Below are 144,179 nucleotides of genomic sequence, written 5' to 3' on the forward strand. Positions count from 1 at the left end.
GTCTCCCAAAGAGGAATCAAAAGAGCTATGCTTACAGTATCACATTTCGCTCAGGTGAGAGGAGGAATCCAGAATTCTGACCTCCATCGATGATCGAGAATCAGGGATGCTGCCTCATTTGCCAAGGCGTCGACACATAATGCGATTTAGAGATGACTGCTGGACTAGAGTCATTACTGACTGGATTCCATGGGACATCAAAAGACGCCTGGCCGCCCACCTACGAGATGGTCAGACTTCTTCATCTGACTTCTTCAGGTCAGACCCTGAGTGAACAGTTTGAAGCTGTTTGTGTTCCTGGAGCAAACAGATACAATTGGGCTACATTAGCATGCGACAGGGATGAATAGAGACATAACTGGTGCCCGCTCAAGCAAGTCGATGACCAACGGGATGACAACTGATATAAGTGATACAAGTGATACTGCATGTTTATTTTTTACATTTATGTAAATTTTAAGTGGCAAACCCACATCTTTAGAGCATCTGCTTCATGATACATAATCCAAAGAATGCCTCATACCTTCTTCAGATTTGTACATGTGACCTTTGTTACTAAATGCATTTTCATTTCCAAAATTTGATTCAGAAACCCAGAAGTAGATGGGTTTTTCTTTTAAATGAGCTCTTCAAACATCTTACAAGAGGTACTGGAGCAATAGCACAACGGGTAGGGCATTTACTTTGCACGCGGCTGAGCCGGGTTCGATTCCCAGCATCCCATATGCCCCCCACCCAAGCACCGACAGGATTAATTCCTGAGTGCAGAACCAGGAGTAATCCCTGAGCATCACCAGGTGTGACTCAACAAGCTAAATAAACAAATAAATATCTCACAAGCATTTGGAACCCTAGACCAAGACCTTTCTTCATATTGAAACTTTCCCCAGAATATTAGATAGATTTGGCAATGGGGACCAACACCTGTTTGAAGCCCTACCCAAACATTAACTTGACTTCTCAGAAAGAAATGCTGGGTCTGCCCTTGCTCCTGAAAACGTGGACGAATACCACTGAAATCAGACATCGCTGACACTATCACAGATCAACTTTAGAAAAGCTTTAAGGGAGGAGACAAGGAAAATGAGAATAGAAAGAGCAGACAGTTTCAAGGCAAATAAAGCAGAGATATGGAAGTTTTTAAAGTGGCAGTCACTGCTGGCGCTCAGAACGAGGGATGCTGGTAGAGACTTTCTTGGCTAAAGCCCTGTAGAAAACCTCTCTTTCTTCACATGGGCCAGGTTAACTTCCTTCATGTTCTGCACATGGCAAACTAGACTCCTAGCACTGCGAGGCAGAGCTAGGCCCAAAACTCCACACTCTATCCCAGGAACTTGGCCTGTGGGTAGTAATCCATCACACCAATGGTCTGAAATACAGCTAGTCCTCACTTTTAGAGTTTTGTCAAGCAATCACAGATCAAATGATGTTTTTTGAGACTCTTGATAGCCCAGGGAGGACAGTTAAAATTGTGTCTTGCTGTAATGTATTTGCTATCAATACCCTTCATATCATTTCACCTCTCCTTACAAATCAAACGATGATTTGCCATAAACTGAACAGTAACGTGGGAATCCAGCTCTCTGCTGCAAGCCCATATATCATCCGCTATCTTGAATAGCAGCCTGTCTGAACTCAGGGGGCAATCGCAGTGATATATGAGACAGAATAGAACACAGCAATTCTTTCCCTGCTATATTGACTTTGCTAGATGTCAGTATCAAGAACGCAACATTATTTATTTATTTATTTATTTAAACCACCAGGTCTTAGAAAGTGCACAAAGAAAACAAAATATAGCCACATCCCTGACTGAATTGTCACTTGATTACATCACTAGAAGTAGATTAAATATATGGAAGTAGTTTTTATTATTTATTTGCTAAGGATGCATGTGTAATAATTTTGTATTATGTCATTAGAAGAATATTTCCGTTAGAATTAGAGATTATAAAAAAGCAGGCACTCAATGAAAATAAGTCAGAGATTGAGAATAAGCACACTGAGTATTTTCTGTTTTAAGGATTGGTATGCGCTGCTACATGCAATTTTCCCAATAGCCCTAGAAATAAGGGCTGTTTGGGTCCCACACATACTTACTATTTTTTAAAACTCTCTTCAGTGTAGATTATTTAATTTCCAATCTTTAGAATCTACATTTCTTCCCATTTCCCAAACAGCATCCCCTGGCTTTTGGAGAAGGTGGAAACTTCCTCTGGTTATTAACTTGTATTCTCAGATGTTAACACCTTGGGGCAATCTTCTTCAAAAATTTGACCAGAGTGTCACCTGTTTGTCTCACCCAATCTCTGCTCCCAACTCCATGGTCTTTACTACACAGATCCCTAAAATTCCCCTACAGGGATTCAGTTCTGAGACTCCTTTGTTAACACATTTTTTGACTAACTTCTATTCCATCTCATTTTCACTTCTCTTTGTTGCTTTCATTTTTGTTTTTCAAATACAATGCTAGCCCTCAAATATTTGTTTGAAAGTCAGATTCTTGGATAGCTCAAGGTCATACAACTGATGGGACAAAAAAGTGAAGTTTAAAAAAAAAAGAAGTTACATCTAAGTTGTGTTGCAGTGGACTGCATGATTTCCTTTTCTCTTATGGCCACATAGTATACTATTGTGGTATATATACCACAATATTGTAAACATTGCCCTAAACCATAATAATAAAATAAAATAAGTAAGAGGCTATAGCTGGAAAAAAATAAGTAAAGTTACTCCGAGTTCCTGTTAGTTCCTCTCAGAATACAGGTCCAGGTCAGAAAGTCCCAATTCCTGGGACTAGAGCGACAGTACAGTGGGTAGGGTGCTGGCCTTGCATGGAACTGACCCAGGGTTTGATCCTCTGTGCCACATGCAGCCCCTGAAGTTATCCATCCAAGAGTGTTTCCTGAGTGCAGAGTCAGGAAAAAACCCTCAGCACAGCTGAGTGTGGCTCCAAGAGAAAAGCAAATCCAATACTTACTCATTGATGCGCATGCTCACATCTGGTAAAAATTTCTTTACTCCACACTGTACTCAAGTGTCCTTATGAATAAAATTCTATTCACTCAAATACTCCTTAAAAAAATTGAGGAATAGTATGAGGAAAACAAAATATTCAAATTGCCCCAGTTTTAACTAATTATAAAGTCAAATATTTAATATAATGAGCAAATATGTCCTTGAATTTTACTTATTTGTGATTTTTGTTTAGAACAGCTTAAAAATGCATATTTTAATTTAATCACTGGGAAAATAGAATCTGCTCAATAAAATTCCAGCTCACAATAGAGGCAACAAATTTCATCTGCTTGTTCCTATTCCTGCGTTTCTGGCACTTCCATATAAGGAAGAAGTTTTCCCCTTTTCCTGATAGAGGTCAGAGTCCTGAGCACTTTTATTTATTTGTTTGTTTGGTTTTGCTTTTATTTGGGGTGGGTCACACCAGGCAATGCACAGGGGTTACTCCTGGCTCATGCACTCAGGAATTCCCCTTGCAGTGCTTGGGGGACCATATGGGATGCTTGGAATCGAACCTGAGTCGGCTGCATGCAAGGCAAATGCCTCAGCCACTGTGCTATTGCTCCAGCCCCTCCTGAGAGCTTTTAAGCAGATGCCTAGACTCCTTTCCATAAACCCTGGATTCAGAGGCCAGGAACGTAGCTCAGTGGTAAAGCACTTGCCTTGGATTTGTGAGGGTTCCATCTCTGGTACCACAAAGAAGCAAAAACATCTGCACTAACTCCCCATACCACCCTTCCAGCTATCTTTGGTAATCAATACACCCCCCCCACTGGATAACATTGGATAACATTGGGTTGTCCTTGCTCCTCCCGCAGGAAGCTTAGGTTTATTGAGTTACTCCCACAACAGTGCCCCTGAGGCACACCCAATTCCATCCAGCACTAATAATCCTATGTTGCTTTTCTCTTTCCTTTATGTCATTTGCATGGTATATTTAGCAATGTCCTTTTTGTATAGACACAGGAAGACAGTTCATAATATGTTTTGTAACATGGGAGTTAATTGCCTCCAAAACAATATTTATTCCTGGGACTGGAGCGATAGCACAGCGGGTAGGGCATTTGTCTTGCACACAGCCAACACGGGTTTGATTCCCAGCATCCCATACGGTCCCCTGAGCACCACCGGGAGTAATTCCTGAGTGCAGAGCCAGGAGTAACCCCTGTGCATCGCCAGGTGTGACCCAAAAAGCATAATAATAATAATAATAATAATAATAATGATAATAAGTATTATTATCATTATTATTATTATTATTATTCCTGGGCATCCATATTTACTTGACTTAAGCTTCAGTTGCCCTTGGTTCCTAGCAATCCAAAAGCAGGGTCCTGATGAAGGGACTGAGTGGATCCAGGGCAAGCTGAAAACTACCCTGACATTGAAAGGAGCCAAGTTAAGCATCATAAGTACAATAAGTTAAGAGCACGGTCATGGAACAAACTTTGTCATGACCCAAAAAGAAATAACTGAAAAGGACCCTGATGAGGTTAGGGAAGACTAACCTGGCCTGAGGACTGTAGCCTGGGATCTATAGCCAGATGTCCCCAGGAAGAGCCAACTTTTAAGCTTAATATATCTCTTACTGTGTTATACAAAAATACTAGAAATATTATAAGAATTAAATTCACTTAGCATGATACTCTCCATGTCTATCCATTTATAAGCAAATGTCATGACAATCTTTCTGGAGGAACCAGTTGGGATGGGAGGTGCATGCCAAAATAGAAAATGGAACAAACATAATGACCTCTCAGTGTCTGTGTTGCAAGCCATAATTCCCAAAAGTAGAGAGAGAGTACGGGGAATATTGTCTGCCATAGAGGCAGGGGGAGGGTGGGAAAGGGGGGGTATACCTGGGATATTGGTGGTGGGGAATGTGCACTGGTGGAAGGATGGGTGTTTGATCATTATGAGATTGTAACCCAAACATGAAAGCTTGTAACTATGTCACGGTGATACAATAAAATTAAAAACAAAAAAAAGAATTAAATTTACTGTGATTGGTTAAATGGATTATTAGCTGAGGAAAGGAGAAAGCAATACACCCTGGATGGAATTCCGCCCTTGAGAACATCTCCTAGTAATCTGAAAGGCTAAATCTTCAGATGAGATTTTGTCCTTGAGTGAATGCCCCAGAACTCCCGCTGAAGCCCCTGAAGGAGTAGCTTTACCTCTGTTTGTTGTTCAGCCCCACTTATGCACACCTCACCCATCGTAATTTCTATTTAACTATACTGTAAGGGGAAAGGGGACTAGAAGGAAAACTCGATGATGATGACGACTGGAAGTAGAGGACTATGAGACTACGAGGAGATGAGGAAGGAGTTAACAATGGAGAGGACTTTGAGGTCTACGAGGAGACGAGGATGATGGAACTATGATGACTGGGACTACGACCAAAGCCACGACTATGACGGTGCTGTAGGGGCGAGATCAGACTACGCTGGGGAGGAGAGAGAAACAAACTGACTACCGGCCAGCCTGGAGTCAGGCCCTGCTTCTCCGTTCCCTTGTCCGTCCATCTCTGTCCACCGTTGCCGTGGGCCAGTCTGGGGAGGCGGCTCTTGGCCATGGAACACTGGAGTCCCTTGCATGCCACCAAGCTTATTCTTGGAAACTCACACCCCACCCCACAATAACGAAACAAAGCTCCGACTCAATACATTTAGAAATAACTCTTTTCCAAAGATCAAGATGAGGTTCTGTAATGGGGAGACAGACTGGTTCCCTGTTTTTTGCTTATTTATATATTTTTACAAGAACTACAATTTGTTTCTAGTATCATGTCTGCAATGTTTTCACTGGCCCTTATGTTTTAGCCTGGGCTGAAAACTTGCAGCTCTTGTCTGTACTGGTCTCAAACAACAGTTTGGGACTATTTGAAGCTTATTTATCTCAGATTTTTTTTAAGAAATAAACTCTTGAAAGTTTTCAGAAATTTTTTTATACTACCAGAACTTTCTAAGCCTCCTGGAATTTACCTGTATAATTTAACTATCTCAGCTGTAATGTGGGTATACTATCTTCTCTATAGTAGGCAGATTAAAAACTGCCTTTATTAGTAAGATTTGATTCAATGTGCTGATTTAGCAGGCGTGGGGAAAATCGATTTTGTGCTAAGATTTGTTAGTTTTTCAAAAGCTGCTCTGGCATTCAGGTAATTGTGTTTTTTGAAGTTCCATAACAGTAAGTATTTTGATGAAATGCTGTAGCATTTAGAGAAAACAAGGGAGTATTGCAGAATTAGATTAAATTTAAGCATTTACAAATGATGATTTCTAAGGCAAAAAAGAGAAAATCTGAATATTGCAACTAAGTCAAGAATGATTTATTAAAAGTTCAAGTGCAGCCTAGCTAAAGTTCAAGGTGGAATTGACTTTGGTTACAACTCTAGGACTTGGACTAAATTTTAATCTTATAGATTTATGATCTGGTCCTTAAAGTATTTGTTCTTTTTAGTCAGGTGTTACTCAGGAAATAACCCTTTTCCATTTCAACTGCAGATTTAGAAAGGCTTAGAGTCCCAGAATCGGATTTTTTTTAATTTTGTGAAATTTAACTTGTCAACTCATAAATTTATGGTGCCAGAGATACATGTTAAAAATCATCATATGAAGGACTAAAGCGAGTGGGGTAGGCATTTGCCTTACATATGATTAAACTAGTTTCAATCCCAGTATCCCATGTAGTTTCCCAAGCACTGTCAGAAGTGATTCCTGAGTACAGAGCCAGGAGTAACCTCTGAGCATTGCCCAATGTGACCCAAGAAGACCCCCCCCAAGAAATTCTAAAAAATAAAAACCATCATATGAATTCTAAGCTATTAAAAGTTCAGTGTACAGGTAGGACAGAAGCAAATTGAAATGACTTATAAAGAAAATTCTGAAAAATTTCTGAAAGAGAGTACTGCTTCCAAGTTCAGAGATTACACTTTCCTAAATTCACTAATGACAATGCATTAGCTTTTTATTGCTGCTGGAACAAATGATCACATTCTCGGTGGCTTGAACAACAAGAGATGCTCATTTCTAAAGGCTTCAGAGAGGAAACCATTTCCATGCCCATTCCAGCATCCAGAGGGCCTGGATTCCTTCACCCGTTGTCACTTCTTCAAAGCTGGACAGCATGGTTCCCCTATAGCTCCAACTAGCTCTTCTCCAACCATTCTCCATCATTAAAGATCTCTGGGATCTCGTTCCTCTCCAGATATTCCAAGGTTAACTGAACTCATTTCTCACCTTTATTCTCTGCTGTAGAACCTTATGTGCCCCTGGATTCTGAAGATTAGGATCCAGAGTTCCTTTAAGTACCAATATTCTGCCATTTCAGACAGTAAAACAAATTATCAGGGAGAGTGGGTCACAGCTAGAAGTTCTCAGGGAGCCCTGGAGAGTTGCTCAGGGGTCATTTCTCATAATCAAGCCTGGTCTCACACATGCAAAAAAATCTACCTTTGCCCATAGAACTGCATCCAAGCCCTTTGGACACTAAAAATGTTTTTTGAAGGCCAGGGATTCTTGTGAAGCCCCAAAGAGAAAGAGTGAGGCTGTCAAGACACAAGATTATAAAGAGAATCAGTAGTAACTGACTTGGCAGAACAAATACTCAATGTGTAAGAAAACGCAGATTCCTGTGCCATAGTCTTAAATGGTAGTAGAGAAAATGGGGTTAAAAGTATTATAATGTGAAACAAATACCTCCAGGTCCTTTCAACTTAAACAGGACCTACGGTACCATGCTAGGACAAGTGCGTGGCATACAGTGTAAGCATAATGTACTGGGGGTACCAGTCTCCTTTCTCTACTAGCCCCCAAAGTTCTTTGGAATTTCAAACACATTTCTGGGTAAGTGAGCAGAGTCCAAAATAAAAGCCCGTATGTCACATTCATGGAGAACTGCATAATAGCTACCTATCTCTATGGCCCTCTGCAGAGAATCCAAATAACAATCACATAGAAACTTTTTTTCTATGGAAAAATGTTCCACAGAACTTCCAAAGAACTTTTCAAAAATTGGATCACTGTGATATAGACCCTGACAAAGCTGTTCAGGATTAGGCTTCAGTCATACAGTGTTTCAACACCCATCCCTCCACCAGTGTACATTTCCCAACACCACTTTCCCTCCCTTCACCCCTAGCCCCACCCTAGTCTTCTTTCTCTTTCTCTCTGTCTGTCTGTCTCTGTCTCTGTCTCTCTCACTAACTTTTAGGAATACAGCATGATTCATCCTTCCCTGGTGTACAATTCGGTAGTTGACATGTAAGCAATGATCACCATCACTAGGTAGATTCAAATATTTTGTCAGCCCAGGAAGAAATCTAGTATTCATGAGCATTTGTCTCTTCTGATCATTTCCTACCAATGATTTGATCTTGGGTGGCCTTTTGTATTGCAGTTCTCTCACTCATCACATTTTCAAGGTTCAATCACATAGCATGTATCTGTATGTGACTCTTATTCTGTGGTTAACTAAAATTCTGTTTTGAAAAATAAATCCCACTTTTTGTTCATGCGTCATTCACTTTATGGACATTAGGATAATTTAGCTTTGGGAATATTATGGAGAATGCTGCTGTTAATAATCATATACTTACTTTTTCATGTGAAGTTATGCTAAAGGCTGCACCCCCTAACTTGCTCCCAGTCACATTTAGCATTTCCAATTTCTCCACAGCATAATTTATTATTATCTTTCTTTTGGTTTACACTTGCTCTTTCAAAATTTTGTTTTTGTGAGGGGGGGTATTTTGTTTTTGTTTCGGGGTCATACCTGGTGGTGCTCTAGGCTTAGTCCTGACTCTGTGCTTAAGGGACACTGCAGGCAGTGCTAAGGTCTTATGTGTTGCCTGGCCTCAAACCCAGGTGGACCACATATAAGAGCCTCACCTATTATATGATCTCCCCAGCCCCTCACTACTCTTCTAGTGGATGTTAAGTTTCATCTCTTTCCCCTTGCACCCCACCCACTGCAATTTCTCTTATGGCTAAGGATGCTGAGCATCTTTTCATGTGCTATTAGTGATTTGTATATCACTGTATCACTGTCATCCTATTGTTTATCAATTTACTTGAGCAGGCACCATCTTCATTTATCCCCGCCCTGAGATTTTAACAGCCTCTCCTTACTCATCTTTCCCAATGATTGAAGGCTCTTTCAGGGTCAGGGGAATGAGACCTTTTATTGTTACTGCATTTGGCATATTGAATACACCACGAGGAGCTTACCTGGCTCTTCCTTGTGGGTGGGATTCTCTCAGTAGCTTGCCGAGATCTCCGAGAGGCATATATATATATTCCCTTTATGTTCAATCATGCGTGAGGATCGGCCGGAACATATGGAAAGCGGCCTGGAGTGTGGCGGCGGTGGGGTAGTGGAGGTTGGCTGCTGGGGCTGGGTCTCTTGGGGTGGGGAGGGCTCTCACCCACCCCCCTCTGGGGCACCCCTTGTGTGGAGTCTGGTGGCATGGCTATGGGAGCCTCATTTTATGCTCCTGGAGAAGCAGCTGTGAGTTCTGGAGGGTGGTCGATAAAGATGAGGAGATTATCCGGCGCCAGCAGGATGTGGTTTGTGGGTGTGACCCCTGAGTAGCTGGAGATTGGGGAAATCAGGCAGAGGATCTCTGCTCCTGGGTCCTGTTGAGCCCAGAGTCCAAGATCACCAAGTTCCGCATTATCTGGGTTCCGTGGGACTTTGCTGGTGTGTAAGGCTTGGCCTGATGCATGTCAGGTAGAATAATCAAAAAAATATACACACCTATATTCATGCCACATGGACCTGGAGACAACCCAAATGTCCACAATGGATGAATCTATAAAGAACCTGTGGCATCTATACACAATGGATTATCACGCAGACTTAAGTAAAGGTAGAATCTTGCATTTTGCTACAACTAGGAGGAAGTAGTACGGTATCATCGTGAGTGGAATAAGAGAGAGGGGGGAACAAGTACAGAACAAGGGAATAGACAGTATCAAATGATGGCAAACGCTTGGCTTTTGTCGACAAAACTGAGATTACCAAGCAAGAAAGGGCAAATGGGTGGGGACAGAAGAAGGATCTAGAAGTGATACCAGGACAGCAGTGGTGGATCTTGGGCTCTTGGGTGGTGGTGAAGTTCGGTGACTCTGTACATGAAAACTGCCAGCATTAATATTGCAACTATTAGGACTGGAGCAATAGCACAGCAGGTAGGGTGCTTGCCTTTCTCGTGGTTGACCCGAGTTGAATTTCTCTGTCCCTCTCGGAGAAGCTACCGAGATTATCCCGCCTGCACGGCAGAGCCTGGCAAGCTACCCATGGCATATTCAATATGCTAAAAACAGTAACAAGTTTCACAATGGAGATGTTACTGGTGCCCGCTCGAGCAAATCGATATTAAATTTATATTATTTGAAACTATTTAAATTCTTTTACCAGTTTTTTTAATTGGGATATTTGTCTTCTTCTTATTATTCATGTGTAATGGTTATTTATATGGCCTGGATATAGACCCTTATCAGATGTAAGATTTGGAAATATTTTCTCTCAGTCTATATATTGTGTCTACTCTTTTGATGGTTTTCTGTAAAGCACTCAGGTTTTGATTTTGATGAAGCTAAGTTCATCTACACTTTTACCAGCTGCTTTTACCAGTAAACATTTTGTAACACTCTTAAACATGAGTTTCTAGTCACAGATGGACATAACTTGGAGATATTCTCAAACAAAGATGATAGCAAGAACAAAGAAACAATAAATTCATAGAAACAGAGGCATTAAATAGAATAGAAGGAAATAACAAAACAGACAGTTTAATAGCACAAACATGAGTAAATCTGTAAAAGCATTAGTGTGGAGCATTTTGAAAATAAAAAGTCAGTTACAGGGCTAGAGAGATACTACAACTGGCATGGTGCTTGTTTTGCCTGAGGCCAACTGGAATTAGGTCCCTGACACCACATATGTCCCTAAGCTTCACCAGCATTGATACCTGAGTGAGGGGCTAAGAATAAGCTCTGAACATCTCTGGGTGTGACTCCAAATTTTTAAAAAGTCATTTGAAAATTTAAAACACAGTTGTAGAAGTTAAGCACTATAGAATCACATATTATATAGATCAACAACATAAATTAAAGAGAACAAATAAGAGAACTAGTTTAGAGTGCTACATAAGATTAGTTAACCTTCAAGAAATAGAAAATAGAGTGAAGAAAATTTAACTGAAAATTTCAGAAATGTGTTTATCACTGAAGAATAGAAGCTTTGCTTCTAGATACTAAAATTCCGAAGGAAATTATTTTTTTGCCAATGTCAACAGTGCTGTATTTTCATCCATATTTTCTAAAACTTGTAATAAAACTGACCATGTTAGAGTAGTTATTGTGTGCCTACCATTATTTTACTATCTTGCTCTAGATAGGAAAAGATTATAATTTTTTTTCTAGACATGGTCTAACTGAACAAAATTTGGTTACTAATTGGGACAATTTCAGTGGAGTGGAGGCAGACAGGAGCTATATGAAATTGGACAAAAGTCATGGGAGACTGTATGAAGAGGAAGAGCAAAGAGACAATAGATATATTACCAAGAACCCATGCAACATGAGTTAAGATGATTTACCCATCAGGCAATCTTTAGTTGGATTCATTTATTTAAATTTAATTAAGCTCATTCTTATTGTGGAAATATAGGTCATCACTATTGTAAGTGCTTATATATTTTATGGGTAACATGCAACACTATTATAACCACCATTCAAGTAACAATCTCCCTCCACCAAGGTCCACTAAACTGTTTCAACCCTTACCCACTTACTTTTTCTGATCCTTATCATGCCACATAGACCCAAGTTCACAAAAGAAATAAATCTGAGGACTTAGTGTTGAAAATTTAGATTTCTTATTACCAGTTTCATGAGTAAAATTATTAAAGTCTTTCCTGAGATGTTGTATATTATAGAAGACATAGATTTAGGAGTTGAGATAAAGTGAGAGTTTGTAATAAAATGAGCATCAGACAGATATCCTTGGGCATTTAATGTACCAGAGAGGACCCAAAATTCAGAGTCATTCAATTCTTAGACAGACCTCTTAAATTTTCTAGACTTCCACACTTAATTTAACTGTGCTCTGGGGAGGATCAGAGAGTAAAACTTGGGGGATTTTGTTATTTTGCTGGCTTGAAATAATTAAACATTTTCTCTTAAAAAATGAAAAGAGAAGGAACCCTCCCCCCCAGAACAAATTTTGCTTTCATCAATGTCAAGGCAATGAAAGTCATCTTTAAAAACCTGATGCTAGAGGTGAGTACTTGAGAACAAGATAAGGCCATTGGGTTAATCTCACTTTGCTTCCAATACAAGTGTGATTTTTTTCAGTGTTGTAATTCAGTGCAGCTGATGCACAAAACAGGTTGACAAATGGTTTTGGAAATTAGAAAGGAAAATATGTCTGCTTAGGGAGTCTGGGACTTACCTCTATTCTGAACTCTAGAATGTGACCTTCCTCCAAAATGTGCACCGAGATAATTGCTGTTTCCAGTTTTATTTTGTTGTGTTTTTAACTGTTTGAGCTAAATATCAGGATCTCTTCTATTTTATACATTTGTAATTTTAAACTGTGACTACACTAAGAAAGATAGGTCTTTTAATCAGGAATCACAAACATTCATTAACTCTCCCAACCTTACTTTTTAAATGTAACTTCATCTCTTGGGATTTGATTGGAGATGCTCCACTTTATGTTTTGTACTGTGCTTCTTTTTAAAGAAATCTTTTCACACTGTTTCTAACTGACAACGCTTTAAGATTTGACTTGGAGTCACTTTTTCCTGAGTTAAAATTGACCAGCCCAAATTTGAACTGGCAAAGCAATCAAGCAATTACTGGATCAGAAAATGTTAGACCACTTGTTTTCTCTAAAAAAGAAACCAGAACCGATCAATGCTTCATTACTTACTCCATCCCTCAGCTCTTAAGAGCACCAGATTCAAGAAAGCATGAAAGGAGAGAATTCCCAAAAAGAAAATCAACTTCTCATACTTAAGCTCATTAACAGCCGTGATTCAGAGACTCACAAATGAATCTCAGTTTCTCATACTACTCATAACAAGCAATACAAAATAAATTATTTAGCATCTGCTTGTGGGGAAGGCTTGACCGGTAGTGGAAAATTTCAAAATAATGGTGATGGGAAGGTGTAATGGTCGTGGTATTGGTGTTGAAATATTGAAAGTAATCAATTATTGTGAACAACATTATGAAAGTAAAATTTAAAATTTTAAAAAAAGGAAACAAGAAAAGAAAATCAACTTCTTAAAAAAAATCCCAGGAAAAAGTATATGGGAGGAATCACCCTCCCATATTCTCTAGTCTCTACTACAAAGTGGTAATAATTAAAACAGCATGGTACTGGAACAAAGGCAGAGCTGCAGACCAATGGAACAGGATTGAATATCCTGCCACACACCCTCAAATATATGATCATCTAATCTTCGATAAGGGAACAAGAAATGTGAAGTGGAGCAAGGAAATTCTCTTCAACAAATGGTGCTGACACAACTGGACAGCTCCATGCAAAAAAAAAAAAAAAGGCCCAGATCTCTACCAAACACCATGTACAAAAGTCAGGTCAAAGTGGATTAAAGATCTCAACATCAGACCAGAATCCATAAGGTACATGGAAGACAAGGTTGGCAAAACTCTCCACGACATTGATGATAAAGGTATTTTCAAAGATGACACACCACTGGCCAAGCAAGTGGAAACAGATATTAAACAAATGGGACTGTCTTAAACTAAGAAGCTTCTGACCTCAAAAGAAACAGTGACCAAAATACAAAGACAGTCTACAGAATAGGAAAGGATGTTCACCCAATACCCATCTGATAAGGGGTTGATATCAAGGATATACAAGGCACTGGTTGAACTCTACTAGAAGAATATATCCAACCCCCATCAGAAAATAGGGGGTGGAAATTAACAGAAATTTTCTCAAAGAAGAAATTCAAATGGCTAAAAGACACATGAGAAAATGCTCTACATCATTAATCATCAGGGAAATGCAGATTAAAACAACAATGAGATATCATTTCACACCACAGAGACTGGCCCACATCCAAAAGAACAAAAGCAACCGGTGTTGGCAGAGATGTGGGGAGAAAGGGACTCTCCTTCACTGCTGGTGGGAATTCCGACTGGTTCAGCCCTTTTGGAAAACAGTAAGAACGATTCTCAAAAAATTAGAAATTGAACTCCCATTTGACCCAGCAAAACCACTCCTGAGAATATATCCCAGAGAGGCAAAAAGGTATAGTAGAAATGCCATCTGCATTTGTATGTTCATTGCAGCATTGTTTACAATAGCCAAAATCTGAGGTAAAAACGGAGTGCCCAAAAACAGATGAATGGTTAAAGAAACTTTGGTACATCTACACAATGGAATACTATGCAGCTGTTAGAAATGATGAAATCATGAAATTTGCATGTAAGTGGATCAACATGGAAAGCATCATGCTAAGTGAAATGAGTCGGGAAGAGAAAGACAGACATAGAAAGATCGCACTCATCTGTGAAATATAAAGTAACAGAATGGGAGACTAACACCAAAGATTAGTAGAGATAATGACCAGGAGGTCTGCCCCACAGCTTGGAAACTGGCCTCACATGCTGAGGGGAAAGGCAGCTGAGGTAGAGAGGGAACACCAAGTAGAGGATGTTGGGAGGACCTATTCCGGTTGGAAGATGCATGCCAAAAGTAGACCATAGACCGAACATGAAGGCCACTCAATACCTCTATTGCAAACTACAACACCCAACAGGAAAGAGAACAAAAGGGAATACCCTGCTGCAGAAGCAAGGTGGGGTGGTGGGAGATGGGGTGGGTGTGGTGGGAGGGATACTGGGAACATTGGTGGAGGAGAATGGGCACTGGTGGAGGGATGGGTAAACGATCACTGTATGACTGAAATGCAAACACGAAAGTTCATAAGTTTTTAACTGCACCTCACGGTGATTCACTAATAAAAATTTTTTTTGAAAATCCCAATTCATAATGTCACTTCAGTCAACAACTCCTCCATCCAATTAATTTTAATTCTAATCATTTAACTATTCTGCTTTTAGAGAGTTTATGAATTTAGAAAGGAGATAAGGCAGGTATAAAAACTGATAATTTTTAAAAGCATTTTATAGTAAGAAGGGGGTTAGAGAAATTGTGTTTTGGGAACAGGATTCCTAATAGATATGGTGCTTGATTAAACCCTACAAGTTGTACACAACTTGAACATGCAAAGGATGTGTGAGGAAAATTCCTTAGCATTTAGACAACTAAAGAGAAGAGAGAAATTGTGGACAAAGGCACAGAGGGAGGTTCAGCAAGTAATGAAGTTTGACTGGAGCACAGATGATAGAGAAAAGCAACAGAGAGAGTGTTTGTTGGCAAATACAGAAGTGGTAAGAGGTTGGAGCCAAGAAATGGAGTGAAGAGCCTGGTTTCTGAAAGAAGGTTACCCCTTGTAACCCCTTGTAAGATTGCAACCGCTTGTAAGATTGTAAGATTGTAAGATTGCTGTGTGGTTATACTCCGGGAACCTCCTTTACCCTCCTTCACCATTGAATCAAGCCCATTAAGAACATTATTCCATGACCATAAGTGTTTACACCATTGCAAACACATTACCTTAACTATAATAAATTTTTAAAAGAAGAATATTGATGCAGAGTTGAAATGTGCAGCAATCACAAATCAAATCTATCATCAGGGATCTAAAATTTTCAGCAGGAGTTCAAAAAATAAACTTTAGTTAACTCAATTTTCATAAGAAGTGCATAATGCTAAAATCTTTTTTTTAAAATTTATTTTATTGAATCACCAAGTGGAAAGTTACAAAGTTCTCAGGCTTATATCTCAGTTACACAATGATCAAACACCCATCCCTTCACCAGTGCCCCTATTCCACCACCAATAAAAACAAAAACAAAACAGAAACAAAAGCAAAAACAAACAAACAAAAAAACAGTATACATCCCACCCCTCAACCCCCAGCCCCGCCCCCCCCGTGCGTGAGTGATAATCTCACTTCCTTTTCTCTTTACCTTGATTACATTCCAGATTTCAACACACAACTCACTATTGTTGTTAGAGTTTCAAAACAGACTCACTATTTTTGTTGGAATTTATCCCCCAAGAATACAGCTCTATTAACAAGGAAATATTTGATAATAAGTTTTCCACTGATGAGAATGAAGTGATAAAATGTCGCGCGGCCGCGGTAGCAGCCGCGCGGTTTACAATTTCTGTATTATAGTAATTAAGTCCGCGAAGATTTAAGTTGGAAAATGAATCATTTCCCTTCCTGGAACAGCATGTAGCAAAAGCTTAGTTCACAGTCTCCATACATGGGTGCAAGCACTTGCTGGAACCCCAAATCCTAAAGTTGTCTCTGGTTCCCGCTTGTTCCACATCCACCGGCTGTGCAGAGGCATGGGCACCTGGGCCGAAACCCGGCCAGAGCCGAGCACCGGCCCCGGCTGGGACTGCCCCTGTATCCCGCGGCTGTTTCAAGTTCAAAGCACACAATTTTTCTTTTCCGTGCCAAAAGTTCATACCTTCTCAAAGGACCCACAAAATGTCGGACACCACGCCTTCTCCTGGAGGGGAGAGAGACGAAGAAGGAAGGATATTTCCTCCGTTAGCCAGCATGGGGCAAAAGCTTAGTTCACAGTCTCCATACATGGGTGCAAGCACTTGCTGGAACCCCAAATCCTAAAGCTGTCTCTGGTTCCCACTCGTTCCACATCCACCGGCTGTGCAGAGGCATGGGCACCCGGGCCGAAACTTGGCCGGAGCCGAGCACCCATAATGCTAAAATCTTTAGTGACTTTTTGCCACTTTATCCACAAATTGGGATACTGCTTTCATGTTGCTGTTTTGAGTATTTGCATTTACTTTCAAGGCAAAATAGAAGGCAATGTGATTTATTGTTACCTATGCCTTGAGTGATAGAGTTCTGTCAGTGGAATGATCTATGGCACATTATATTTTAATGGCATGTTACAGGATGTTGATGGAATAAATTATGGAGCTTGATTAAAGATTTGAAGGAGTACATCTTTCTCATAAATAATAAAGTGCAAAAAATATTCTTCAAATCGAGAAATTGTGATTATATAAATTAAGCCTGTGTGCATATTTCCTATTCTGTTTAATTCAAAATCAAAGGTTTCTATTAATCACTACACTTTTTCCACTGGGGGAAAAAATGAAAATTTTTGATGAAATCATTTGAGATTTTACATGTTTACTATTCTTCACCTACCTTGACTTTTATGTCTTCATTTTTGTGTCTGGTCATAATTTTATTAATTTTTCCTTTACGTGTCTACTGTGCCCATCGATATAAACAGTGATGATCCTAACATATTATTGAATTATTCATGAAGCTTCATTTATTATGGGTTATAACATATAACTAAATTTTTATGGGGCGAAGACTCATACTCTTAGAACACAGTGTATTAACTGGCATCTCACAGGCAGGAATTGTTTCTCTTTGCCGTGCCAAGGTAAATCTAGAATAACACGTTGGTATTGACCATAAAATGATAAACCCCACTCATCTTCAACTTTAGTTGCCCTCACCCACACAAGGTCCCTGTGCTACTCTATAAAAGGAACGAGAAGATTATTTTTAGCTCTACTTTTTAAAAAAATTTTTTTTTGCTTACAATGTTATAAACAATGGTTTTTCATGGACTTTATAATGATATCAAAGCCTTTAGAAAGAATAAGATTGTGTAATTTGCATCAGCACGGATAGAACTAGAGGACATCGTGCTGAGTAAAGTCAGAATGAAAGGGATAGATACAGAATGATCTCTCTCATTTGTCTGAAGATACACAGAACGGCAGCAACAGAAATCCAAAGGCAACGTAAGGGAAGACCACACAATTCAGCTCCAACCTTAAGGAATCTTGGGGTTGGTTCTCCCCAGCAAAGAGCTCTTTAGCACTGTGATACCGGAAAGTTCAATGTTATACTTCAGACTTAATTATCAATCTGTGCCTACCAACATGATGATGCTGAGCTTGTACTTCGACTCCCTGCCCTTCTCCCGAGAACTCTATGGCAGTATTTCTAGGAAGAGAAGAGCCACAAGAAAATACAAAGCAGCGCCCATTTCTCCGCGCCCGCACCCCCAGAATGACTGACGAAGAGGACGGAGCTGCTTGGGACACCGGCAGCCCACCAGCAACCTGCAGTATGTGACTTGAGAGTTTCCGCCAGGTCCCCCGAGCGGGGGCCTGGCGTTTCTCTTTTTTTTTTTTTTCTTTAATCTATCTCTCTTCCCGTCAACCTCTGGGCACAGCACAGCATCTATCCCACTTCTGAGCACAAAATGGAGAGACGCACCCAAGTGCGCGGCGCGGCTGGCGGGGGATCGAGGGCGGGGAAGTACCGGTCTCCGCCCACATCGGACACTTAAAGAGAGTGCAGCCACGTGGGCTTTCCCATTTCTCCGCGCCCGCACCCCCAGAATGACTGACGAAGAGGACGGAGCTGCTTGGGACACCGGCAGCCCACCAGCAACCTGCAGTATGTGACTTGAGAGTTTCCGCCAGGTCCCCCGTGCGGAAATCTCTCTCTCTCTCTCCTTCAACTTTCTCCCTGGACTTTAGACAGAAACCCAAAACCGCGCGGCTGCGCGACTTAATGTCATCTTAGTATCAGCAGTATGTAATGGTTCCTTCTTAATGGGTCGGACTTTTGCGGGTGATCCTAACAAGAATAGTAAGTATTTTGTTGAAATATTGAAGGCAATCAAAATGGTAGCCATCTCTCTAGACTGAACTAAGCTATATCCCCACGCTGGCTGAGAAGAAATATCCTTCTTTCTCGGGAAGAAACGTGGCGTGGTGTCAAACATAGTGTGATGTCCATTAAGCAAACAGACCTGGTGGTGTGGGAATGGGAAATAAGGGGAAAAATTAGGTACATGGACCAGCGGGACGCTGGTGGTATCTCGAGTCGGAGCCGATATCAGCGCAAGAGCTTTGGTTCCAGAAACTGCTTCCAGACACTCTACTAGACTATCAACTAAGCCAGAGCCCCACGCCGGCTGATGACGGGAAATAACCATCCTCTTCGGTTTTTTTTCCCTTTGTCAGACAGCGTGGCGATTACTAAACAGGCGTGAACTCGGTGGCGCGGGGCAAGGGGGAAAAAGAAAAGTTATGTAACAAACAGCAGGACTTAATATCTCTATATGCTTAGTAATGGAGAATTATCAAATGCCTCATTGGCAATAGGACTGTCTTTTTCTTTTTGGGGGGAAACCCCAGCAACGGTAGTGAGTTGTGTGTTGAAACATGGAATGTAATCGAGATAAGCGCAAATGAAGTGAAACCTATCACGTATAAGGGTGGGGACTAGGGAGGTGGGAGGGGGCGGCAGATAGACTGGGGGGGTTGGGAATGTAAGATGGGCACTGGTGAAGGAAGGGGTATTTGAATATTGTATAACTGACATAATCCTGAGAACTTTGTAACCCTCCACTTGGTGATTCAATAAAAAAAAAAAAAAAAAAAAAAGAAAATACAAAGCAGCGAGTTCACTGACATTTTTTAGGCTCAACTCAACTTCCTCTGTGTATTAGACGACCTCTCGAGTGACTGAGATGGAAACCACTTACTTCCTTGCTGATGTGAGATCCCCAGGGGGTGATGTCTGAAGTCTGTCCTCTTCAAGAGTTACTTCTTCTGGCTAAACCTAAGTTCACTCAACTCTAAACTGAGACATAGGCAAAGAATACCTTCTAACAATGCATTGCTAAATTGGATTCAATTTTGATATCATGAGAGAATTTTTATTTATGTATTTTTTTATTAGGGTGGGGTGTCTTTGAACCACAGCTAACAATGCTCAGGGGTCACTCCTAGCAGCGCTCAGGAGACCTTGCGATGCCAGGAGTCAAACCTAGGCCACCCACGTACCAAGCATGCCAGGATTCTTTGAAGTTAACTCTCTACTCCCCCAAATATCATTCTTTTGTTTGTTATTAGGGATTTAAAACTGACGCCTCACACATGCAAGGAAGTGCTATATCACTGAGCTATTTCTTAACCCTTCATCTCTATATATTTAATAATTTTTTTTTCTGTAGAAACTTGAAACTCTTGACCCTGCAGACAGGGTCAGTGGAAAGATGTTACAGGAACAGTTAAGCCCCATCAACAGTGATATTCCTATCGCCTTCCTTAGTGCTGATTGAATGACACTGGTTGCTATATCCAAGCATTCCGAGTCCCTCGTAAGCCCATCAATCATACCTGTTGAGAGAAAGCAAAGCAGTGGACCTTTAGGAGAGGATAGAAGTGGGAGGAAGAAGATGCAGAGAGATAAAATTCCAATCAGCCTTTCAACACAAACCAGAAACATCGCTAAACCTGTTTGCTCTAAATATTCAGAGAGGTGTATTGCTATCAGGAATTTCTGTAGCGTTAAAATAAATTACAAGCAGCATTGCATAGGGAAATTTCCATGACCAACAGATTAGGCTACAAACCAGATAATTGCTTACAAATAAATGCAAAGTATTTTGAATGCATTCATATTTGTAGGTAGCCATTATTGTCAGGCAAAGGAGACCCTTGTAAGATACATGTCAGCTTCCTGATGCCAAGGTTTGGTATGTTGGGGACCTAAACAAGTAAAAACAAGAGGCACCTGATGAGTCATATAGAAGGAGAGTAAATAAGAGAATAGAAAATATCATTGAATCAGGTAAAGCTGCCCAGGGAAAGCTGATACTTAAACCAAATGAAGGAAGATGAATGTGTGTGTGTCTGTGATAGAGAGAGAGAGAGAGAGAAAGAGAGAGAGAGAGACCTCTAATAGTAAATTTCAATATCTTCATTTTATAGCCAAAGAACAAATTAAGAAAGAAAGACAACAAAAGGTTAAACTTGGCATTGGGAATAATATCTTAGAATCAAAGGCAGGTGTATGTGTGCAAATAAGCACAAGTTGTAAAGACAGGAGTGGGAGATATTTTTGCTTTTCAAGATGAGATAGACTTAAATCAATTTGAAAGTAAATAGGGGAGAATCCGTCTCTTGTTTGGCAGTAAGACAGGGGTTCCAGAGCCCTCCAGAGGAACTGGTCTGGGCTTTGCATCGTCAGAGCAATCATTCCATTTAGATGGTTGAATGCATGTGTGTGCAAGTGAATTTTAATCTCTATTTTAGGATTGGTTGGTTAGTTTTCAAAGTGTCTTAATCAGAAATCCACACTACAGATGTTGCTCCTTTCAAAATATTGTTCACAAAATCTACACCAGAGAGTGTTTAAATTAGCCTAAAATATGGGATGCCAGTTAACCTAAAATCATTTTCATTGGTGTAATGAGTAGTGTTTAAGGATGTTGTTGGCTAGAGAGATTGTTCAGGTCCCACCCTGCTTTTCTGACTTAGATTTAAGCCCGAAAAGTCCAGCTGCTTTATTCCTTTGTAACATCACTTCTATTTTCCTGAACCTCAGTGAAAATTCTGTCAGTTGTTCTGCTATAGTGTTACTGGGTCAGTTATAACTATATTTTAAATGAATGATGAATAAAAATTTTACTTGTTGGGTGGGCTCTGTAATTTGGAAGGTCAGTGTAAATTAAGACTTCAGGGCCACTTCAGTTGTTGATAGACTCTTGGTTTTCTTCCATGTTTTAGCATTTGTGAAAAAACTCTGCACGAACAGTTCTATGCAAATATCTCTTCGGAACTCTGCTTGTGCTTCTATTGATGATATACTCTATTGATGATATAGAGTATGTATATCAATTTTATTGATAGTATGGCAATTTTATTTTTATTATTTTTAAGAACTATCAATTAATGTCAGTTAAATGCTTCAATTCGTCTCAATCACTAGCGTATGTCTTGGGTTTAAAATGACAATAAAAGTCCAGGTGATATAATAAACTTTCCCCCCTGATATTAAGTTTACTTGGCTGGAAGAAAGGATACGAAATTGAACCCCACTACCCTTCCCCCTCCCACACACATAAACACACATGTTCACATATGCACACACACAAACATACTCACCTGAATGGTAATAGCATAAGAAATCCTATTGGAATAGCGTTACTAAATATCCTCCAGATGCTTCTTTAAAAGGGAGCTGTGTTCACAAAATAGGTCAAGTTAGGTCCACTCGATATAGACCATTTCACCTTTAAGAAGTCACCGTCTCTGGTATCTCTTGAATATTTGTATTTAACTCCAATGCAACTGTAGCTCATCAATAACGACAATTACTTGATGCACACACAGACCCAACAATGAGACGCAGCAATATCACCCAAGTCTCCTTTACTTTGGCTAGAGTAAAAATGCTTTCAATATAGTAAAGATAGTGTAAATATCATATCGATGGTATTTATATCTATGAAACCAAGGATAACATTTATGTTTGTTTCTAGCTTCTGAGAGATAACCATAAAGCCTTTGAATACACAGTCTAATAGGAGCATCTTTGTTTAACTGGGGATCTGAGGGTCACTGTGGGTGATCTATGATAACCATATACTTTACATTCAGGGTCCTGGGTCATGTGTTATCAGCTTGACCTCTGAGGGACTGGAGGCTAAGTTTAGTCAATGATTGCTATCTATGCCTAAGTGGCCGATATCAATTAAAATTTCTGAACCCCTTAGCAGTTACACAATACAGTTTTATCAACAATAGTCACCATGTCACATATTAGATCTTGAGATCTTATTCATATTATTGCTGAAAGTCTGACCCTCTTACTAACTTCTCCCTATAAAACTGTGCTATATCACTGAAATAAAAAAAAAACTTAAATAACCTCACTCTTTTTTTTAAAATTTTTTTAAAATTTATTTATTTTTAATTAGTGAATCACCATGAGGGTACAGTTACAGATTTATACACTTTTGTGCTTATGCTTCCTTCATACAAAGTTCGGGAACCCATCCCTTCACCAGTGCCCATTCTCCACCACCAGTAAACCCAGCATCCCTCCCACCCTCCCCAATCCCATCTCCCCCCACCCCACCCTGCCACTGTGGCAGGGCATTCCCTGTTCTCTCTCTCTAATTAGCTGTTGTGGTTTGCAATAAAGGTGTTGAGTGGCCACTGTGCTCAGTCTCTAGCCCTCATTCAGCCCGCAACTCCCTTCCCCCGCATGGCCTTCGACTACATTATAGTTGGTGATCCCTTCTCTGAGTTGCCCTTTCCCCAGAATGTGAGGTCAGCCTCCAAGCCATGGAGTCAACCTCCTGGTACTTATTTCTACAATTCTTGGGTGTTAGTCTCCCACTCTGTTATTCTATATATCGTAGATGAGTGCAATCTTTCTATGTCTGTCTCTCTCTTTCTGACTCATTTCACTTAGCATGAAACTTTTCATGCCGATCCACTTAAATACAAAATTCATGACCTCCTTTTTTCTAACAGCTGCATAGTATTCCATTGTATAGATGTACCAAAATTTCCTCAACCAGTCATCCGTTCTAGGGCATTCGGGTTTTTTCCAGATTCTGGCTATTGTAAGCAGTGCTGCGATGAACATACATGTGCAGATGTCGTTTCGATTATACTTTTTTGCCTCTCTGGGATATATTACCAGCAGAGGTATTGTTGGGTCAAATGGGAGCTCAATATCTAATTTTTTGAGAATCATCCATATTGTTTTCCAGAAGGGCTGAACCAGTCAGCATTCCCACCAGCAGTGTAGGAGGGTCCCTTTCTCCCCACATCCTCTCCAACAGCAGTTGCTTTTGTTCTTTTGGATGCGTGCTAGTCTTATAACCTCACTCTTAAAAAGATATATATATATATATATATATATATATGACTATAGAAAGATAAATAGGTGGAGTGATGGATGTTTTAATTAGAGAGGAAGAATCTCTTTGTCATATCATGTATCATGTATGTACACGATAATCCTGATATTGAGATCTCAGTACAGTCAAGATCATTCTGAATCCTGGGGTATGGGTGACTCGTCTGCTTGGCTCCATGTATTCCTACCACCATCCACATGTCCCATCTGGAACAGGACAACTGGGTGCTTTCCTGAATCTGTCCTAAGGGCCATCCCCTGCGTTGCTCTTGCTATAACGAACTGTAGCTGTGAGTAGAGCAGCCTTCCCGAATGTCCTCACAAACCCTTGCCTGGAATGGCGATCCTTGGAAGCCTCTGAAACGTGCAGTAAACTGCACTGAGTTTCCTAAGTTACTGTTTCAAGGCTTCCCAGACCAAAGGTAAGATCACAGACTGCCATTAACTATTTTCTTCCATGAAAGTATTTGCGGAAAAGTCTTGGAGCTCTACCCAGCACATGCCCATATTCCTATCTGTGAAAGATGGATGGGCCAAACCTACTCATCTTTCCCTCAAGGCATAACAAATGTTACAAAAGATACACAAATTGTTGAGTGGTCAGGGTATTGATATCCTTTTGGTTGCTCCTTATCTCAGTTTTCTTTTCACAAAATGAAGGAGGAAAGCACATTTGTATGAAAATTGAAAACAATGTTTTGCAGAACTTCTTTCGAGAACTGAGGAATAAGAATATAAACCAAAAATGCTTTCTTTTTTTTCATATATATATTTTTTAATTGAATTGCCGTGAGAACAGTTACAAAGCTTTCTGGATTAAGTCTCAGTCATACAGTGATCAAACATCCATCCCTTCACCAGTGCACATGTTCTACCACCAAGAACCCCAGTATACCCCCTCCCACCCCCCACCCTGCCTGTGTGGCAGATGATTTTCACTTTACTCTCTTTACTTTGATTACATTCAATTGTCGACAGAAAACCCGCTATTATTATTTGGAATATTTCCCCTAACAATCAGACCTACCGAAAAGGCACCATTAGATCATTTGTTTTCTGGTGCTTATAATGAAGAGCATATGATGTTGCACGGCCGAGAAAGTGGCCACGTGGTTTTGGAATCTGATATTTTAGTAATTAAGTCCAGAGGCATTTCTGCCAGCAGCCACTGCATTCTGAGATTGGTTTGTGTGCCTCTGGGATCATGGCTGTTAGGAGCGGAGGAGCTATTCATGGGGGGCCACTCGGAGACTCATTTGGACGGGGAACAGGGCTAGTTATGTCCCCCCCATCATGAGATTTCCCATGTGCCCCAACACTGCAAGCTCCTACCTCTGTGTCCAATTGGCTCTGAAAGGTGGTGGTCGCCATGCTGCTGCAAAGGGGAAAAGGCAGAGGGACAAAAACCCTTCCCCTCCCAGGGCTGCACAGGGCCATAACTTAGTTCACAGTCCAGGAGTTTATCTGCCAGCAGCCACTGCGTTCCGAGATTGGTTTGTGTGCCTCTGGGATCATGGCTGCTCAGGGGTGGAGGAGCCGTTCCTGAGTGGGTTTTTGTATATCAGGAAAGGTTGTGCTTATGCAGCGGCATGATTTGGAGAAATAATCCCGGTCCCCACATACCGGAGCCATGTTAGTAGAAGCTCAGTGTCGCCGGGATTCCATCTGGAGAAGGCGGGGAGTCTGCACCTTCTCTGTCTGGGGCGCCCTGGTGTTATTGGCTTGGTTTGGGGTACGAAAAATGCTTTCATCTCCCAGTCAGGAAGGTAGTTTCTGAAAAAGAGTTGCTTTCTCAGAAGTGAAAATGGGCCATTTCATTCAGTCCCCCTTTGAACTAAGATGGAAAGCCGTCTTAGTTTGTATTAATCTCCGCTCCTGGAAGAGTGTGTTGTACACAAATTAAAATATTTTTTTCTATAATTGACATGTGTTTTATTTGCATGTCCTTAGAATTGCCAAACTAGTCTCTCCTTTATGTTTGCTAATGTTCAGATGTCTGTGGCATTTAGTAGCCTGTAAATTATAACTCTATTTAGAATTCTTGCCTTCAATTAGCCTTAGGGACAATTAAAGACCAATTTTTCACTGCTTCCTTTTCTATACAATACTTTCCAATTTTACTGCCTGCTCTTTTGTCCTAGACAATTTTTTTTAAGTTACCAAGTCTAATTTATTTAGTTATTATGTTTGTTGCCCTTTTTTACAAAAATTTTTATTGAACCACAGTGAGATACACAGTTACACAGTTGTTCATTATTCGGTTTCAGTCATATACTGTTCCAACACCCATTCCTATTTCAGTGTACATTTTCCATGGCCAGTGTGCCCAGTTTCACTTTTCACCCCCCCAAACACCCTATCTGCCTCTAAGCTCTATGGCAGGCACCTCGGCACTTCTCTGACTCTTTGTCTCTCTATCTCTGTCTCTGTCTCTGTCTCTCTGTCTCTCTCTCCCCCCCCCCTCCTCTTGGGCATTATGATCTGAAATACAGGTACTAAAAGGTAATCGTGTATATCCCTTTACCTACTTTCCACACTCAGTTCTTGTCCAGAGTGATCATTTCTAACTATTGTTGTCATATTGGTCCCTTCTCTATCCTAACTGCCCTTCTTTCCACACACACTTGTGGCGAGCTTCCAACCATGGACCAGTCCTTAGATATTAATCTGGCCTTAGATATGAATTTCATGCTTTTTTTTAACATACCACAAATGAGTGCAGTCATTCTATACCTGTCCTCCCGACTCATTTCACTCAGCGTAATACTCTCATGCCCATTTATAAGCAAATTTCATGACTTTATTTTTCCTAAAATCTGCATAACATTTTATCATGTAGCTGTACCATAGTTTCTTTAGCCGATCATCTCTTAACAAATTTAATACCTAAAAAAGTTTACCTGAGAGAGTTTTGTCTCCTTTGGAACATTCTTTACATCAAAAACATACATTTAGAGTCTGTAAATTCACATTCATTGTTATCACTGTATCACCGTCATCCTGTTGTTCATCGATTTGCATGAATTAGTGCCAGTAACATCTCCATTCGTCCTAGCCCTGAGATTTTAGCAGCCTCTCTTTACTCGCTCTTCCCAAAGGTGCCACATTGGAGGCTCTCTCAGGGTCAGGGGAATGAGACTCATCATTGTTACTGTTTTTGGCATATCGAACAGGCTACGGGGAACTTTCCAGGCATGGCCACGCGGGCAGGACACTCTCGGTAGCTCACTGGGTTCTCTGAGAAGGAGAACTAAACAAAAAGAGGTCACTTCCGGGAGCTTTGTTTTATAGTCTCTGGATCTTGGCTGTGATGGGATTACATGGTTCGAGGGACAGTTTGTAGGTGTGACTGCCTAACTACTGGAAAATCGGGATCTGGGTGAAGGAGGCCCAGTCCCAATCCAAGCAGGCTTGGAGATCTCAGCCCTGGGTCCCGCACACCTTGGTTCCTCTGCCAGTTCCTTCATGCATGAGGCTCATCTGAGTGTGTGGAGAGTGGCCTTGAGTAAATATGTGAACTATGGGGGAAAAAAATGCCTCTATGTTATAGGGCAGTGGTCAGCAAAATTCACATAAATTTAGTAACTCAGAAACAGAAATATGATTTTCAGTTTTCTTTGAGTGACAAAGGTTAGAATGCTCTTTGTCACCATTACCTTTTATGTCCCAGACCTCCATTCTATAACAGCTAACAGTTTTTTTTAAAAAATCACTTGTTTGGAGGCTGGAGCGATAGAACAGCAAGTAGAGCATTTGCCTTGTATGCGGCTGACCCGGGTTCAATTCCCAGCATCCCATATGGTCCCCCTAGCACCGCCAGAAGTAATTCTTGAGTGTATGAGCCAGGAGTAACCCCTGTGCATTGCCGGGTGTGATCCAAAAAGAAAAAAAAAAAGAAATAAAGTGTGTGAAGATTGTTTTAAAAATAATAATAATAATAATAATAATAAAATCACTTGTTTTACCTGTGAGTTCAGTTAGTTCAGCTGCTTCAATGTACTACTGCTGAGGTCAAGTTCACAAAAGTGGTATTAATAATTAGGTCTAGAGTGCTACTGACAAGAAAGAGGTTTTGTGGGCATTGACCTCTTTGGGTCCTCGTGACCATCAGGCCTCTCAGGAAAAGCATGGCTGTTGCAACTTTATTTTAAAAATAATAATAATAATCAGATTCACAGTGTTAATGACTTGCTTCAGGTCACAACATTAATCCTTGTGGGAGTGGTGGTGGAAGGGATTTGACTCTGAGCTTTGTGACACTGATGCTTTTTCCACTCAGTCACACTCCTTCAACTTGGATTTGTTCATAGTTTCCAAGTAAATAACCATTTACTTGGAAATGGCTGGGACATTCATTAGCCCATGAATTACACCTGCTCTTTGAAGACCCCGGCTTCTGTGTTGACATCATGACAGGCTCTCTCTCAACTGGCAGATTAATTACTAGCAGAATCATCTTCAGGAAAAGCAATCATTCAGCACAGCCTGAAAAGCAGGGCAGGCATAAGCCAGACGTGGGCAGAGAGTCCATCAACTCTAATCTGGCAGCAAGTTGATGGAGAAGCATCGGCAGTGGACCACAAGCAGCCTGTCTGGGCACTGCAGTAACAATGTAACAATTGGAAGATGGAGAGAGAGACGCTCAACTTAGTCCTATTGATTTTATATTTTGTTTTTATTTATTTGTTTGTTTGGTTTGTTTTTTTTTTTTTTGCTTTTTGGGTCACACCCGGCGATGCACAGGGGTTACTCCTGGTTCTACACTCAGGAATTACTCCTGGCAGTGCTCAGGGAACCATATGGGATGCTGGGATTCGAACCTGGGTTGGCCGCGTGCAAGGCAAACGCCCTCCCCGCTGTGCTATCGGTCCAGCCCCTATTTTGTTTTTATTTAAATTGCTTTGCACTGTAACATGATATAGGTTTCAGGTGTGCATCACTCAAAATCAAATGAGATTGTGGGGAAGAGGAGTTGGGAGCGGCCGTGGGCAGGAGAAGGGGTCCAGTGGATTCTGGAAGTGAAGGGATATTGGTCTTTTGGTGGTGGTTGTGATATAGTGACATTTATTGGGAAGAAGTGTGAGATTGTGCCCCTAACACATATTCAGTCTTATAAATCGATGTGAAGGCTATTAAAATAAAAAGAAGCAAACTATCATGTGGATATACTGCATGAAAGCCACTGAGGTCACATTCATCAGAGATCAGAAGAATCATGCTCACTTCTCTCCTAAGACAATCAAGAGCTGTTTCCTCGGGGCCTATGGATCAGTGGGAGAGAGCAATGGAAAGTGGCCTTCTCACTCTAGGGAGACAACTTCCTGGGGAAAGCTGCATTAATAGGGGAGACAGGAAGGGCTTGCTGGGAAGTACTCTTTTTCATGGACCACACCTGATTAAATAGAAGACTGCTTTAGGAAATATTCTCCCCTCTACTACTGAAACTGAGAAGTGAGAACAGAATGCTTTATTTCAGTGCTGAATGCATGGTCCTAAAGCATTAGGCATTAGGCAAAAGCTGTTAAAATTAGGCATTTTTTGAAATAAGAGAACAAGTAATAGTAATCTAAGTGGGTGATATGTGTGTGACCACTAGGCTGCTGATTTTTCCCCACTGTTGTTGTTTTGCCATTGGTTTATAAAACTGAAATATTTCAGGGTCAGAGAATCCTGCCTCCCCATATGTAGGTCTCACAGTACCTACCAGTAAACCTTCCGTCACGATATGCCCCCTCCTGCCGCCCCTGCCCCATTCTCTCCTCCTTTCCTTCTGGTAAACATCATGCTTTCCAAGGTTTACATTTTTGGCCTTTTTCTGGGGGGAGAAGGGGCGATGTAAGGGTTATCAGTTCATTTACTTGGGTTCATTTTAGTTCATAGATGGGTGAATCATTGGGCCATTGTATGTCACTTCCTGACCTTTTGTCACTTAGTGTCGTCACCTCCAGTTCCACCCATGTTGTCTCAAGAGGGGTTCTGCTGTGGGAACATTCTAGTTCCTCCAAACAAAGGGTAATTTGAGTTTGATAAAAAGAAGCAGACATATCCAAGAGACTAAAGCTGAGATTAATTAAAGGTCATTTTGGGGGGGTTGTCACTAGAGATGGGGCCAAGTCTAAGGCTTGAGAAAAGATCCACATCCATCCTCCTCCATCCATCTCTTGTAGAGGATTTTTCACACCTCCTGACAGTTCTGTCAGTTGACTAATAACAGGTTTGTATTCGAAAATTGACTAAAGTTCCCAGAGGCATATTGTGTGTTTCTTTGTTTAATTAAGATCAAGTATTATGTTTATGGTTCAATGACTATGTGAGAATTTCATTAATAAGTACAACACATGCTAACCTTATTCATGGCATATTGTTATCATTGATCACAAGATATGATGGTATTGCTTACAAGGAAATCAAGTGACCCCTGGCTTTAAGAATCTCACTTAATCTTTTACCAAAGATCTGTGTGTCTCATTAGCTATAAAGAGCATCTTGCAGGCACAGCTTAGATGGATAGATGGATCCTGCCCTTTATTCAACAGCCACTTTGTTTTTTGATTGGATGAGTTCATACCATTGATATGATTTGATTATGGATGCATGGGTCCTAATTACTGCTATTCTTAGTGCTCACTTTACACCAGTATGAAAACTTTGCAAAATATTTTTTATATTACAAAATATGCAAAATCAATGAAGAGAGCCAAGCAAAACACACACAACACTTGGAAGAAATCCTAAAATGTGTTAACAAGATTAAAGTCTCCATTGGAGTCATGAATGGAACAAAATTGACTCCAAAAAATCAAGTAAAAATCCTCAGGTTTTGTTCTAGAAAAGGGGGAGAAATTGTTCAAATGATGTGTGATAATGCATGATGGATAGAGAGAATTCCAATATATTGATTTAATAATAGTAATAATAATAATTAATTTTAAAAGGGGCTGGGGTGGTAGCATAGTGGGTAGGGCACTTGCCTTGCACACAGCTGACCCAGGTTCGATTCCTCTGCCCCTCTCGGAGAACCCAGCAAGCTACCGAGAGTATCTAGACCGCATGGCAGAGCCTGGAAAGCTACCCGTGGCATATTTGATATGCCAAAGCCAGTATCAACAAGTCTCACAATGGAGACGTTACTAGTGCCCACTCGAGCAAATCAGTGAGCTACAGGATGACAGTAACAGTGACAGTGAATTGAAAAAGCTATTCTTAAAAGAGTCCAGACCACCCTGGAAAATATCTTCAAAGCCATTCCCTCAAATGCTAATACTGTCGGAATTCAGGACAGCCACTTCAGAGAATAGGGTGTTTGGGGGCCTGGGACATCACCCTAATGAGTTACAGCAGCAGTAATGGCAACAGGGTTAATAAAAGAACAGGGATTTGAAATAAGTAAGAGCCAAAAGGAAGTGATCAGTTTCCCTTCTCTATTTCCAACTTTGGAGATAAGGTAGTTAGAGATTTTACCAACCACTAGGAAGGTCAGGTGTGGCTGTTATCACATGCTGAGTTGCACTTAAGAAGTAGAGAGTGATATATTCAGATACTTCAGTTTCAATAGAGAAATCAAACTTAAACCATCAAATGCAAAATTCAGGAATCCAGAGGGTATCTTTCAAGTCCTTTCTCTTTCCATCTGCCTTTGTGTGTTGCTGTGGTAGGCTCATTTCTTTTCAGTGTTTTCACACAGCAGAAACACAACACAGTTTCTTCTGGTTGTGGTAGAAATTATGGAGGAAATTAGGGAGTAACAAAGCTTTTGGATGAAGGCGCTAAAATGGGTGTGGGGGGGTGGTGGTGTCCTGTCATCATCCAACAGGTTTCCATCATAAGACTCCACCAGTGGAGAGGCTGATAAATAACAGATTTTTTTTTTAAATTCACAATTCAGGAAACTGCAAGTTCAAAGTCAGGCTTGGCTGAGGATCTTCCTCTGGATCACAGAATTTCCTCTATGTCCTCCATGGTGGAAGAGACACGGGGTCCCCCATGACCCTTGATTAGGGCCATAATCCCCTAATGAGTATATAATATGACAAAATAATTAGGTCTTAAGTAAAAGGAGCTCCCTTCAATCTTTATGAACTCATGATTCTCCAAAGGCTTCACCTCCAATACCCTCCCACTGGGGACTAAGTTTTCACATGTAGACTTGGGAGTGAGACAAATGTAAAGTTTAACCAAGATTTTCTAGCACAAATGAAAACAGATGTTCCAGCTGAAAGCACGATAAGGACTGACAAAAATAGAAGGAAACGTGCACAACAGTTGCATGATGAAAAGAAGAGTTAAAAGTGGCCAAAGAAAGACAAATTATCTGACCTGGAATGACAGTTAGATTGATAGCTATCTTGTCTTCAAGAACAACAGGAACAGAAGAAATAAAACTACACCTTCAAGAAAATAAAATAATATCTGTCCTCCTAGAATTCTACATTCAGTTCACCCATCCATCAGGAGTAAGGAAAAGGAAGGTACTTTCAGGTATAAACAAAAGAATTCCTGCTTATCCCATTAGTTCTACACTTCAGAAAGCAAAGCCTTTGCAAAGCAATGAGGAACTGGTGCCTTTACCAAAGGCTAATTTCAGCAACTGAGGTGGCGGCTGGTAGGGTGAGCAGTTCAATGGGCCAGAGATGAGAAGGTGGAATGAGAAGACGTCAGGAAAATGAGGCATGTGTCTTTCTATTTCTTTTCCGGTTTTGGTACTCTATCACTAAACTGTGTTATGAATGTATTACATTTTTATTGAAGTGACATCACACAAGTTTCAGGTACATGGCGATATAATTCAACATCTGCAGATTCTATATCACGATCTCCATCAGAAGTCTAGTTTCTGCAACACAGGTGTTGAATAATAGATGAATAAATAAATAAGAGGTGGCATATATATTCAGTGGAATAGTATGAAGCTATAAGAAAAGAGGAGATCTTGCAGTTTGCTGCACTTGGATGGAGTGGAAGTGAATCATGTTTAGTGAATTAATGCCAATGTTAAGTGAATTCAGAGTTAAGTAATTTAGATGAAGAAGGACAAACTCTGACTAACTTCTTCAGCAGTGGTACACAGAGAAGAAAAACACAAGGGAATAGACAGTGTCTAACAGTGACAAGTATTGGGTTACAAAATTATTGAAATTATTTTTCTTTCTTTTAATTGAATCACTATGCATTACAAAGTTATTCATGACTGAGTTTCAGGCACATGCTGTTCTAACACCAGACCCTTCACTAGTGTTGTGTTGACCTCCACCACCAATGCTTTCCTGCACCCCAACCTGCTTTATGGCAGGTAATGTCGACCTCCTTTCAAGACTCTGTCCTCCACCAGAGTGACCACTTCCCTCCAATATTGGTGCATTATGTCCTTCCCTGACCTATGCCCTCAGTGGCATGCTTCCTGCTGGAAACTAGTTCTCATGCTCTTTGCAAAACTGAAACTATTAAGCAGTGTGGAGGGAGTGGAAGAATTGAAGAAGTGGACTAGAGGTGAATAAGGAACTTCTTTTTTATTATTTAAAAAAACTATGTTATTGAACCATCGTGAGATACAGTTACATGTTTTTATGTTTGAGTATGGTTATACAAAGATCAAACATTCATCCCTCCACCAGTGCACATTCCCCATCACCGATCTCTCCAGTATAAGCCCCCTTTCCAATCTTCCCCCTGCCTCCATGGCATACAATTTCCCCAGTACTCTCCCTCTACTTTTGGGCATTATGGTTTGAAATACAGATACTGAGAGGTCATCATGTTTGGTCTTTTATCTGCTTTCAGCACACATCTCCCATCCTGACCGATCCCTCCAACCATCATTTTCTTAGTGATCCCTTCTCTATCCCAGCTGCCTTCTCCCCCCGCTCATGAGGCAGGTTTCCAACTATGGAGGAAATTCCTGGCCCTTGTGTTCTACTGTCCTTGGGTGTCAGTCTCATGTTATGTTATTTTATACTCCACAAATGAGTGCAGTGAAGTGAATAAGGAAGTTCTGGTGGAAGTTCTGGGGCACTTTGGTGGTGAAGGGGTACAATAAGTTCGTACATCAGCCCATAAATGTTAGCATGATCATAAACTTGTTAGCAAAACTACAATAAAAATAAGTCTAGTTTTCATCCAGAACCTTACAATTAGGCTTCCTTTACCTGAGTTGAACTTCTCACCCTCCTTCTCCCTCATTTCTTGTTATACTCCATTGGATAAAAATGTTATTCAAGGAGAATGGCAAGGCATGAAACCCAGAAAAGAAATGCCAGCATAGTCATGAGCTAATGAAAGACAGAGAAAATATGACTGAAGAAACCTTGATTGTCCAGCTGAGAGCTAACATAAATTATTAACAAATTTTTAATAATTTTTTATTGAACCACCATGAGATAGCCCATTACAAAGTTGTTCACGATTGGGTTTCAGTCACACGGCGTTCCAACACCTATCCTTCCTTGGGAAAAAGAAGATGGGAGGCATCACCTTCCTCAACGTCAAACTGTAATACGAAGCGGTAGTAATTAAAACAGCATGGTATTGGAATAAAGATAGACCCTCAGATAAACGGAATAAAATTGAATATCCTGATACACACCCAAATTTAATCTTTGATAAGGGAGCAGAAATATAAAGTGGAGCAAGGAAAATCTCTTTAACTGGCAGCTAAAAATGAACTTAGACCTCTATTTAACTCCATGCACAAAAATGTGGTCAAAATGGATAAAAGACCTCAACATAAGACCTGAATCCAAAAGGTACATGGAAGAAAATGTAGGCAAAACCCTCCATGACACTGAAATTAAAGGCATCTTCAAAGATAAAACACCACTGACCAAGAAAGTGGAAGTAAAGATAAACAAATGGGACTACACTAAACTAAGAAGCTTCTGCACCTCAAAAGAGACAGTGACCAAGATACAAAGACAGCCCATGGAATGGGAAAAATTGTTCACCCATTATAGATCTGACAAGGGTTAATATCAAATATAGACAAGGCACTGGTAGAACCTTACAAGAAAAAGCATTCAACAAATCAAAAACTGGTAAGAAGAAATGAACAGAAACTTCCCCAAATAACAAGCTATTTGGGCAGAAATATATTATTTCTTTAATTCAATGGAGAATGAAATTTTAAGGAGATGATAACAGTTCTTTAGTATAAGTATTTTTCATCTGCAGGTGTTGAGAGAGATTTCAAAATAATTAGCCATCTTATCAAGCAAGATTGAGGTTTCTAAATGCGTATGTGCTTCAGAATCAAGAGGCAGGAAAAGGCCAAAAGTAGTTGCCAGAATCACTGATTTGTCATCATACAAGGCATGCTCCCTGCCAAATTCTTCTTCAATATATTCTCAGAAGACTGATTTTTTAATAGTATATAAACTTTTACTGTGTAGAGGGAGGCTTTTTCTTTTTTTTGCTTTTTGGGTCACACCCGGCAATGCACAGGGGTCACTCCTGGCTCTGCACTCAGGAATTACCCCTGGCGGTGCTCAGGGAACCATGTGGGATGCTGGAAATCGAACCGGGGTCGGCAGAGTGCAAGGCAAACGCCCCACCCACTGTGCTATCACTCCAGTCTCAGGCCATTTTTTTTTTCATGCAACAATGCATGAGAATTAAAGTATCAATATTTCAGCAAACTGTCACAACATGAGAAAGCAGGTACCCAGGGATTTAGTATAAATGTGTGGAACATTTTTCCAAGTTTCCAACTTTAGGGCTCCTAATCTCTGTGGGCAGGATCATGTCTGTTCTTATGGCAAAGAGACTGACATTTCTGAACTCCAAGACATACAAACCAGTTAGAGAGTGTCACTAACTTCTCCAGGGCTCCCTCTGCTTGGTGAGGTGGGAATCTTTGGTTCTAACTTCACCTGCAGAGCTTTTAATTGTGCTCTTTTAGAGAGTCTGCAATGTCCACATCCTGCAGATCACATTTTGTAGGATGAACTCATTCTACCAAATGTAGAAATGTACTCCCGTGCTCTTCATTAACCTTCCTCTGGCAGAAATCACACAGCAAAATTCACTCATAATTTCATTTTTATTTTTAAGTTGTCACACCAAAGTAGAAATTTCTCCTTAAATTCGTTTTGGAGAGAAAATGTGGGTTTCCTAAACAAAAGGGCTGTCAGCTAAAAAATTAGCTGATGTTCATTTTGACTCAGTAGAAAATCTTTTCGAAGATCTTGCTTCTTTCTCTTTTTGTTCCCTGTAAAAATTTAGAAAACATTTCAACTAAACAAGTAATCAAATTTTATATCACCTAATAGCTGCAAAGGCTGAGCAGAATTTTTATTTATAGATCATTACTTGTGAAAAATAAACAATATTTATATGTTTACATAATGTGTTTGAAATTTTTTTAATTATAATTTAGTTAACGTGGTTTCTAGGGTTAAAATTTATGGAACTGATGTACAAAGTGGCTATACCCCACTACCTCCAAATGTCCACAACACTCCACAGCCCCACTGTCCCTATGGCACTTCCGGAAATCCTTTTTTACTAAAAGACATGTGGTCATGGGGAGGAGCCCAGAGTTTCTCCACTTGTGCCTCATCTGCTTCCACTTTAAGATCTTTTAGCGAGCTGAGAATATTTCCCAATGGTAGAATACGTGACTTACATGTGTGAGGTATGGGGTTTCATCCCATTTCCTGGTACTGCAAACAAGCAAACAAACAAAAATCCAACTAGATCTTCTAGAAAAATATTCACTGCATTTAATCCATTTTTAAAGAATACTAATCATTGGTTTTCCAAAATCCTATAAAAAGGAAATAGTGTACCTATGCAAGCAATGTCCCATTACAGGATGATTTCCCCAAGGCTCCCCAAAAAGACAAAAAGAAGTAAATTAAATAAATAAATAAATAAATAAATAAATAAATAAATAAATAAAATTAAAAACCAAAAGGACATAAAGGAACTAAAGTGAATTTGAAAGGGGTTATATAATTCAGCATTTGCTTATATAAATTGCTGCTTAAATACGAAGAGGTCTGATTTCTTTTCAGAAGTTTGAAGGAGGGAAGTGATTGCAATAGTAGGACTTATACCAAGCAAATGTGGTTTTACTTAAGAATCCATGGATCTGGTATGAGGGAAACACAAGCACGAAAATGAGCAAATCTGTAACTGTACCTTCATGGTGATTCACTAATAATAATAATAAAAAAGAACCCACGGATCTGAACATTTGGATTGTATTGGCTATGGGGAAATGAATTGATTTTTGAGTACTCAAACTTTATTTGAGATACCTGTCATTAATTTAAAGTCTCGTTCCATCTTTCACAACATGCTTATGTGCATTCGCTTGGGCATCAGAGAAATGGAACTAAATAGATGATAAAGGAATGGGGGAAACAATATCAAAGGGAGAGGGGAAATGATGTCAAGAATCAAAAATGGGACATCTATCCCACATCCCAGATCTGATCACTTGAGAGCCTGGTGTAAATATGATTGAAAGCTAAAACTGGAATGCAAATGCAAGTAAACGCTAGGCTGAAAAGATAAGACAGGACAACATAACAGTTACATTTATTAAGGAGAAGAAACAAGTCCAGACAGCCTAAGTAATGTATATCCGGTAACTAGCCAGAGATAAAATCCAAACCGCAAATCTCCCACACACACCACCTGTGCTTCCTGCATTCCCTTCCCGCTGCCCCTGCTGGCCCGGGCAGCCAGATGGGCACAGTGGGCTGAGTCCCTGGAGAAGGGGGCCTCTGAGAACCGAATGTTGGGGAAACTATTCTGTCCCCCTGTGTGCACTATGAGACTCTCCGGAAATTCTTGAATCAAATTTTTTAAAAATCTTTAAGACAGTAGTACATTTAAACTTCTTTGTTAGTGGAAATGGAACTTCTCAATCAACCCACGTCATGCACAGTGGGAAGTCTGTTCATTCTTACAGAAAGTCAAATATTGCAAATCCACCATCCACCATTAAATGTCCTCAGCATTCACCCCTGGACCTCTTATATCACTCATAGTAGTCAATTAAATTCTGTTGATCTGCTAACAGGATTGTTCCTGTGTCTCTAAAAGGACAAAATACATTCGGACTTTATCGTTGTTTTCAATCTACAGCAGCTGTAAATTTCCAGCAAGCACATTTTATTGTCAGAAAAGGCCCAATGCCCCTAATTTAAGACTCTGTTTACTTCACTTTTTAGTACCTTTAATTCAACATGCTAGACCATCTATTTTCAGAGAAAATGCCATGTGGTTCCATAAACACTTGAGTTGTTGGTGATTGGCATGGATGAGATTTGTCTGAATTAGAAAAGAGTTTAGGAATGATCCATCTCTGTCCACAGTTTACAGGCAAAGAAATGGATCATTAGACTAGTCAAACAGCCAAGGTTACATCACAATAGCCAGATTACAGAAGGACGATGTCTAAAACTAGTAGTCCAACCAGCCTTGCCTCTTATGCTGCCAAAGATCAAACCAACAGCGTTGGAGATGCTGCCAATCCCTTGTCAACATCCCTACAAATATACTTCAGTCATCCTCAGACTGCATATTTTTTATTAAGCTGTAATTGATTGTAACATACAAGTTTCAGGTATACAATGGGATTGGATCTTTATATTTATTGTGAAACGATCCCCGACGGTCTAGTTAACATCTGTGCAAAATACAGTTAGCTGTTAGCCCTTTTTTGCTATACAGCTCAGAGCAATATTATGTGTCCCTGTCCCGTCTGGGATCTTTTATCCAATATGAGAGAATGTGCAAAAGCAGAGGGGGAAAAAAGAAACAGGAAAATTAAATAACACTGTCAATATTTTATGCCAGGAGCTGTAATAGTCTGAAAAATGATCAAATGTTTTCACTCTATTAGTAGCTTAGCACATCTTTAACAAGAAGTCTAAATGTCTAACTGTGAGATAGATTTCCTCATCTATAAATGGTTTACATATCCCAGACTCCCAGTGATGGCGTCTAATCAAGACCTCAGTAGATACTCACTGATTTTATGTAACAGAGTCCTGCTGCAATATTTTTTTCTCTTGTAAGTATGTTGGCCATATCTTATACGGGGCACCACAGTTATTTCTGACCATTTTTTGCTTTAATTTATTCTATTTCAAGGAGCTTCTTTTAAAGAATTCCCTACAAGTTTATAAGGTAAAATAACACGTTCCTGAATCAATTATTCAGCCTTATGATTCTGGACCAAAGTTTTGGGGCCATGCAGTTCACACAGATGAATTTATTGGTTTTTATCAGTAACATCTTTCCTAAGAAATGGAAGAAGATTGAGTGTTGTGACGATTAGGCCCCTCATGGGTACAGTTATAGTTTCCAAAGTGGTTCTGCATCCTATGGCCCAGTGTCCCAGGATAGATCACATGTTCTGAGTTTATGGCAGTGAGGTGGTGAAGTGATTGGTTTGTTGCAGGAGGGGGTACTTTAACCTTGTGTTTTTGTTTTAAGTTCCATTTGAAATACAGACAATTGCAAAAGTAACTATTGTTACAGACCATTAATGAAAATTCCCATTTTGCTCTAATCTGTTATCGATTTCTTGGAGAACTACATAATTTAAATAACAACAATGAAGTGCTCTACCACTTTCCATATGCTTTCATGTTACCCTTGCAACTGACACGATAGGGCAAGTGCATATCCCATTTGATACACTTCACCTCGGAATCCCTAGTACCTTAGGGGAGACTGGGTGCCCTTTAATACCATTTTTACGACTGAGTTAGTGATAAAACCAAAGCATGAGAAGTTTAATTTTTCTAGAGATTGTGCACCTCATTAGTTCAGAAGTAGAAATCAAAGCCTGAGGCAAAACTTTTTAAAAATCATATGAACAAATAACAAGATGTCACCGCATGCCTTTGTTAGCCCCAGACCAGATGCGTAAATAACCAGCTCACGGGGAGTACTTTTTCCCCACCCAAAATTGTCTTTTGTTGTTGTATTTTTGTTTGGGGACCACACCTAGCATTTCTCAGGGCTTACTCCTGGCTCTGTTCTTAAGATCACCCCCTGGGGGTGCTCGGGAGGTCATATGTGGTGCCTGGGAGGGAACACAGGTTGATAGGATGCAAGACACATGCCTACCCATGGCCACAGTGCCAAATTTCAGTGCCAAGTTTTTCGTGTTACAGTCAAAGCACCATGTGTTTGGTTCTGTTCACACTAGAAATGCAAAATTCATCTATTCTGGGCACACCTGAGTGCCAGAACAGTCGTACTCACACTTAAGTTGCATAAATGGACTCAAGCGTTTTCAAGTAATCTTACAGTGATAAAATCCCTGCACCAAAGAATCACGTGGCTAGTGTTTTCTCATCTCTGATTTCAAGACATATGCCAAACCAATCAGATGGAACCAGAAGACGGGACAAAGGTGTCAGTATGTCTTTCTGGTTTGATGGTGACTAGAGACAAGACACATTGGAGAATCCCTGTGTCTGGAGAAACAATACACTGGTATTGTCTTTTCTCAGAGGAACTTATTTGTCCTGCTGCCACTTCTTTCTCCATATTACTTCTAGTTTCCCTAATCCTTTCCCCCGAGTTGCTACAGACCATTAATGAAAATTTATTCATTATTTCTTACCTTATAGATTTTTGGGGGTAGATCTTTTTTTTTTTTTTTGCTTTTTTTTGGGTCACAGTCAGCGATGCACAGGGGTTATTCCTGGTTCATGCACTAAGGAATTACTCCTGTCAGTGCTCAGGGGACCATATGGGATGCTGGGAATCGAACCCGGGTAGGCCACGTGCAAGGCAAATGCCCTACTCGCTGTGCTATTGCTCCAGCCCCGGTTTGGGGGTAGACCTTTGCCCAATCTTTTATAGTTGTACAAATGAACTAAGAGCCAAACTAGATAAATCAGATATACTGTACATAGTATGAAAGACTTTCTGAACGTGATAGTTATCAGCAGTATATATAATTATTGAACTTAACAATATATTAAAATATTGCTATATTATTATACACAAGTGTTGGATGTTGACCTTAAGTGTTTTAGGCTTCATCAGTGAATTGACCCTTTTCCTCTTCCCAGAGAAACTTACAGTGTTCTTGGGAGCACATCTGGTCTTCTGAGTTTATCTTTAATCTTTCCTTTGTGTTTTAGCTTTCATTGTCACAATTCCCCAAGACGGTCTGGTTACTTATAAGCCAAAACTTCTGGTGATTTTGGACTCTGTATTTGAGTGAATTACTTGCTTTTCTATTTCCCCTATAGCCTTTTCATATTTTACTATAAAGCAATGTTCTTTGCTTAAATGCAAAAAGACCATTAATGCTGTGCTCTTAATATCTGGGAGTTGATTGACTCTAAAATATATCTACTCCTAGGCATCTGTCATAGTTACTTGACTCAGGGTTCAGTCAAATTCCTAACACCCCAAAAAGGAGGTACCGCCATGGGACTGGGATGGACAAAGGACAAGTGACAAAGCTACCCCAGCGTCGAAACGGAACAGTCCAGAAAGAATAAAAGCAAGGTCTTAATGCAAGCTGTTATGACTTAAGAGACAGGTCCACCAGGGGGAAGGATAAGCTGAACCAGCCTGAGAACCTAGTCTGGGATTTATGGTAAAAGCCTAGCACCCTTGACCTCAGAGCCCAGAGAACTAAGTTTTGGAACCTATATCTCTTACTGTGTTTATCCAAATACTTGCAAGTATTATCAGTGTGTATCAGTATCAGTGTCATCCCATTGCTCATCGATTTGCTCGAGCGGGCACCAGTAACGTCTCCACTGTGAGACTTGTTGTTACTGGTTTTGGCATATCGAATACACCACGGGTAGCTTGCCAGGCTCTGCCATGCGGGGGCAAGTATTAATAAGAAGGAAACTTAATTGTTTGATATGTATAACTAAAGGGAAAGAGAAAAGCAATATAGCTGCCCCTGGGAGACCGAATGTCTCCTTGAGAACTGCCTCTGCCCAAATGCTTTACCTCTAGAGGTGAATGGTCCATCACATCTCCATGCAGTCTGTGTCTCAAACCCATTCAGATGTTCTATAAGTATAGTATAGTATAAGTATAGTATAGCTAGCAGCTCTGCATTAAAACAGACCAATTTGTCCATCAGTCCCATCTATCCATGAGTCCCCCATCTCTTTGTTCCTTTGCTGAAGAAGTCTGGGAGGTGGCTCTCGGTCACTGAACTTGTGCACCCACATTTTGAACTCACACATAATTATATTAGATTATATATTAAGATATATATTTATGTAAAGGACTGGAGCGATAGCACAGCAGGTAGGGTGTTTGCCTTGCAGCAGCTGACCCAGGTTCGATTCCTCTGTCCCTCTCAGAGAGCCCAGCAAGCTACCGAGAGTATCCCGCCCACATGGCAGAGTCTGGCAAGCTACCCGTGGCATATTCGATATGCCTAAAACAGTAACAAGTCTCACAATGGAGATGTTACTGATGCCTGCTTGAGCAAATCGATAAACAACGGCACGATTATGCGACAGTGCATTTATGTAGAGACATGTTAATAGTATTTACTAATACTAAACATATATGGTCTTTACAGTCTCTGAATCTTGGCCATTGGTGGGATTACATGGTGCTGGGGAAGTTTGTGGGTGTGGCTGCCAAGCTACTGGAAAAATGGGGCTCTGGGTGGAGAGGGCCCAGTCCCAATCCAAGCAGGCTTGGAGATCTCAGCCCCGGGTCCCGCACAACTGGGTTCCTCTGCCGGTTCCTTCTTACGTGAGGCTCGTCTGAACATGTGGAGAGAGGCCTTGAGCATGGCTGTGGCTGGGTTCCAGAAGTCTTCGGCTGCCAGGGCTCTGCTCTGGGTGAGGAGGGAAATTTATACATACATACATATATATACAATATATATACACACATATATCTATACATACGTACATATATGGTACATATCTGAAATGACTATGTATTAAATCCAAATATCCAACTCACAAAGTATTAAATGATCCAGCTATCATTCTACACTTCTACTCTGAGTTCACAAAAATGCCACTTACACCAAAGTATCAAAGTTTGCTAACCATTGTGATTTTCTAAAATATATATTCAGTCATACATAAAATAAGCAATAGTTTCTACTTATAAAGAACTTTTTCTATATTTCAGCCTAATTTACAAGTTATATGCCACACTAGGGCACATTCAAAATGGTTCACTTATTTTACTTTTGTCTGACCTTGCAAATTTTAGACTTTTTCCTTTACACAATGTTACCACTTAAGATGCCCCAAAGTCATTAGAAAAAAATCACTAGAAGTGCACTATCAGTTTGCAGCACAATACAGAATGACAGCTCAAGAGAATATGATTACTAACACTTCATTGGTACATAAACAGTTTCAACTTTCCCTAAACCCAAATTTAACATGCTTCAAAGGAGACTTTATGTTTTCATTATTTAGTCACAACAGGCTAGGTTATTACACACACACACACACACACACACACACACACATACGCACGCACGCACGTACGCATTCACTCACACACAGAGAACACAAAGAGAGAGCAAGAGAGAGAGAACACACAGTGGGGGGAGGGGGAGAGAGAGAGAGAGAGAGAGAGAGAGAGAGAGAGAGAGAGAGAGAGAGAGAGAGATTGTGGGATAAAACATCAGACATACTGCCTGCAAACCAACTGACTTTAGAGGGCACCCTAAGAAGCCAATGCAGTGGGTTGGGTGAGAGAAGGTAGTGTAACATGGGTGGGAACCCCAGATTTGAACCATTTCCTTCTGTCTCTTATACCATCAGGTCTACTTAAGCACTATATAGTCTATGCACCACATCCATTTGATGGACTATTTCCGTTCAATAGCTAAAAGAAAATATCCAAATGTTCAACAAAATGAAAATCTACTCAATTTCATTTTATTGAAAAAAAATTTGAATCGCCATTATAAGGGTATTCTGATACCCTTATAATGGTATAAGGGTATACCCTTAAAATGGAATAAGAGCCCACTCGCTTAGAAAAATCTAAAAGTATGGAAATTACATCTATTGATATTGCAAGTTGTCAAATCAATTTTAATCCTAGATTTTTTAACAATGGTTGGTGCTTTTTGTCTTTAGTAAATTTCCCTCCCCACCCAGAGCAGAGCCCCGGCAGCCAAAGACCTCCAGAACCCAGCCACAGCCATGCTCAAGGCCTCTCTCCACACATTCGGACGAGCCTCATGCAAGGAGGAACCGGCAGAGAAACCCAGTTGTGCGGGACCCGGGGCTGAGATCTCCAAGCCTGCTTGGATTGGGACTGGGCCCTCTCCACCCAGACCCCCATTTTTCCAGTAGCTTGGCAGCCACACCCACAAACTGCCCCCAGCACCATGTAATCCCATCAACAGACAAGATTCAGAGACTGTAAAACAAAGTTCCAAGAAGCATTAGACCGAGATGCCTAGTTATAGCCTAGTTCTCCCTCTCAGAGAACCTGGCAAGGTACTGAGCGTCCTGCCAGCACAGCAGAGCCTGGCAAGCTCTCCGTGGCATATTCAATATGCCAAATACAGTAACAATGATGGGTCTCATTCCCCTGACCCTGAAAGAGACTCCAATGGGGCACTGCTGGGAAGAACGAGTGAAGAGAGGCTGCTAAAATCTCAGGGCTAGGGCGAATGGAGATGTTACTGGTACCTGCTCAAACAAATTGATGATAAATGGGATGAGAGTGATACAGTGATACAGTGATGGAAATAACAAGAAAGGGAGAGAAGTGTAATTGTAGAATGATTAAGAATCTCACTTCTTGAGCTAAACTCCTTGTTACTTCAAATGTGTGGTTTGAGGCCTGTTACATTGCCCCTGTGTGCCTCAATGTCTTTATCCAAAAATTGGAAGAAGCACTTATGACCTCACCTCAATTGTATTATTAAGTTTAAATCAATATGCTTATAAAATTATCTGGTACATAATAAATATTGAATTTAATTTCCAATAAAATAGATAAAAACCTTAACACTATTGGTAGGAGTGAAGCCTAAAACAACCACTTTAAAAAGTAGTTGGGATTGTTTATGATCATTGAAGATGCAGCGACACTGAAATACATCAATTTTCTTTGTAGATAAGTAAATTGAAGTACATTATAGCCAAAGACCCCTAAAATAATGTTCACAGAAACATTGCCTCATATTACAGAAATGAAAATAATAATTTCCAAAAGAATAGACAGATAAATTGTAGGAGACACATCCACTAAAATACTACAGAGAATAAAGGGGAAATAATGATAGTTGTAATCAGGTATATCCAAGAATATAAATAAATCTTACAGACATTAAGTTTAATTTAGAAAGCAGATGCAAAAACTCAAATTATACTTATATTTTCATAAAATTCAAAAACTTGAAAAAACTCAAATATATTGGAAAAATTTAGAGGTAGTAAGATTTTTTTATTAAGTAAATAAGGATAGGCAAAACTTGTATAAAAAGCAAGTGGGGGGGGCTGGAGCAATAGCACATTGGGTAGGGTGTTTGCCTTGCACATGGCCAACCCGGGTTCGATTCCCAGCATCCCATATGGTCCCCTAAGCACTGCCAGGGGTAATTCCTGAGTGCAGAGCCATGAGTAACCTCTGAGCATTGCCAGGTGTAACCTAAAAAGCAAAAAAAAAATTAAAATTAAAATTAAAAAGCAAGTAGGGCGTACTTCAAGGGAGTATAATGAACATACCCAGTCTGTGGCCAGTTATTTCATTTGTGCAGGTGTGATTTTGTAGCTACAAAACACTCTTGTACATGCATCCTAATTCGTGTACACCATGAAGTGGTGTAAGATGTACACCACCTTAATCTAGTGTACATCTCAAGGACTACAACTACTTGTAGTTGAAACAGAGGCTAAGGATGTGGCTCGTGGTGGGGTTGGGCTAGGGTTAGGGTTAAGGTTCTTTAGAGTTAGGGTATAGGTTTGGTTTTGGTAGGGTTGAAAACTAAGTTATATTTAGGGTATTTTGTTCAATGGAGGCTAATAGGTAACTTTAGGCTGAGGTTTGGATAGGGATACTCTAAGGACATGAATTGGATTAGTCTTGGGCTAGAGTTAGGATTACGATTCTCCCAGATTTAGAAAAAAAAATACTGTCTCTAAATCTGGAAGATATTACATTAAAACGCTCATTTGTTAATGTAGTTATATTCATAGTAAAAAATAAATGAATGAAGGTGTAAATGAGGAACCATTACTTAAAAAAAACTTAAAAAATTGAGTTGTAAAAAGGGGCCTATAACTAAGGGATATGGAAAAGATGGCTAAAGTGTGGATTAGCCTTCCTTCCTTCCTTCCTTCCTTCCTTCCTTCCTTCCTTCCTTCCTTCCTTCCTTCCATCCATCCTTCCTTCCTGCTACCAGAGGCTGGAGTGAAAGAGTGGAAAATTTGTATTTTTATTTTTGTTTTGCTTTTTCAGGGTTAGGAATTGAACCCAAAGCCTGACACGTGTGTGATATACTCTATCTTTGAGTTACATCTCCAGTTCTTTTTTGGCCTTTAAAAAAACAGTTATTGACATAAAATTGATACAATATGGTAATTTTAAGATGTTTTTATTTAAGTATGATAATGTGCAGTTGTTACATCATGGGCTGGAGAGATAGGGCAGGGGTTAAAGCATTTGTCTTGCACACAACTGACCCCAGTTCCATCCCTGATGTTGCATAGCAGTCCCCAAGCACTGCCAGGACTGATCTCTGAGCAAAGTGCCAGAAGCTAACCCTGAGCACCACAAATTATGGCCTCCCACTCAAATAATAAGTAAACAAATGCCCAAGAAAAGAAATTATTACAATTGTAAGAACACAACACTTCATAATAATAAAAAATTGGTTGATTTTTGCTTTGGTTTTGTTTTCTGTATTTTTTTTGTGATAACATTTAAGATTTACTTGCTTCTCAGCTTTCAAAAGTACTGCTGATTATAATTTTCAGGATATGCCTTAGATCTCTAGAAATGATTCATCTTGGGTCTGGAGGGATAGCACAGCAGGAAAGGCGTTTGCCTTGCTCACGGCCAACCCCCAATTCCCAGCATCCCATATGCTCCCCCTAGAACCACCAGGAGTAATTTCTGAGTGGATAAGGCAGGAGTAACCCCTGTGCATTGCCGGTGTGACCCAAATAGAAAAAAGAAAGAAATGATTCGTCTTGTAAATGAAAGTTTTACCCTTTGACCAATATTTTCCTACTTTCCATGGTCTTTAACCAAACAACACACTGTTTCTATGAGTTTTACTTTCTTAGTTTCCAAATAAGTAATAAGATAAAAATATCTTTCTCTGTCTGACTTATTTTGGATATTAACTCCTTTTCAGATGTATGGTTTCCAAATAATGTATTCCTTTCAGTAATTCATCTTTTGATTTGTTGAATACATCTTTTCTTCCAGATTTTCAGTTTTATATATTTCCCACTCATATTTTAATGTCTCTTATTTTGATTTTAGTGTCATATACCCCCAAAATTTTAGAAAAATTCATAAAAATATTTTCCCTATGTATTCTTCTATTGTGTTTTTAAAATATATTTTCCCTACATATTCTTCTATGTGTTTTTAATTTCAAGTCTTATATTTAAGTATTTAACCAATATTTAACCAATTGTTCCTTAAGTTTTTGAGTAATGTAAGAGATATAAACAAAAGAAAACATTGTAATTGATACCAGGGGAATAAAACGTGTCATAAGAGAATTCTATGAGCTAGTATATGCCAAAAATAGAATGATATAATTCAATATATAATTAATACATCAGAATGAATAAATTACCTGGAAACAGGCATCCTGCATGATGAATTAATAAAAAAGTTCTGAGCAGATCAATGAATTAGAAGATTGAATCAATAGTCAAAATCCTCCACAAACACAAAACACGTCCACAGCCAGATGGCTTAATTGATGAATTCTACCAACAAGGCGGGGAATTGGAGAGATGTGTTATAGTGGAGAGGTGTGTCTTGGCCACACTCGGTGATGCTCAGGAGTTGCTCCTGTCCCCGTGTTCAGGGATCATTCCTCCAGGGGTTCAATCGACCTTATGAGGTATGGAGTCTCCGACTCGAGTTAGGCACACACAAGACAAACACAGCACTCACTGTACTCTCCTTCCAGTCCCAAATCCTACCAACTATTAAAGAAGAGGCAATCTGATCCTTCTCACATTCTTCTGAAAAAACTATGAGGAAGGAATATCTAAGCACATTTTATGAGACTACCACACCGCTGACAAGTCAAATAAAGAAAATATAAGAAAATGAACAGGCTACTATCATTCATGAATATCATATGTTATATAATATACTATTTAATATATTATATATCTACATATATAATGTCACTGTATATCACTGTATAACTGTCATCCCATTGTTCACCCATTTGCTCAAGTATGCACGAGTAACGTCTCCATTCGTCCCAGCCCTGAGATTTTAGCAGTCTCTCCTTACTCATTTTCCCCAACGATTGGAGGCTCTTTTTAAGGGTCAGGGGAATGAGACCTGTTATTGTTACTGTGTTTGGCATATTGAATATGCCACAGAGAGCTTGCCAGGCTCTTCCCTATCCTAAAAACAAAACAAAACAAAAAACAACAAAAAAAAACCACTGTCCTGAAATTGGGCCATGCCAGCCAAGCCAGGCTCTGTTACAGATAAATGTTTCCCAAAGTGAGGAAACGCTGGCATAAAATACAGTATATATTATCTATGTATTATATAATATATTCATGTCTACATATAATTTATACATGATATATCTACATACATACAAAAATCCTCAGCAAACTTTTAGAAAGCTAAGTCCAACAGTGTACTAAAAGTTTATGTGCCTTGATTAAGTGGGATTTATCTGTGAGCTGTAAGAATGTTCCAATACTTGCAAATCAGTAAATAACCTACCTACAATACTTTAATAGAATAAATAAAATAAGGTAATCCTGCCAATAGCTGCAGGAAAAACATTGAACCAAATTCAATTTCCTTTCACAATGTGAATCCTCAGTAGGTCAGAGGAGACAGCTCAGAAAGATGGAGTGCATTCTTACTTGGAGACCAAGGTTCAAGTGCTGCCCCATATGACCCTCTGACGCATCAGAGTTCCACCAGAGCACTAATCTAAGAGTAGTATCCTAAACACTCTTGGGTATAGTCCAAAAATGAAAAGATAAATTCTCAATAAAAATCAGTACAGAGGAATGTACTTCTACATAATAAATGCCAGATATGATCATTAAATTAGAGAATAAAATTAGAATTCCTAATTTTACAGGTGAACAACATGGAAACGGCTAGATCAATATTTGCGATGACTAAGTACCTGAGACAAGATTCAGACAAGACCTCTTAACTGATCCCAGAGCTGAAGCTCTTGGGTTTTATTTTTTTCCAGAGTGTGGTTTTGAGATGGGTACCACAGATGGAGTATTGACAAGGCAAAACCAAACAAGTGTTTGTGACAGGAATTGAGAGTAAACTTTAACTGAGCTAAATACATTCTATTTAAATGGCCACCGCTACTTTGAGAACTAGCTCTTCTCTTCATGTATCTAACAGAATGTTTACAGAACCTATTTAGAAATAAAAATGATTCTCTAGGGGCTGGAGCAATAGTACAGCAGGTAAGGTGCTTGCTTTGCACACAGCTCAAACTCTGATACCCCATCTGGTTCCCCAAGCTCCACCAGGAATGATCCCTGACTGTAGTTCAGGAATAAATACTGAGCACTACTGGTATTCCTGGCCGTAGTTCAGGAATAAGGACTGAGCCACAATTTTTAAGGAAATAAAAATCATAATAAATTGCGGTTTCGTTTTCAGTCTGAGATGTATTTAATATCCTTTCTTGACAGGATAAAAGGTGAAAATTCTACATGGGCTCTTGCTTTGGATTTTTCCCTCATTAGTGAAATCTTAACTTCTTATGACTACCACCTTGAGTTTTCTGTGTAAGTACATGTCATTGTGGAGTTCCTATTGATCCTGAATGGAATGATAGCCTCGTCCTCATCTCCTCATCTCGTGTCATTAAACACATCCGTGCATTGAATGGGAGAGCTTACGTGTGGTTGAGCCACAAAAACATATTTGTATCAAACCCTGAAAAGATGAACACGGGACTTTGATCTTGATATCTCACGGTAACTTTCACAATGATTGAACTCTCCACAACCAACCTAAAGTCTGACACAGTAGGTGCTGAGTCAATGTTTGTCAAGTGACTAAGTAAGTGGATACATGTGTGAATGACTGTACTCATGAACCTTGAGCTTCATGAATGGTTGGGAAATTCATCAGAACATTGGCCCTACTCGTTTCTTTGCTACAAGCTGGGCTCATTCTGACCACCATGCCACTCTTCAAACAGGAAGAACTGTTTGTTTTTAACGTGTCATAATATCAGGATATCAAAATTACATTAATATATGAAAGATTTTCAAACATTGGCAGAATTGTGAAGAAATTAGTGCTGAATTAAGCTTGACCCACTAAGGAAAAACAGGACTATATTAGACTCTAAGAAAAGATTTGGGAGCAGTGATTAACAACTCTTGTTTTGTTTTGTTTTTTTCTTACATGGCTGATAACATTTGTAAAATACTTCTCCTTCGTAGCCATTTAAAAATAACAGTGAGGGGCTGGAGCAATAGCACAGCGGGTAGGGCGTTTGCCTTGCACGAGGCCAACCCAGGTTCGAATCCCAGCATCCCATATGGTCCCCTGAGCACCGCCAGGGGTAATTCCTGAGTGCAGAGCCAGGAGTAACCCCTGTGCATCGCCAGGTGTGACCCAAAAAGAAAAAAATTAAATAAAAATAAAAATAACACTGAGACTAAAGAGAGGTACGAGCTTGCAGCAACGGGATGCTCGAGAGATCTCAGAATGGGAGATATGACCTGAGCAGCCTCTCCGTTGCTGAATGACCATGATCCCGGAGGCCACTTATCTACTTTTGGCACCAGCAGTTTCTTGCAGAAATTTCTCTAGACTGTGAACTAAGCCATGGCCCCATGGTATCCCAGGAGGGGAAAGGTTTTTCTCTCTCAGCTTTTCCTTTCTGGTGGCAGGGTGGGGGGTGGCAGCGTGGCGACTGCCATCTTATAAGGACCAGTAAAGAGAGGTACGAGCTTGCACTGATGCAATTTCCGGCAGAAATTTTCCTGGACTTAGTTACTAAAATACTAAAAAACAGAAATCCAAAACTGCGTGGCCGCAATAGCAGCCGTGCAACCTCATATCTCTTCATTCTCAACAATGAAAAACAAATTATCAAATGCTTCCTTTTCAGCAGGTCTGATTTTGGGGGGGGAACAATAATAGTGAGTTTTTTGTTGAAATATTGAATGTAATCAAAGTAAAGAGGAAGTGAAGTGAAAATTATCAGCTACACAGGCTGTGGGGGGGTGGGATGGGAGGTATACTGGGGTTCTTGGTGGTGGAACATGTGCACTGGTGAAGGGGTGGGTGTTAATCATTATATAACTGAGACTTAAGCCTGAGAGCTTTTTAAGTTTCCACATGGTGATTTAATAAAAAAATAAATAAGAATAAAAATAACACTGAATTTATTGTGTCTCAAATTATGTCATGAAATTGGGAACGTTTATTGTGGTTGGTAAATTTATTGATTTGAGAGATGACCCTCTGCTACATCTAAGACCTTTGATACATTGAATCATCAGCATTTCCTTATGGGTCATTACACTCCCTTTTATGGTGTTTTTTCACTTTCCTTTAAACTGTCTCAGAACTGGTCGTAAGGAGATTGTGTTTGGATAGTCAGAAAAACCTTTTGCTCTTCTTACAAGTCGATCTGCTTAGTATTTGCATCATTATAGTGTATCACCATGTAATGCTGTAATATGGCAGATATTAGAGCAAATAAAATGGAGAGGGTCTGATTTGACAGGAGGCTTTCTCTATTAAGTAGGATTTATTATCTTCCACTCTGTCTTTCAGGGAATTTTTGTTGAAACTATTCGGTTTCCCACCCTAGATAGCTCTTCCACTACCAAATCTAGGCATGTTTTTCTCTCAATTCAGACAGATCCTGAACATTCTGCCATAACATGACCTTGTTCCTAGCTTTTCAAATTCTTTTTATGTCACTGGCATTAAGAGCAACTCTTGGGCAGTCAGGGATTAAAGGACACTACTTGGTTCTCGGCTGAATTGATGAGGTCAGTGAGAAAAAGGTAGAGAAGGGACAAATGACCTGAGCTTTACACTGGTGCCACCACTGATCGGTCTCAATGTTCTGTATCCGTGAAAAGGGCACAAAAGCCACTGCTTTGTGTCTCTTACAAGGAGGGACCAGGAACTGGGAATGTAATATGGTATGAAGTATGAAATGCGGAAGAGAAAATCCCCATCCAGTAGCAATTGTAATAGAATAAGAACAAAATTCGTCTACATAGCTCTCATCCCATACCTCGGCCCTTGAGGAAGCATAATGGATCAGTTCTTTAACCACATCAACTATAAAGTCCTTTAGTGGGTCAGTTTCCCAGAAACTGCAAGACTTTGATGCTATAAAACACGAACTAGAGAAAGTCTTGGAAATAAAGGTACTAAAATTAATTTGACTTTGGCAGTATGGTGTACTGAATGAATGCATAGGGATTTTTCCTCTCCGATTTCCAGGGTCATAGAAGCAATAGCCTCCTGCACCCAGCTATCGTGTTCGCTATAATGTCCTACTGAGCTCATTCACATCAGGAGTGGGTAGATTGGGACTTCTGCTATGAGCTCTGCGTGTGAACAGAAAAAAAAATGGATTCTCTTGACTAGGCAACAAATGGTGTGAATTAAAAGCTCCTGTTGGTTTAAAGCTGCAGAAGCAATTTAATTTTAAGAGGACTCTAAAGACACATTTCTCTTCAGTGAGTGGACATAAGCTGAGAGTAATTATTAAACTCATAAACTAGCTATAATTGGGAAGATAGTTCAATAGATTAGAGCCATAGCACAGCTCTGTCCACATCGACATGGGGATGGGGAGGACCTGAGCAGATTTCCTCCTGAAAACCCTCACTGATGTCATCTTTCTCTTGGTCTCCACCGTCTTCTGTGCCTCCTTCCTGTCATACATCCTCTTTCTCTTCATCTGTCCTTTCCCTTCCCTGCCTGCTTTACCTTCTTTTACTCCCACCCTCCCTCGAATCCCTTCTCTTTCTTGCTCCTGACTACACAAATTTACCATCCCAACCATGCAGGCCAGTCTGCCCTTCATTGTGTTCTGAATGATCTGGTCCACACTTCCTTTCTTCCCCAACTGAGCTCATCAGATCATTGCCACATCATTTCATGTTTTCCTTGGAGACCATTGGAAGGGTTGAGGATGTGGCAAGTCCTGAAGCCCAGGGCCTCTGCGTGCCCGTAAACTTGGGGTTGGGGTCACTGTAGATAGGATTGCAAAAAAGATTACCCTGTATATATCCCCAGAAAAGTGACTAACAAAGTAAGTGAGAAGGCCAGATGATGGAGACAGAGAGTGGAGTAAGCCCAAGGAAGCCTAAAGATTGCCAGAAAGCTCCAGAAACTTGGGCAGAGGCATGAAACAGACTCCCTCTGGAGCCTCAAAGCATCCAAACCTATTTACACCTTGATTTCTGATTTCTGCTTTCTAGCCTCCACTGCTGCAAGACAATTCTTTTTCTCATTCTAGGCCACTCAAAGCATATGGTCCTGCTTGCACAGTTCTTTAAAGTACAGACCTGGACCATAACTTTATTTTAATTTTCTTTGCTTGAAAAAATGCTTTTTATCAAATCCTTCCTTCTGTAGGACATGTCTATAACCTTGTCCTCAAGTGACCGTAATTTCCTCAGCTCTTCCTGACTAACCCACCATCCCACTGCCTTATTACGCCAACATTTGCACAACTAGCAGCTCCAACACCTTTCTGTGAAATCATAATTGATTTTTAGGAGAGCAACAAATTTATAGCCCACAAACTCATCAGCCACAGGTAATGGAAAGAAATCAATACTGCCATTTCCAGTCTAACTCTGCAGTGACTTCTTAGTTCACAGCCTGGAGTACTTGAGGTTGAATTTAGAATTTATATTTTGCAAGTGGGGGCTGGGGGCCAGGTGGGGGTGGTGTCACAGGAATGGAAGGCTAAAAGAGTAGAAAAAAATGAACTTTGGTGGGGCTGGAGTGATAGCACAGCGGGTAGGGCATTTGCCTTGCACAAGGCATATGGTCCCCTGAGCACCGCCAGGAATAATTCCTGAGTGCAGAGACAGGAGCAACCCCTGTGCATTACCGGGTGTGAACCAAAAAGGGAAAAATATGAACATTGGTTTGTGAGTCTGCTCCTTTTAATCTTGACTGAGTTTTATTCTTTTGATAACACTTTGATCATTCACTGAATCCTCCTCCGTGGACTTCTACTTTGAACACAGTGAGCCTTAAGGACTCTAGGTTAATAAAGCTCTCTTCTTCCTGGTCAACAACACACACTATATCCGGTAGGGTCAACCTTTTTGCCTTGCTCATCCTGATAGCTGTTTCAGGAAAATTTTTTTCAATTGACCTAAAAATTGCCCATTTTGTTATTAACAAAAGCCACCACACACAGACAAATATTTTAGTTGATTTTGGTGATGCCTGAACTTTGATATAATTCACAGCCAGTCAAGCTTTAGAAACTGGAGCCTGGGCAGCTCGTTATCACTTCAGATCAAGATTATTTTAGTGCCAAATCTAAAATTAAGCTGCACAAACTCTGGAAAGTCACTATAAGACTATACTTTAGAATTAAGAAATAAATCCAAGTCAACACAAATGATAAAAGTGTGATTTACAATTTCATGATAAAGATCAAATTCTTAAAGTTCTGGTGCTTAGAAAAACCTGTAAATACAGCTGAAATTTGAAAGCTCTAAAGCTGTATTTCTCAATCCTTTTCACAACTGTGGCCCCTTTTCAAATGTGTTTTTTTCCTATGACCCCTTGTCATACCAGTTTGTCCCTTAGTCACCTGTTACACTATTTTCATCTGTGGCCCCTGGGAATATCCTGGGAGCCGATAGAGAACCCAAATGGGCCCCGATTGATAAATGTTGCTCTAAAGAATAAGTCAGGGAGAAGCACAGGGAAATCTGAGGAACGTTTTCACCCTGCAAGGAGCTGAAGACAGGAGATAGAAGGTGTGCTGACTCTTCCGGCAATATCCTGGCATCGGCAAGGTGTTCCATATGGTGATGTATTGGTGCCCATTTCATGGAGAAAGAATTAGACATTCTAAGTCATTTGTCAAAGTCAGAAATCACATCTCGAGCTGCATAACTCAATAGTCCAAGAACCCTTCGAACTAGAACCAAAGTTTTAAATATGACTCAACTCCTGAGAAATGAGTTGACCATGGTAATTTTCTGTATCTATCAGGATATCGCTATCTAGCCACACAAAGCTGACTTTGCAGAGTCAGTGATTTTGCAGGCTTCTTGAGGAAGTGAATTTTTGTTTGGAGAAAATTTAGTGCAAACCAGACAATTTAGGCCAAACAGGCATTTGGTGGCTCCACTTACCCCACCATGATTCTTTGGATTTGTTTTAGGCGTTTAGAAGGACCTATAATACTAATAATAATATGATGCCCTTTAAAAAGCCCTCTGTCATTTTATTCAGAATATTTTCATCACCTGTCAGTTAAAGTTTAATAAGCAAATGAACTGTATGATGTGCCTTGTGATATAAGATATCTTATGTATCCTATGTCATAAATATGCATATTCATTTATGGCATTAAGGAAAAAGTATAAAGGTAAAGATCAATTTACCTTTTACAATAATTTTAAAATAAGACTTTTTTAGCAAATTCAGTAACAACCTTAACAAGCTAGTCCTTAGAAATATATCTATGCTTTCACTATAATTACTTTAAGATCTAAAAGACACATTGAATGAATAATCTGTCCTCAAAGACCTCTACACATTGCCTAAAATTTTGCTCTAAGACAATATATTAAGATCATATGTAGTTCTGGACCTGCCAAAGCCAAGATCTGGCCACAGCCTTTACTTTACACAGTTCTTAACAGAGAACTTGGTTGGTGCACATTCACATAGTACAAAATGCCTTGCAAAATAATTTGGATGTATAGAGCATCCTTTTGGCAGACAATCAGAGTGTTTATCTCTTTGGCTGCTGTTCATTTAACCAAGAGGCAAAAACATGTTGCTGAAACTACAACCAAGCAATTTGCTGTTCAGTCTTGATTGATGAAAGAATTAACTGAGCAGTGTGACGGTGAATCCTGATGAATCGGGCCCTTCCAAGATGTCCTGAAATCGTGCGACCATAGCAGGCCAAGATATCTTGGCCTGCCTAAACCCTCTGCGATCCTGCCATCGCACTCAGTCAAAAGGCCACAGAAACCTGTCCAAGACAAGCATGCACGGCCCTTGCAGAGGATCCAAAGCAAATGTGGAAATTGGGATTCTGCAAGGAGAGCCAAGTGTCATAAAAACTGGCAGGGTTTTGTATAAACTGGTTGGACGTGTTATACGACTGGGAATTTAACACTCTGAAGATGTACCAGGCAGGACAGGGGGGCATGAAAGTTCATCGCCTGGATTTATCATTGCTCTCTCCTTTAGCCTGTGCTGCCCACATTCTGGATCTCTTCACAATAAGCACCAAATCTCTGCACATTTAAGAGCTCCGCGTGCTGCCCTGTCCTTGGCAATATCATCTCAAGATGAACCTGTGTGAGCTCTAAACACTGTCTCAGTCACATCGATTCTGATCCTATTTCTCAGTGACAAGCTATCAATAATAATAATGGCGGTGATGATTAAAATAGATCTATATTCAATATGCTAAACTCAAATCTTTTGTAACAATTTAAGCAGAAGGTATGAGTATCTTTTTCTGACCTCCCTGGGAAAGTTTTTTTTTTTATTTTCATTCCAATTAGATTTGAACTTCCTTGCACTGCAATTTTATAATCAGAGAAAATTTGCCATAAGAAACTGTACTTAACTTGTTTGTCTAATTATCTGGAAGTTTTTGTTGCTTTTTCCATAGTGTAATTGGATGCCAAAGAATGATAAATTGGTCTTAGAAAGGCATGTACTTACAACTGAATAATTAAAATAGCTCATTCTAATTATCCTAATAACTATCGTGTTAGTTTTTAACATGCCGTATCTTCACTATTAAGTAAATGAAAGGATATAAAAGCACCCATATAAACTGGATGACATATCTCTGAAAAACATTGCTTTGTCTTTTGTTTACTCTTAAGAAAGGAACAACTTAGATCCCTATTGCATGGGCTTTATAACTTACCTGGAGGTAGTGGTACCCCTCTTCAGAGAATGAGGACCCATTCTCCATGACCTGCTCGCTTGTCTGGGGACATGATGCTATGGAAACAACTCAAGGAGGAATTTGTCATTCATGATCTCTGATAATACCACAGATCAGACATCCCCAAGGCCAAATGCAAATTTTACTTGGCAAATTATCCCAGGGTGACACTTTCAATTAAAAAAGAAATAAGATGTGACTGGTATGAACCATTCAGAAAGTAATCCCCAAAAAAGTGCCTTTCCATCTGAGTTGTTTGAAATTACAAGAGAAAGGGCATTTTGGTTTCTGTTCCAAGTTATTAATAAAATTTCAAAGTATATAAAAACCCATTTACAAAAAAACAATAGTAAATTGTTATCTTTGCTTCTGATTTTCCTCTATCCTGGGCTTGAACAACAATTAGAATAAATATAGTCTATAGTTTGCCTCTATTAAAGATATTTAACTAAAAAAATAAAGATATTTAACTATATCACTGTCATTGTTATCCCGTTGTCATTGATTTGCTCAAGTAGGCACCAGTAACGTCTCCGTTTTCAGACTTCTTGTTACTGTTTTTTTCTTTTTATGGGTCACACCCAGGAATGGTCAGGGGTTACTCCTGGCTTTTCACTCAGGAATTACTCCTGACGGTGCTTGGGGGACCATGTGGGATGCCGGGGATCAAACCCAGGTTGGCCGTGTGCAAGGCAAATGCCCTACCCATTGTACTATTGCTCTGGCCCCTGTTGTTCCTGGTTTTGGCATATTGAATACGCCATGGGTAGCTTGCTAGGCTCTGCTGTGTGGGCACGATACTCACGGTAGCTTGCCAGGCTCTCCGAGAGGGGCAGAAAAATTGAACCCAGCTGCGTGCAAGGCAAATGCCCTGCCGCTGTGCTATCACTCCAGTCCATTAGGGGAAAATTTTAAGAGATGCAATTTTACAGTTTTGCTTTCAAGAAAAAATACTTGATGTTTTGTTTACTAAGCATCAGATTTTGCTTACCTTTAAATGTTGGGAATTTCCATGTTTCCTTGTGTTTTTTCCTGTTACAATATCTTATATTGTTCATAAACATATTTATTAAGAATAGAAATGTGTAAACACAAGTGTGTATCCAGTAGTAGATCAAGTGCAGACAGAGAGACAGACACACACACACACACACACACACATATGCACACACAGAATGTAAACATATTATTACTGTGAGTTTCCAAGAAAAGGTGCATGGGTGCGCAAGGGACTCAAGTGGCCTAGAACTGCCTCCCCAGGCCAGACTACAGCAGCGGACAGACGAAAGACCAGGGGAACAGAGAAACAGGGAAACTGGGCCCCAGGCTGGTTGGTAGTCTCTGTATTTCTCTCTCCGCCCTCGTATAGTCTGATCTCTCCCTTTACTGCACAATTGCTGTCATAGTTTTGGTCGTAATCTCAGTCATCATAGTTCCATCATCCTAGTCTCCTCATAGAACTCCAAGTCCTCTACTTCATTCTATTCTTCCTCATCTAGTCATAGTCTTATAGCCCTCTACTTCCAGTCATCATCATCATGTAGTCCTCCTTCTAGTCTCCGGCTTTCTACCCTTTACAGCAGAGTTATATGGAAATCATGAAGGGTGGGGACACACGAAGGTGGAGTTGAACATTATCATAACAACAAACAACTGTAAAGTCACTCCTTCAGGAGATTAGCTCAAGGACAAAATCTCATCTGAAGTTTCAACACTCCAGATTACTAGGAGATATGCTCAAGGGTGGGATTCAATCCAGGGTATATTGCTTTCTCCTTTCCTCAGATAATAATGCTTTTAAACAATCATAGTAAATTTACTTATTATAATATTTCTAGTCATTTTGTATGAATGTAGTAAGAGATATATTAAGCTTAAAAGTTGGCTCTTTCTGGGAACATCTCACTATATATTCCAGACCACAGTCCTCAGGCCAGGTTAGTTTTTCCTAACCCCACCAGGGTACTTATTAAGTTTTGTCTTTTTGGGTCACAACAGAGTTTTTTCCATGACCATGTTCTTAACTTATTATATATATGGTGTTTAGTTTGCCTCCTTTTGACATCAGGGTAGCTCACAGCTTGCCCTGGGTCCATCCAGACCCTTTGTCGGGACCCTGCTTTTGGAGTGCTAGGAACTAAGGACAATTGGGGCTTAAGTCAAATAAATATGGATATGCAGGAGCAAGTATTACTTTGGAGGCAATTAACTCCCATGTTACAAAGCATAGCATGAACTGTCTTCCTATGTCTACACAAAAAGGACATTGCAAAATCATGCAAATGACATAAAGGAAAGAGAAAAGCAATATAGGATTATTAGTACTTTATGGCATAGGGTATGCCTCAGAGGCACTGTCGTGGGAGTAACTCAATAAAACTAAGCTCCCTGTGGGAGGAGCAAGGACAACCCAATGTTACCCAACACATTACCATGCAAGAAAGATCAATATCACTTTCCAGAAATTGCACAACCGATATATCTAACTCTTAAAAGTGGAGAGCACACTTTGAGAGAACATTGCTGTAGTTAGGATTTACCCAATGAGTGTGACTGGAAAGTCGGAGTTATCAGAGGGGAGATGCAGCTGACAATACGCACACTGAGACTGGCAGCTATGGTCACCCGCTTTCTACTTAACCAGCTTTACGCAGTAAGTCAATCGACATTCATTTCTCAGCTCTGAAAGTGCAAACCTGGCGTGGAGTTGCCAAGCTTCCTCCCCAGAGTTTACATGTTGGAGTCTTTCCCCAACTCTCAGCAGAGAGGTGTGGTGTGTTTGCCGTGGCCACAGCACTGGGATTCTCCTTGGGAATTCTGTAGATGCTTAAAACAGTCTCTCGTTTTGAGAAATTTATGTTTTGTAAAAGAGGAAAAAAATTTCAGAAAAGGGGGGCATGAGACACAGGTTGTGTCTACCTCAAAGTACATGTCGAGATCTGATAAGAACACACCCTAGTCAACTGGTTTTGACATGAGGTCTCCCGGCCCAGACCCGGGGCAGGGGCAGAGGATCTTAGATTTGATGGTGCTGATGTATGTGGGGTTGGACTTCAGGTTTATAGACACTGTGTGGAACCGATAGGAAGCCAGCTAGCATGAGAGCCAGGTGAAATGTCAAAGGCCAGGTAGAGTTTAGACAAGCAATCTGTGTTCAAGGTCCTTGCTGCAAATAAACCAAATATAGCTTCTTTGTCTATCAGAGTAAAAATTGTGGCAGATTCCTAATCAATTCCTGTGGAGCAGACATTTGACTAGGTTCCACCTCACAACCATTCCCCAGTGCTTGCCAGATATGAGAGACCCGCCTTATTTCACCTGAATGTCTCCCCATGATTTATTTTCTCAACCTGGCACACATCTTTTAAGTATTTCCATTGATCTCGCCAGCAGTTAATTCAAATCTAAGAGACCTTCCAGATCATTCAATCCAAACCAATCCTTACACCACTTTGTATCTTTGATTCTCATTTCTATTTTCCCACACAGTGCTAGATATCACCTCAAACATTTTGGTGTGTGTGTGTGTGTGTGTGTGTGTCTGTGGGTCCCTGTGTGTGTATGTGTGTGTGTGTGATGTATTTGTTTCTTGCTTATCTGACCCAGGTCAAGGTCCAGCTTCTTCAGGAGAGATGTGTTTTTAGTTATTGCTGCTGTTGTTTTAACCACCATTTCCTTAAACACTGGCCACTGTTAATCTTGTCACATCACAGGTTCTCAATAATTACTGTTTATTGAACAAATCAGTCCCCTTTAATCCTTAAAACTCAAAGATGTTGTGAAAACTGAGGGTTGGAAAAGATAAGTGATCCCTCCGGCCTCCCAGATCATAATAGAAGAGATGAACTAAATTTAAATCCAAGTGTGTCAGTACATTTAAACATCATACATTTGCCTTGGGGTAAATGTGGGTAACACAAAGTATCAGGAGAAAGAAAGCGAGAGCATAGATTTAAAAATTCTCTACACAGATCTTGCCGCACACAACAGTGAAGAAAGCCAGTGGGCACCACAACACCAGAGAATCCTCCAGGCCCCATACCGAGCCATATCTCCAGGATGCCCCAGATGAAGTAGGTACATTCTCCCCGCCTTCTCCAGATGGAATCCTGGCTGCCATGAGCTCTACAAGCATGGCTCCAGTATGTGGCTATCAGGACTATTCCTCCGAAGCATGCAGCCAGTTACGTGGCCACACAACCTTTCCTGATATGCAAAGTGAGCAATGGAAAATAAATGATCTAGCATCTGACCCTGCCCCAAACTAGAGAAAGAGCAGCGACACACTGGGCTCATGGGATGGGGGGTGGAATCGGCCCCTCTCCCCGTCCTGAAAAGACCCAAGTTGCCACCTGTAGGATGACATTGCTTTGTCCTTTCCCCCCTTGCCACAAGGAGCTTATGTTTATCCCTGTCACACCCATCATGGTGCTCCCGAGTCACTCCCATTCCTTTGTTTAGCTGTAACCACTTCTCTGTGCTCTCTTCCCCAAACAGTTAATCAGCTTTTCCCCCTAATGAAACTGTTGTAAGGTCAGATCTTTCTAGGACACTGAACTTACATTGTAAGTTAATATTGCCTTTCTCCTCTTTTTGTGTCTTTTGAATAGTTTACTTTAAACCAATGTCCCTTTTGTATAAGCACAAGAAGACAATATTATGCTTTTGTAACTTGGGATTTAATTGGCTTCAAATATGATTCATTCCTGGGCACCTGCTTTCTCGACTTAAGCCTCAGTTTCCCTCAGTTCCTAGCACCCCAAAAGCAGGGTCCCGACGAGGGATGGGATGGACCCAGGGCAAGCGGTGAGTTATGTGCTACCCTGGCATCAAGATGGGCCTGGCCAAAGTGCCTAATTCTTTTTTTTTTTTTTAATTTATTCTTTTATTGAATCACTATGTGGAAAGTTACAAAGCTTTCAGGTGTAAGTCCCAGTTATACAATGCTCGAATACCCATCCCTTCACCAGTGCACATATTCCACCACCGAGAATCACAGTATACCTCCCCCCACCCCCCGCCTCCTCTGCCCCCCACCCCGCCTGTGTAACTGGTAAATTTCACTTTACTTTCACTTTTGATTACATTCAATATTGCAACAAGAAAAGCTCACTATTATTATTTGGAGTTTCTCCCCCCTAAAGTCGGACCTGCTGAAAAGGAAGCATTTGATAATTTGTTTTTTTATTGCTGAGAATGAAGAGATATGAGGTCAAGCGGACACACTAGCAGCTGCACAGTTTTGGATTCCTGTATTTTAGTATTTTAGTAATTAAGTCCAGAGAAATATCTGCCAGAAATTCCATCATTGCAAGCTTGTACCTCTCAGCTACTTTATATTCCACATATGAGTGCAACTTTTCTATGTCTGTCTCTTTCTTTCTGACTCATTTCACTCAACATGACACTCTCCATGTTGATCCACTTATATGCAAATTTCATGACTTCATGTTTTCTGACAGCTACATACTATTCCATTGTGTAGATGTACCAGAGTTTCTTTAACCAGTCATCTGTTTTTGGGCACTCTGGTTTTTTCCAGATTGTCACTATTGCAAACAGCGAAAGTGTCTAATTCTTAACTATAAGTTAAGAGATTTATTATGGACAAATTCTGTCATGATCCAAAAGTAACAACGAGACTAGGACCCTGCTAGGGATAGGAAAGACTAATCTGGCCTGAGCACTGTAGTCTGAGATCGAGATGGCCCCAGGAGAGCAATTCTATAAGCTTAATGCATCTCTTATTGTGTCCATACAAAACAATTAATATTATGAATGCTTATATGTTTGCTGGACAAGGAGAGGAGAAACACACTCATGGGATCTGCCGTTGGATGGGTCGTCCTGCTGAAAGAGGATCTGTCCTAGAAGCAGCATCCCCTGAGGGAAAGAACTTTAACCCTATTGATGGTGACTGCACCTATGTGTAGCCCCAACCCCCTCATGCTGGGGGGATTTAACTAGGCTGGAAGAGTGGGTTGGGGGACGAGATCCGGAGGAGAGATCCAGAGCCGGGAGAGAAGAGAAGCAGGGAGAGAGAGAGAGAGAGAGAGAGAGAGAGAGAGAGAGAGAGAGAGAGAGAGAGAGAGAGAGAGAGAGAGAGAGAGGAGAATGAAATAAACAGCAACTGATCAATAAACCAGCTTGGCCCTCATTTCCTCCTCCGTCTACCCCATGGCCCCACTGCTCGTGCTGGGCGAATGGCCCGGGACTGACCCCCTGAAAACCTGGGGATGGCCCACGGGGAGAGCTGCCAGGGTTCTTCCACCGGTTGCCCCCTGGCAGATGTTTTTTACAGCCACCCACAAACGACTCCTTGCTCCTGAAAGGCCATGATCCCAGAGGCACACAGACCAATCTCGGAATCCAGCGGCTTTTGGCAGAAATGTATCTGGGCTGAGCATTAAACTATGGCGCCGTGCCACCCCGGGTGAGGTGTTTGTCCCTTCCGCCTTTTCTCCCTGGTGGCACAGTGGCCGCCTCCTTTTCAGAGCCTGTTGGACAGGTATGAGACTGCAGTGATGTGACACATGGGGCCTCACGGGATGGGGGATTGAACAGGTCCTTCTCCCTGTCCCGATGAGACCCTGAGTTGCCACCCACAAACGGCTCCTGGCTCCTGAACAGCCATGATCCCAGAGGCACACAAACCAATTTCGGAACCCGGAGGCTTTTGACAGAAATCCCTCCAGACTTATTACTAAAATATCCAAACTCCAAAATCACACGGCCACTTCACTGCCACGTGACATCATATACTCTTCATAATCAGCAATAGAAAGCAAATTATCTAATGATGCCTTTTTGGCAGGTCTGATTGCTGGGGGAAATTCCAAATAATAATGGTGAGTCTTTTGTCGAAATATTGAATGTGATCAAAGCTGGAGAGAGAGTCAAGTGGAGATCATCTATCACATAGGCAGGGGGAGGGGTGGGATGGGGGGTCTACTGAGGTTCTTGGCGGTAGAAATTGTGCACTGGTGAAGGGACGGGTATTTGGTCATTGTATGACCGGGACCTGGGCTGGAATGCTTTGTAACTGTTCTCACGGTGATTCAAAAAATAAAAATAAAAATAATTTTTTAAAAGTTCTCTACAGAGACTTGCAAGAGTAGTTATTGTTCTGTAGAGAGACCATAGAAAAGAAAAATAAAGTTTTTCTTATGAAGCAAATGGATTAATTAATGTGAAGCAGTCTCAGTTTCAGTACTGGGTGCAGCAGCAATGAATGACAAGAGCGAAAGTCACCAGTCCAGAAGAATCCAGAATTCGACAGGTGAAAAGAGAGACACAAATGCCAATGAATAAATGAATGCTTAGCCTATGCCTGATTTAAAAAAAAAGATAGAAAGTCATTGAAAGAGTTCCCACACACTCTTCTGGAAGTGTTGCTGCTCTCAAGCGTGTCCACCGTTATCTGCTTAAGCAAGCACTTTCCTGTCCACCTGTGCTCCGGGTCTCAGTCCTAACGTCCCCGGGGCCACAAGACTGTCCACTATGGGTTACATTGTCCCTCTCCTTAACCATTATAAAATATAGCCCTTTCTCATGAGCTCTGAACATTTTTCAAGGTACTGAAAGCAATTTCTCCAAGGATCTTCTCCAATTAAGTTTTAAATTCCACCAGTTATCTGAATTTCACCACCTCTGTGGAAGAAATATTCACAATGTGGTAACTCAGCAGGGTCATCTTTTCCTCTGCTTGGGAAAAAAAAAAGGGCAACATGTCTGGTCTTTGTCAACAATCTGGGGCATAGAATCTCCTACTTGACACCCAGATCCCTTTGACAGGGTCAATCCACTGTCCCTCCATCCACATCTCCTAACTGTCAACCACACAGGATTCTGCAGTGTCCAAAGAGTCAAAATGCCTTCTTCAAAATCCTAACTACCGCCAGCAAGAGACTTGGGCACTAGGGAGCAATGAAAACCACTGGAAGCTGCCACCGAGAGTCCAGGTGATTAATCATGTTAAACGGGGGCCATAAAAACAAGCCATCAAAGAGTAATGGCGATCTTGCTCCCACCCTCGGCGAGCGCGCTGCCAAGCACGCTGCTGTCTGCATCAATCACTCGGGTATTTTCCTGTTTGAAACTTTCTCCGTCTTGGCTCCTGTCTCCTTTATTTCAAAGGTGCAGTGACTGCTACTTTACTTTATAGTTGCAGGGGGACACCATTTCACTGCCTAATACAAAGGCAATAGCATTGGTGAGTGTCTCTCAAGCAGCATTAGAAGGAGTTTTCCTAAAAGGCAGGTGGGCATATTCTAAATGGCGAGTCATTTTTCCGGAAGGCATTCGCGCCTTCAATTTGTCACTCTCTCCAGCTAAGAACAGGTGTCACAGGAGGCTCATGAAGGCAGCAGTCCTCACCCTGCATTCCAGGCCTAAGGGAGCCCCCTGATGGATGAAGTGCTGTCAAAATGTGAAGCCAGGAGGGGCTTATCTGATTGGGGGAGCTGCAAAACAATTTGACCTCAGTGGGTGGCATTTAATTTCACTTAGACAAGCATTTATTACCCACTCCCACTTTATTTAAACGCTGTGGTTTACAAAGTTGTTTGTGAACATTTGTTACGATATTCACTATTCCAACACCTATCCCACCACCACTGTCCTTCCGGCCAACTTTCTCTCCATTTTTCCGACCACCCCTCAAACCTGCCCCTGGAGAAGGCCCACAATAATCTATTTTCTATTGCTTGTTATCACTAATAGCTAATGGAATGATCAAAAATTATTTCCATAGAAAAAAAATGCTGTAAAAATTGTTGTATCTCACCAAGGGGCCATTAAGTCTTCATCTGAGAGTTTACTAAGCTGTTGTGTTAATGTTTTGTTAATCGAGATTGGTTGGCTTCTTCCTGCATTACCTCCCGTCCAATATGGTGTGCTACTACTGGAATGTCAGCGTTGGAGAGTCGCTCAGCCGTACTCGGAGATGCCCTGCCCGGGAGTCTCAGCTGGGGCCGCGTTAGATAAGCATTTCCTCAGTCTGTATTGGAAATTCTACTAGGCCCTTTCACACACTTCACCATTTCCCAGGTCCCAAAGTAGCACTGTGAAGGAGACAATATGTTTATCTCACTCTTGGGAAATAACGCCAAGGTTCAGAAATGTGCAATAATTTTCTCAAAGAGAAGAAGAGGAATCTGAAGTCACAACTCCTGAGGTCATTTTCTGGAGATGCTGCCACGAGATGGATCTCAGTGTCTTGTCACATGTATAAGAAGATGCGCATGAAATGGGAATACTTGGATAATTTCTAAACTGGCCTTTATTCCACAGGATGACTGTAATTTGGAACCTGCACATCTCCCCAGACATGTCTGCATTCCAAACTAGTCCTTCTTCTCCGACATTATTTATTTCTACCTTAGCACATTTTTTAAAACTCTTTAAGCATAGAAACCAAGGAGCCATTGTCACAGTTTTAATCTCTCTATTGTTCAAGTTCTATGGTTTAAGTTCCTTTTTTTCTAACTTTATTTAAACACTGTGATTTTAAGAGATGTTCATAACATTCAACATTCTGAATACCAATCCTAACACCAGTGTGACATTCCCGTCACTATTATCTCCATTTTCCCAACCCCCACAACTGTCCCCTTCGCAGGCACAAAATAATTTATCTTCTATTGCTGTTACAACAAAACAGGAAATGGAATGATCAAAAAAAATTAAACCGTGCAGTGGAAAATTTGTGAAAGATGTTATCTCTCACAACGGTGTTATTAAAGTCATTGTCTGAGAATTTACTGAGCTGTTTGTTGCTTATTGAGCTCACCTGGCGTCTATGCTACTTTCCCATCTAATTTGCTGTGTTCCTACTGTCCTCTCAGAATTGTGAAATTTGGAACTGTCTCACAGCCACATATGCAGCCACCTGCTCTAGGAGCTCCAGGAGTTATGGAAACTGGGATGAATCTCAGCCTGCCCCTTCATGAGTTTCAACCTCAAAACTGGTGTGCCTGGGAGTTTCATTCGTTTGGAGTCTCTTCCAAGAGGAGTTGTGAAGTGGGTTCATTTCTAAGTTTTAAATTCTATTTTTTTTCCTGAAATGTTCATTGGTTTCTTTATCTTCATCCTATGAAATCACTATGAAATTTCACTATAAATTCAGGTCACTAGGAATTTCTGCCATCCTTTCTAATCTAAATTTCTGCCTCAACCTTCAAATACATTTTTCTTTCTAGATATTTTTATTCTTTCCTCTCACAGGGCACCCTAGGTGTGTAGTCACTTATTAAAAGGAAGAAAAGATTGAGATCACTGGTACTGGCATAGAAACTTTTCCTTTGCAAAAGAAAAGAACAAGAGTCACCAGCGAGTCTGGCGGGGTGAAAGGTGCTTGACTGCCCTAGGGGCCAGAGACGATACCAGGAATGGTTGCTGGTGCCATCTGTCATGCTCTGCAGAGTTCAATATTGCACGGGTGAATATATGTGACTCAAGCCCAACAGCATTTAATTCAAACCCAGCAGCAGGTGGGGTGTTGGACCACAGGCAGCCCAGACCCCTAAACTGTCTTATGTCTGAAGTACTTGAAGGACACTCAAATTCAACAGGTTAGCAGAGTTCTGGCAGCCTAATTCCAAACAATGCTGCAACAAAAAATTATCTTGACACTGGTCAGAGGTACCATCTGCTCTATTTGGCCTCTTATAACTGTTTTAATACTATCTGGCTCTGGAGTAGAGATCCATTTTTACAGTGCCCCATCCTTTTCTAGACATCTAGTGGGCCCTGTGCTTAGAAGCAGAGGAGGTGAGAGTTTGAATAGTACCATAAAAGTGAGAATCAATTGAAGTTTTGTACCAGGTTTGGGAAACCTGCTTGATTACACTGGCAGCTACCAGATTAAATGAGAAATGTGGAAGGCACTTAAAAGTATGGGGATTCTCTGAAGTATGGGTACCCACTCGCCTTAATCCAAGAGTTAAAATATACTCTCTAACCAACATCAGTCCCAATCACCTTGTTTAAAAACACTGCTTGTCCAAGAACTCAGAATGTCTTGTTATTGCCAACCACATCTATTGTTTATGTACCCATCTCTCCTGCTTTTACCACCCAGAATAATCTGATTCTAAGCCTCTACCACCAAATTTTTCAGTTTTCCATTTCATATCTTCCAAGTTAAACAAAATTTAACCATTTTTTACACACCCAACATTTTAACCCAGGGTGCCTTCAAAGAAGCTCTCAATCAGCCACAAGTGTGGGGGGGTGGAGGGTAGGTAAGATAGAGAAGATGCCACTATGGCAATAATAGCTGGAAATGATCATGCTGGACAAAAACTGAGTGTTTCAAGTAGGTAAAGAGATATTCCTGATAACCTTTCAGTATCTTATTGCAAACCACAATGTCTAAAAGGAGAGAGAAAGACAGAGATCCAGAGACAGAAAGAGAGACAGAGAGAGAATGAGAGAGAGATAGAGAGAGAGATAAAGAAAAGCACCTGCATAAAAACAGGCTGGCAGGTTGACGGGGGCGGGGGGAGAAACTGGGGACCTGCTTCTGGGAAATTTACACCACTGGTGGAGGGATGGGTGTTGGAACACTGTACGACTGAAACCTAGTCATGAATATCTTTGTGAGGGTCTATCTCACAGTGATTCAATTAAAAAAAATTTTTTTAAGCAGCAAAGAAACAGAGGCAGCAAGCAAGATACATATTTAAGAAAGAATAGGCACTTGAAAAGCAAGCTGAGGATACGACTTTGTTTCTTATTATAACACCATGATTTATAGTGTTGTTTATAACATAACTGTGTCAGCACTCAATGTCCAACTGCAGTTCCAGCCATCAGTGTGACCTTCGATCCACCAGTGGTCCCAGATTCCCACCCCCTACCCAAGCCTGCCCCCTTAGCCGTTTCTAAATTTACTTCTTATTGCTTGTTACAACAAAAAGGCAAATGGAATTGTCAAAAGACAGATCAATAAAAGCCAATTTTATAAAAAAAAGAAATAAAAATAAAAATAGTGATAGTGAATGGAAAACAAACAAACAAAAAACCAAAGAAAGCTGCAATCTTTGCCTGTTCCAACCTCTTAAATTCTATCTGTTGAAAATATTCCATTCAAGTCCTCTCTTCTTAGAGAACAGTAGCTGGCATTCATTTATATTTATTTATCATCATGCTGTGTTTTAAAAGTCATCACCAGACACTCTAGGATGAGAGAAATTCAAATAATGACAAAGAAAAAAAAGGAAAGAAAATGATGACTCCATGACCACTTCCTCAAAGTGTATTTCATGTAAGAAGGCAGCCTGGTCTTTATGTTTCTCAAGGGAAGTCAGATGATATGTGAAGTGAAACCACTTACCCATGATTTCCAGAAGACATGGAATGCCAAGAGAGCAATTTAAGTGGAAGAAAATGAGGTCAGGTCCTTATTAACTATTTAAAAAATGAATAGTAGTACCACAGATTGTTGAAGGAAAGCTGAAAGCAAACATGTCTTTACAATTTCTCCATATTTACTCCACTTTAAGGGCTATTTTTGGCAAATATGAAAAGAAAATATAAGATTTCTGGAGCCAGAGTACAGCGGGAAAGGCACTCGTCTTCCTCCTGGGTGATCCGGGTTCAGTCCATAAGTTCTCCAAGCTCTGCCAGGAGAGATTTCTGATCACACTGTCGGGGTAGGACCTGAGCACTGCCAAGTGTGGCTCAAATAACATGAAGTAAAAGCTTTCTGGGGAAGGGTATTTGGGGCACACCTGACAATACTTAGGGCTTACTCCTGGCTCTGTGCTCAAAAATCACTCCTGGTGGGGTTAAGAGAATAATTTGCATTGCCAGGGATTGAACCCTGGTCAGCCAGGTGCAAGGCAAGTGTCTTACCTGCTGTACTATCTCTCCAGACTTAAGATCTTTTTAAATTTTTTTAAATTGCATCTCGTGTGTATTTTTACCTTATTATAGAAATTTTCCAACATATACCATAAAAGGGAAGACAATAAATAACATCTACTCCTCACTCATGTTTCTGACACCATTCTGAGATTACATCTGCTTCCCACCTCACCCAGATTATATCTAAGCAAGCTCTTGACATCGTGTTTTATTTATGATTTTATAATATCTTCACTCCTAATAATGCCACATCCTGGAGCTGCAGGCTGGTCAATGTGGTGCTCACACACACACACACACACACACACACACACACACACACACACACAAGAACCACAGGGCTATACCTGACAAGGCTCAGGGGATCATACATACAGTGTCAGGGTCAAATTCACAGCCTCAGACATGATGAAAATGTTTTCTACCACTACAAGTAATCTCCCTGACCTGACACCATACTTTACTGTTATGGTTTAGCACACATTTTTACTGGCTCATTACATCAAAGCATACCTTTATCCACCTTGCTCTTTTCACTTATACTGGGACCAAACACAGAGAGCAATATAGAATAGTGCTTTCCAAAATGGCAACCATATGATGACTATTCACATTAAAACATAACTGAATTAGATAGAGAAGGGAACACCAAGTAGAGGATGTTGAGAAGACCATTCAGGCTGGAAGATGCAGGCTGAAAGTAGACTATAGACTGAACATGAAGGCCACTTAATATCTCTATTGCAAACTACAGCACCCAAAAGGAGAGAGAACAAAAGGGAATGCCCTGCTGCAGAGGCAGGGTAGGGTGGTGGGGGATGGGGTAGGGGTGGTGAGAGGGATACTGGGATCATTGGTGGAGATAAAAGGGCTCTGGCGGAGGGATGGGTAAATGATCACTGTATGAGTGAAATGCAAACACAAAGGTTTATAAGTTTGTAACTGTACATCACAGTGATTCTCTAATAAAAAAATTTAAAAAATAAAGAGAAAGGACACTGCCCTTGTTCGCTTCCCCCTCACTCCCTACCCCCAGTACAAGAGAGAGAACTTTAAGAGGAGTAGAGTTACAATTTCAGACTATTGCTGTTCAAACTTGGGAGAGGGGTGTTCTTTATTATTAAAAAATTATAGAGGTAAAAAAATATATGTAACTGAATTAAATTTAAATAAAGTTAAAATTTTGTTTCTTTGTTTTACTGGTCTCATCAAGATGCCAGCAAAAGACTAAGGTTGAGTCTCCTTTCTATGATATTATCCCTTAAAGAAATGAAAGCAATTAATTCTAACTACTTTGTAAAAAATTGATTTGCTTCAATTTCTTCCTCCCTAAATTTATGAAATTCATCCTGACCAAGATTGATAGAAGTTCTGAGTTTACCATTCATTCTCACGGTTCATTGACCACGTAAAGGCCCATAGTGTCTAAGCTAGTAATATAGGATTCTGCTGAACAATTTCTTCCTGCTTTCCACTCAGAGATGGTCAATTGTGAACAAAAGTCATAGTTTAGTTTCCACTCTTGCCTAACACTGTTGAAAAGCTTTTTGATAGACCAGCGGAATGATGTTTGCAGACTCAGCTTGTTGATGTTATCTTATAAGAAGACAGTACAGCATTTCAGGATTTGATTCATCTTAAACCAATTCTGATTTTATGGCACTATGTTTGGTTGAGATACCTCAATCCAAGTGTGGAAATAGAAATGACTATGGTGTTTCACCTGAAGGTCTTTTGCTTCACATCCCTAGAGTTTTAGGAGCCGTGAGTCGAGAGTTCCAAATACTGCCTGGCCTCTTAAAGTGAACTTGCATTAGGAGATCTGCTATCAAACTATTTTCAGTATAGGCAGGGTCTAAATAAATGTGAACTTAATTGGAGACAGAATAGATTTGAGTGATGTCGTGGGAGGATGCTACAGATTCTTTTGGCATCTCCTAAGATTTCATTTTAAGCAGTTAAATCATCTCAATTGCTATTAGTATTGAGTTTTAATATCCAACACCTCTGCCTGTAGAGGTTTGTCCTTTGCTGATAGGAGCCTCATACCCAGAAATGCTTTAGAATTTATGTGCCTACCCAATGACTCCTACAACTACAAGAGGGCATAATAGCTTAAATTCCAGGGCTCCTGCAGGGCAAGATAATCCCTAATGCAATCACACCCTGGAGCCTGAGAAATTTTATGAAACTCTGGATATATAAAATAGAATATACAGATAGAACATCTACTCATAATAAATCATGAATTTATTTTAAAGCAAAATTTTTCCACAACCCTCACATTCAGCTCCATAACTCTTTATTAGTTTTTGACCTACTGTTGAAGAAGTGACTCCCTGGAGGGTTGCTTAGCATCAAACAAAGACATAACTTCTTAAAAAAAAAACTGCATCTTTGTCTGTTTCTTCTCCTTTTCCTTATTCTCTTGTATTTTTCCTCAGTATACCCTAAATCATTCACTTGCACGTCAGTGCCCCGACCACTGCACCCCCATCCACACATACCACAACACACAATCCCACCTCAGTTGTGTTTCTAGAAAGCCCAAGATAAAGTCATATTATACATAGGATCTTAGTGTCTTGTGTTTCTGTGTGTTGATTATGTAGTTAGTGGGAGTAGAGAAATTGGATAATTCTGTGATATTCTAGTTCTATCATTCTTAGTATCCTAAGAAATGAGATTCCTGACACAAAAATTTTTTAAAAGAAGTAAAGTAGATAGCAGAGTTTTGTGGTGTCTGTCTGAAGTCTTTGTCATTAAAATTCGATTGGAAATATTGCAATGTGAGAGTTTTAATGATATTTGAATATGTGACTTCTTGTTAGTCAATTTTTAAAAAGAACCCTATAAATTATGAACCAGTGGCAGAATGCTCACATTGTCTTAAAAAAATGCCCTTTCCCTCTAAAATAACCAGGTACCTTTGAAGTTATGGTGCATTCTAAGTCCACAGAAGTAGAGAGAAGGGATGAGCCTGATATAGCATGTCACCAAGAGATAACAAGATGAGTATCAAACTCTACTGGGAGCCAACCTAGTATCTTACACTGTAAAAGGAGCCATGATTTTATAAGCTTAACAACTATGATCAATTGAATCATTACAACTATGCTTTAATCCATGACTTAGTAACAACACTCATACAGGACAACAACAAAATAATTAGATATTTGTTAAGAAAGTATTTGTCTATTATAAAAATATTACAACTAATAAATTACAAAAGAAACCCTAACTTGGATTAGTACTATTTTTGAGCCCTATTGAAATTCACAATGATAATTCATGTCTATTAATATCATTGAAAGAATAATTATGAGACATGTTTTATTTCCTGATGGAGGAACATAATGCAGTGTATCATCTACACTCCTCCTAATTTTAATTGCATCATATTAAGTGTTTCTAATTACCTCATTATTGAGATTATGGAATACAATCAGGAAAATACAGGCTATGGAAAGCATTGCAAAGCAAATTAGTGGATAGAGAAGAGAACCTATAGATTGAAAGAGATTTGGGGTATATTTTTATGAAATTATATGGGTCCTACAGGAGGAGAGTAAGGATTTATTATCTAAAGAGATAAACTTGTAATAAAGCATCACCCTTATCAGGAGATATAATTTAAATTATGTAAATTAAGCATAAAAACTGTAATTACAAAATTAAGACACTCAAGTTACATAAAAAAATTATACAATTGAAATGTCCAAACTTGTCTATGGGAAGTAAGAATTTACTCATTTCCTAGTGAGACATGAGATATAGCTAGAAGTACTGTTGTAATTTTGATGCTAGTAGTTTCTCTAAGGTAATACTAAAAGGACATCTTTTAGAAGAACGTTTTCTTGCTCACTCCTGGTTCTCATGAGAAGAGGTAAACCCAAACCTAGGCACAATAATAGGTTTCCTTTGATCCTTTATTCACTCCAGCCCTGGGAATGGCATAACTTTTATGATTAATTAATTTGGGAACAATAAATGATCCCACTTATTTCAATTATTCTATTTTCCTTTTGGTAGTCACATTGGCATGATCATATTCATCTCACAGAGTTTTGTGATCGATAACTTTCCAATAGCAATGAAGTTTACTTTTATTATTCATTTTTTATATTCCACAACTTTTTCAGAATTCTTAAAATTAAAAAAATAATTAAATGTGTAATATGTGCTATAAACAACTGAAAAAATTAATAAAAGGGCATCTTTTTTACAATAGCAAATAAAAAGGCAGCCAAACTGCGTTCACAAAAGGAGAATAATTTTAGAAAATAGAAAAGAAATGCAGTCTCCTACAGTTACATACAGCTTGTTAAAAATACCTGTTCCCTGGGGCTGGAGCAATAGCACAGCGGGTAGGGCGTTTGCCTTGCACGTGGCCGACCCGGGTTCGATTCCCAGCATCCCATATGGTCCCCTGAGCACCGCCAGGGAGTGATTCCTGAGTGCAGAGCCAGGAGTAACCCCTGTGCACCGCCAGGTGTGACCCAAAAAAAAAAGCAAAAAAAAAAAAATACCTGTTCCCTTCTGAAATCCTGTGAAAACATCAGTAAGAAAACTTTAAGAACATAAAATAATTCAAGTCTCAGAATATAATTTATTGCAAAAGGTTTCTTGCAGAAGCTTTCTTGAGATACTCTAGGCAAGTCAATTAGAGATAGCGTAGTGTGGGGCCAGAGCCATAGTACAGCAGGTTGGGTGTTTGTTTTGCTTGACACCGACCCAGGTTCTGTCCTTGGCATCCCATATGGTTCCCCAAGCACCGCCAGGAGTGATTCCTGAAAAGCCAAAAACAAACAGAACCATAGTGCTTCAGAAGAAAATGCATTATATTCCTACTTGTAACAAAGTAGTCTTGAGTTCAATACTAGAACAACTTTTTTTCCTGTCAAAGCTTCAGACGTTCACTTTCAGAATGTGGGGACTCTGTAATGCTGCACACTTCCTGTGTGATCCAGGCTTTGGAGAGACAGAAGAATGTAAGACACTGGGCTTAGCCGATAGTTGAGCCTTCCCCTGCCCTTGAACTTAACTCCCACACCCCAAACACTGTCAGATGCTGTCTACTAGAAAATGGAGTTTCCTCCTCTTCAAAAAAAAACCTACTCTTACGGTCATCCCATAAAGAAGGCCAGCGATAGTGAGAGCAGGTCTATTACCTGTTGCAACGCCATACTGGAGGTCAACAAGACCCATTTCAGGTGTCCACAGGGACAGAATGCTGAGACTCAAGGGCACCTGCTGAGCCTCTTGCCCAAGAGTTACAACATCAAGTGATATTGCTGCTCTCTTGTGCCCTCTTCCTAGGAAATGCCACTAAATTATGAGATAAAAATGCCCTTGAACTTCTGATATAATCATTTTAATGTGCAAGATGGTTCACGCTTTGTGGATTTTTTAAAAACCATTACCTTAATGGTCCTCTTATGTCCGTTGTTATCAGCCAGTTCAAACCATTTCAGGAAGTAAATAGAGTTAAAATACAGGTGCACTGGAAATAGAGTGCAAGTATTACCAATGAATAAAGAAATCTCCTTTCTTTACCCAGCCTGCCCGATGTACTTTGGAGGATGTGATAATGCAGAAAATATGATCTCCAGGAGATTTTACTATCAACCAGGGGATGAAAAATACACTTCTTAAAGAACTAGGGAATCTCTTAATACCATTTATCATTTTCACTACTCAATTGCCTGATACAGCCTGTCTATTACAGAAATTCAAAAAAAAGGTGGGTTCAATAGAAACAGGATTAGTCAGAGAAAACTTCATATGAAGGCTGAGATATATTCCATTTAGTGTCACTTCTCTCGCCCCAAACTCCCCAATGAGTGGGCCATGTGGATATTGATCCCACTTTCCCCAAAAGTACAAGCCTCTTGGCTTCAACAGACACCCTGAGCTCACACCTGTCCTTGACTTTGTCCTCCTGAGTTACGAAACGTTATCATTTTCTTCCTGTGAGAAGCAGCCTGAAGATTGCTTCCAGGAAAAAGGAGCTATTTTACTGTATTAATTTCAGCTTCTCATATCTGATTGCTTTCAGTAAAATGTCCCATCAACAAAATCCAGCCAATCTGAATCTTTCTGGCTGAACTGTTGGCAAACAGCTTCCAAAATTTACAGTCTCATAAAATCAGTCACTGTGGCTGCTCGCTGGAAACAGTTCTGGCCAGCTAAATAGTTCATTAGTTCATTCCCTGTGGATATTCAATAGTTACTTACTAGGGTTGTTGCCTCCATAAAACGTAATTTGTTTGCTACCCACTTCTGTGTAGGCAAGCTGTCTTTCCGTGATGGCTGACATGATTACATATTATGTAGTCTGTGTGTTTATCTTAAAATAACACCTTATATCCCCAAAAGATGAAAGTTCATTTTTATTTATTATCATCAGGCTTCCATTTTCACATTTTCCAATTCAGCTAAAAGTTTTTCTTTCAGTGAATAGACTTCTAATCATTTTCCATGCCAAAGAGTGTGTTTACAGTATGAAACTAGAAGACATCATAATAAACAGAAAACTTCCATACATTCTCAGTTGACAATGTGAAGAATTTGTAGTTACAAACATGAGAAAATAATGGGCATTTTTTAGAAAAAACAAAAGGAAACAGAAGGAAAAGAAAAATCATGGCAGGGAGTACCCTTGTTGCAAAATTATCTTGAATACCAAATGATTTGGCAGCAATGAAGAGACTCCTGGTAATTTTCTAGAAGATCATGAAGTACAGTCCCTTGGGGATGTATCAAACACTCTTCAAAAGAGAACCCTGAGACAATGAGAGAGGGCATGGTATTAGAAGTTCAGTACACATAGTCCTATCGTTAATAGGAGTATAAAAATAGTGTTCAAAATTAAAATAATGCTAGAGAAATCAGCTGAAGGTGATTTATGCAACACTGATGAACGTTTTTGAAGTTCATGCCCTACACCCAATGCTTTTCTCTTTTCTTATTTTGGTACCATTTTTCTGTATCTTAAAAAAAATCATAATATGCTATAACTAACTCTTCCTGCCTCTAAGTATATTTTCAATAGTCAATAAAAACACAAATTCTTTTAAGGTTGTGGGGTTTTATACTGTTGCAATAAGATCTGAATCAAAGATTGGCAAATTATCTATGCGGTAGACCAGATAAGAAACCGCCAGGCTTTCTGGAGCGTCCTTCTGTGTTGGGCATGCTATTATTATAGGAGAGACCTGCATAGAGTCTACATCAAGGAATAGCTGTATCTAAGTTTCAATAAAATTTGATTTATGGACACTGACATTTGATTTTCACATAATTTTCACATGTCACAAAATATAACTCTTGAATTTTTTCAACCATATAAAAACATAGAAATACAATCTTAACTTGTGAGTGAACCTTGATGACCTACAGTCTGGGTCATTGGTTTGCAATTTGTGGCTCATCAACTCTGTGGGTGGGAAAAGGGTAATTTTGAGCACAAAGTTTTTACAAGAATCTTCAGATGAAGCATTGTCTCTAGACTCAACTATTAACTGGCTCAAATATATGCTATCTAGTTTTCAAATGGACACTGAAAGATACAATTAAAATTGGAAAAATAAAAGCATAGTCTTTTCAAGGGCATTGACAATTTATTAAATGATAGAACTGTTTTATACGTCTCGTAATTTTTAAGATTTTAAGAACTTTAAGATCACTACCCACAAAATCACGTAGGCAAACACCCCACTAAAGAGCTTCAAACCCCCATTCTACACCACAACTAAAAGGGCAAGTGCCAAAAACCAAGCATGTATTACCTCCTATTATCACAACAACACAAGCAGAAGGAAGTATAGGGGAGACGTGAGGTTCTTTAATTAAATTTTTTCTTTACTACAAATGTCTACTATTTTAAATATCCAGACAACTCTGCTATTGATGAGAATGTTAATTGGTACAGTCTCTATGGAAAACAAAGAGGCAATTCCTTTTTTAAAATGAAATGGAAATCCCATGTGAGGCTGCAATGTACTCAGACATTTATCTGAAGACTATTAAAAAGCTAATTTGGAAGCATATTTACACACCTATATGCATAACAGCGTTATTCACGAAAACTGAAACACAGAGACAATTTAAATGCCCATCTGCAGGTGGCTGGAAAAGAAGCTGAAACTCAATGAAACAGAACCCTGACATCAGGAAAGACGGCACCATGCTATTTAGGACAACGTAGACAGATCTCAAGGTGATGAAGCTGTGAAATAAATAAGGAAGGGAAAGATAATTACTGGCTTTTTATTTCTTTTTTTTAATTTTTTATTTGTTTATTTTTAATTAGAGAGTCATCCTGAGGGTACAGTTACAGATCCATACATCTTTGTGCTCATGTTTCCCCCATACAAAGTTTGATAGCCCATCCCTTCACCAGTGCCCATTCTCCACCACCAGTAAACCCAACATCCCTCCCCCCCTCCCCAGTCCCGTCTCCCCCCACCCCACCCTGCCACTATGGCAGGGAATTCCCTTTTGTTCTCTCTTTCTGATTAGGTGTTGTGGTTTGCAATAAAGGTGTTGAGTGGCCATTGTTTTCAGTCTCTAGTCTGTATTCGGCCCGCATCACCCTTCCCCCACATGACCTCCAACCACATTTTACTTGGTGGTCCCTTCCCTGAGTTACCCAGAATGAGAGACCAGCCTCCAAGCCTCTTAAGCAAAACAAGTTTATTCGGGAGAGAGGTATATATATATATATATATATATATATATATATATATATATATATATATATATGTGCTCAAAAGAGAACACAGGCATCTCCAAAACAGAGCAAAGGGAAGTACACATCTCAAGCATTGGATGCATAGCTGTGTCTGTCCCCCGAGTGGAGAAACAGGCCCTAAAGTAAGAAACTCTGCCTCTCAGGCAGACGAGAGCCAAAGAGGCAAAGCAAGGCTAAGAAAGAGCAAGTCTCAAGAAAAGACGTGAATGGCTTTATTTTTAAGTGGAATATGATAACTAAGACAGACTGACAAAAGCACAGAACTAAAGCCTACCCGTGTCTAAAAGAAAACCTCTTGAGAGGAAAAGGAGACTTCAGTGGTGGGAGGTCACCAGCGCATTATTCGCCATGAGCAACACTCAGTGAAAAATGAGGAAGCCGACTCACTTTTCATAGAATATGATTTTATTACTACCTAAGTGCAGAAGCAAAAGAAGACAAAGAAGATCTGAAGACAAAGAGGATCTGAAAGATCATCTACTTTCTTAAAATTGTATCTAGGTAGTTACTTCCAAAAGCCCAAGTAACATTAATTTCATTTTGTTACCGGATTTACTTAATGATTGCCCCCTTCTCAGCATATAGCCAAGAGTACTATTTATAGATGGTAGCTAACAACAAAGTGGGTCTTTGGACAGTGATTTATTGATTTTATAGTTCCAAAGGCCCCATAAATAATGACCAGGGGAGCACAAATAAATTTTTAATTTTATTAGATGTTTTGACAATGTATCAACATTTCCCCTGAGAAAAAATTACATTAACAGTTGGATTCAATTACCCCTGCCCAGGGCACTATAAAAGCAGTAAATATGGTGGTGGTGTTAGTGTTGGTGGTGGTGGTATGTGAGAGGGTTTAACTAACTTACTACCCTTAAGTACTAAAACTACTCCCAAAGTGATAGAGTTTAACTATAAAAGGGAAATACTGTTTTTACTTTGAAAAGCAATTTATCTTCACTTAATTACACTTGTTTCTTTTATTCCAAGCAAACTAGTGAAGAGGACATATTCTGAAGGACCAATAAGCTCAATATACTGAGCCATCAACTGCTTAGATCTCTTTATTTTCTTTCTAAGCAGTGACTCTGGACAGAGGAAAATAAAATAAAATAGAATGGTGCCAATATAGTAATTCTAGTGAAAGATTTATTCTTGCCTGCTAATTTCTCAGCTGGCAAAAGCAGGGTTGATTTTTCCTGGACCATCCTTCTAATATTAAGAAAAGTGGCTAAGACTTGTCAAGCATTTATTATATATCTGGCATTAGGCTAATAATGAATACAATTAGCTCATTTACTTACCATTGCAATGACCTCTTTCCTCATTTTAGATGAAGAAAATGCAGCCAGAAAGGCAAAACAAAATCCCCAAGACCTCCCTGTCATCATTGTGAAGACCCTCGTCTATTATGCCAATATCTGCTCCCACCTAGAATTAATTGTTCATCTATATTTTACTACACTGTACCACATACTGTCATCTCTGATCTCATATCTTCTGTGGAACGATATCCCACATCTTTCAAACTCATTTATAGGGACTTTCCACTCCACTCCCAAAGGACATCCTTTCATTTCTTGTTTTCTGATCAATGTTCATTGACTTGAAAGAAGGCATATTAAAAATCAGCATGGGCTTGACAAAGAGCTGGGACCATTAAAGGCTTTCATCTTCTTGATACCATCAAATCTGATCTGGTAACTAAGTTGCAAGAGCTCGCCCCATCTCATCTTTTCCCAAGGGGTCATTCCATAGAGAGGAACATGCATTTCTCTGCATGGACGGAAACTGAGACAGAGAATATCAATTCCCCATCTCCACATCAGCTTCTTTGGTCACCATTATGGAAGTTGCAGAGCGTTTTGCCATGTGTGATGTATGCTTCCATTGGCTATGTTTCTTTCTAATCTTTTCTGTCATGGATGACATGTAATTATCCTTGCATCCTCCTACTGTCTTTATCAGCTGCTCTAATAAGTCCTTGATGACAGGGGAAAAAAAGATAGTTGAGATCAGTGGAGAGAAGGGGAAATGGAGTGGAAGAGAAGAAAAAGCTGCTGTGAAACACAGGAAGCTAAAAGACTGGTATGTTAAGGGAATTCATTTTCATCAGCAATGCTTGCTGGAAGCACCCAGAATCCCATAGCCTCCCACTGCCTTTCTGTGCCCATCTGCATTTTCTGGATTTGGAAAAGAAACCGGGACTAAAGAAGTAGAAAGACCTTTGAACAAAGTTCTTGCCACTCCTAAAATGCATGATCCTCTGCAAAAAACTTACCTTGTTCCCAGTTTCTCCATCTATAAAATGGATAGACTCACGGAAATAAACAAAAAGATATAGCAAAGAAAAATTAAATTATGGCCCTTTGGACCCTGCTGCGGAGCGAGCATGATGGAAGAGCCCAAGGAAGCGCCCTTGGACTCCAAGCAGCCCACTGAACTAATTCCGGCAGAGACCAGAGACCAGAGACCCCACGGCTCGCTGAAACAGTGGGAACCGGGCATCCCCCAATTCTTTTAACCTCTCTCTCTCTCAACTCCTTCCTCCTGAGCACAGCGCAGGGGCCGCGGTTTTCCTGAGCGCAAAATGGAGACGCCGAGCCTCTCTCTAGGTTTCTCCATCTTATGAGCACCATAAAAGGGTAAAAGTTTGTAGTGATGTTATTTCTGGTTGTACTTTCCCTGGACTTTATACAGAAACCCAAAACCGCGCGGCCGCTACTGCGGCCGCACGACCTAATGTCATCTTAGCATCAGCAATATGAAATGGTTCCTTTTTAATGGGTCGGACTTTTGTGGGAGATCCTAACAAGAATAGTAAGTCTGTTGCTGAAATATTGAAGGCAATCAAAGTGGTAGCCATCTCTCTAGACTGAACTAAGCTATATCCCCACGCCGGCTGAGAAGAAATTTTCTTCTTTCTCGGGAAGAAACGCGGCGTGTCGTCAACTACAGTGTGATGTCCATTAAGCAAACAGACCTGGTGGCGTGGGAATGGGATATAAGGGGAAAAATTATGTACATGGAACAGTGGGACACTGGTGGAATCTCGAGCTGGAGCCGATACCAGCACAAGACCTTCGGTTCCAGAAACTGCTTGCAGACACTCTACTAGTCTATCAACTAAGCCAGAGCCCCACACCTGCTGATGATGGGAAATAACCATCCTTTTCGGTTTTTTTTCCCTTGTCAGGCAGCGTGGCGATTACTAAACAGGCGTGAACTCGGTGGCTCGGGGCAAGGGGGAAAAAGAAAAGTTATGTAAAAAACAGCGGGACTTAATATTTCTATATACTTAGCAGTGGAGAACTATCAAATGCCTCCTTGGCAATAGGACTGCTTTTCTTTTTTGGGGGAAACCCCAACAATGGTAGTGAGTTGTGTGTTGAAACATGGAATGTAATCGAGATAAGGCGTAAACGAAGTGAAACTTATCATGTACAAGGGTGGGGACTGGGGAGGTGGGAGGGGGCGGCAGGTATACTGGGGGGGTTGGTGATGGAAGATGGGCACTGGTGTAGGGAAGGGTGTTTGAGAATTGTATAACCGACATAATCCTGAGAACTATGTAACCCTCCACATGGTGATTCAATAAAATTAAAAATATATATATAAAAAAAAGAAAAATTAAATTATGTAAAAGCCCAAGAACAGAGAATGAAACATGGCATGTGTAATGTAAATACATATGAATGCTTGGATACATGAATGATAGCTCTTATTCCAAGATCCCTCATATTTACTCAATATTTAATATGGTTTTATAATTTTCATATATACATTACATATAATTTGGGCATGTTGTCAAGAGAAAAAATAGCTATTATTAATGAGCATATATTCACAGAGAGAAAAAAACCACTTGAAGAATGTTTATTTCTTGCTTAATACAAGAAGATAAAAAAGCTGGCTTGAAAGTGGCATGCTTCAAGAAGCTCTGTTAATATTTGAGGAGCATTTCATTAAGATCTAATAATTAGCAAACAGAAATGAATATTCTTGCTATCAAATCAAATTCTAGACAACTTTAAGAAGATGATATGAGCTTTAATAAATTTTTCACATCCTGAATTGATTTTCAATAAAACAAATTTTTTAGCAAAATGCATCTTTGATTTATCTTTGTCACTATTGATGCCATGTTATTTCCCTCGGGGAGGAAATTGTTCCAACAATAATTCTGGTGCATGCTAATATAGGTGAGAGGGGCTGGGGAGCGACCACAGGGACGCCCCGCCTGGTTGGATCCCTGGCCCTCCCTGCACCCTCCCAGCCCCACCAAATGCAGCTCTGGAGACCTGGAGAGCACGAAGGTGGCACCGCGGTTCCTGGGCACTGCTGGCCCCAGCTGCACCTCATCCTTGAACTCAACTCCCAGACCTGGTTGACCTCCAGGCTTGACCCTGAGCGCCTCTTGGAGGCCCCAAGAATGAAAAATAATAAATCAAATGGGATGAAAAGTAAAGTTCATCTTGCCTTTTCTTAACACTGGCACCGGGAAATTAAGACAGCGAAGAGGTGCCACTGATGAGCATCTTTGGTTTCTTTGCAAAACAGGGACAGCCACACAAAACAGGGACAGCTGGGTCACACTACTTGGAATGAGTCTCCCGTGGGCCAGCGTTCCCAGGAGATTCCTGCATCTGCTTCTAAGTCTCCCACCTAAGCAGTTTGGGGCAGAAAGCAGCACTGAGCCTCCGAGCCACTGCCTTCCCTCCTATGATGCATTTACAGCCTTCACTCGACGCTTCAAGTTCACCCGCCTTATTTCTGAGTTATCAAGTACCTGCTTTTCTTTGGAACCCCCCAGTCATCATGTCTTAACGCAGTTAAGCAATGAGGGGGATGCTACCTTTTTATTCCCCGAACTTTCACTTCTCCAAGACGGAGAGCTGCGCCTTAAGAGGAAAACAACGGGCTTTCCTACCACATAATACAGAGTGCTTTTGAGGCGCCGCTTTTGAGAAGTTACCATTATTTTACTTTTCTTGTGCCTGTCTTTGAAATTCCCTAGCGTCCTCGCAGTTTCATTTGGACACAGAATAGAGTACAAAATGGATCATGAGCAGACTCTGCTGAACTCGAATATCCTGTGGGAGTTTCCTTTGTGTGGCACGAGAATCTTCATTCATTGCCAGTTTCTATTTCTGAGAGGCTGCTCGAACAGCATCATATAGAAACATCGTGCAAGGATTTCAAGGGGGAGCGGATCATTTATGAATATGCCTCTAAGCCACTTGCAGGGGGTCCACACGAAGAGGTGTTCAGGGGACCATGAGATGCTGGGATCAAACGTGGTCCTCCATGGCAGAGTTCCGCCATTCAGCTCTGGCCCCCCCACATCATATTTAATTCATCAGCTGAAGTATATCAAGTTGGTTTTAATGAAACTATAACAAAGACAGGAGCATTCTTTTGTTGCTATTGTTGGGGTTTTTTTGGGGGGTGGGTGGGATGCAGCATACGCAACTGTTCTCATGTCTCACTCCCGACTCTGTGCTCAGGGATCACTCCTGGTGGGCTCACGGAACCCTATTTGATGTTGGGGATCAAACACAGCTGTGTGCAAAGCAAGCACCTTACCCAATGTGCTGTTGCTCCAGCCCCAAAGCTAGGGACACTCTCAGAAACAGAAAACTCAGGCTACCCGTTAATGTCATGAGATCCTCTGAAGTTAGCCATGAGTGATCCCTGAGCACCATCAGATGTGGCATATTTGTGATTTTATTTAAAATTATCTACATAGGTGGTATGAATTCGTAAAAGTGAATATTAAGGAGACTATACCTGATCATTTTTTTTTTGCTTTTAGGGTTACACCCAGCAATGCACAGGGGTTACTCCTGGCTCTGCACTCAGGAATTACCCTTGGCAGTGCTCAGGGAACCATATGGGATGCTGGGAATCAAATCCAGGTTGGCCGCGTGCAAGGCAAATGCCCTACGTGCTGTGCTATCGCTCCAGCCCCTATACCTGATCATTTTTAAGGATCACTCAACATCAATATCCAATGGAACCAGATACACATGCAACAAAGCACCTGCTTCTTTGCCACATCCCAATATAATGTTTTTACATTTAAAAAAATGTTACCATACATTAATTTTAAGTAACCATGTTATATCAGCCTACAGGTTTACTTTTGCTTTATAATTACAGGGTTTTGTAATCATTGTTGTGCTTGTGTCATAAAATAATTAGAAAATTATCCTCCATTTTCCATGCTCTAGAATTTCATACTTTTTAAAGTGTTAGTAGATATTTGGTTAAAACATCTCAAACTTTGCCTGTGGAGGAGTGAAGCTTAGCATATTTCTTTATTTCTCCTACAAAAATGTATCATTCTTGGTGTTGTGTTTTTACTGGCACAGGTTCTAATAAATTAAGTTTCCCTGTATGAATTTAATTTTTCATACAGATTTCAGTTATATTTGCACATGCAAATACACTTGAGGAAAGTAGTTTCTTGGTATCATTGAATTTCTTTTTATTTTAACTAAATTCCAATGTTATTTGCATGGATTTTAGAAAGTTTCTTTTGAATCATTTATTAGTTTCTGTTGTTAATCTCTACCCTCATTATAATCTGTGCACCTACTTGTGTGTATTTAATTTTCAGTCATCGGGGATTTGGTTCTTTTTAAAAGACAACTTTTGATATCATATTAATTCCCCTGTTTTAAAACAATTTTTAAATTTCTAACATTATTTCACTTTATGGTTTCCATTCACATTTCTTGTCAGATCATTAATTTTTATTATTTGTCTGAGTTATTTATGATAGAATTTGAGTTCATGGAAACTTCTTTGAGTTAATTTTTGAGGAGGCTTGGAACCCCCCAGTTCCAAATGGGGTTTTTTGAGGAGGCTTGGAACCACCCAGTGGGGTGCTTTGGTCATGCCTGGAAATTCTCAGGAACTACTCTTGACTCTGTGCTCAGGGACCACTCCTGGTGGTAGGGAGCCATATGTGGTGCCAGGGATTAAACCAGGATCTGCCAGATGTAAGACAAACACTTTACCCACTGTCTTATCTCTCTGGCCAAGTATTGTTATGTTTAGATTTTCACTATTTTCCCTATGAACCAAGATTGTGCCAGATGAGTTCTCTTGATGTTTATTTCTTTCACAATTATGAAATCGGCAACCCTAGAACTGTTTGCAAAGTCTTTCTATTCTGCTTCGTAGTAGTAACACTCTGTTACCGAAGGAGCCTTGCCTGGATTATTCTTCCATCTCCTCAGCCTCCTGTTGTGCCTTTTCTTGGAGGGTAGCCAAATTCAGAGAAGCACTTCCTGTGGGTCCAGAGCTTCTGCCCTGCTCTTTTAATCTTGATCATTTCTTTCACATCTTCTCATACTCCAACCCTTGCATTCTTGCCTTACTTTATGCTTTGGGGTTTCAGCTGGATCCTGTGTCACTGAAAATAGAGTGATGCTTCTGACCTGAGTCACCTTTACATTCCATTGTTTGGTTTGACAATAAGAGTGGCAAAAGACTAGAAACTTCACTTTATCCTAAATTTTTTTTAAATCTTATGTTTAATATCCTATTAATTTTTTTAAATCAGTGCTTTAAAATGTGGCAGCATAAATCCAAATTAGCTAAAATTGTGATTTCTCTGCTAATAGAATCTTACATCCTAATAAGATTTGAATTGTTTAGACAGAACTTTAAGCATGAAAGCCAAGGAGAAGACTTGGGAACATTTTGAAGCTAAGTGCATTACTGGGAAGGTCCAAGGACATCTTTATAAACAAAGACACTTCCTTAATATTCACCTTCTTCTGTCTTTTGTCACTTGAAATGGACTAGAGGAATGTGAGCACTTATCTTACTGAATCTTTTCTGGTTTTTTTGTTGCAGTTATTGTTGTTGTTTTTCTTGTTGGGACACACCTGGTGGGACACAATGCCATGATCCAAACCCAGGACCCACCCCACATCTGCAAGGCACGTCTTCCACCATTGCAGTCACAGCCCTGTCTCTCTTTTAAGAAATTATTACTTAGGAATAACATAATTATTAGCATGATTTATAAAACTGTTAATACCATAGTAATTATTTCTTTTTGGGTCACACTCGGTGGTGCACAGGGGCGTTATATTGCTCCTGGCTTTACACTCAGTAATTACTCCTGGTAGTACTTAGGGGACCATATGGGATGCTGAGAATCAAACCCAGGTCAGCTGTGTGCAAAGCAAATGCCCTACCCATTCTACTATTGCTCCAGCCCCAGTAATAGTAATTATCACAATCACGAAATCCCATTGATCATCGATTTCTCGAGCGGGCTCAGTAACCTCTCCATTCGTCCTATCCCTGAGATTTTAGAAGCCTCTCTCCATTCAGCCTTCCCAATGATGCCACATTGGAGGCTCTTTCAGGGTCAGGGGAATGAGATCCAGCTTGTTACTGGCCTTAGCATATGAATACACCATGGGAAACTTTCAAGGCTGTTCCATGTGGATAGGAAACTCTCAGTAGCTTGCTAGTTTCTCCCAGAGGGAGAGGTAGGTTATAAGATATTGCGCTGCTGCAAAGCGGCCGAACGCTTCTAGGAGCTTGCTTTTAAGTCTCTGGATGTTGGCCGTTGATGGGATTACACACACCTGGGTTCCTCTGCCGATACCTTCGTGTGTGAGGCTTGTCCGAACGTGTGGAGAGGGGCCTTGAGCATAGCTGTGGCTAGGTTCCGGTGGCCTTTGGCCGCTGGGAGCTCTGCTCGGGGAAGGGAGGGAAGCTGGAGCCCATCCCCTCTGAGGGGCCCCGGGGAAGATAGCCAGGCGTGCAGGCAAGAGACTCTCTGCATCGCTCTCTTCTGGGAGCTTGCTTTTAAGTCTCTGGGTGTTGGCTGTTGATGGGATTACACACACCTGGGTTCCTGAATAATTCCTGAATAGTAATTATCAACATGATTTATAGTGCTATTAAAAGTACTGTTTTAGGCACATAATGTTCCTACACCACACCCACCACCAGAGTGTCACCAACCCACCACCACTGTCTTGGGGTCCCCTCTTGTACCCCTAATCCCTCCCTTTGAAAACTTAGTTCTGTAGCTTGGCTCTCAGGTTCTGTAATCACTGGCTTATTTTTATTTCATTACTGTTTCTTTATATTCCCCATAAGAGAGAGCACTCAGTATTCGTCCTCCCTTTCACTCACTTCACTCAGCAAATACTCTCCGGTTCCATCCACGTTGCAGTGAGTTGCAGGATTTCATCTTCTCTTACAGTTGAGCGACTGTCCTTTGTGTATATAAGACCAGGTTTCTTTATCCATTCCACTGTTCTTGAGCATTTGAATCATTTCCAGATCTTCTTCATTGTGGATAGCACTATATGAACATAGGTGTGCAAATACCTTTGCAAATTAATATTTGGGGCTCTTGGAATCTTACCTCCCTAAATAAAACCCCATTAGACAATAACACTGGCCTGCATTCTTCCTCTCACTCACTCTCCCATAGGAAAAGGTATGATTTTTCTTATTGCTTAATTAAAAGCCTTTTTTACTGTTGGTTATGAGCTTTTCAGAGGTGTCATTTTGTTCTGTTTTGCAATAACTGTCTTTCAAGGAGGAAGGAAGGAAGGAAGGAAGGAAGGAAGGAAGGAAGGAAGGAAGGAAGGAAGGAAGGAAGGAAGGAAGGAAGGAAGGAAGGAAGGAAGGAAGGAAGGAAGGGAGGGAGGGAGGGAGGAAGGGAGGGAGGGAAGTAGGGAGGGAGGGAGGGAGGGAGGGAAGTAGGGAGGGAGGGAGGGAAGTAGGGAGGGAGGAAGGGAGGAAGGGAGGGAGGGAGGAAGGGAGAGAGGAGATATTTTTATTACTTTTTTAAAAAGGAGATCAGGAAGGGAAATGAAGGGAAAAATAGCAATAAAACCTAAATCTACAAAAAAAAATTCTATGTAGAAATAAGTACCAGGAGGTTGACTCCATGGCTTGGAGGCTGGCCTCACATTCTGGGGAAAGGGCAACTCAGAGAAGGGATCACCAACTTTAATGCAGTTGAAGGCCATGTGGGGGAAGGGAATTGCGGGCTGAATGAGGGTTAGAGACTGAGCACAGTGGCCACTCAACACCTTTATTGCAAAACACAACAGCTAATTAGAGAAAGAGAACAGAAGGGGATGCCCTGCCACAGTGGCAGGGTGGGGTGGGGGGAGATGGGATTGGGGAGGGTGGGAGGGATGCTGGGTTTACTGGTGGTGGAGAATGGGCACTGGTGAAGGGATGGGTTCCCGAACTTTGTATGAAGGAAGCATAAGCACAAAAGTGTATACATCTGTAACTGTACCCTCACAGTGATTCACTAATTAAAAATAAATAAATTTAAATTAAAAAAAATAAAATAAAAATTAAAAAATAAAAACAAACAAAAAATTCTAAAAACACTTCTCACAATTTAATAAGAAACTGTACTTTAAATTATTTAAAATTGTCTACCAATTTTTAACTTCAAAACTGTTGGGCTTTCTATGTTTTACTTCTTTTAGTATGTAAGTATTGATGATGCAGTAATAAATAAACCTATTGTCTGATGAGGTCTGAAAATTTACAAATTTTTACAGCTGGGAAAGAGATTGTGTGGTCTGGAAAGGTAACTTATCTAATTATTCTTATTAAATTGTCATGTAAGAATGTATTTTTAAGGGATACTCACCAGAATCATTTTAGTTGTAGACTCGCCTCAATTCTGTGTCACAGCTCACTGGAGCTCTGTTAGAGAGTAACCACTCCAAGTCCAGGACCTCTGAGCAGCAGATCTAAGAGAGGTTGCGGCGCTATGATTATTTTATTTTAGCGATAGCGCAGCCAGCAGGGCATTTGTCTTGCACTCGGGTGACCCGAGTTCGACTCCTCCGCCCTCTCGGAGAGACTGGCAAGCTACCAAGAGCATCTTCCCCCCACAGCAGAGCCTGGCAAGCTACCCGTGGCATGTTCAATATGCCAAAAACAGTAATAACAAGACTCACGATGGAGACGTTACAGGTGCCCGCTCGAGTAAATCGATGAGGAACGGGATGACAGTGACAATGATTTTATTTTATTATTGAATCACTGTGAGATACAGTTACAAAGCTTTCATGTTTGAGTTTCAATCGTACAATGATCAAACACCCATCCCTCCACCAGTGCACATTCTCCATCACCAGTGTCCGCAGTATACCCCCCTTTCCAGCCCTCCCCCTGCCTCCAGGCAGACAATTTTCCCCATTCTCTCTCTACTTTGGGGCATTATGGCTTGCAATACAGATATTGAGAAGTTATCGCGTTTGATCAATTATCTACTTTCAGCACACATCTCCCACCCCGAATGATTCTTCCAACCATCATTGTCTTAGTGATCCCTTCTCTATTCCAGCTGCCTTCTCCCTCAGCTCATGAGGAAGGCTTCCAACTTGTATCACTTGTCATCCCGTTGATCTTCAATTTGCTCGAGTGGGTGCCAGTAACATCTCCATTTGTCCCTGTCGAGTGCTAGTGTAGCCTAGTGGTATCTGCTTGGTCCAGGAACACGAAGAGCCTCAAACCGTTCTTTCAATGTTTTGACGAAGAAGTCTGACCATCTCGTAGGTGGGTGGCCACGTGATCTTTTGACGTCCAGTGGAATCCCGTTGGTAACAGCTCTAGTCCAGCAGTCATCTCTAAATCACATTACTTGTCCAGCTCATCTGATTTTCGATGCCTTGGCAAATGAGACAGCATCCCTGATTCTTGATCTTCAACAGAGGTTGGAACTCTTGATTTCTTCTCTCACTTGAGTAAAATGTGATATTAAAACCATAGCTCTTTCGATTCCTCCTGGAAAATTTTGCTTAAGTTTTATTCAAGTCAAAGAACTGAACACTTTTTAAAATGCTAAAGTGGCCCTTTGGATCCGGCTGCGGAGCGAGCATGATGGAAGAGCCCAGGGGAGCGCCCTTGGACTCCAGGCAGCCCACTGAACTAATTCCGGCATGGGACCAGAGACCCCACGGTGCGCTGAAACAGTGGGACCCGGGCATCCCCCAATTCTTTTAACCTGTCTCTCTCTCTCAACTCCTCCCTCCTGAACACAGCTCAGGACTTCTCCATCTTATGAGCACCATAAAAGGGTAAAAGTTTGTAGTGATGTTATTTCTGGTTGTACTTTCCCTGGACTTTATACAGAAACCCAAAACCTAATGTCATCTTAGCATCAGCAATATGTAATGGTTCGCTTTTAATGGGTCGGACTTTTGTGGGAGATCCTAACAAGAATAGTAAGTCTGTTGCTGAAATATTGAAGGCAATCAAAACGGTAGCCATCTCTCTAGACTAAACTAAGCTATATCCCCACGCCAGCTGAGAAGAAATTTTCTTCTTTCTCGGGAAGAAACGCGGCTTATCGTCAACTACAGTGTGATGTCCATTAAGCAAACAGAACTGGTGGCGTGGGAATGGGATATAAGGGGAAAAATTATGTACATGGAACAGTGGGACGCTGGTGGAATCTCGAGCCGGAGCCGATACCAGCGCAAGACCTTCGGTTCCAGAAACTGCTTCCAGACACTCTACTAGACTATCAACTAAGCCAGAGCCCCACGTCTGCTGATGACGGGAAATAACCATCCTTTTCGTTTTTCTTTTTTCCCTTGTCAGGCAGCGTGGCGATTACTAAACAGGCGGGAACTCGGTGGCGCGGGGCAAGGGGGAAAAAGAAAAGTTATGTAACAAACAGCGGGACTTAATATCTCTATATTCTTAGCAGTGGAGAACTATCAAATGCCTCCTTGGCAATAGGACTGCTTTTCTTTTTGGGGGGAAACCCCAACAACGGTAGTGAGTTGTGTGTTGAAACATGGAATGTAATCGAGATAAGGCATAAACGAAGTGAAACTTATCAAGTACAAGGGTGGGGACTGGGGAGGTGGGAGGGGGCGGCAGGTATACTGGGGGGGTTGGTGATGGAGGATGGGCACTGGTGAAGGGAAGGGTGTTTGAGAATTGTATAACCGGCATAATCCTGAGAACTATGTAACCCTCCACATGGTGATTCAATAAAATTAAAAAAAAAATAAAATAAAATAAAATAAAATGCTAAAGTGTACTGTTAAGTTGGAGCTAGGGCTTTAACTTGAGGGATTAAGGAGAGCTTTAGTCTCTGGACATGTCTCCTATAAAAATAAAAAAAGAAAAAATCTTTAAATGAAAAATGGAAAAAAATATAAAAATTGAATAGAACTATGTAAAAAATTATAAAACGAGGTTTGATTAGTAGTTCAAAATATTCTTGTGAAGAAAAACCCAGGATTGATTGGATTATCTTATAAACCCTATCAGATTTATCAACTCTCTCAAAAATTGGGAACAGGAAACACTTCCAGACTCATTCTTTGAATACAAAGTAATGTGGTACCCAAATCAGAAAAGTGATTACAGAAACAAAAAGATTAAAAATGAAAACAAATTTATGGTACAATAATTCTAACAAACATAGATATTATCATCGCCAACAAAAAATAGCTAAAAGAAAATCAGAATTATGCCTATAGGACTTCATCTTTCACCAAATACATTTTTTGCCCATGTATGTATGATAGCACTTAAAACTCAATTTATTTTACATACCATATTAATAGAATTAATGACCAAAAAACTATTTCAAGAGGTGAGAGAAATTCAATAAATTCTAACAACAATTCATAATATAAACTCCTAAAAGTTTAGCAACATAGAAATTTAAAGACAATTTAATTAGTCTGATAAAGTACTGTCACTGTATCGCTGTCATCCTGTTGTTCATCAATTTGCTCGAGCGGGCACCAGTAACATCTCCATTGTAAGACTTCTTATTACTGTTTTTGGCATATCTATTCTGCCACGAGTAGCTCTGCTGTGCAGGCGAGATACTCTCAGTAGCTTCCCGGGTTCTCCAAGAGGGCAGAAGAATTGAACCCGGGTCAGCCGTGTGTAAGGCAAATGCCCTACCCTCTGTGCTATCGCTCCTGCCGTAAATCCTGAGATGATAAAGAACTCAGAGAACTACGAAGAGAATCCTGTGGAGATCTCAGAGTGTTGAGAGAGGAAGGTAGGGCTTGAGATGAGAACCTAAATGTCTCGTGGCTGTTCAGTGCTAAGAAAAGTGCCCCAAGGATGCTACCAAGACCAGTCTCGCAGCAGAAGTTACCTGCCCCAGGTGCAAGGCAAAGGCCTTACCCGCTGTGCTATCACTCCAGCCCTAAGAAAAACAGATAACATCACACTTAATGGTGAAAACTGTCTTTTCGAAACTTCAGGGACATGAATAATGTAAACTCTACTCCTAACACCCCCATATAGGAACAACTCAAATTTCCACCCAAAGGGACTAAATAAGCAAATTGCAGCATATCCACACAATGTAATGTTGCCCATCAAAGCAAAGAACAAAAGCACAGCTGCATTCAACAGTCAGAAAAAAGATCAAGTGGGCTTGAACTTGATGCCAGCAAAGAACCCATCAGAGCCTCTTTCTCTCCCAAAGGCTCAGCTAAAAAGCTACAGAAAATATAAAAATCACAACAAAGGACTCAAAGAAGTGAAGAATAACAGATAGTCTAGAGATGGAATTATTCTTTTTTTCTTTTTGGATCACACCCAGCAATGCTCAGGGGTTACTTCTGGCTCTGTGCTCAGGAATTACCCCTGGCAGTGCTTGGGGACCATATGGGATGCTGGGGATTGAACCCGGGTCAGCCACATGCACAGCAAACACCCTACCTGCTGTGATATCGCTCCAGCCCCTGGAACTAAAATCTTAAAGAAAAGCTGAGTATTTTCTGGCCATTCCTTTATATATATATATAAAGGAATGTATATATGTATATATATATATGCTTTTTAATTCCAAGTTCATGTCCCAAACTGTCACTGTCACTGTCATCCCGTTGCTCATCAATTTGCTCGAGTGGGCACCAGTAATATCTCCGTTGTGAGACTTGTTACTGTTTTTGGCATATCGAATACACCACGGGTAGCTTGCCAGGCTCTGCCGTGCAGGCAAGATACTCTCAGTAGCTTGCTGGGATCTCTGAGAGGGCCAGAGGAATTGAACCCAGGTCAGCCGTGTGTAAGGCAAATGCCCTACCCACTGTGCTATCGTTCCTGCCCTAAATCCTGAGATGATAAAGAATTCAGAGAATTATGAAGAGAATCCTGTGGAGACCCCAGAGTGTTGAGAAAGGAAGGTAGGGCTTGAGATGAGAACTTAAATGTCTCGTGGCTGTCCACTGCTATGAAACAGTGCCCCAAGGATGTTACTAAGACCAGTCTCTCAGCAGAAGTTAGCTACCCCAGGTGTGATCTGAAATTACCTGACATATGAAGAACCATGAAGCTACAACCAGTTCACAAGGGGAAAGGAAACTATAGAACACAACGAAGGTGATATTTTTATTTTCTAAAAATAAAAAAAAGCTTGAAAATGACCCAGGTATTTGGGAATTTGAAAACAAATGGCTCCTGAATCAAAGCAGAGGTCTCAAGGGAATTAGTAAATATTCTGATGTGAATGCACATATCAGATGGGCCGGACATGTAATGTGATTCAGAGACAACCGCTGGACTAGAGCTGTTACCAACTGGATTCCACGGGACGTCAAAAGACCGCGTGGCCGCCCACCAACGAGATGGTCAGACTTCTTCGTCAAAACCCTGAATGAATGGTTTGAGGCACTTCCTGTCCCTGGATCGAGCAGATGTCATTGGGCTACACTAGTACACGACAGGGATGAATAGAGACGTTACTGGCACCCGCTTGAGCAAATTGAAGATCAATGGGAAGACAAGTGATACAAGTGATACAAGTGAATGCAATTTTCATTGTAATGAAAGTAAAACGCATTACAATGTGCAGGATGCTACTCAACACGGCATTGGAGAAACACTGACAGTATTAACTGCCTACATTAAAAATAATAACAGGTCTTAATCTCAATCTAAATTTACACCCAAACTAGAATAAGGGTGAAAAGCACAGAATAAGCAAAAATAAAAATGTGCATTAACCCTTTCTGTTGGAACACGTTTCTTAAAATGGGTGAGGTATTTGCCATGCTCACAACTGACCCACATTTGAATCCCAGCACCCCAGTCTGTACCCCAAGCCTCCCAACACAGCCAGGTGTGGCCCAAGACAAGGAAAGAAGAAAGGAAGGAAGGAAGGAAGGAAGGAAGGAAGGAAGGAAGGAAGGAAGGAAGGAAGGAAGGAAGGAAGGAAGGAAGGAAGGAAGGAAGGAAGGAAGGAAGGAAGGAGGGAGGGAGGGAATTAAAGAATTTTTTTAATTTTCAGAGAAAATTTTTATTTAACTTTTTATTTGATCAAGTTTGTCATCTAAGAGCTCTGTGCATTAGTTTCAACTTGTGGAAACAGGGGAAAGAAAATAAAAACAATAGAGTCATTCAAAGCCCTCCTAATGGAGTTAGCAGCCCTAGACTCAGCTGACAGGAAGCTGCCTCCCCTCTGTTGGGCCATCCCTGTTACTAGTCACTGCCCCAGGCTTCTGAGTAGCTCCAGCCACTGCCCAGACCCCTCCCCCACCAGACTGTAACCGCCCCCCTGAGTCATTTAGAACCTTCCCAACCCCTGCACACAACAGTCTCTCGTCCAACACTAAGTTTGTGTGACCTTTTTGTGTTAATCACACAAACTTGGTTTTGGAACTGGTGCACTTGGCCGTTGTCCTCTTAGGGAGTTCGCATTTGGTTGCAGTGCCGACATGTACTCGTAAGAGCCTCTCTTCACTTGTGGTGTTCACACACATTTGGGTTGCAATGCTCGCCCAAGACTGCACACTGTTTTTGTGCCACTGGGGATCCCAAACCACGAAGCTGCTGGGATACTCTGACTTGAGTGGCAGTGCCAGTGTTTGAACTTGAGCCCCACTGGCCTCAAGCTTGCAAATCACACTCTCTTCCCACTGAGCTATCACAGACCCTGGAAGTTTCCTTTTAGCATTTTCCTTAATACATACACAAGGCCATCTTCATACTTCCTACTATCTGAAACTTTCTTGATGGGTTTTTGTTTCCTATAATATGATACCTCTTGTTGACAAGAACTAAGAATAAGGGAGTTCAAATGACCCTCAAGATTCTGGTCTCAAATGACAATGCATCCCGTATCAACCCATTTCAGAGAAACTGGAGCATTTATGCAACTTTACTAGCCATTGTATTGGGTCTTTGGTTCCCCAGTCAAGACACAACAGTTTAGGAATTTCAGGAAAGAGGTTAAGATCTGAATCCATTGGGGAACACTGTACCAGGAACATTGTACACAAAACCTTTCTCCGTGGAGAAACCTGCCACAAACATGAGTTAAAAAATTCTGTAGAAGACTTTCCTGAGGTGGAGGATTATTTTTTGTTATTGTAGCTCATTTACTCCATAGCTTTTAATGTAGCTCATCTTTCCAAAGGGACATTTCTCTGCTTTTTCCTTATACAAGGTGGATTCTGTTAACTTTCCTAAATTGCATGATTACTCAGTTTTGAATCTTTATGGGGGAAATCTGAAATTCATGTAAGCAGGCCCCCTGGGACTTTATAGGGTGTTGGAACAGAGGGTATTTTTTTTCTGGCTTCCTTCATAAGAGTCATCTGTGAAAATACATGTGATTTATAAACAAATTTTAGAATCTCCCTCCCAATCAATATAAAAAGGAAATTTTCATTTTTTTCATTTTCACATTTCATTTCACATTTTCACATTTCACATACTTTCATTTTCAAAATTTATCAATTTTGAAGAAAATTGAATAAAAAGGAGCCATGAATACATGACTATGGCTGTCTGTCCTGTTTATTTTGTTTAAGGCTGTGGATTATTTTTCACTGACAAACTAAAATTAAGGACTTCTGCCTGTGAGGGGTGTTTTCTCTGACATATCCCAATATTTGTTGGGTGTTCTTTCTTGGAAAGTACCAAAATTTTATAGTGGAGCAAAATTGAGCTTGTATGATTTGTTTCAGATGATTGCAAAGTGTTTCCTTCCTGCTATCATGCCTTTGAAACATAACAACTTTCTAGGTAGAACTCACTTTCTCTAATTAAATCTAACTTCACCAGGTGGCTCTTTGATAAATAAGACAGAAGAGAATGTGATGTGAATAAGACTTTAAAAAGTATTTATGTAATCATTTTTCTCTGCTTTTAGTGCCCTTGAAATCCTTGGGTCACCATGTGATCAGATCGAGCTAGCCTGCTAAGAGATGACAGATGTCCTCAAGATAATCACCCGTATAGCTAAAGCCAAGGTTCCAGATACATTAGGGAAAACAACTAAGAAGAGATAGCTCTGACCAGACACTGCCCAGGAGATTTCAAAGTTAGCATACAGAATCATGAACTAAACAAATGTTGTGGTCATTCTAACTCACTAATTTGAGTAAAGGGGAAGTGGCTTATTTCAGAGAAAAGATTAATCAGTAGAGCAAACAACTGGTTGTTTCACTTAGTCAGAACAAAGTTATAAAGCTAGGGTTTGACTACAAAATTTCTCAAAAACAAAACTCTTCAGGATTCATCAAACTAAAATGACAGAACTACCATGGGAGACCTGTGGAATATTTTCCCTTTAAAAATCAGGTCTGATAGAGGGACTGCACTCATTTGTGGAGTGTAGGTAGCATCACATGAGGCTGACACCCAAGGACGGTTGCTACAAGGGCCAGGGGGACTGCCCCATAGCTGGAAGCCTGCTTCATGAGTGGAGTGGAGAAGGCAGATGGAATAGAGAAGGGATCACTAAGAAAAAGATAGCTGGAGGAACCAGTTGGGAAGGGAGATGCATGCCGAAAGTAGATAATGGACCAAGCATGATGACCTCTCAGTGTCTGTGTTGCAAACCATAATGCCCAAAAGTAGAGAAAGAGTATGAAGAATATTGTCTGCCATGGGGGCAGGCGGAGGGTGGGAAAGGGGGAGTATACACGGGATATTGGTGGTGGTAAATGTGCACTGGTGGAGGGATGGGTGTTTAATCATTGTGATATTGCAACCCAAATATGAAAGCTTGTAACTATCTCACGGTGATTCAATAAAATTTAAATTTTTTTTTAAAAAATCAGGTCTTTCAAGTCTTCAGATCTGGGTCAAATTACAGAGACAATCACACTTGATTTGATGGCCATGTTAAGGGGTCTTCTTTTCAAAAGATGTGGAAATGCTTTATTCTGAGCCCAAATCTATTCTCTACCCAACTTTTTTCCACAGGAAGAGCCACGCCACTCTATAGAGCTCTGACTCAGGCTCCAGGTCAAAATGCTGTCCCTTCAGCTATCAATATCTTGTGAGACAAGCTTCCTGCACTGTTCCCTTCTCAAGTGCCAACCTTCTTTCACCTCAGCCGCCAGCTTCCTGTGGGACAAGCTTCTCACAACTTGCTTTTATGAGCCCATGAAGCCTGTGTCCCTCTACGTTCCTACTACCAACAATGAAATTAAGAAGTTGGCTCTATTGTCATTTGATAATAAAATATGGGTTACTAAAAGTCACTCCAGGGGAACGTATTTTTTTAAGGTTTTCAGGATTCTATTCTCACGAACTGGGAAGCTGGAGACCTAGGGTAGTCTCTGAAAGGGTGCTTCGCTGTCCCATCACTTTATTTTAGGGTAACTTTGCACTGCCTTGGTCCAAGTTCTGAGGTTTCAATGAGCATAAAATCCATAAGGAAGAGTCATTCTGTCGATCACCCCCACAATACAACCTGCCAGAAAAAATGCTTTTCAGTTTGATAGCCACTTGACTATGAGTCATACATTTTTTAAAGTAATTCTCCAGTATGAATTTGGTGTTTGCTTTTAGTAATTTGTTTTGAAGTAACTTCTGGGTGGTGGTTCTTGATTTCTTAAAAAGTATATAGAAAAGTATTTTATTTCTGGAAATAAAAATCAAGTAAATATATGTGCATATACTCTGAAAAGCAGTAAATCCAGCGGTGGTCAAGTTACTCACAGCTTTTGCCGTCCCCCTTTCTTCCTAAAAGTGTATCTTCTGCCTTGAGCACATGGAAATTACAACCTGTGACCAGGCTGATGAAGATGAAAAACAGGAGAAAAACAGTGGTAGGGATAGAAAGCAGAGTTTGAAGTCCCTCCATCCCCAGAGTATTTTATCATGGAGTCTAAATGAAGGACCTAATTGGAAACAGCATTGATCAAAGGTAAAACTAGGTCCAGATGATTTTTCATTCTGTTGGCATAGTGTCTGTTCTGAACTTTGTCCCTTTGTTCTGTTTTGGTGACAAAATTCAAGACCCAGTGGACTACATAGTTTCGTGTGCAGAATGAGGTCAGTATTATAACAGCCTGTCCCTGTTACACTCCCCCCTCTGCCAGCTGAAAGAAAGTCTGAGCCAACATGCGTGGTGCTCAAGATACTGTGAGGTTGAAAATAATATCAGAAAACTAAGCATATAGTTTGATTATTACAAGGCATGATTACGTGTATGGATCTCCATTTATATTGATTTAGAGTACAGATGTTAGGGTCCTTTGAAAATAAGACGGATTTTTAAGTCAGGAGAACAAAGCATGTGATGTTTTCCAAGGAAATAAGAGCATGGCTGGGGGTTTTTTTTGCTTTGTTTTGTTTTATTTGTTTGTTTTCCTGAGCTCTGGACAACAGAGGGAAGAGTTGTCCAGTTGCCGGGAAAGAACAGGGACCAACACTGGGCTTGAGTGGGGTTCCCATCAGGAGAACTCACCCTCATTACCTTATCTCAAAGACCCAGCTCCACATACCATCACATTCAGGGTTGGGGTTTTAAAATGGTCATCTGAAGGGTAGGAAGGGGACATGTTTCAGTGCATAGCAACCTAGAAACCTTGGGCCAGAGAAGAATAAAATGTTCAAGCATTTTATTGACAGGGACATAGCTGAAGAATGCAAAGAATTACTCAGCTGAGAACCTACTGGCCAATGAGGAACAAGGTGAACATAACAGTGAATATGATAATAATAGATTGTAAACCGTTGGATACAGTGTTATCACACAAACAGATCTATTCAAATAAACGCATTAAACATTTGACAATGGAGAGTCACAGCTTGCAAATCTTTACACAATACTTGGCTAAGTGATCACAGCAAATAAAAACCCTGAATGACCCACAGGGATGGGGGAGGGAGGATAGCGAACAGAGCAGCCATTCTGATATTCCTACTGAATAGAGCAGAAGGAAACATCAAACAAATTCATATTGAGAGATATTCTAAAAAATAAACTTCTCTGCAGCCTCTACAAGTGCCAACATCAAAATCAACAAAGGACCAAGGAGCAATCTGAGATGGAAGAAGACTAAAAAGATGTGACAATGAAATGAAAGCATATCTTTTCACTAGAAAGGTCAACGGGCAAAACATGAACAGGAGGTTCTAAGCTAGAGCAGCAGCATACTGACGTTCATTTCCTAGCTTCTTGTGGTTGCTCTCCTAGTAGGTTTCACTGCAGACAACTAAAGAGATGGAAGTGGAGGCCACACAATTTCTGCTTCTATTTGGGTTTGTTCAAGAGGCTTCACCTAAAGAAAACGTGACCTCCACTTAAATGCAGATGAGAGTCCTGTTTGAGGAAATCCTTGTCACAGTACGAGGAGGAACTGGTTGATGAAGCGTGAGAGAGCAAGCAACTCTGATTGCAAATATGGCTGCAGACTCTGTCTAATAGCTCTGGGGGAGCAACATTGACTCTAGTTGAAAATGTTTGGGTGAACTCACTGAAGCATGTATTATCCTTAGGCATTTGCTGTGAAAACTGCTAGGAAACCAACTTTGCAGGAAGTCATATAATAATCAATGCAAAGACTGATAGATATGGCAGAAAAACTCTACTATCATCAAGTGTGTGAACTTCTTGATGCATGGAGTGACGGACCCTAAGGTATGTATTTCTCATTTTATGTATGAGGAAGGCTCCGCTCTCTTCTCTCACTTGAGACGTGTATCTCGGGCCCCAGTAGGCACATGTGACTTTTTTACACTCCCACCAGGACATTCTCCAAGCTCCTTCTGGTGTGTCTGTACAAACCTGCAGTCTTAGCTTTACTTTTATTGTTCAAAGTAGCAGTTGGCTACTGCTCCCATAGAAAATGCATGTCTTATTTGTTTTCTGCACACTCACTTCCCCTTTCTTATTCTAGCCACAAAAAATAGCTTTATAAAAACGGATAACACACTGAAATGTTTATTGGCCCCCTTTCTTCCCTATGATTACCCAGGAGAAAGGTATGACAGAAAACACAATTGTAAAAGGTCAAGTATTACCTCCCGAATAAAAGCAGCAGGAATATTGCCTCTAAAGTTATACATTTATGTGTTCAGAGATGAGCCTGTATGGAAAAGGCTGATCAAAGGCAATGATTGAAAGAGATCCCCCAGTCTTACATCTTCTAAGAAGTGATAGCTGTGTCCTTCTGAATCAATACTTTCAACTGAATTGGAACTAGAATTTCTAACAGCCCAGATGTTGTGATGTAAACAATTAGCAGGCTATCTATCTGATAAACTGATCCGGTTTTTTTCCTCTTTCTCCATGGGGAGAATGGCTCTGCAGCTCAGTAATCGCTGCAGTGAATACCAGGGCACTGGTACTGCCTTTACTCATCTAACAGTGATTGACCTGGTAGGTCACTGGTTACCCTGACACTGTGAAGATGCTAGGGAGAAGTCTACACCAAACTCCAAAACTGTATTTAGGAGTGCAAAATAAAGGGTAAAACAAGTGTGGATGTAGTCTGGGTGAGACAGAGGGGTTAAAGATAGAGGAAAGACCTCAGACAAAAAGTTTCGTGTCAAAAGAATATTTTAAATTTTGTTATAGGTGAAATGGTTGTGCTCTACTCCCCTCAAATCTGTATGTTAAAGCCCTAATGTCCAACATGGTAATATCTGGATGTGGGTACTTTGGCTTCTTTGGGTTTATTTTTTTTTTTTGCTTTACTTTTTAAATTTATTATTATTGCTGTTGTTGGTTGGGAGCCACACCCAGCAGTGTTCAGGGCTTATTCCTGGCTCTGTGCTCAGGAGTCACTCTTAGTGTTACTTGGGGAACATATACAGTGCCATAGACCAAACCCAGGTTGACTATGTGCAAGACAAGCTCCCTACCCGTTGTACTCTTTCTCCAGCGCCAGTTGTTATTTGTTTAATAAGCCATATTTGTATGGAGGAACAGCCGTGTCAGAACCAGAATCAAACTCAGAGCCTTCAACACGTTAAGCACGTGCTCTACCACCTGAGTGAGAGGTGTAGTTAGTGATTTGTGATAGGATTCATGGCCTTGTGGAAGATCAACCTCTCTTCTCTCTCTCCCTGCCCTCTTGCCACCTCCTCCTCTTACCCCAATTTTTCTTTATTTGAGGGTACCAGGAAAAGGCAACATGAACACACAACAGGGAAACAGTTGTCCACAAGACAAAAGGTAGGTTCTCACCAGCTTCAGCAAATATTACAGCACCTGATCTTGAACTTACCGGTCTCCAGGACTAGCAGAGGTAAGTTTGTCACTTGGGCTATGATATTCTGTTTCAATGATCCAAACTACTAGAACGCTTTCTCTCCTCAATGTCAACAATCCCATGGACTCTGTTCTTACGACTATGACTCTTGTAACAGTCTATGCATGTCCTGTACTCTTGTAAAATGAGCAGCCACGTGGCTATCTTGAATAATAACATTTCTGTCTATAACTTCCAGTGGCCTTTCCTTGGTTGAAAACGCGGAACGCACATACAACCAACAGCTTACAATCCCCTGTTAACAAAGCTAATGAAGTTAAGGTTGCTCTCTTAATTTTATTTGCCTTTTCATTTTCTCAACATTGAGGAAAAGAAAATTAGATCAAAATTAATGTTTGGGCTCAAGAGACATTGGACTTCATGCCTAGTCTCTTTATTACTCCAAATGTAATTAAGTATGCTGACTTCAATAAATATACCTTCTGGTATGCATGCATTGATTTCAACAGTAATGAGTTTGCATTCATTATAATTTATTTTAGCCAGATAACTAATACCACTCTTGTTTATTTCTTCAATCATGAAAAAGAATGAGTGTTTGCTTATTTGTTTGCACATGCTGATGATTCAATGGCCTTTTGTTTGCTGCTAAATTGCAGTATAAAATAAGGTACAGGCTAAATGGGAGCTTCAAATCTTCTATCATTGATCTACTGTTCAGGCCCAAGAGCACGGAAACCGTGCCTTATGATGACCCAGGTACATCCATTTTCTTTCTAACCCATGCAATGGGACTCTTAAAATCACTAAGCTACTGGGTAGGCATCTTAAGAATAATCACTCACAGTTTTAAATGCCAAAGATTCACCTTGATGATGACTTTAAGTTTCATAAGTGAATGTTGCTGCTTGGCAATCCAGGTTTTATCAAGCTTGTGATTTGCTCTATGCCTCTCATCTCTTTCTCTACTGCTTCTATTTGATTGATGCTAGTGTTTTTGCCCCTTTTACACAGCTAAATGCCTGCCCCCTTGCTGGATCTTCATAGTTAGGACAAGAAAAAAAATACAGAATATTCAGAGGGCAAACTGCACTTTTTTAAATTTATCAATCACTTTTTCCTCTTTTTATCTTTTATTTGCTCCAGAGAAAGTAAGTATGTATTGATGTGTGTATATACACAGATATATATTTGCATATGTATGAATACTTGCATATGTATGTAATTGCATAATTTATAAAACACATTTGTGTCATATCAATCTGTATGCGACATACAGACGTCAATGTGTAATATAGTTTCTACTGTATAATTTATATCTGACCTTACCCAGCAACACAACTCCTTGCTAGGTGCCAGTGCTAGGTGTTGTGGATGGATATATCACAAAGCTGGCTCGCTTGGTTACGAAGGCTAGTTAATCAGCCTCCTTTATAGCTGTAAAGATGACTCCTAAAAGCAGAATTTATTTCTGGAAATGAAGAGTACCCTCCATGGAAACCTAGTGTTGTTTCAAGAGTTCTCCTCACTGAGACAGACCCACTCCCATCACCTTCTAGTAGAAATGAGTGTCCGGCAGGAACGCAGTGCATAATCCTCAGAGGAGTACATTAGCCACAGCAGCAGGTGGGCAGAGGACACAAAAATCAAAGAAAATAGAATTGTTTCTATGTTCAAAGCCCTAAGATCAAGCGTCACTGCTCAGTCAGACTGGCAAAAGCATGGAGAGTAGAATCCTAGTGTTTTCCAAACATTACATAGACTGTTCTTCATTCTAATGTCTAATTATTTTGTTTCCACAAAACGGCAGACAGTTCTTGGATGATTGAGAGAGGTGTTGGTACATTTCTAGCACAAAAATAAAGAGATTTACTACAAAGCACAAAAGCCAAAGCCCAGCTCTGCAGTCAACCGAGCTTTGGTGCAAAGACATTCTTATTAAAAGCCCTTCCATGTAGAAAAGTTCAATTACATGATTTTCCCCATATACGAAAAATATTGTCATCATCATCTAGAAGCTTGGCCTCCCATGTCTTCAAGTAGATAAGGAAATTTACAAGAAACAGGACATTTATTTCGGGGAGAATATTCTATACCAAATCAGGCAAATTATGGGCTTCTTGGTGGAATCCATTTTATGAGCTTTGTTTTTTGAAGAGGTTTAAGTAATTTTTCTCTAAAAGTTTTTAAAGTTATGCCAATTGTCCTAGTTCTATTTCAATCCTCTCTAAATCCATATTGTGATTTTTCTCTCTCAGACGTATAAGGAATAAATAACTGCAGCTATTATGCCAAACCAGAATCAACTGCCAAATACAGATAGTTCAATGCCTATTTTAATCACATCCTGATTCTTCTCATGGAACAATATAATACTAAATCAGAATAAAACATGTTTGCTTCAGAAAAAAAATCACCTTGACCTGAAAAAAGAGGAACGTTCCACTACCCAAAATAAATTAGATAGAAATCTAAGCAACTGCATGTGCTAGAATGTTCTACACGGAACCCAGGATTAATCCTGGGTGCATTTAGGCAGTATTGGTAGGAACTCTTCTGTGCATATGTTACATTTTTTACCTACCTAGTTGTTTCATCCACTCTTGAAAACTGTCCTCACTTCTTTGTAGTATAGTAAGGTGACTATACTTTTAGTTTCAGGATTAACTTAAATGCTGTATGGGGGGGTTTCTTGTCTCAGGTCTTTGTCCAGCTTGGACTGATGCCTCTTCATCATGGAGGCTGTCATATGCATCACAGGACTTTCAGCAACATCCGTTCTTCTACCAACTAGATTCCTCCAACACTCCTAGTCCAAGTTTTGGGGTTCAAAATAGTCTCCAGACATTTTGCCAAAGGTCCCACAACTAAGAGTCTGCTAGATACCCTTATCTAAGTTATCTGAGGTGGTCCTTTACAATTCTTTATCATTGGAGCTTTAGACAGTCAGATATTTGAATATCACTTTAGGAAGATCTGTAATATTTAGGAAAAACACTGACTTTACCACTCAATTTTCCTTTGGTACACACAATGTTTTATGAATTTGAGTCTTTAGTTTCATTCTATACATCAGATCTCTCTAACAAACTCTGCTCCTTCATTTTGTGAAGAATTTTGTGCAATAATTCCCTTTATAATGGCTTGAGAAAAATCATCTACCAACATGAGTTGAAAAACATTTGGATAACAAAACCTGGAGGAGTTCAAACTTTCTTATTCATGAGGATAAAATTATCCATCTATTTATCTGGCACTTATTTCACTTGGTCCAAAGATTTAAATGATCATGTCCATTATTCACAAGCTTCTTTTTTATGAGTCAAGCTTTTTAGAGAATGTGTGGTCAGAATGTACATTTTAGCACCACCTGGATGAGCTGTGGAAGCAAACCAATAATTCATCAAATGTCAATGCTTATGCATTTTGAATTTCTTGAGGATACCATCTTGAGATTGCAGCAGACATCACTGTCAGGAGAAAGTAATTTGGGAAATTTGTCTCCATTTTCCAGAATGCTTCAGGAATGCCAGCAATGCCAGGACTAAAAAGCAAGTCAACCAGTCAACCATGTTCTCCTGTCTTTCTCCTCAATGGTGACCAGGGAGAAGTTAACTTCCACAACTCTATCTTTTAAATCAGTAATTAATGTCACTCTATGCTGAAACTGTTTGTAGTAATAAGTGATCTTTCTGCTAGAGATTATGACCTCTAGAAGGTCATCAATGTCGATCAATGCTGCTGTATACCTAAACAAAAGCTGAATAGACGTCAAAACACTGAAATGTAGCAAGCCCTCTTGCTGCTTTACTTAAATTACATAAAAGGACAAATTGACTTTTTTTTTTTTGGTTTTTTAGTGGTGGTATATAATTAAAAAGCAAGTTGACTTTTTTCTGGTAAGGTTTGTACTCTTTAGAGAGTTCTCTGAACTTCTGTCGGACTAACTAGATTCTATGAACACGAAACTGTGTTTGACAGTCCTCTTTAGTTTTCTAGTTAGAAAAAATAATTCTACTGAAAAAGAAAAATGCCCTATTATCTCTAATTGTAATCTGTCAAGTAATAAACAAATACTTAGTTTTAACTATTTTAAATCTGCATTTGCTCTTATTAGCAGGTCTTTCACTCATTTTCAAATTATATTTTATCTAAAATTTTCATCATTTTGTTAACATTCTAGTCACTGTCATATTTAGAAGTATTTTTGTGGCTTCTTTGAAATGTTTTGCTTTATTCCTTTGAAAGCTTGATTGAACCATCAGCGTTCTATGCTTTCTTTAAAAGTAGCAGTTGAATTTTGAAAGGGAACAAATTTCCTACAACGTTATGTCGGATAGTTTCCACAAAAGTGTTTACAGCATCAATATTTGCACTGGTCACACCCATACTTTTTAATGCCACTTCTTTCCTGCAAATTTTTAATGTTCTTGCTGCTAAGTTATTATGTAAAACTAATGTAAAATACATATAAACATATATGATCAAATTACATATAAACATATATCATAAAATACAGATAAAATCCTCCAACTTAACAACATTTTTTTTTATTTTAAAGAATTTTATTTATTGAATCACCATGTGGAAAATTACAATGCTTTCAGGCTCTAGTCTCAGTTATACAATGCTGAAACAACCATCCCTTCACCAGTGCCCATATCCCATCACCAAAAAAAAAAAAAAAGCACACCTCCCATCCCGCCCCTCCCGCACCCCCCCTCCATGTAATGTAACTAGAAGTTTCACTTTACTTTCCATTTACTATGGTTACATTCAATATTTCAACACAAAACTCACTATTATTGTTAGGAGTACCCAACTAGTCAGACCTGTTGTGAAGAGATATGAGGTCAGTTTTGGATTTCTGTACTTTAGCAACTAAGTCCAGGGAGATTTCTTCCAGATATTGGATCATTGCAAGCTTGTAAACCCCATCTGTGGTCGTCATAATATGGCGGTCACCACGCCCTTCATCCCCGGCAAGGAAGAGGCGAGAGAGAGAAAAACCTTTACCCTCCTGGGCGGGCATGGGGCCTTGGCTTAGTTCTCAGTCTGGAGACATTCTCCGAGGAGCTGCCCATGCCAAAAAGTTTAGCTGGCATCTGGAGTCATGCTCGTGCAGCTGCGGAGAGGCCGCACACACGTGCGGCCCCGGGATCATATCTTGGCGGCGGGAGGGGCCAGTGCCATCACTAACAACATATTTTGGAACTGACTCATAGTCTATTAACAAGATAAGTCTAAATTCCTTTAATTATTTTACATTCTCTTGTTTTTATTTAAATTTGGTATTATTTCCCTTACTCTGAACTCGAGACAACTGCTAATTTGAGGTGACTTCTTAACATTTATTGAAATTATAATTTATTGAATTTATGCATATTTTTTGAAATTATGCACAATATTTTCATCAAGAAAGAAATTTAGCATTAGCTCTGAGACAAAATGTTGTTCAAGTTGAAAATTTGAACTGAATTGGGCAGCTGGAAGGGACAGGTCACTGTTGCCAAGTAGGTAACAGTGAGGTGAAGAGTAGCACAAATGCTAACAGAGAGAGAGAGAGAGAGAGAGAGAGAGAGAGAGAGGAGAAAGGTGCCTGCCATAGAAGCAGGGGGGTTGGGAAGGAAACGGGGGTCATTGCTGATGGTAAATTTACACCGGTGAAGGGATGGATGTTGGAATATTGTATGACTGAAACCCAATCATAAACAACTTTGTAACTGTGTATCTCACTGTGATTCAATTAAATAAATAAAGTTTTAAAATGCTAACATCAGTCTTAAAGGTTCAATGGGGATTGCTTATCCCAAGGTCAACCCAGAATAAGTAGTCCATCAGAATATGCTCCTCAATGAGAATGAAACCAAAAAAAGAGGATCCCATAGAAGGAGGTAGAAAAGATAAAGGGCAGAGACTGTATTCCAAGACTAGTGTCAAAAGGCAGAGTAACAATCCAGGCAAAGTCATGGTCCTCTGTCAGGATTACCCAAATTTACATCAAGAGCCATGGCATCTTCATTAATAAGCTGCACACCTGGGCACCACATGTGATCCTCCCCCTTCATGTGTAAGACAAGCCCCTTAACCTCATGCTATCTCTCTAACTCAAGCCCTCCTTGTTTGTAGAGAGAGTAGAGCAACTTGTGTGTTCATGTGTTGAGTTACGTGACAGAATACTTGTGTACTAAGATAGACTAATAAAAATTAAGGGACCAAATCAACCAAGACCAGTTTGAGAAGCTCTAAGTTCTTGGATCCACAGGAAAATAAATCTGGTCCAAGGAGAGCTCAGCGGCTATAATAACAAATACCCACACCTGACAGTTCACAGCAGAGCACCCCCAGCAGAAAACACTTAGCTTTCCAAACCACACACACGATGCTGGGAGGGGAGTGTGTGTTGAAATGACTGAGAAAGTGAGTGAGTGAGTTTACAGAAATGCCTTTATCCCAGTTTCTGACAGCAGGTAGTGTGAGGGCTCTGTTTAACTAGAGAGAAATGTGAAAAACAATGCAGTCATCATATTAGATTTTGTGGCCAAAGAGCAAAAGGAAATCGTTGCTTTTTCATAAGATTCCCTAACAGAATGTTCTGATACAAACTTCCCTAGCAGCCTGAAAGAGCTGAAATGCTGGAAAATGTTGCTGAATAGGTACATGATTTTCCAGCCCTTGCTCATTTATGCATCAAAGGAGGCTTACGTTTTGTCCCTGAAGCTAAAGCAGAGATGTCTGAGGAGACATTTAACAATAAATGCATTGTGTCATTTTTGAGCCAAGAATTTAATTGGGTATTTCAGGTATCAAGAACAAAGACCTATTCAACTAACTTCCAGGAAAAGAAGGATACTGAAAGAGACCCAGGGAACAAATAGACATGGCCCAGGAATAGGACAGCAGGGATGCCCATTCCCCAGGGAGGCTCTAAGAACTGCGCATCCCGACAGTCTTCTCTCATTCCAATGGCATCTTTCCAAAGTGTCAAAAGTGGGCGTCTTTCTTTGCTTCTCTTTGAGGGTCAGTGGATACCCATCTCATGATCCACTCTGCATCTACTTTTCCACCTCCAACAACAAAAGCTTATTTACGTATTGGTTCATGGACAAGGGATTCCACAGTTGTTTTTCCCTATAAAGTGAGTCTTAGAGTACTCAGTGATGGTCCCCCTTAGGAAGGGAGCAAGAGTCATTGGCATCCTTTTCAGAGTCCAAAGACAGGCAGTGGCTCAAAAAGGGCAATTTTCCAGCCATTCTCAGGCTTGACATCTATTACACTTAAGGGTAAGAGCTACCAAGAGACCCAGTTATGTTCTTTGTCAAAAACCTCTGGGACCCTGAGAAATGGTACATGGGCTAAGGCACATGACTTACATGTAGCTGACTCTGGTTTGATCGCTGGTACATGGTCCCCCAAGAACCTTGTCAGGTGCAGCCCTAGGGGATCTCTGAGCACCAACAGGGTGACTGGGGTTGGAGTAATAATCCCTGGCACCCATCCTCAGGCCTCGCTTTGAACAATGGAACCCAGTTGGCTGAAAATCACCAGGCACCACTTGGGAGGTCCTACCCAGCCCCTGGAAAAAGAATTTCTAGACAATGCCACCAAGAAACCTTCAGCATCACTGTGGATGGCCCCTCAACATGCACACTTTCTTATCTACAGGATATCTGGATTTTCTTCTCCTGTGCTTTCACATGATCTATTCTCCACTTTGAAAAGGGGGTTGGCGACAGTTAACCCAATCTAAGGTGAAGTCTTAGAATAGAAAATGTCTTGATTCCAGTTCCCTTGACTCATTTGGCTGCTTTATACACACGATCGTGTTTCTGGCTTGCCAGCACCAGTGTGCATTGATAAAGGTAAAACCAGGGATAAAAATAGAAACGGGGGGGGGGAAGGCAATGTCAACAGTATGCTTTAATTCTAATTGCATTTATCAAGAGACAAGCACAGTTGGAGCATGAGCCCTTTTACGCCTACGAATATTTTAAAGTCAAGAGCAACAAAGAAGACATAAATATATTACCCCATTTCTTATCTGGCCTCTCAGCAACTCATCTCAGTTACCCCTGGCGGCCCGAGTTAGTGTGTCAACTCGTATCCTTTCTGCTTGGTCTGTCCTCATGCATAGCTTCTTTTCTGCCTTTGCAGGGCCGGCCTGGCCTTACCACAGATCACAGCTGCCTTTCCTCCCCTCTGCCCTCCTCTGTCTGTACTCCGGGACCCGCAGCTATCGCTCTATTCCCTGAGGACAAAGGGAAATAAGATGGTTTCACACCGGCAGACAGCTCACCTGTTCTCTGGCAACCTCTGCCGCCTTCTATTTCCAGATACATCTTAGAACAGGGAGCAGATGGGGGCCAATTAGGTACAAAACAAGATGTTCTCACCTCATTTTCTAACCTTTACTGCCGTTGATTGGGTCAGGGAGAGAGGTTGGTTATTGTCGCTGCTGTCTGAGGTCTTAGCTAGAGTGATAGATAATATGTCAAGGGGGGGAACGGTGCATTCCTTTGACATAGATGACAGTTTAGTGAGATCAGAAAACCGTTTATATAGGTCGGACAATAAAAGTAACCATCTGAGCTTTCCAGAGCGAGCAAAGTCCTCGATGAGTGAGGCAATCGCTCAGGTGGAGTTGAGCCAAGACTGGGCTCACCAGGGAGTTTGCTGAGACAGGGCATGAGAGGACTGTAAGGCTAAGAGATTGACATCGAGGTGCCCTGCACAAGTTTTAACTTGGATGAGGGTCTCCGAGTGTGCCCTTCTCCACCCTACTTTTCATCAAGGAATCCTAGTAACGGTAGGGGAAAGGAGGGCAAGAGGATGACTAGGGGTGTCCCAGAAATGGATGTCTCTCCCCCCAGGAGAAACATCAGGGATGTGATCAAAGCCTTCTCCTAAAGCGAGAGTGGCAGCTTGTTCACAGGAACCAAAACTCTCACCTCCCGTTCACATCCTGCAATATGAAAACGACTTCCAAACATTGCCTCTTGAAAGAATTAGCTCAAACAGCTCAAAAGTATAAACATTATTTTCAAATGATGGCAAAAATTTCACACAGGGTAAGAGGTCAACAAGGAAATGAAAACTGAGTTTGCCCCCAGAGGTCTTTATTTTATCCTAATAGCAAATATTACAGTGTTAGCCACCAGCTAAGCAGAGATCTGAACAATGCCAAGAATGCAGAGTAATGCCACTTCTTCATTCAAGTACAGAATTAAATAAGGATGTCAGATTGAAAAAAATATATATGAATAAAAAGATTACTTTTGCAGTTAGTTTGCTTCTGGACAAATTGGTTATTTGCAAAAAAAAGAAATCAAAAGCAAAAATTTTCAGAAAGAAACTCAAAAGTGAGTAAGAGGCAGTCAAAACACAATGATTTTAAGTCTGCTTCAATTTATTACTAAAGATAGACATGATCCTTTTTTGTCCAGTGTTCTGAATTGAAAATTGTCCTTTCAACATAAAATTTTAACTTGGTTTTCACAAAAGAAAAGTGCTAGTGGTAAGGCATAATTCTCAATATATTAAAGGTTAATATTGGGCTTAGTAAAATCTATAGTATTAAAGGATATTATTTGAGTGTGTGTGTGTTGTATTCTATTACCTGGGAATCACAAATTACAAATTTAATAAAATTAAGTTAAAGTTAAGTAGAATTCTGGTTACATGCAGCATCAATCATATTAAATGGTCTTCAGTTATTGGCTTGAAATAAAAAATTTTCGTGAGCAGGGGCTGGAGCAATAGCACAGCAGGCAGGGTGTTTGCCTGGCCAACCCGGGTTCAATTCCCAGTATCCCGTGTGGTCCCCTGAGCACTGCCATGGGTAATTCCTGAGTATAGAGCCAGGAGTAAGCCCTGTGCAGTGCCGGGTGTGACCCAAAAGGAAAAAAAAATGATTCCATGAGCAGGGAGAGTGCTCCAGTTGTTCAGGTGACATGATTGGAAACATATCTCTGCACATCTTTTGGCCAAGTTTTGCTCTTCTTCATCTTTCTTAGGCAAGCTTTTCCCTCAAGAAGAGCTAGAAGAAAACTAGACTTGAACCATTACCAACCCAAGATCAACAGAGGGGAAAATAATTTTTTCCCACTCACTCCAGCAGAACTCCAGAACATTGGGTAAAGCCTAGGTCATATGTATCCTTCATGGTAATAAAAAATATATATTTTAAAATGGGACTGGAGCAATGGGTAGGGTGTTTGCCTTGCATGCAGCCGACCTGGGTTCGATTCCCAGCATCCCATATGCCCCCCTAAGCACCACCAGGAGTAATTCCTGAGTGCAGAGCCAGGAGTAACCCTGGAGTAACACCTGACATTGCCAGGTGTGACCCAAAACGCAAAAATAAAATAAGATAAAAATAAATATTTTAAAAAGAACAAATACCAAAAGCTAAGGAGCATGGTTATGATCCAGGACCATGGAAACAAACCCAACCATCTCTTTAGTAAGTAGGATCAACTCCACCCAAGCATCAAAGATTGTGAATAGGTGACCTTGTACAGCAAGATTTCCTAGAGGTCATTACGATTAATTATCTCAAGATAGGGAGTTTATACACCTCACCCAGCTTCTGAAGATGGGAGAATGGAAAAGACCTTGGGAGGAATGGACTCCTCGGTCCTTCCTGGCTTTGTCGATGGAGGAAGGGGTCTTTGATTGAAAAACATAGGAGGGACTGGAGTGATAGCACAGTGGGTAGGGCGTTTGCCTTGCACGCGGCGGACCCGGGTTCAATTCCCAGCATCCCATATGGTCCCCGAGCACTGCCAGGAAAGATTCCTGACTGTAAGAGCCAGGAGTGACCCCTGTGCATTGCTGGGTGTGACCCGAAAAGAAAAAAAAGAAAGAAAGAAAAACATAGGAGCCTCCAAAGCTGAAAGAGGAAAGAAACTGGGTTCTGCCCTCAAACTTCCTAAAGCTATGCAGCCTACCACCACCTCCTTTGCAGCTCAGGACTGGATTTCTACCTACAGGAAGTTAAGGCCAACCTTTATTAATTGAGGCAGCAAAAGAGTGAAAATAATTGTCTCTGCACATTTGTGCAACAAGTCAAGGCTGACCTGGAAGACTTAGTTGAGTGACTGAATATTTGAACAAGAGAGACCTAGAGGAAGTGTGTTCCGAGCACCTTGCAGGATGAGCGTTTAGTCATCATGACACATCCTATGTGTTGTACCCAGAGGGCTTTAGTTCTACAAGTTTCATTTGGTTCTTTTTATACCTTTCTATTTCTGTGCTAAGAGACTCCACATCTTTGAATTCACTTCAGTTTTACCTCATAAGGAGAATTTTAATAGCTGCTTAAAAAGCTTTGTCAGTAGGTTCCAAAGTCTGGTGCACCTCAGGGTTAAACTCATTTGATTTTCTGTTCTCCAGAGAACATGTTCTGTTTTCTTGGTTTTTCTTATGTCAGATAGTTTTAGACTCCATATTGTATATTTTTTTTAATTTATTTTATTGAATCACCAAGTGGTTCTCAGGCTTATATCTCAGTTGCACAATGATCAAACACCCATCCCTTCACCAGTGTCCATATTCCACCACCAATAAAAACAAAAACAAAACAGAAACAAAAGCAAAAACAAAAACAAAAAAACAGTATACATCCCACCCCTCACCCCCCAACCCCGCCCCGTGCGTGAGTGATAATTTCACTTCCTTTTCTCTTTACCTTGATTACATTCCAGATTTCAACACACAACTCACTATTGTTGTTAGAGTTTCAAAACAGACTCACTATTTTTGTTGGAATTTATCCCCCAAGAATACAGCTCTATTAACAAGGAAATATTTGATAATAAGTTTTCCACTGATGAGAATGAAGAGATAAAATGTCACGGCCGCGGTAGCAGCCGCGCGGTTTATAATTTCTGTATTATAGTAATTAAGTCCGCGAAGATTTAAGTTGGAAAATGAATCATTTCCCTTCCTGGAACAGCATGTAGCCAAAGTTAGTTCACAGTCTCCATACATGGGTGCAAGCACTTGCTGGAACCCCAAATCCTAAAGCTGTCTCTGGTTCCCGCTCGTTCCACATCCACCGGCTGTGCAGAGGCAGGGGCACCCAGGCCGAAACCCGGCCGGAGCCGAGCACCGGCCCCGTTGGGACTGCCCCCAAGACTCCATGTTGTATATTTTGAATGTTACAATATGGAAATTCTGGTGATTGGTGGTTTACTTTTTTCTTTTAGATGATAATTTTATTGGATAAGCTTATAGTAAAATTTTAATTGGAGGGCCAAAGAGATAGTACAGGGGTTAAGGCACTTGCCTTGAAGACAAGTACAGAGGGTCCCTGAGTATGCCTCATTGGCAAGTTCATTTTAAAATTTAGTTATTGGAGTTTGGGTATTTGTAGTGTGTTGGTCTGTGGTGTAGAGATACACTCGTGACCTCTGAGCACAGAACCAGGAGTAAGTTCTGAGCATCACTGCCTGTGGTCTTCAAAAAAAAAGGTTTTTTTTTCTTTTTGGGTCACACCCGGCGATGCACAGGGGTTACTCCTGGCTCTGCATTCAGGAATTACTTCTGGTGGTGCTCAGGGGACCATATGGGATGCTGGGAATCAAACCTGGGTCAGCCTCGTGCAAGGCAAATGCCCTACCTGCTGTGTTATCGCTCCAGCACTGCCGCCCCCCCCCCAAAGAGTTTCAAATGAAAACCTATAATTGATTGGGGGATGGTGTGAGTGAGTATAGGAGGGAAGAGGTTTCGAGCTCTCTCTACTAACTTTCCCTTAGTTTAGCTGCCCTGAGCAGTTCCACACACAGTGAGACCAAGGTGACGGGGAGCCTGAACTCTCGGGTTCTTCACCACATTCTTTCCTGGGATTCCCCTAGTCCTGCAGTAGGGACAGTTTCCTGGCTGTCATTCTGCCATTGGCTAGAAAACTGGTGATATGTTTTCCCACGGTTGTTCCGTCCCCCCCAAGCTGGGCAGGCTGTCCTGCATCAAAAGCAAAGAGGTGGAAAAATGAGGAACTGACTTCTGAAAGTCCCTTTGTCCCTTCCTCTCCTTGTGCACACCAGACGTCATTCCTCTGTGCATTCTCCAAGCAGTTGTTTTGTAAGGAATCCAAGTTTCACGGCAGTTGCTCAGAGCACGGTGCAGTTAGTCACTGGCACTGGGTCCATCGTTCCCAAAAGCAAGAGTCCCCAAATCACTGGATCTTGTGCATGTGGGGTTGGGGGTGGGGGCAATCCCTTCCAAAGCACTAATCTAAAAAAATCCAGTCTGTAGGTATAAAATAAAGACTTCAGGGCTGGAAAGGTAGTACAGAGGGTAGGGTACTTGCCTTGCACCTAGCTGGCTTGGTTCAGTTCCCAGAACCTCACATGGTCCCCTGAGCCCTCCAGGAATGATCCTGGAACACAGAGTCAGGACTAAGTCCTGAGCACAGCTGAGTGTGGCCTGAAACCTAATTGATAAATTTCATTAAGTGAGGATTTTAGTAATATGATAAATGAAGTAAACTATGATACCTCAATTTAAAAAAAAATCAAAATATAAAAAATGTCCAAAATATAGGTTTCTATTTTAAGACAGATTTCAATATTCTCTTCGAGGGAGAATTTAATTTGTATTCTTTTTTTCTAACAATTTGTTTTTATTACAGCTCAGTTAGACAGCATGGTTGCAGAAATGTTAATATGCATGGTACTGATGCAAATAGTCATTTCACCACCACCCAATCATCCAAGTCCCTCCACCACTTAAACTTAGGTCACCACTTAAAATTTAGCTTCCAGTAAGTTGCAAAGTGTTTTATTATCCTTCTTAACAACACAATACCAAACCTGTTTCTGCATTCTTATTTATTTTTCCACTCCCACTATTAGATGTATTATTTTCCACTTAACATTTGACAAAATTGAGATTTGAAAGCTCTGAGGAAGTGGCAAGGCTAACCTTTGATTTCTTGTCCTCTGATTCCAGGCCCACTGTTCCTTTCACAGAACCACAATTTCCTGAGACATATAGTGTATGACTTTAAACACTTTTACCAGAACTTGAAAAGACAAGACAATGTCTAACAGGAACATTCCAAATTTGATTTGATTAAGTCCAAATTAATTCAATTTTATTTAATCAGGTCCAAATTTCAATCTTAAAAAAGTTTCTTTTTATTAATGCCTTCGATTATTTGAGTATTTAATGAAGGCAAATTTATAGCAGGGACTTTGTAAAATCATAATACAGATGAGAAAGCCTCTTGCCCTTGGAGCAAATCGCCATCCAGGGAAAGGTGCATATATAATCACCCCACGTTTACTCTGTTATTAAATCTACACTCTCCTAAGAAGGATGGCTTCAGGAGAGAAGAAAAGCAGATATGTAGTAAATGCTAATTTTACCAATTATAAACACACAGAGCCAATAGTTCTCAGTTGAAAGGGATGCTAAATATCTCTTTTCAAAGACGGATTACAGACTTTATGCAGAACATTTTTAGCTATGGCGCATGATCTCTCTGGTGCAGGCCTTTTATCAAATGGTGAAATGAAAATATGTTTGTAAAGCATTTCAACCCCAAAGATAAAAGAGGAGAAAGAGGTCTTTCTAATATGAAAAGATCCAATGCCAAAGCAAAGACTTTCATGACTGCTCTTCTTTCCAAAAGATGTAAAACAGAGGTCAGACATTTGTAGAATTCATTATTTTTCCCAGATCAACTTACTACTATGAGGCAGTGGCAATGACTATTGATGAATTAAGGGAGGAGATAGGGAAGCAGATCCTGCAAAAGGCAAACCTAATACTCCTAATGAAAGAAGGAAGAGGCATATGGGAGGGATTTGAGTAGAGGTGTTTTTTTTTTTTTTAATTCAAAAATCAATCCAGGGAGAAGTGAAAAGACGTGGACAGGCAGTAGCAGAGGCAGGAGCTGGCCTCTAACACAGAGGTGGTGTAGAGGTACGTGTGTATGTCTACACCACGGGCCAACACACTATGGACAGGAAACCCAAACTCCATTAGCTAAATATTAAAATGAGCCTTCCAATGAGGCAGGCTGCTGAAGGGTGGGATGCGGGGGCAGGGGGACCTGGGGACATTAGTGGAAAAACGGTCACACTGGTGGTAGATTGGTATTGGAATATTATATACCTAAAACTCTACTTTAAACAATTTTGTCAGTTATCATGACCAAATACAAAGTAATTTTTTTTTAAATATTTAAAGTAATCCAGGATAGCTTAAGCAACATTCAACTGGTTTTCAGTTCTACTCATACACAGGGATCTATGTCATGAGATAATTGCAGCTCTGTGCACACTTCTTAGAACATGCAGTGAACTCAACACCTCCCTGGGCTCAGCCTTTCTACAGCATAAGCACAAGCCTGGCTTTAGTTGTGCCATTCACGGTGCTGACGAGGACTGGTCCGTGCTGCAGATCCCTGCTTCTGGGTTTGCACTTTCTCTGCGCCTTTAGTCATTTCTCCACCCACGATAGAGGCGCTCCCCAGACTGTTGTCAGCCGTGTTGCTCTTCAGTGAGACGGATCTGCTACTAACTTCACAGTTACCGTCATCTGATTCTTGTTCTTCAAGACCACAGCTTGGCAAGGATGGCACACGCCAGGCTGGTGAGCAACCACCAGTGCTGTTCGCCACTTATGTGGCCCTTAATTGCTTCTTATTTAATTTCCAACCCAGTCCGGTGGCCTCTTACTGGCCAGGGGATTAGTTAGCAGGGGATTTTGTTTGCTGAGAAGGATTGAGATTTTGTTGGCCATAAAGACCCAAGCCCTGAGAGATGAAATTAAGCACCCAGGGAAAATGATGCTCCTTAGAGGTGTTCTGGAGAAGAGGCCCTGAGGACATGCTACAGACAGCTGTGATGTCACCAGATGACAGGAACTTGAGGCCACTATCAGAGGGCAGTACACAGGGAATGAAGATATCCTGATGAGAAACACAGCAGCATCAGGGAATGTTATGAAGTCCAAAACCCAAGTGCTCACCCCACAAAGGCAAATACCTGACAGTCAAGGATTATGGGGGCAGAGTAGGTTTACCCAATGTGCCAGCAGACGGTTGTCCCCAAACCATCTTCTCAATCTGGAACTTGGGGTTCAGGTAGGGCAGGTGGAGGAAGGAGGCAGAGTCAGAAAAGGGTGCTGTCCGTGTGGAGAGGTTTCAGCTGTCCACGTCTTACTGACAGTAGTGGCTTGGAGACATCTCTAGGACATGCCACCTGGCTGTTCGTGTATCCTCACAGGGCCCCATGGTGCCACAGTGGCTTGTGGTGGTCTCTGGGACATGGCCAGGACTCAGACGCCTGCTCTGTGTCCTGTTCCTCTCACTTGCATTTTGGTATCTAGATAAATACAGGGTGCAGAGAAGCACTTCCATGAGGGGAAAAGGCAAGAGACAGCCGGAAAACCCCATAGAGAACAAGATGAATGTCCAGTGTCTGATCAGTTACTAAGGAGAAAAGGCAGAGAGAGAGCGAGAGAACCAGTCAGAGACCAGTCAGCATCAGCACACAGGGCGAAGAAGGTCACAAGAAGTGAGAAGTTAGGAGGAAGCAAAAAGGAAACGTTTCCATGAGAAGTTGAAAGAAGTGATACCGCAGAGGGAGGTGGTGGGACCCTTGTGGAAGGGATCTCGGGGCAGTGGTGATAGGTGCGGGGTGGGAATTCTGTGAATTAGAAATCATTGTTAACAGCATGGTGTAAACCACAGACTCTCAATCAAGTTAAACAATACAAACAGATAACTTAGCTTGGAAACCAGAAAGAACAGATACAAGGCCCAGGCCGACAACCACAATTCCATCATGGAGGAATGAATTTTCACTTGAAACCCAGGGCAGGGCCCAAGGGCCAGAGCGGTGCTGAGGGGACACTGCAATGTGGTGTGTGGTGGGTGAGAGGGTGACCTCACCGTCTCCCTGGTGCCGAGGGAAAGAGGAAACATGCCGTGAACCTGGGACGGTCAGTGCGGGGAAGACCCCACAGATGTTCTGGGGTGACTCTGGCGAGCATGCCCACTGTCTCCTGATGGTGGCCAGACCCGCCTGAGAAATCAAACTCCCGAGGTGCTGAGCTGCCTGGGGGGCGGGGGAGGGCACTGCCTCACAGTGACCGCCACAGCTACAGGTCACTGCCTCACAGTGACCATGGCCTGGAGGCAGATTGGGAGTAGGTGAGAAACAAGTTGGGAGCCCCGTGGTATCACAGCGCTTAAAGCACTTGCCTTGCATGCAGCTACCCTGTAAATCCTTGGCTCTGCACAGGGTCCCTGAACACTGCAGGGATGGAGCAAGGCCATATCCCTGTCCCTTCCATTGAACTGTCAGCGTGAGTGGCCAAGCACTGCCCAGAGTGGCCCCTTAGCCCCTGAGAGCCACCTGGGAGCCACCCCTCTCTGACAGGGGACAGAAAGCAAAGAAAGGAAAGATGGGAAGAGGAGAGGGAGGACCCAGGGAGGCGGCTCAGGGTCCAGTGCCTGCCTTCCAGGCATGAAGCTGAGAGTCAGATCCCAACGCTCGTCCCACTGCTCGGTTTGCTGGCACCACAATAGAGTGTGCCGTCTCTGGGGAGCTCCAAGAACAGCGGTGTCCGAGCACTGCCATGAAGATGGGCGAGCACCACCAGTGTGTGTGACTTCCGGTTACGACAACAGTAAAGGAAAAGGAAGGGGGAAGATAAAACAGAGACAGAGGGGACTCCAAGGCCAGGAGCAGCACACACACACACACACACACACACACACACTCTGCCTCTGCAGCGTTCTTGCTCCCCCGCCTTCCAGAGGCCTTTGTACAGTTCTCCGACAAATAAAGAGGCGCAGTGTCGAGTGGGGAGGAGGAGGCCAGCTGGAAGGAGCTTCCCGAAACTTTCCTTCATGTCACTTGTCTTACTTCAATGCCATGTTTTACCCTTCCTGTGGATACGCAGCTGAGGGCAGGGAAGACATTTGTTCGAGGTTCATTTTTTCTTAGCATGCGATAAGAAGCCTAGAACCAAATTATGTCTTTAAACTAGCACCGTGTCCTATTTCGGGGGCCGACAGGGGAGAATTTAAATGGAATTTTTCTCCTCAAGGTATGACTGTACATTAGGTCTGCTCTTTAAAAAATCTATCAAATGGCCCATGTCCAATTACTGTCATCTTCCCAAAAGTCACCCTAAGGGCTGGCTATGTGGTTCAGTGGTGGAGCATATGTCTCACATACATGAGGCCCCAGGCTTCATCCCCAAAGCCACACACACACACACACACACACACACACACACACACACACACACACACACACACCCCTGCACGTTTACACTTACACAGGTACACTCAAAGGCATGTAGACCCCTCACACACATATACACTTAGATTTACATGCACACTTATACCCACATATACACAAAGATACACACACACATACTCACACACTCTTTCATACACATACCTACACACAAGGTTATTGGTATCTGTTACCTGAATATCCCCATATTTAAAATCATCCCTAAACTGAAGTCCTATAAATGTTATGTTTTTAACAGAGCTAACATAAAAATTAGCTTAGATTCCTGGTTGATCTGATTCAACAAATAGACCAAAACATTAAATGCCCAGAGCAAGTTCCCCGTCTAGGGCAATATAGATACTGAAAGGCTATCACATTTGGTCCTTTATCTACTTTCAGCACACATCTCCCATCCTGAACGATTCCTCCAACCATCATTGACTTAGTGATCCCTTCTCTATGCCAGCTGCCTTCTCCCCCAGCTCATGAGACAGGCTTCCAACTATGGAGCAATCTTTCTGGCCCTTGTGTCTACTGTCCTTGAGTGTCAGTCTCATATTATGCTACTTTATATTCCACAAATGAGTGCAGTCATTTGTGCAATATAAAAGTCTGTGTCTGTCCCTCTCTTTCTGACTCATTTCACTTAGCATGATACACTCCATGACCATCCACTTATAAGCAAATTTCATAGTTTCCACATTTATTAGATGAAGAAAATTAGAGCCCAGAGAGAAGAAGTCACTAACAAAAGCAGTCACAGTTGGCCTTCACTCAGGGTGAAGAAACTGTCACTGTCATTGTCACTGTCATCCTTTGCTCATCGATTTGCTCGAGCGGGCACCAGTAACGTCTCTCATTGTGAGACTTATTGTTACTGTTTTTGGCATATCCAATACGCCACGGGTAGCTTGCCAGGTACTCTCCGTAGCTTGCCAGGCTCTCCGAGAGGGGCGGAGGAATCAAACAAGGGTCGGCCGTGTGAAAGGCGAATGCTGTTGCTCCAGCCTGGAATTAAGAGAAAAAGTTCAAAAAAAATTATTTGGATATAGCTGTCATTGTCTTTTCCTAGAAACAGATCCTAAGAGTTTCCGTGTTTATTTTGGAGGAACACTGAACACCAGTAAAGAAGAGGAAAGAACTCCAAAGGGAAGGAGACTGACAATGGCAATGAGAGTCTGGAACTCAGTTCTGCAAAATAGCTCTAGGAAATGGGGGAAGGACAATTCTCAGAATCATCGCACTCAAGAGGCAGTAAAACCGGGGCTCCCTGCACTAGCTTCCCAGCCATTGATTGAGAGAGGAGAATAGTGTCTCTCACTAGTCAAGTCTACTATGCGCCAGGGCAGGGCAGCCTTCCCCGGAGCCTGCACAAAGCCTCCAGACACAGAGATGCAGCTATTGCTGCGGAAGGTCCACTGAAATTTATTGCAATGACTGCAGTCCAAAAGACTCTCCACAGGGGACTACCAAAGCCTCTACCCTGGCTCTCTGCACTTCCATCCAAGGCCCCGTGCTAGAGCATTCCTAACTATTGCTGTGCTTAAACACTGCAATCATTTGCAGTGACTCAACAAACAAGTTGAGCACGGCCAGGAACTGTGATTGATGGCGAAGTCCGGCTTGCTAGCGCGGAGAGCTGAGCAGACACTTCACCTGGTTGTCTCTGCCGAGGTTTTCCGGACTTCATTTCTAGCAGGGCCTTGAGATCCCTTTCTTTTCCATGGCTGTTCTCCAGCACGCTGCCCTGCCAGCTCTGACAATCTATCTTTGTCCCTTAGTGATGCTCTATCACCATCACCATTCCTAGTGCCTTAATTATATCTAAGTTTCTTTATATGCAAATTAGCCGGATATTTTAGCTCTGCCAGTAACAAGGTCCTTTGTTTTCCATGAAGAAGGGAAAATTTGCCTATAGTTGAGCCATGCTAAGAGTTGACCTGACTTATGGGCTTATAAAGCAATAGGGGAGTAAAGTGGAGGAAAAAAGGAAATATCATGAAGTGGTATTGGAAAGAGAAAAAAAGAGAAAAAACTCTTATTCCTTCTCTAGGGAATAAGAGTCTGTGAGCCGATATCAAAAAGGAAGAGCCATTTCCACAGACTTAAGCCACTCAAGGGGAAAACTTAAGCTGAGGCTCTCAATCAGACACAACCATCTGAACAATCTGATTCCAGGTGCCAATGTCTCACACCTTCCATAGCAAAGCCTCTGTTTCAGAATCCTAGAATTGCCAGGATTGGGAATGAAACTATGTACTTCTGCTGTTGCCATAACCAAGCCCTAGATCCAAATAGCAGCCCTACTGCAAAAAAAGCTGAGTGTCTTAAAATGCTGCCATTAAATGTCACCAAATGCTTCTGGATTTCATAACATGTCCTAAATTGTTGGTAGAATGATGAGTCTGTTATTTTAATTTTTCAGCATGCTGTTTGCACTGAATACCAATTCCAAGTTCTTCTGCTCTCGTGGAAACCATGTTCTTCAAATATGATACCTCACACATGAGCAAATGATTTCCATTTTTGCTTCACCACCTTGAGGGCGCCATCTCTGTAACTAGTCATAGGCGGAAGCATGCTGGGGGATATCATCATTCCACTCACTACCTACTGGTAAACTGATGGGGTGCTGGTGGCCTCTGGTGGAAAAATAATCCAATTCCTGAATCACATCCTGAGAGTCTGCTCACTAGGACCACTTCTGTTGCTAATGTTTTTAAAAGCAGAGCTGAAACAAGATTAGGAGTACTAGCCATTAATTTTGGAGTTAGAGGAAACACCAACAGGAAAATAAAAGCAGGATGTAAAGAAGATGTCACTGATCCGATCTCCAGGAACTAGACTCTGAGAAGTGGCTGGTTTGTAGGAGCTTTATCAGACCAGAGCGTTACCCTTGGGGCTGGCAACTCTAGAAGGGACTTGAAAGAAACTGGAGGGGGACCTGGCCAGAGGGGGACCCTATCCTGCAATGCCATCTGCAGAGAAAGCCTCAGTCAAGTGCAGGTCACTGGAGCTGGGAATTCCCTCAGCAGTGTCCAGACCTTCCTGTCCCTGTGTACTTGAGTCCTTGAATGTACTGAGTGGGTGTAACTTCAGGTTCTCATGTATAGAGCGAGTAAGGTTAGTGTACAGGCCACTAGATAGCTCCAGTGCCTCTGCTCCTTATTTTATAGTGTGTGTAGCAGCCTCCGCATCTGAGACTGCTATGCCTCATCCCCAGAAACCCCAAAACCGTGACCTAAGTTTATGCAAGTCATGGATCCCTCCCTTTACCCCTTGCTCTCTAATTGGTTGCACTCTATGCAAATGAGGTTTTGTGGAACTAACCAATCGGTTGAGCCGACCATTGGGTTTTTTGGAACTGATGAGGTTTTGTGGAAAGTCCTAAATGAGGTTCTGTGGAACTAGTCAGTCACATCCAGTACGTAAATGAGGCTCGTGAGAGGTGTCAATGATCTGGACCCCCGTCCTTACTTCCTCTGTAACAGAGGCAAGTTGCCTTTGTGAGTGAAGGAGAGGTGTTTTCCCACTGAAGGGGGCTGGGAAATCTTTAGTGGGGCTGAGGAATTGTTTGCTAGTAGCATTCTCAACGTCTAGGGATGATAGGTCTTCAATTTGTAGAGGCATTTCAGTGGGACATTTTAGCATCTAACCCTGAAATAGGGTTGTCCAATCACCCTCACCAGACACTTTATTAAATCAACTATCAATGACAAAAGCTTAACTCTGGGAAGTGGTATTAAATATGTGCCTCAAAATGATCACAATCTTGGGATGTGGGAACTGGGATATTTGTACAGTCGCTCCCAAAATCCACTGGCTGATATATTCACCTGATGTATTAATTCTCCACCTATGGCACCACTGACCACTTATGCATAAAGTAGAGTTCACCTCAGTGGTTCTGGGGAAATATTTCAGACACATTAGTACTGAAACTGGCAGAGGAAAGTACCCTGGGCATACTGAAACAGTAATCCCATAGGATGTTGGAACTTTGATGTGTCGATCATAGGTACCAGTAGATAACAAAAGAATGAAACCATATTTTTTTTACTTAGGTACATTTGACTTTTTATTGCACATTGTCATCAGAGATCATCTATATTGTCATCAGAACTAGATAAATCAACTGTTATTAAATTTAAGAATAATTTATAAATTATTATAATTACTGTTTCATTCAGGGGGTCTCATTGAACTGGTAAGAGGCATATTAAAAGTCTCCATTAAATAAAATTATTTTAAATGATCAGGATCCTGTTGGAATTTTGAAATGCTTTCAGACATAGAGACAAAATATTGATTTTCCTGAGGTGATTAATGAGACTAGAGGCATGTCACCAGATTTTTACTGAAGAGGGATAATTTCCCTTGAGCATTTTCCCCTTAAGTTTAGTAGAGGTTGACCAGATATCATCTAGTCTTTCCAAAAATATTTCAAATCATGTTCAATTTATCTCTTTCAAACTTCTTCAAATTGGGCATAAAGGAGGAAGCAGGCAATTTCTAAAAAAGATTCTGCATCAAATAATGACTCCAGGGGTTAAATGTATACTTAGGAAGACTTTCTTCTCTAGAGCACCCTCTTCTCCGAGTCACTAAATCAGAATTGTTCAAGACTCAAGTTTTAGGGTTTATTGGTCCTGCCTTACTAAGAAAGTCAGTGCTGACATCCACTTGCCCTTACATTCAACTTGCAGTGCTTCCTGGTGAGTTCAGGGTGTTGGAACAGAGACTTGATCAGGGGAGACAAAGACAAAGATGGCCTTGGGGATGGAGCAAATAGATCCCCTTCCCATTCCCTCTGCCTCCGCTTCTATTCTTGCAGAGCCTCTACTTCCCCCTCTGTGCCCTCTTGTATATGTCAAGCTTGATCCCCTCTGCTCTCTACATCAGTGACCCTAGTGGGTAGAAAAATAGAAATATTTTAATTTCAGCGTATCTTATTAGAAGATGATGACTCCACCCAAGACAACAAATACCCATTATCCCTTCTGCAGGATGAGACTGCCTGATCTATTTTCCTACCCGGTAGAGAGGAACAAGAACTGAGTTTCACTTCACTTGTATCCAACCTTAACTTGTTCAGTGTCTTTGAAAAAATAATGCCCCATGGTCTCGGTGACCTCACAGACTAGTAAGTAAAGTTAAACAGGATGAGATTACTAAGTCTGAAAATGCCATAAGTCTTTGTAAACTGTATGTTTGTGTTTGACCAGGGATGATGCTAAGGATTGTTCACTTGAAACCAGGCATCTGAGAGAAAAGAAAGAACCACACGAGGAAGTCCTCTCTATCCTTCAGTTTTTCTCTCCACCCTAAGATCTATTGAAGTCTTTTTTTTCCTTTTTGGGTCACACCCAGCGATGCTCAGGGGTTACTCCTGTCTACACTCAGGAATTGCTCCTGACGGTGTTCAGGGGACCATATGGGATGCTGGGAATCAAACCCGGGTCGGCCGTGTGCAAGGCAAATGCCCTACCCGCTGTGCTATGGCTCCAGCCCCCTATTGAAGTCATTTTTATCCAAATAAATCATTCCTCCCTGCATTCCCCCAAGTTTATGGCTGTAACCGCAATTCCCTCAAGACTCGAGTCATTCTCACCCACCCTCCTCTCACTGTCTATCCCCACCGCTTGCTCCCCCAGCTCTTTGATTTTCAGAGTCCATCATCCATAAACTCCTAAATCCTATGACATCATAAACTTTTCACTCAACTCTGACTAGGCACTCACTAAATACAGATCTTATGACACCATAAGTGGGGTGTGTGGATGAACTTAACTGAATGAGGTCCCAAGTGAAGAGAACCTGACCCTGCTGAGCTCACCCACTGTGGCAGAAAGTAAATCTGTAAAGAGGTAAACAATAAAAATTGCAGGCTTTTCTGGGCACATGGCCGAAATGAAAATGACTCAGTTCTGTGGTGGGAGCAGCAGCATTCATGGCCAATTATAAAGATAAGTGTGCACAGATGCAGTTCTAATAAAACTTTATTGACAGTCAGGCATGGGGCCTGATTTGGCACTCAGGGCTCTGTTGGCTTTGAATGAGACAATGATCATCGGTGACTGATCACAGAAGGACAACATACCCTGTGGTGTCTCCCTTTTAGTGATCCACATTGAACTTCCTGTTTTGTGTTATTTTTTGGATTTTGTTGTTGGTTTGTTGTTGGTTTTTTTGCACACATGGCTAGGTGTTAACTTGCCAGGTTCCCACTGTGTAATTAGTGCTGCATCTAACTTGGGCAAGATTGTCATAGCACTCTATTGATATTGCATCCGCCCTCGTGGGACTCATCTCTCTAGCCAGTCCAGAATCATCTAATTTGCCCCTTGGCTGGACCTCAGCCTACCACTGCCACGAGGCAGTAGAGAAATCTTGAAAGGATTTGGTCCTTCAACCACATGCAAAAAAATGGGTTTAGACCTTGACCTGACACCATGCACAAAAGTCAGATCAAAATGGATTAAAGACCTCAACATTAGACCACAAACCATAAGGTACATTGAAGACAAGGTCGGCGAAACCCTCCACGATATTGAAGATAAAGGTATCTTCAAAGGTGACACGGAACTAAGCAATCTAGTAAAAACAGAGATCAACAAATGGGACTACATTAAACTAAAAAGCTTCTGCACCGCAAGAGATACAGTGACCAGAATCCAAAGACTATCCACAGAATGGGAAAGGATATTTACACAATACCCATCAGATAAGGGGTTGATATCAATGGTATATAAAGCACTGGTTGAACTCTACAAGAAGAAAACATCCAACCCCATCAAAAAATGGGGCGAAGAAATGAACAGAAACTTTACCAAGGAAGAAATACGAATGGCCAAAAGGCACATGAAAAAGTGCTCTGCATCACTAATCATCAGAGAGATGCAGATCAAAACAACTTTGAGATACCACCTCACACCACAGAGACTAGCACACATCCAAAAGAACAAAAGCAACCGCTGTTGGAGAGGATGTGGGGAGAAAGGGACCCTTCTTCACTGCTGGTGGGAATGCCGACTGGTTCAGCCCTTCTGGAAAACAATTTGAACGACTCTCAAAAAATTAGATATTGAATTCCCATTTGACCCAGCAATACCACTGCTGGGAATATATCCCAGAGAGGCAAAAAAGTACAATCGAAACAACATCTGCACATGTATGTTCATCGCAGCACTGTTTACAATAGCCAGAATCTGGAAAAAACCCGAATGCCCCAGAACGGATGACTGGTTGAGGAAACTTTGGTACATCTATACAATGGAATACTATGCAGCTGTTAGAAAAAAGGAGGTCAAGAATTTTGTAGTCAAGTGGATGGGCATGAAAAGTTTCATGCTGAGTGAAATGAGTCAGAAAGAGAGAGACAGACATAGAAAGATTGCACTCATCTATGGTATATAGAATAACAGAGTGGGAGACTAACACCCAAGAACTGTAGAAATAAGTACCAGGAGGTTGACTCCATGGCTTCGAGGCTGGCCTCACGTTCCAGGGAAAGGTCAACTCAGAGAAGCGATCACCAACTACATTGTAGTCGAAGGCCATGTGGGGGAAGGGAGTTGCGGGCTGAATGAGGGCTAGAGACTGAGCATAGCGGCCACTCAACACCTTTATTGCAAACCACAACAGCTAATTAGAGAGAGAAAACAGAAGGGAATGCCTTGCCACAGTGGCAGGGTGGGGTGGGGGGGAGATGGGATTGGGGAGGGTGGGAGGGACACTGGGTTTACGGGTGGTGGAGAATGGGCACTGGTGAAGGGATGGGTTCCCAAACTTTGTATGAGGGAAGTATAAGCACAAAAGTGTATAAATCTGTAACTGTACCCTCACGGTGATTCTCTAATTAAAAATAAATAAATTTAAAAAAAATTAAAAAAATAAAAAAGAGATGAAAATCTAAAAAAAAAAAAAAAAAAAGGATTTGGTCCTTTTCTCCCAACATTATTCTAGCTCCTCCTTACGAGACAAATTTAAACGAATCCTTCAAGTTGCTTTCTTATAGCTTGGGTAGAGGGAAAGTGTCTACTTTGCAGATCAAAAGCATGTATTTTCTCTAATCCATTATTGGTAGAAATGTAAGTTAGTTTCGGCAAGGTAAGTAAAGAATGTCTGTGTAAACACCAAATGCTGATGACTAACTTCTAAGTTGCTGTTTCACTCTCTTCTATCGTTTGCTTGCTATAAATCATGTGTGTGTCGCTTAAATATTCATCAAACAGTGTTTTAGATGGTGCAAATTTGAAGCAAATTAAATGTCAAAACAATAAAGGGGTCAGATAATCAATGCACAATGGTCTGTGTGCAAATAAATGTGATGTAGACATTGAACAAAGATGTGTTACCATAATTACTATCATGAACATTAAGATATATTAAGTGCAAAAAAATGGAAAAACAGAGCTTGAAAGAGGTGCAACCACAGCTAATGTTCAGAGGACCTAAGTGGTCCTCACAATAAATCTACACCAGGAGCCAGTGGTAGGTGTAGGGGAGGGTCTGTGGTCTGGCCTTGATTATTGTGCCCAGTGGGTGGGAGCAGTAACAAGAAGGAAGAGGTGTGGGGGCCCGAGTGCGCAGGGGTAGAGCTGCTGCCTGAGTCCAGGAGAAAGTGAATGAGCAAGTCAAGAAAGAGGCAGATTCTGGACAGTGGTTCCATTGACCAGACTGTAGTACGCTCCAAAAGAATTCAGTAAACAGGAGGCTCATCAAATCATATTTTCCCCGGAAGTATTTTGACTTCTAGGGCATTTTCTCAGTTTCTAAAACTCTCCAGATAAATAAGACCTCCACCTCACACTGACCAGGCCACTCCCTTCAGGACTTGGTAGCTTCCCAGGCAAACAGAGACAAGAGGGCTGAGGTGCTTCCCCTTCGGAGTCCCTTCCGGCCCACAGACTAATATTGTTGGCAGGAGCCTGAGAGCCACACTCCATGGGAGTGAGCTCTGTGGGCCTCTCGGGGCGTCCTTCTGCCTCTCTGCTCACCCCCCTCCCTCAGAGCTCCTCTGCCTGCCCATCACCCCTCTCCTCCAGCAAGATGGGGCGGCTGCGTGTGTGGAAGGAAGCCTCCTTCTGTTGTTGACTCCCGTGCGCAGGGTTTAGATGGAGGCTTTTCCTTCTCCCTCTTTGTCTCAAGCAAGAGAGTCGAAGGGGTCACTTCAGGGACCCCCGTATGGGCCGAATCTGGAGTTGTCCAGTGAGTACGCATGAACGCTTCGCTCCCTTTATAGCCTCCAAAAGAGCTTCTTCATCAGATTTAAGGTAGGCTCTGTCACTCAGCGAGCCCAACAAAGGCAGGATACAACTCACACTGACGTTTATGGTATTTTGTACTTAATGACTCTTACAATACACTTCCTAAATTACTCTCATAAAACACAGGGTTTGAAAAGCCATTTTTCTCAACTGCCACTAATCCGCTCATCTCCCTTTGCTCTGTTGCACAATTGAGCAGGACAGATTTAGCCTGTTTTGATATGTTAAATTTTTTTTTTCCTTGACTCCCACTCTACAGGGTAAAAGTTTATATTTTCCTCAGCTGGGGGTGAAGTCAACTTTTAACTCTTCAGACTGGTCTGATCGGTCAAATCGCCCTTTCCAGTGGTTTATCATTTTTGTACAGAGAAGCAAAGCAGACACATAAGAGTGAGTGGTTTCTGAGTTTGCAACACAGGCTTGATTTCAGGATCCACCATCTGTCTTGTGAATAAAGAAGGCACAGCACATTTTGGCCTAAAAAATGAGGACTGGTTGTACTTCTGATGTAGGATAACACCGCATCAGGATTCAAAAAAGACCATGATGCTTTTCTGATTATAATGTTAGCACTTTGAAAATGCTCTATTGTATATGATTTTACTTACTTCCAGGAATATTCTACAATCATTGTATTCTGGAAGAAATCCCAGGCAATATCCTTGCTCCGTGGTCCTTTTATCTGCAATACTTAAGTGTTTTCTTTAAGCCATCCAATACCAATATCATTGACCGGAGAAAGACGCTGGGCTTATAAACCAAAGTATCAGCTCCATGAAAAGCTTATGCTACCGGTAGTTGTAAATACCATCTTGGTTGAAGATCTGAGTTCAGTAGAAGCAAAAGCAATGAAAGAAAAGAGGATAAGAACCTGCACCAGGCAAGCATGACACAGTCCACACGAGGGCTTATTCGCACAATTTAATGCATCCGTGTCCTAATTTAACAGATGTCTCCACCTTAGGTGAAGTGCTAAGTGCTGAAGCTATTGGAACAAGTGAGACTGGGTTTATCCCTTCTAGGACTCACAGCTGAGAGGAGACACACACAGAATCTATAGTGTGATTCACAGTGTTGACCACCGTGAATCCTGTTTGAGTCTAGCCTAGTTTGTCATGCATTCTTATATCCACTCCTTGACTCCCTCCGTGTTTTCTGAGCCCTTTGTCTCAGGCTTTCGATACCCTGATGGAATGCGTCATCTCTTTATCCTTAAGGAGTTTGCTAGTGGTGAGAAGTGCTGCTTGACACAGCCGTCATGGTTGAGGCTGAAAGCTGCTCCGAAAGGTGCAGAGCCACTGAGAATAGTTCACTCCTGCAAGCTGAGAAAACGGGTAGTGATCCTTGGCCCTGACTGACAAGCTGCAAAATAAAGATTTTCTCCTGATGAAAACGGTGAGAAACCGTCATGGACATAACTTTCCCTCTGCAAATATTTGTGGTTGAAGCTAATTTTTCAGGATAGGTTGACAATCTGCCCACAGTATCCTCAATTCCATCATTCTGAGGGCAGCCATGCAGCCGGGATCACAGTGTTTTAGGGATGAGCAGAGGTCACAACCGTCAGCCAGAGACAAAGTTTGAACTTTCGAAATAGGACCAACAAATAGCCCATTAACCAAGTTTCACCTTCTCTTTGATGCTGGAGGTATCCCAATTAGACACCGAAATAAATCTTGTGTGAGTATTTTGAATACTTTGGCATGTGCGCTCTGACTCGGGAAAAGCCATCTAGTCCATATCACACTTCTTTATCATGGAGGAAATGGAATATTGTTACAAATATTTAGAGTTAAGGAGTGCAGCTCTCTTACTTGCATTCTGTGAAGAACTAGGAGTCACTGGCGAAGTGGGACTAGAAGGCAGCAGATTTCTTACAGAACTCCTTTGTGTGGAATTTCTCAATTGCTCCGTTTCCCCCATTCTGATCATGTAATTGGTCTCTTTGTGTCTATAACTAATTTTACCCACCCGCAATCTTGCAAGAAAGAAGTAACATTTTTTTCTCTAATACAATATAACAGGTTCAACATTGGAAAGTCCAGCTAAGACACCACAACATATTAAGTATGAAATCCAAAGAGACATGCAAACTAAAATACACAAGTTTTAAGAAAAATAAGGTATCAGAGAATGTGTCATGTAGTTCCAAAATCACAGGTAGATAGGAAAGGGTCAAGAATTTGAATGTGAAGACAGAATTATAAAGACTTGTAAAGTGCTTCCTACAAGGGTGCAATGTCAGTTACTATTGCCCAAAGGACCCCCCCTGGAAAAACTTGGGGTTTGGGACATGCATGACTGACACATGAGAAATAAGAACCAAGGGGTTAAGACAGGCTTACCAAAGTAGAGAATTGGCAGTTGGTGAGCTAGTGGCACAATCAAGTCTTCCTGGTGCAAAGAGGAGAATCTCATGAAAGAGCCACCTGGGGCCATGTTCAGCCCTGCTCCAGAGCACTTTCTGGAAGAATAGAGCTTCCAACAGGAAGAGATAGTAGGAAGGAATTCCCTGGGCCCCAGCTGCATGGACAACTAGAAAGAGATGCTCAAGGGCCAGCCTTGCAGTCAGATGAGGCCAGAATGGTGAGGAACCACCAAAACAACCATAGATAAAGACTGCCTTGAGTATTTACTGGATTTATAACATACTCAAGGCTAGTATGAAATTTCTTGCCCTCTGTTCCCTATCTCCTACTGAGCTCCAGCTCCCAAACCCACAGTACCAGTAAGAACAGCTTGTAAGCGGCAGATAAGTGGGCCGGGGTAGAACAAACACCTGTCCCATCTCCCACTGAAAGCAGCTGGTCAGCCTCAAAGGGAAGGTGCTCTTTTTTTTTTGAGAGGGGGGTGTTGTAGTTTGAATGTAAAATTAAATGTGCTTGGGGAAGGGGCTGCTAATGTTGGTTATTCTAAGCTGTAAATGTTTATATATTCTAGGGCTATAAAGTCCCCACATCACACCCACCACCAAAGTGACAACATTCCTCCTTCACAGTCCCTTGGGAAGTTAGTTTAGTCTGGCACCATGGAACATTCTAATTTACATACTGAGAGTATGTTGAAATGGAAAATCATGAATTTAAGGACTCAAAATTCTGGTCTCTTCTCTCCCCCTCTTGCTTTAATTTGTGTTCTCAGATTAAACTTTCCTGAGTTCTTATTCTTGTAAAATGTTGGTTGAAAGTCCAGGGCAATGCCTATCCCTGACTGTGCCAGGCCCTGCTCTAATGCCGTGACCTAATACACACTGCCTTGCAGAGAGAGAGAGAGAGAGAGAGAGAGAGAGAGAGAGAGAGAGAGAGAGGGAGAGAGAGAGGGAGAGGGAGAGAGAGAAATCTATCAATAGAAATCATAGAGAGGATAATGGAAGATTAAAAATAGTGTGTAGATTACATCCCTGATTTAGGCTTGTTGGAAACAGCGTTTTCAGCTGTCAAAATACCAAGTAATGGAGTAATTCAGTTTTTACTTTGAAAGTAAACTTCTTGAAGGCTCTGAGCTCGTTTCCCTAGCCTGGAAGACTGCTCTCAGGTCTCTTCAACAACTCTCCGGCGGAATTTCCCTTCACCGATATCTGTAAGTTTTGTCACCTCCCTTCAGTTTATAGCCTTCTTTTACTTGGATCCACCAGTTTCTTTCCTTTCTGTCTAAACTTTCTCTTTTTTATGTGTCATGCCTTTGAATATGCTGATTAATGTCCTGGGGAAAAATGCACACAAGACCCATTTTTTAAAAAAGTACCACGTATCTGAGAATATTATCCATAGTTGATTTATTTATAATTGATTGAGAATTTCATAAGATGCACATGAAATTCTAGGTCACAATTCCTTTACCTTCATTATTTTTTAAATTTGTTTTTTGCAGGTCAGGAATTGAACCCAGATCTCTTGCAGGCAAGGCTGCACTTTACCATCAAGTCACATCCTGGGCACGATCTTCCAGATTCTGAAGTGCGATAATGTTCCATTGCCCACATGGGAGAGCCTCACAAACTCCCCACAGTTTATTAATATGCCAAAACCAGTAACAAGCTGGGTTTCATTCCCCTGATCCTGAAAGAGCCTCCAATGCAGCATCGTTGGGAAGGACAAGTAGAGAGAAGATTCTAAAATCTCAGGGCTAGGACAAATGGAGACATTACTGAGACCACTCAAGAAATTTGACGATCAACAGGATGATGATGAATGTTCCACTGTCTGATTATCATCATTTAAATGTGACTTATTATTTCTCCAAGACTTCTTTTTAAAAAATCTTTCTTGGATTCACAGAGTTCTGAAATATCACCATGCAAGGTGTTGATATCAATGTTCTTTATTTTTTGTCTAAACTTTAAAAGAATTCTTTTAACTGAGAAATTCAGTTTTCAAATTTGGAAAGTTTACTCAATAACTTCAATATAATTTTTCTTTCCTCTCCTCTTTTTCTCTTTTTCAAAAACCTAAGAGTTCACTATTTTTGCCTTAGATTGGACCACTAACTTTTAAAAAAAACCTATTTTCACTAACTTTTCCTTCTCATTTTTTAGAAGCAACTTCACTATCTTTCATGCTTCTATTATAGATTTTAGTTCTACTAAAATATTTCTGCTTCTTATAACTTTCCGATTCTCTCATTTTTTATAGCTTTCTCCTATTGCTTCTAGAGTTATATATACTTCCTGGATTGCTAAGAATCTTAATGATTTTTTATCTCATTTTTTTTTATCTGCTACTACATTGTCTCTATTTCTTCTGAGTTGCTGTTCTTGTCTCTTTTATGTGAGATACTTTCATCATATAACAAGCAGTCCTGGGGTTTTGAGTCACACTTATAACCCTGGTGACAGAACATTCCAATAGATTGGACCCTGTCACAGCATACTCAGGACCCAGAAATGTCACAAGATGTAGATTGTTTTTTCTTCAACCAAGTATTACAGAAATTTTTCCATTGGATCAAAGCAACAACTGCCCCCATTCTGAATTTATAAACATATAGTACTAAGATTTTTTCTCGAATTTCATTCCATCTTCCATCATTTCATTTAAATTTTTTTTGTTTTACAATTCTATTAGTAATTTTTTTATATCACCAGATTCAAGCTCTGTGGGGTTTGATATTTCCAGGAAGCAAACTTCCTGACTTCTACAGGGTTTGGAGGAAGAAGTGGTTAATGGGCTTGTGGCCAGGTGGCTACTAGAGTTCCGGTTGGTCCATGCTGGCAAGTCAAAAGTATAGTCAAGGAAATGGGGCCATTCACCAGAAGAGGGTCTGTGTTCAGGACCCCACCCTTGACCTTGTTTAGTGCCAACCACATGAAAAAAAAAAGTCTGGTCTATCCAGCCGGAAAGGTTCATCTCTGGAAGGCAGAGGCAGGGAGCTGTGGGGAGGCGCTCAACAGAAGCCAGATTTAAACTAGGCTCATGCTGAGACCGCCCCATGCTCATTCCTCAGTGGCTTTTCCCACAGTCTGGGAATCTGGGGAGGGGGTGGCAATTCCCAGGGCTTACTCGTGGCTCTGCACTTAGGAATCCCTCCTGATGATGCTTGGGGGACCGGATGAGATGCCAGGGATTGAATGAGGGTTGGCCTTGTGCAAGGCAAATACTACCCACTGTCCTATCACTCTGGCCCCTCTTCCCTCAGTTTTAATCCCGGAGCACATATCTAGTGGGAGAGATTGAGCGTGTCACTTAAATATGTGATGCCTGGCAGCGCATAACTCGCACGGACCTTGTGCTAATGAAGACCCTCGCACACAAAGTCTTTCCTGCTAGGGAGACTCTGAGGAACAAGACCTGTGCGTGATGCCTGAGCCTGAGTTCTCGAAGAGGGGAGCCGCAGCTTGTCTCCTGGCCGCCTTCCTCTGGCTCAGGCGGGGAGGAGGTACTAAGGCTTGTTTGGGCAGGTTCTTGTCTGGGATCTGTTTCTGTTCCAGTTTCCATTCAGAGTCTCGGGGCCCAACGCAGCCTCCCGTCCACACGCACCTCCCCTGCACCGTAGGTGCATCATACTGCAGGGAATGATCCATCCTACAAGCACCCCACTGAGCCGTGCACGTCTGCCTTCACTCTTCACGAGTCCCTTTACAGGGGTGGGGTCCTCTGAGGTTTGGGGGCCCACAACACCCAACTATGGATGCTTGCAGTAGAGCTTTCTCCATACTACCCTTTTAACTGCCAGAATGTCAATGAGATTTAAAAAAATTTCCTCTCATACTCTTTGGTGTGTGTGTGAGTGTGTGTGTGTGTTCTTTTCTTGTTCTTTCAGTTGGAATTTGGTAGAGAGGAAAAGTAAAGTAAATGTATTTATCCATAATATTTCCACAGCTATTTACATTTTTCAGATGTCTTTTTGTCCTTTCCAAACATATTAATACATTCAACAACTTCAAACTCTTACCTGTCAGAAAAAAACATGTGAACACATATGTAAACACAGAATCATTTCAATATGTTATGTCCTTTAAGAATGCACCATGGTCCATAGCACAGCAGGTAGGGTATTTGCCTTGCAAACAGCCAACCTGGGTTCAATACCGAGCATCCCACATGGTACCCTGAGCACCGCCAGGAGTATTTGCTGCATGCAGAGGCCAGGAGTAATCCCTGAACATCACCTGTTATGGCCCAAAAACAAATAAACAGAAATTTTAAAAACACTGCCACAGATTAAAGACCTGTATAGATCTAATTTTGTCATTTAAGCTTCAGTGAATATCTCGTAATGAAAACACAGGTTGTGCTAGAAAACCAGATGGTATTAAACTTACATTATGCACACAGTTGCCTGTGAGCTAAGAAGGAAAGGACAAATTCCCCCCTCGAGAGGATGGGGAGGGCTTATAAAAATTGTGAAGTACTAAGGATTCACCATGGCAGGAAGCTGCCTGCCATTATCCGTGTTTTTCTTTCATTATCTTTTTCAGACTGTGTTCTCAAAGAGTTCTGTTTGTCCTTAAAGAACAAATTCAACTTAAGAAGTTAGTGCCCAGCCATCTCTTTCCCAATTGATTCTGCAGAAAGTCAAAACAGGGACATCTAAAAGAAGCTTTAGGAACTAAAATATATAAACCTATGTTTTATGGTATTTACTAAGAATAAGCTGTTTAGTTAGTGCTGATGCTGGGAAACATGATTTTGTAAAATCAAATTCAAAACCAAAATAATACATCTTTGGAGTTAAGAGAAGGCTAGAGTCACCAACAATTTAGAATGAGGCTTATTGTTCATAGTATTTCAAAATTCACTTATTTGCCCTGAAATTGCTAGAAAAACATTTACATTTAGCTATTCTATTCTGATTACACATAGATTTTTATTGTTTCTCTACATGGTGTTATAGAGTACATTGGTACCTAATAAAACAGAGTAAATAAATTAATTTTTGACAGAGCAATTAACTGGTTGGATTATATTCTGCAGCAATATCATTTAGAAATTTTTCCAATGGGATTTCTTTAAGTACAATTCCCAGTCCACAGCCTTGGATCTGATAAAGCTTTGAGAAGGCATGACAAAATTGTGCAAATGTAAAACATTGCCACAACTCCACACAAGCCTTTCTCCTGTGAGCTATATTTTCCCCAAATGGATAAGAAGTAATAATAAAATTAAAATCTTCTTTTCGAAGACATTTAATGTCTTCTTGTTTGACAGGATCTGAGTTGTTAAAAGCTTTTCTCTGAGTCACCTAATTGCCATAAAATAGCTCTATTTGAATTACTTTTCCTGGAAAGTCATGGCCGGGTTCCAAGGTTATGGGCATGTCAACTCTTTTAATGTAAAGTAGAAAATAAATATAAGAAACAATTGAAAGCCATATGACAAATTTTCTTTTTTAAGCATGTAGGTTTCACCTATCGGTTTGAATATATTTTTTTTCTTACCTTCCTATAAGCCAATAGATATATTATGGTAGAAGAAGAGATGAGAGAGGGGCTCAAAAGTAATCTAGTTTATGTAATTGAGCACTTTAAATTCTACTAACTTGAGGTGTAGCTGTCAGAGAGATAAGAGACATGGCAAAGGGACAGAGAGAGCAAACATACAAAACGGGCTCAGGAAAGGCCCTTTCACCCCTCACCTATGCCCCGGGAGATAGTGGGAAAGTAGCGGTTCTGACCCACAGGGCCTGAGAACAAAGGAAAGCCAATGAGGCAGAATGTCAGGGCTGCAGGCCTTGGGAAATAGACACTGAGTCTCAGAACAGACCACAGAGCAGTTGTCCTCAGACCAGGAGGACAGCAAAGGACACAGAGCATCTTAGAGCAACACCTTGGGAAGGGACAAGTGACATCGCGCGAGGGAAGCAAAGAGAGGGAGGCCTGGACAGGAGGGAGAGTCTGACCTAGAATCACCTGCTTACACTGTACAGAGCAGACATTTCTGTATTAGAAGCAGCAGAAGTTTCCTCTAATTTTTCTTTTTCTTTTTTGTCTGCTTTGTCCTGCTCTGTAGTTTGGGGGCCACACCCAGCGGCACTCAGGGATTACTCCTGGAGAGCTTGAGAGGACCATTTTGAGTGACAGAGAGAGAACCCGGGTTTTCCACAGGCAAAAGACAGACACTTTCCCTGCTGTGCTATTGCTCCAGCCTCAATGTGCTAATTTTTCATAGTTAATTCAAGGACCTATTCAGCAGCTAGACATTTTTTATTGTAACATGTATATTTTCCCTGAAAGAGAGAGTGACAGAGATGAAGTGAGGAAATAAGAAAAAAAGAGAAGGGGCCTGGAGCGATAGCACAGCGGGTAGGGCGTTTGCCTTGCACGAGGATGACCTGGGTTTGATCCCCAGCATCCCATATGGTCCCCTGAGCACTGCCAGGATTAATTCCTGAGTGCAAAGCCAGGAGTAACCCCTGTGCATTGCTGGGTATGACCCAAAAAAGCCAAAAAAGAAAAAGAAATGAAGAGAAGAATATTCAAATATCTGTGCTATCTTACCACTCTGGATGATAGTCTTTATGATTTTAAAAAAACAACCAAAAAAATAGCTGATCCCCCTTCACTGTGAGAAGTAACTGCTGAGCACTGAGCAGGAATGAACCAAGGGGGATGATGGATTGAACTAACAGGACATCAAGGTGACAGTCTTCTCGAATCTTGTGAATATCTCTACTTGTCTACAGATGTGGTTTCTCTTGATCTAGAAATATAGGGATTCAATTATAAGTCAACTGACCCACTCCATAGCCAATATATAACGGTTGGCACTTAGGCTGAACAATAGCCATTAATGGTCCCATTGGGAAGGGAAATAATGGAAAAGGGGAACAGATTGCTGGAGCTGATAAATGTTCTGATTGGATGCTTGCCAATTCTCCCAAAGAACTATAGGAATGACCGCTAGGTGTTTTTGTCCATGGCTCTGATTTCACTCAGGAAGTTTCTCTTGAGAAATTACCCTCCTTAGGGCATGAGCAGACTTCCACCTTTTGGAAGATAAAAGACCCCAACAGTACTTCACATATTGACCAGATATTGCTTTGTTTATTTTCTTTGTTTCTGACTCTTTGGAAATTAGTCGTTTATTTATTTATTTTTTTATTTTGGCAACTTCAGGGAGCAGGGTAGAATAGCCCAACTTCCTAGCGTTTTCTTGCCTGTTTGACTCAAATAGTCAAAGAGAAGTTCTTCTTTGGGGTTGTGGGGAGGGGCGTTGGTGCTATGGACACGGGAGCATGCTTACAAAGCATCAAGATGGAAATGTTAATAGCTGTTCCCTTTATCATTTTTATTTCTCTTATTGTTCTAGTTTTTGAAGTCTTATACATTAGGAATAAGTAATAAGAATACATTACTACTAGATTCATGGGAAAGTGCTATTTTATTAGACAAGAATAAATCCTCTAAGTGATTACAGGGAAGATTAAATTACTCAAGAAGGGTTTTAATGGAGAGAAGCAAAGTTTGGGGACCTTCATGAGAGTGGACTATGATTCTGTTTTACAAGAATGCATTCTGAGTCAATTCAACACCGGTTCACTTTCAATTTTTCTTTCATAACCCCACTAACTCCATAATTTTAAGGGAACTTGTGTGAGTCCATAGTTTGGAAGACTTAGATTACATATTAGTTTGGGAAAGTCTGTGATAGCTAAGACTCACCCTATGACTCTCCGGGTAAAGTCCACCGTTGCGTTGCTTGTTGCGTTTGAAAATCAGGAAGGGCTGAAACTTTGAGGCATGAAATCATTGCTGTCCCTTGTCCATATTCCGGCTAATGACTCTGCCTCTTCTCTCCAGGCAGGCCATTTTGTTCCTTTCAGGAGTCCTTATTTCTCTTTCCAAGTTCTCTCCCCTGTCAAAGCATCTGATCTTTCACCAGCTACTTGTTGAGAGTTTAAAGTTGGGATTCTAGAGCTATTTCTCTTAGCCTTGGGAAATGGGTTATTTATAGGTGTTGCCTATTAGGTTGAAATCAGACTTAGCAACACTTTAGGGAAGGAAGAAGCTTTTGAAAGCAGCCTTCCCACCAGCTTTGAAACTATGCTTTATTGAAGCTTGTCTTATCTGCCCTTCTTGTACAGACACCTCCAATATTGATTCAACCTTCAGACTCTATGTTCTCGTATTCCCATAAAGCCAATTACTTCAGAATGTAAGCACCAATGGCTCAGTCTTATCAGTATTTTGCTTCTCTTGCTACAAAAATAGTCCTTGAATTCTTCCTCCTTTAGAATCACTGTGCAGATGGTCAGATAGACCATTGGAATGTTTACATCCTCTTTTCATGATTCTAGATTATTCTGTGTGCCCAAATTAGCTTGTACTTGCATAAAATATAATTACTTATTTTTAAAGACCCTCTGTTACTCAGACCAAGTTTATCTGAAACTTTTTAATGGTTAGGCAAATTAAACACCAACCAAATTATGATTTAAAAAAAAAAAAACATGTACGGACTTGAGAAATAGTACAAGGGTTAAGGTACTTACCTAGCATGTATCTACCTCATGTTGACCCCAATACCACATATGGTTCAAGAAGATCCACCAGGAGTGGTCCCCAAGTTCACGGGTAGAAGTCTTCTTGGAGTACCACCAGGTGTGGCCCCCAGAACAAAACAACAAAACATTAGAGTTGGACAGACAACGCGAAGAGGTGGATCGCTTGCCTTGTGTGTGCAAGGAAGGTTCCAAATTCTATTCCTGGCCTTCCAGCCTCTACCCACTCCTCAGCACTGCATAGGGGAGCCATGCAGTAGACCAGCAAGCCTTCACAACACTGAGTATCCCTGGGAGTGACCATCAGGTCCCTGCAAAAATTATTATTTAGGAGAACATTGCATGTGGAGAGTAATATTAATTAGAAAAAGGTTTGCTATCCATTTAAAGAAAACCTCTTCTGGGTAATTTTAATCTAGAGTACCTAGTTCTATATAAACCTGAATATAATAAAATTGCCTTACTTTTCAAACATTTTAAAGCCCAGAATGTCTACTATATCAATCTCACTTTTCCTCATCATTATTTCTTAAATCAATAAGAATTTACCGTAATTGCTGTATACTTTGTGTAATCACCTATTCTGCTTTAGGGGGGTGTTGAAAGATGTGCACTGTTTAACTGACTACATCGACTAATTGAATGGGAGCTTAATAATGTATGTTGTGGGTAACAACTAAATTGAAAACAGGAGATTAAGCTGGCTGTTACCCAAATATAGATGCGATCAGTCTCCAATCTTATTGATATTCCTTCGCTTAATGTGCCCCCATAGTCATTCCTAAACATGCCTTGATCAAGGCCCTGAGCAGTTCTAGACAATGACCCCAAAGATTCCTTTTTCTAACCCTAAGCCAGTCTGCACATCACACTGGGATAAGTCCACTCTATCTTGTGTAATTGCCTTTCCCTCAATTCTACTAACTAGTCCTCATACTTCGGGAACCCTTTTGACCTGCGGGATTAATGCAGGCTCTTGCATCTGACATCCCCTGTCCTCACTCAGTGACATGCCAGTCTACCTTCCTCCCTTATCCTCACACCATCAGCAGAGGCTCCCCTACCTTCCCTTCTTCTGGTTCAGGCTGCATGCTTTACGGAAAGGTAGATCACAGATACGGTGTAGCTTGGTAGCTTGGTTCCTGGCCAAGGAGACTGGGGGGGAGGGGGGGGAGGGGAGGGGTGCGAGCCACCTGCCAAACCCAGGCATGCTGGTTCTTCTTCCTACTAGTCCTTAGGAATGTTCCAGCTGTTTCGGCTGCCGGGAGAGAGGGGCGGGGTGCAGAGAAGCAGGACCACCTTCCCTGGTTGTGCAGCTCCCTGCATCTCTGGCACCTGTGTTACACCAGTGAACCTCATCGTCTTTCTAGACTCTTCCTCACTGACCTGCAGAGTGGGGAGCACTCCCCACAGGGCTGGTTGCACCCCTTTCTATGGGTGAGGTGGTGGCACTGTATCTCTTCACTCCAGCTCCCAGGGCTGTCAGGGCCTCCACATTTGTGTTCCTCGTTGGGAGAAGATACCCGAGTTTGCCGTGTAGCCCACCACCCTCGCATTAGCACACAAGCAGAAGGATTCCCGACAGGATCAGTCTTAGAGGCTCGCTGTCGTGTTTTACAGGGCTCACCCAAGAACAGAATCCTACCCTGGGGGATAAACTTGTGTTATGTCCACAAGGAAGTTGTGCGAAGCTCCTTTCTTAGGCTGAATTTTATTTTTCTCATTGCCGTATAATGTCTCCCTGCTGCCTACCCAGTTTCCTTGGGCATACACTAGTTCTAGACAGGTGTCATTAGGTGAACATATTGTTAAATTTTGAAGTCAACAATCCATACACACACCAAAAAATGCCCTTTAAGTCCAATTCTGTAAGTTACCGGACCACCTCCTCTCCCACCTCCTGCCTGGATGAATACACACAGCTCTTGGATGCTTCCTGTATTTGTTCTCATGGATGGTCTATGTTCTTTGGTGTCATAGATGCAAGGAATACTCTCTCCAGTGTCAAAACTAAACAGAACCCTAAAAGGAACTGAAGGATGATGGGATGGTTCCAGACCCAAGGTACCTAAACACACTTCAGCAGTGGCCACTCAGGAATCTTCAAAATTCCACCAGTAATGAGACTGTGCTTCTCCAGGTGGTTCCTTCTTTCTCTGTTTAAAAAAAAATGTTAGGGTTTTGGGGGTGTCAGGCCACACCCAGTGATATTCTGGAGTTACTCCTATCTCTGTGCTCAGAAGACAGTCCTGCTCCAGAGACCATATGGGATGTCAGAGACCAAATACACATTGGCCACATGCAAGGCAAGCCCTCTAACCACTGGACCATTCTTCAGCCCCATCTACTGTGCTCAGCTGGTTCCTTCATTCTATATCATGACCAGTTCCGTTGGATCAGAGCTTCTCCAGCTCTCTGCAAAAAAAGAATGCTGCCATATATCACTACCCAGAACACCAGGGGTGGGGAGGGGAGGAAATAGAATACAAAATCAGGAGCCTTAGAGATTGTACAGTGCGTAGGGCGCTTGCCTTACACACAGCCAACTCAGGTTACATCCCGGCATCCCATATGATCCCCTGAGCCCCAGCCAGGAGTGATCCCTGAGTGCAGAGCCAAGAGTAGCCCCTGAGACTGCTGGGTGTGGCCCCCAACAGAACAAAAAAACACATTTGAATGTTACTATGTTGCTCAGATGCTTTACAGCAATATTTCTCAACATTCTGCCAACCATGCCCCCCTTCCTACGTTGTTTTCTCCCTGTACCCACCCTCATCTTGCTGATTGGGCCCTTAAATCATCTCATGCTACAGTCCCTTTTTATGTGATTCCCCCGCTGTGTAGTCTAAATGCTTAACCGTGTGTCACACGGTGCCTGGGAATACAGCTCACCAACAGACACACGCCCAGTCCTCACTCTCAGAATCGTGCTTCTGTTCGCTTTAGGTTTCTGATCTCTTGTCTCCTTGGGGTGCAGGGCCCTTCATGGTGTCACCACATCTTCCTTCCAAATTTTTTAATTCTGCTCCTTTGCCACATGCTTACTGGGTGCTCCCCCACCCGTCTGCACTCTCTCCCTCTCAAAGGAAACAGTATTTCGCTCGTGGCATCTTTTCTTGGTTTGCCTGTATCCTTTACCCAATAACCTTACCCAAGGATAAGTGGCAATCACATACACATCACAAATTAGGAAGCATCCTTCTGCAGACCACAGACATGGCATGGAAATGCTGATTGGCACGGTAATTCCAGGAGGTTTTATTTTTTAATTAGCTCCGTTTCTTCTAAGAGGACAGTGAGGAGCAATACAAAATATCGGCATAATCAGATTGGGCCCTAACTACATAACAAATGTGATTTGGTCTCCTTTGAAAGGGCTGACTGTTCAGGGCCTTCCCTGGGCAAGCCAGAGAGGCTGAGACGCTGTGGTCAGTAATTGCCAG

Source organism: Sorex araneus, chromosome 7 (genome assembly GCF_027595985.1).
Source record: "Sorex araneus isolate mSorAra2 chromosome 7, mSorAra2.pri, whole genome shotgun sequence".
Classification (NCBI taxonomy): Eukaryota; Metazoa; Chordata; class Mammalia; order Eulipotyphla; family Soricidae; genus Sorex; species Sorex araneus.